Here is a 144,179-nt window from a genome sequence, read left to right on the forward strand (position 1 = left end):
ATGCAGAGGTACCAAGAGAGCATGAAAGATAGAGAGAGAGAAAAAAAAACAAGAGGGAAAGAGAGTGGAAGAGAGAGAGAGAGAGCAAGCAACATAGGAATAAAGAAAGAGAGAGACTAAGAGAGAGTACAAGCAAGAGATTAAGGGGGAGAGAGAGCTAACGGGAGAGAAGGAGAGAGAGAGAGTGAGAGAACAAGTGAGGGAGAGGAGAGAGGAAATAATTGAATGATGAAGAAAGAGAGAGAGTGAGGGATAAAGAGAGCAAGCGAGAGAGGACGAGAGACAGAGAGATAACTAGTGAGAGAGAAGAGAGAGAGAGAGAGAGAGAACAAGCGAGAGAGAAAGAGACAATAAGAGAGAGTGAACAAGAGAGAAAGAGAGGGAGAGAGCGAGAGCAAGTGACAGCAGGAGAGAGAGAGAGAGCCACAGGGAGAAAGAAACTGTCGAGGAGCTTAACTTGCCTTGTCAGCCCGACGTCGACCAATAGGACTTAACTTGAGATTACAGTAGTAATTACCGGACGTGTATTCTATGCTCATTAGAGAGGTGTAGTGATTACGATTAAATATTGGAAAACATAGACAGCTAGGATTCAACATAGGTAGGAAACATAGACAATCAGGTAATATCTAGATAGCACAGTTATACTGGTTTTTAATGAGAAATATTGGAAAACTAACTACTTTTAGCATCAATATTACACTATAAATACGAGCCCCTGTAATGATTTCTTGTTGTGGTATAGCAACGATGCTTACCATTCTTTTATGGTCTCATTCAATCTCTCTCCTTCCTCCGTTTCCCTTTCTTCATCCTTCTAGATCTTCATGGTGCAACCTCAAATTATTAATAGAGAGAACGTGAGAGAGAGAGGGAGAACGAGCGATAGAGAGAGTGAGAGAAAGACAGGAAGTGAGCGCGAGAGAGATAACAGTTGAGGGAGAGGGAGAATGAGTAAGCCAAAGAGAACAAACGAGAGGCAAAGATTGATAGAGCATGACAGGGAGTTGTTATTTCTTTCTCCAGCTTTTAGATCTCAATCAACAAACCTACATGGAACGCAACCTAAAACCTTGTTCCTTGAAAAAGAAAAATTTTGATTGATCAAAACATTTTTCCAACAATTATCGATTCGATTTGATCCAACCCCAATCCCAAGATACAATAAAGCTTCATCCATCACAAATGATGAGCCTAACCTGATGACAATGCCAAAGTTTTTGTCTTCCAGCTAATTGGATTCTATCCATTGCTGTCTTATCAGATAGAAAATAAACTCGAGCAACGGCTCACCATTATAAGGGTACTAGGATATGTTCAACGTGCTCAGTAAAATTTTAATCACATAGTACTGTGGAAATTTGAGAACTAAAGTGATATATGAAACTCAATTATAAAATTAGATTGAAAGTAGGAAATTTAAAGTTTATTGCCGTAGATTGAACCAGTGCACGATTTTGTAGACAAAATATTTCAAATCTCGTTGGGCATTTTCGTGTAAGGAAGAAGAGAAATTTTACTTAGGGGTTTGAAATTCTCATTTTTTATTCCCTTATTACGGATTGAAAAGGCCATTCTAAGGTATCATGCATAGTGCGTACATCTGCTTAATGAGGTGCACATCTTAGAACATCTTTAACTGTCCCGGCAAAAACTGCAACTTTCAATCTGCTAGAAGCAAACTTTGTTCAAAGCTGCTGTGTAAATACTCTTACCAAGTAATCTAGATCCTGACCATTAATATTGAACAAAAAGCCTCCATGCCAAGGGGTTGAATATATCTATTTTCCACCAGATGGTTTGGACAATGTTATCAAATGTCCGTTGAGCACCAGCAATAAGAGCTGTAAACTACTGGATCCAATAAATAAATATACGTTACGTAAAGATTTGTATATAATGTGACTAAGATAAACCATGTTAATTTTATTGACTAACGACATTAGGGATTTCTAAGTCACGAATTATCATCTGCCAAGTTGTTATGCTGGACCAGCTGTACAAAGTTGCAAAAAGCCTCAAGTGACTGGCAATCAATAATTGAAGATTCATTATCATATCCTAAAACACCTCTCAGAGGCTTCACTTCCCAAAATTTCATTAACTCTCTTACATTTTAACATAGTTGAAATTTGTGCCATAGAATGAAACCATAAGATCATTCAAAATAAATTTTAATTTTTTTGCTGACCAGAAACTAAATGGTCTTATTTTCATGTCATTTACTAAAAAATAAAAGCAGCTATTGATCATTCAAACATTTAAGAGAGGGGTTGTGCCACTTCCTCTTTTCACCAACTTCCTATTTGTGCAACAACATACTTGGTGGGTACGGAATTGATTGCTCATCTTGATGGATATATGCTGTCTAACTCTAAGTATTTCCTGTCAAACTTTAATACTATCATATGGAACATAGAAAACCACTATCAACTCCGATGTCTTCGTCTCCATCCTCCCTTGATAACACACACACACACAATTGATGATACTTATTATAGACAAATTGGTGTTGTTTTTCAATGGCTAGCTCTGAAAAGGCTGGACATGGCATTCGTAGTAAACAGAGCATGCCAGAAGATGTGTTGATCCAAGGCTGATGATTTGGTAGCCTTGAAACATTTCTTTAGTACCTCAAGGGCACCCTTCTTCATGCTCTACTCATTTCTAAAAAGTCTGACATAACAATCAATGACTTCAGTGCGGCAGATTGGACAGATGATCAAGTAGACTGTAGGCCCACAAACCCATATTTGATCCATCTTGGTCAGAATCTGGTTTCTTGGAGCTTCAAAATGCAAACAACCATGGCTTGTTCAAGCACTGAATCTGAATCCAAAGCACTCGCTAATGAAACAACTAAAGTTATAAAGGTATAATAATCACTCAAGGAGCTTCATATCTCAACAAATATATCCCCAATTGTATGGTGTGAGAAGATTAAATGGACCACATGTGCAGGGATCACATTAATGATTTCTTGGACTATGGAGTGAGACTATTCAAGATACTCATGTATTCAGCCTCTACACATAAGCTTATAGTGATGATTGGACATGCATTCTACACTTGCTAAAGATATGTAATGGTTAGGATTAAATATAGGAAAACATAGAAAGCTAGGGTTCAACATATATAGGAAACATCAATAATCCGGTAACATTTAGATGGACCATTGTACCAAGTAAAATGGGAAATATTATATTTAGGAAACTTACTACTTTTAGTATCACAATTTCACTATAAAAGCTTACCCATGTTCTATCGATTAAAAAAAAATTTGAAAAAAAATTCTAATTATATTTTTACAATTGAATCGATTAAAAAAATGCAACGGAACTTGACCTAAAACCTTCTTCGATCTAAACACTCAAAATGTTTAGATCAAATCTCATTTTTATTGATTGAAATATTCTATCAAAATCTGATGGACTTGATTTGATACTATCCCAATCCCTTGCAAACAATACAGCTTCATCTTTCACTGAATCATAAGTGTGACATGATTATAAAGCCAAACTTTTTGTTTAGTGGAAAATTTAACTGGGTGAGTACAATTTCAATCTTTTTTTACCTTGTATTAATTTTAGGGTATATAAACTCAAATATAAACTTAAGATTCAAACAGGGAAATTTAAAGTTTATTGCTGTAGATTGATCCATGCATTGCCTTGCAGATTGAATATTACAAATGTTTTAGGGCATTTTCCTGTTAGGAAGAACACGTTGTTCTACTTAGTGATTCTTGATTTTTTATTTCCTTCAGAGTGATTTGTAAAGGCAATTACAAGGTGCCCTGCATCTTGGCCATATCAGCTTAATGACATGAACATTTTGGTGAATCTTCAGGTGGCACGGCAAAAACTGCAACATTCAATTCCCTAGTAGAATGATTCCCCCTAAGACATTGTGTAAATACTCTAGCTAGATAATCTAGATCCAAACCATTACGGTTAAGCGAAAAGTGTGCAGGCCCATGGGTCGAATTGCTTTACTTTCCACCAAACTATTTGGATGACGTTATCAATTTTTTCTGTCGAGGATCAAAATACAAGCTGTAAACTCAGGAAAAAATATATGTTACTGGTAGATGTGTATATAAAAATGCCTAATTTATTTGACTGACATGATTAAGATAAACCATGTTAATTTAAATAACTAACAACATTAAGCATTTAAAAATTGATGTATTAACATGTCCCGAGTCGTTATGTTGCAGCAACGTTACAAAGTTATTAAAAGATGTAAATGACTTGGAAGAAATCTTTGAACATTCAACATCCAATCCAACAACTCCTCTCGGAGTCTTCATTTTGCAAAATTTCATTAACTCCCCTATTTTTCAACATTGTCGAAATTTTGATAGAATGAAACCACAAGATCATTTGAAATAAGTTTACCTTTCTGCAAACAGGAAATAAAGTATTGTTGTTTTTATGTGATTAAATAAAACGTCAAAGGCAACTAGTCACCAGCCAAACATTTAAGAGAGGACGTGCACCACTCCCTCTCTTGTCATTTTCCTTAAAGGGGCCCATTATTGGCCCATGTAAAGGGGTTTTACCCGTGTAAAACATTTGGACAGAAGAAACAGCTGCTATGGTGATTTATTGTTTATTTTATTGGACTTTCTCTTCCTTTCTTCACTCTCTACATCGGCTAATTCTCTGCTGGATTATTTCTGTTTTTCACAATTCAAGGCAGCGCTCCTGCAAGCATTCTACAAGCTTACGCCCGACAGCGCAAACCTTGGATGTTGATGTGTAAAAGTAAAATGTAAAAGTTAAACTTACTACAATATTACAACAAAAAAAAGTGACAACTATTGGTTAAAAATAATTCAAATAAAGGTCAAGTCATGGCATTTAAAATGCAATCTCCTAAAGAATGACCATTTAACTCACAGTTCGTTTTGTCTATTATGAATCCAAAAGTAAAATAGAACACAATTCTTAATAAATCAAGACATCAAAATAATTTATACATATTTAATTTATTCCAAAAAAGAACTTCATAAACATTTTCTCAAATATAGGGAATGATCAGAACATACAATATCAAATTATTTTTTAATATTTTCTAAAATCTCAATCCATTCATCTAAATCAACTAGAATGTTTAATATATGAAACGATTCAATTTTAGTGTTAGACATAAATGTTTTTTCCAGTGTGTTATGTACTAACTATATTCAAGTATTTGATAACAATAAATTAACTAAAAAAAATGTTCTTTGTGTTCTCTTTTCTTTACTTATTTTTAGAGTTATAACTGCATTAGGTCTCTTTTCTTTACTTAATGAGAACTTCATATATTTTATGAGAACTTTGTAATTTGTGTTGCTAATTTCTAGTTCTAAGTATTTTGTTGTTTTATGAGACTAACACCACTTGACACCTTAGATTCAAGAATCCAAAGCCACGACCTCCACTACAAAAGGAAACATAAGCTATGGCTTATGGGTAAAAATTACATTTTTCAAACATAGATGAGTTGTAGAAATAACCCAATATTTAAATTTGGAGAGTCTATCTCCACATCTTGGAAATAGAAGACATGAATCCAGGTCTAAGATGATGTCATTCTAGCCATGAATTCCCTAAAATTAAATTGAAGGTTTAAGACAGAGAGACCACTCATATTAGTATTTTATGAGTATTTTAAGAAAACTCTTTGCTTTGCATAGAGTATTTTATTATCTATTTCTTCTCCCAAGTCATTGTTGGTCTACAAGTGCATTGACTTTGTTCGATCCAATTTTTTTATTAAAGAGTGTGGTGTAGATGCTTCAAGTTTGATGAAAATTGGTGTAAAATGCTACCACTAAGCCCTCGGGCAAATTGACAACGATGTCTGTGTTACCTTTGATAAACAGATGTTATGTTAAAATTGTTACTCGAATTTTTTATTTATGCAACAAACTATAGAATAATAAGCTAAAAAAAAACTGGGTAATTACGGGTCAACTTCATAGAGAGTAGATATTAAAACATTAATTTTCATTAAAAAAATACATTTCAGGCGTTTGAAGCTTTTTATTTCCATTAAATATGATTTTTGTTGATTTTCATGATCTAGTTTTAATGAAAGTTATTTTAAAAATTAAAATTAATTCTCAAAAAAATATTTATTTTGTTTTTCATAATATATTCATAATATTGATAATAAATTTTTTCAATCTTTTGCATCAAGAATAACACTAAAGATAAATGTGTGGGTTTTATTGTGGGAGAAAACACAAGAAGTAGAGAACAGTTTAGTGCATGGTGAAAAGAAAATTTCCCACACAACGAGATGCTAGGGTGGCTCCATCTACCTTTACAAATCCTTTTAAAAATCCAACTATAGATTGTCATCATTGATGCATACAGAATAATGGTGTAAGTTCGATATAATGGTGTAAGTTTTGATATAATCCTTGCAAAACTTTCAAGCGTTGGAAAGTTTTGGTCTTGGCTTTTTAAATTTATAAATATGAAAAAACAGGTAACGACTTAAATATAACTGACAAATCTCCTTCTCACCTTTGCTAGGGTCTGAGTAATATGGGAGCTTGCGAATACTTACAACTACCAGCCATTGCCACTCAAGGGCTGACCCAGTTGCCACCTGATTGACTAGTCAAAGTCAACAAAACTTACTTTTTTTACATGCTTCTCGTGTGTTTCAAACTTACTTTCTCTATACTCGTTAAAGAAGCTTGTATAAATAATATTGATTCAATTAGAGTGTAAAATTAGTTTTTATAAACTAGTATCTGGTTTGTTACTTTTAAAAAAGTGAAAGTTAAGCTTCCAAAAAATAAAAATAGCAATGGAAATGTAACAAAAGTTTTACCCAATTTGGGTTAAGAATGATATTTTATCTCCAAGGGTCAAGATTCCTTGAAATCATCACATTTTAGTTTTGAAAGAAGTGTTGCAGCACCCATTTATGTTTTATACTCTGATGCTTTATCATATTATTTTCAGAGCATTTGTTTATATAAATGAAAGAATCAATCATAGCGACTTGTATGAGAGTTTTATCATTGAATATTGCATCATTTATCAGGCATAGACGGATACATTCTCTATTAAAGAAAATAATTGTATCTTGTTCTTTGTCTTCTCATTCAGCATACAATATATCTTAAATTGATGGGCTAAATAATTGGTTAAATGCTGATCTATTTGAAACACGCCTTGAGGATTAACACATGTGAAACGAAACATATTAACCTTCATTGTAGCCTGCATGTAACACTGAAAGATGTTTTGTTTCAGTTCCTTTTTCACATGTCCTTCCTCTAATCGTGAATTACCTTAGATTATATTGTATCAATCTTCTTTCAACCTAGACTTACTCTTGGTCCAAGCATGGTTTAATAAATTCAGACTCAGTATCAATGTGTTTTTGGAAGAACCATAACACACTGGATTTTACTAAATCTGATCGATGAGATTTTCTCCACCATAATCCCCATCTCATTTGGGGTGAGTTTTTTAACTATTCATAAGTTGAGAAAGGTAATTCCTGGACACAATGTCACTAATGTAGCTAAATATTTATCTTATCATGAAGAAACTGCCATTATTACATAGTTCTCTGATCAACAACATATTAAATTTGGGTCCAAAAAATAAATATATGTCATTCTTGCTCTTGTGACAATCATAATCACCTAGGTGGTTATTGTAACTGTAAATATTTACATGTCACTTGATACATAATCACCTAGGTACTGCATTGTAATGCATTGTCATATCTATTTTGCCCTTGATACATCTTAAAGTTATTTTGACTTATGGTAAATAATCAGCGATAAGAGACAACATATATCTGTGTAAGGAACCAGTAGAATAAGTGAAATGATGAACCAACGTAGAATGAAACTTTCAAGCAACATAAACAGCCGAGTCCTTAGCCTCCACAACCTGAGCAGAGATTAGACAGCCGAACCAATCAATACGCTGAGGTGTGACATTACAGAAAATTTAACAACTGGAAAAAAATCATTGTGGGCCGCAAAAGATTCTATATGATACATAAACTTACAAATAGATATTAATTACATCTTACATAGTTTTAAGTTTCATCTGTTAGAAGTTGAACAATTTAATACCATGATTCAGTCATCATGGAAATGTTTGCAATTTTATTAGACAAGATCCAAGTAGAAATATAATCAAACGCTGCATGGTTCATCTAATAAGTGCCCAAAATGATGTCACGTTGATTTGTGCATTGCTCTACTGATAATTTGACAACTTCAAGGAATCTCACTGGGGAATGTCCGTAATGACCTTCAAACCTAAAATAATACTAAATAAACAGTTTATGAATATACTAACTGAAGCTAAAAATTATGTCTGATAACTTACAAATTAACATGATTAATTGATGAATTTTACATTATATTTATGTGTTTTAATGACCATATTTGCATGTTATCATATAAAAATAGAGACAAATGACTTACACTCTGAAATTACTATTATTCCTATTTTTTATCATTTTTTTACATGGTATTTAGCCTCATTTCATTGAAAAAATATTTTTTTACAGGGCCTTAAATACTTGGCTGAAGGTTGGTAAGGGTTTTCCTAATTTTTCTGGAATTTTTACATAATTTCATATAATTTTTTGACCAATATTTAGTTAAGAAATGATTTTTTATATTTAAATAACGCATATTTTATTATATATGACATCTAGAAAGTATTTTTATATTTATATATATATATTAAGGGGCATCCACATCATTCGGCCAAAATTCGGGCGAATGAATGGTACATATTATTAAATTACATAAGAGAGAGATAAAATGAGCATTATTGGCTCATTATGGCATCGCAAATCACGATGCCATAATGAGCCAATTATTAGCTCACAAGAAATCATGATGTGGCGCGGAAGGCCATGAAAAAAAAAAGGTATGTTTTAATTTTCGTGCAATAAATGCACGCGGAGATCGATTCTCTGCGTGCATTTATAATCATTCTTAGTTCGTTAGTGCGTGCATTTAATGCATGCGCTAACCGACATACGAGATTCAATATGCATGCCGCGTCGATTCGCCGCGTGCATTAAAAGCACACGGAAATCGACGATGTATAGGTCAAAAATTGCAGCTTAAATTGTCATTTTCTGCCTATTTTATAGAAAAATAAAAGAAAAGGGTGACGTAGCATCATCCTAGCCGTTTAAAGAGAGCGATCATTCTCCAATGATTGCGGGCGGCGGACGCAGACAACGACGTGTCAGATTGCGATCCAAGAAGGGGGAAAACGAGGAAAAAATGTGTCAGCCAATCAGGAAGCGCCATTTACTAACTCATTGGAGGAGAGATAAATTAATCCAACGGATAGGATTAATCCTCAGTAAAATGGCGATATCTTGAGATCTAGCCGTCCGATTGGGCTGGATTGAGGGCATGTTTGTCTTTTCCCCCTCTACAAACCCTACTGTTGGATCTTTAAATAGAGGTCTGGAAGGGCGAAAATCACTTTTTGAAGCTCTCCCCAAGGATTTGGCAAGGAAGGACACTGGATTTGCTTTTGAAGTTGACAGATCTTGATCCTGCATTCAAAGTTGTAAGTTTCTGATTTGTATTTTGAACTTCTTCTTGAACGATTCTAAAACTCCAAGGCATGGGCGAAATGTACATGCCCTAGAAGTGGTTTTGAATGAAATTAGCATTGTATTTTTTAATCTGATTCAATATCTGAATTTTAATCTTCAGTTTTAAATAGATTTGAAACATTTCTGCAGTTTTAGAATTTTAATTTAGGGTCGGATTTTCCTTTTGCACAAAATTCTTCACTTTCTCTCTCTAGATTTGATCTCTTCTTTTCTCTCTCTAGATTTCAAATTTTATTGTTTGTAAATTTAATTTAATATATAAATTAACCTAAATACAAAATTTGATTAAAAAATTCATCCATTTTGAAGTCCAATTTCAAAACCCTTTTCTTGATTATTAAATTCCCAATTTTAATTCATTAAAATCTATTTTAAAATCTAAAATAATTGGGAAACTATTAATCCGAATTAATTTGATCTAATAATTAAAATTATCCTATCTTGAATATTTTGACAGAAATATTAAAAATCAAAATTAAGTTTTTACTTAATTTTGATTAATTATAACATTATTAAGTATAATTGAGGTTTATTAATTGCAAAATTAATTCATCCTTAAATTAATTCATTAAAAATTGGATAAAAATTTTTACTTGCTGCCTCCCTGTGGTTTGACCCCTTGCTTGCTCTGTACTCTGTATTTAGTGATTAAGGGTATTTATAAATTTTATTGTATAAGTCTAAACGTCAAATCAACGACATATTTACACACTATTTTTAGGCTTATCAATGTCCCATTGATGCTTCATGTTTGAGAGAACCATGTACTAATGTGTTCATGATTGTAATGACACAATGAGGATGTTTTTTATTCCGACACAAAAAAAAAATTTTGAGAAGAGCAGTAATTGATGTTGAGACCACAAAGTCATGGACTTACTACAATTAAAAAGGAAAAATCTTTCGTCTTAATTTTTATCAAACAATAAATTGTAAAAAATCTTATACAATTCACCATGTTTGAAATAAATTGTCCTTTCGTCATGCAAAGATAATGTATGAATATCAAAGATCATCATACGGGCAAAAATCATCGTATGGGTCAACTCATCCTGAAGTTGATCTCCGATGTGGCCGTGGTTGACCGCCAGAGACCAGAGATTGCATAAAGTTTATTTGATGTCGCATTAACATTTGGATCCCCATTGCATTATCCTCACTCAATTTTTTCTGGAATGGACGTCTATCCTTTCCTCCCGGTCCGCATCAGAGTTGATGAACTCCTATGTACCCTGATAATGTAATGTGTTTTGACACCTCACATGTTAGCTTCTTAAACAAACGAGTGAGTCATATGAATATGTGACTAAATAATTGATATATATGTTGAGTCATTAACAAGAATAATTTATGGGCCTAAATAGTCACATTCACAAGGCTTATTGGATGATAAAGGATATATTTGATCTGTTGAAGTTTTTTATAAAACATCCCATTAAGTATAAAAAGAAGGAAGTCCCAAAGGAATTCCTCCTCTTTGTAGGCACTCTCCCCTCCCACTGCAATTGGAACAATGAGAAGATCATTCTCAGGTCAATGGTATCACTTAATTAAGTAGAAGACAAGGATATTAAATGTGTTGAAAGCCCGAGTGAATACCTCTATTGGCCAACCACTTCAACAGCTCGTGATGACTCATTCAAAGAACCAAAATTGTAGATGATTTAATTACATGCGAGGTGATTAGCTCATCATTAACTTTTTAAAACAGTTTATATTTATAAATCTGTAAAATCCTCAAATTAATAGAAGGGATAAACAGACAATCTCCTAGTGGGGATGGATCTCAAATACTTTCATTTAAAAAAAGCTTCCAAAAAGTCATAACACAATTATTGGGCACCAACATAATGGGACTTTCAACTTCATGGAATATTCACTTATACTTGTCCCTAAAGCTCTATCAATCATTTAAGATGGAGGACTGATAACATGATAATTGTGTTAGTGATTACATATATTTCATATGATTTTATGCATATAAATCATAAATTTATCATGGTATTCCTGGAACTTTGTGAAAACTCCTACTATTCACATGAATAAAACAATCTGCATGATACCGTAATTTTTAACCAACCCCACTTGACCTCATAGAATTCCATTGGTTTTTTAATACTAATATTTCTTAGTTTTATAAGTTCAGGAGGACTGAAATAAGATTATCTATGGTCTGGAGCACACGATTGGAGTGTAAAGCTAAGATGACAGGATTGTGGCTCAAAAAGGAGCAGCTTTGAATTAGGCCTCACAAAGGAGTAATTACAGGGTTATGGGCTACAACCTGCGCTCAGACACTAACCCCAAAAAATCCCACCAAAGAAGGGAAAATAAAATTCAAATAGGAGCTCTCAAACAATGGGAGTGTGGGAAGAATCAGATAAATATAAATCAAAGGATAGAAAAGAGGCTTTTTAGGAAATGTTAGCCCTACGTAATTTTATCTCTCTCCTCATTATGTAATTTAAACCTAGTATCTTCTGTCCATAAGGACACCAAATTTTGCAGAATTCCTTTTGTTCAGCCTGTTTGAAAAAAGAGCAAAAAGTATTTTTTTCTTAACAGCAGGCCTTTCCTGAACCTTAGAAAAATGACTTTATCTGGGCAATATACAGATCCCTCGTAGACTCTAACCTTGATCCTAAAAATCCATATACAAATACCATTAATAACTTTCCTAAAACTCATTCCTCAAAACATACCAAAAGTAGTATGTGTATGAATATCTTACCATACATTTAATCAGAACTTTTCTCTCGTATGACCTCTTGAATACTCATTCAATAGGTAGAATATTATTCAAAAACATCAATAAATATTTCCAAAATTTTGCCCAAAAATTAATCCTATGGCACTGTCCATTGGGCGCCCACCTGTGACCCTGGAAGAATCTCTGTGGTCATCCACAAGATATGCACACATGGACAAAAGGCCCATTTGATAATAACAAACTGATGAATGCATTAATGTGATTAAGCCATTGTATATTCATGAAAAAATGCAATGAACACTCATAATGGATTATTTATTAATAAATGAAAAAAAAATTTAATTTGTAATTTGCATTATTTTATGTACTTGTATGTTTTGAGACTGATTCCATTAGAGTTTGTTTATCCAATAAATAACATTATCTTGAAGTTTATTTGAATGGATGGCCTTGGGTGGACTTATTGAAAATTTAGTGATTCGAATGGAAGAGAATGAGGATTTAAAGATGAAATGGACCAAACTAGAAGGCCCAAACTGCGAAAGGGTCATTCAAGAACCAAATAAAACACATCTATGACCCCATGGCTTTAGCGTAAAATTATGCATTTCGTGGATCTGGCAGAACTTCAAATCTGGTACATATTTTCTAAATCTGTATAATGAAGGGCATGGATCTGGGGAACGTATTAATTCATCCTGGCCCTCCATCCCAAGGTGTCAAATATGAGGAGTTTAAGTGCCTGAAACCCATTATTTCCTCTCTTTTCCATCATTCATACAAACCAACCTCATATCTTTCCCTGGTAGTGGTTAGCGTTTCAAAATAGCATTTCCTTTATCCATTATGTTTTAAAGAGAGTTGGTTAATGATACCAAATAGTACACCACTCAACCTAGGACTGGAATGACAAACAAAGTTTGTCACCTACCCTTAGATTTCATGAGATTCCACTCGTATTAGATGGCTTTGATACCTTGAGATCCTAGATACCTTGAGATACCTTGAGAGTTGGTTAATGATACCAAAAATTAACATTGAGAACCATGTTTTTGCTTCTGAAAGCCCCTATTCACAAATGCAACTGATGTTCCACAATAGCCAAACACTACTTTTTCATGCCACAACTGCTCTCCACCATTGTTTGCTTATCTACCACCACAACCATCCCCCCATAGTTTCTGCATAAAATCACTCCAAACAATCATCACTAACATTATTCGTGCTAGATCCAAAACAGCTGAATTGAAACTAGTTCATGGAAATCAGGTAAACCATTAATAGCACTTCCGTCACTTACACGACTATTGTTTAACCAGAACAAATAATGTAAGCATATAAAAGTATTATTATTCAGTAATTTAATAATTTCCATACCGTTGGCTCTTGTAGATTTAGTTCCAACTCTAACCCAATTAAAGAAATCTTAAATTTTATTTATCTTATTCATTTAATTATTAAATTAATACAAACCCTATAATTTATTTATTACCTCATATTTCACTCCTACGAACATATAAAAATGCTCTAAAATGCAGAAAATATATCTCTCTTTTCCAATAAACTTTTATAATTTTCAAAAATATAAAATTTAAGAAATTAAGTTTCCTACCGCCCTATGGAAAAAACAAATCTTTTATAGAGAAATTAAGGTAAAAATCACAAACTATTACTAGTCAAGTTTGAATGAAACAATGACAAAAATAACCAAAAAATTGGGTGTATACACATGTTTTATTTTGTAACCAAGACACTATGATCTGGATTCACTCTCCCATTTTAGGAGGTTTCACATTGGTCTCTATTTAAAGACATGTAAAACAATTAAACAATATAACACCCTATATTGAATAATTGAACATTTCAATTATTTAGCAAAATCATAAAAATATAAAAATCTGATTATCTAGGATTCAATTGGCATTGAATAAGTTAGTTGGATTTAACCCACTGAAACTGTCAAACTTAACTAAACATTATTTACTCTTCAATCTAAAAAATCATGTTTATGGTCAATTGGGTGAATGTTTAATAGCACACTCCAATGAAATATTTTTGCTAAAATAAATTTTTATTTTCACATCCATCTTAGATAAAATATTACCCTGCCTACTGAAGTATATTTATCTCTTTCGATGTATCTTCACTCTACAAGATTCCTCTCTGCATCTCTCACAATCTATCATCAAAAACTTCTCAAACTTCATCAATATCATTTAAATATATCTGAAACAATAAATTTATACAATTCAACCAAAATTTGAATATTTGAATGTGATACTAATGCATTGATCTTTATCTTTAAAATATCATCTCCTCTTTCTCATATCAAAAACATAAAATCTTATACTTTAAGAGAATTATAAAAAACACTGATTAAGCTTAGATGACTTCATTAAATTTCTCAAAATAAAATTAATCATATAATTCCACTCTCTGACCCAACCATAAATATTACTCATAAAATAATATTTTGATGTTATATTGTGTTTTATGAACGATATAATATGAATTTCCATGATGAAAGACACCAATTTGTACATCATCATTCTTTAAGCTTTCATAGTTCCTTTTATTTCCTCTTCTATTCTTCTTCCTTTCAGTCATCAAGGTTTATGATGCTTCACATTTAGTTATTCATGGACAAAAAATAAGTTTTTAGTTTTTAAGTAAAAGTAAGTGGTTACTTTCCTTAATTTTTCTTCTTCTTCTTGATTTCTTCACATTTAAATATTTTTCCAGATTAATCAGTAAATAAATAATACTTTATGTAATTAAAATAAAAATACTTTTGCATAATTATACGTATGAAATCCAAAATATTAATTCAGATCAAATCATTTAACATTAATAATAATATTCACAAATTTTTACTCATTTTCATGACCCCTAACCTAAAGTTTCAAAACAAATCTCTTCATTTTAATTATGTTTATTAGTATATAATTATATATATTACTGAAACTCATATAATATGATCAAGAACATAAAATATCATTCAAGCTCAATTTTTTTAGGAGAGAAAAATTTTGTAGCAGCAGCTTTGAAAATTTAGAATGTATGTCAGAAGACGAAATATTGAGAATTTTGGTGCTTTCCTTTTGATGGGGGACCATCTCGACAGCAAGACGGAACGTCGCCAACAACCGCACCGAGCCACACGAGCTGACGCCCGCGACTCCTCGTTCAAGTACTCCAAGTGAAAGACAAAGCTGCACGCGTTTTTAGTTTATTTTCTTTATGTCATTTGTTGTAATTTCCTCGCCGAATTATGGACCGGGCCATTTGTGTTTTGGCCTCGTCCATTTCGATCGTTTTAATTTTTTCTCATGTTTAGAGAGAACCTCTCGCGTTGAGATGGTTCCTTCAAGTTATGCTGATTGGGCATGCCCATGACCCTATATAAGGACGGCATGCCCAAGAGGACATACAGACTTATTGTGAGAAATCCAAGTATTGTGTTGTTTTCCTTCTTTAGCCATAGCCTAGAGGATAGTTCTTAGAGGTCGACATCATCGTAGATCGTGGGAGACGTGGCCTACCCTCCACGATACGATCAATGTGGAGTCCCTCGTCCCCTCTCAGTCATAGTTTTCTCTCTTTGCAAGAAGCCCAGTTCTTGGCAGTTACAGTGCAAGAAGCTATCAAGAACGTGGATCTTGGAGGTGTTCTTGGATCTCCGACATCCTCCATCGTCACCCGAAACTCAACGCTGCCGCAGGATCCGCACCGCCGCCCATTGTGATCGCCTGCCGTCCTCGCTCCGTCCTCTGCACGTCGAGTCCGTGTGCCACGCACTCGGCCCACCGCTCTCTGTGCGCTGCGCCACGCGAGCCCGCTCCCGCGACGCGCCCTGCGCATCGCACCTCAGTGCACCGCACCCGTGCGCCGCGCACCTGCGCATCACAACCTCGCGCCTGCATGCCGCGCTACCACACGCTGCGCTCGCGTGCACTGCGCGCCTGTGCGCCGTGCACTCACACTCGTGCGCCGCGCCTTCGTGCCCGCGCGTCGCGCCCTCGCGCCAGCGCACCGTTCTCTCGCACCCACGCGCCACGCTCCCGCGCGCCGCGCCCCGCGCACCGCTCTCCCATGCGCCGCGCCCCGCGCACCGCTCTCCCGCGCGCCACGTCCTCAGTGCGTCGCGCCCACACGTGTGTCACCCCTGGGCTCCTTGCGCATCGCGCACACTACTCGCCTCGTCAACAAGCGCCAACGACAACTTCTCGGCCGACTTACCAGATTCATAGGAATTCATTCCATCTATTTGCAGATCATTACTTTCTTTCAGTGTTTGTCTCAGTATTGCCCTGTGCCTCGAGAGATAGGACCCTGCCAGACCTGTCTAAATACCTTAGAGAGTCATAGATTTTCTTGTGGTAGTGCATCAATTCCTTCATGGAATGTTGGACGCCCTTGGATAGTTATACTATCCCTCGTCTTACACACGTTTGGATTTGGTCCAAAGGAACATTGGGAAGTCGATTGTGCTCAATCGAACTTTGCCCACTTAGCTACTCATCAAACCTGACTGTGAAATTCTTCATACTTGTCGTTGTTTCTCAAAATCGTCATTCTATCATCTAGAAGGTAGTGCATTAATAATTACAATAATTGTGGTGTAACACGAAACGCTTGATCCCAGTCGTTGTCGTATTACATCACCTTTCCTTTAAAACCTGATAAATTGAATAATTACAATAAATCCTCAAATATAACCCCAAGTCATTACCAAAAACTCCTGTGGCAACAAGACAGCATTATTAAACTTGGAAATAAGGTTCTTGCTTTTCATTTATCCTAAATAAGAATTCAGTAGTTATGTACCAGTCTATACGTATGGGTACTTATATAGTCATTTCACTGACCAAATAAAGTTTTATTGATGTAAATTTTAACAAATTTAGAGAAGACAATATTCGTGTCTTGGATCTTCAGTTACAATATTAAAGAATTGACCCATTGGTCATGGGTCGAATCTCATTTCATCCATAAAGATAAATCTGTCAATTGCTACATAAATTTAATTCAGTTTCCTTCCATTTTTTTGCACTCTCTACGTATTTTTTAGAATCAATTTTTTTACTACCTTGATTTTAACTCAATGCGACTTAATACTATATGCATTTAAATACTAATTTTTAGATTAAATTCATTGAATTTTAGTCTTCATTCATAAAAAAATAAAACAAAAAACAATAGTAAAAAGTATAATTCATTATCAAAAAATATAAAAATTATACTTCTTGTCATCAAGATAATACAAATTAGGTTATTTGATTATTATGATAATCAAATAAACGAAGAGGTTTAAGAAGTAGAGTGCGTAACATGTATGGTAAATAGATGTAAGGGAATAGAAATGATAAAGATAGGATGGGATGGGACATGTATGGTAAATAGATGTAATGGAATAGGTTATATACATGTCCCATCCCATCCTATCTTGATGACAAGAAGTAGATCTTTTGGAATTCGGAATGCAGATAGGATGGGACATGTATGGCATATACTCGGCGATGTAAGGAAATAGGAAAGGCTGAAAGATGGAGCAAAAAATTATCGCAAAAAACTGACTCAATTTCAGTAATATTTTAAAAACTGGCATATCAATGTATAAAGGAAATTTCTAGCTATGCTGAACAGGGACAATTATTTATCACCAAGTTTCAAAAATTAAGGAAAAAGTTACATATAAAATAGTGATAAAAATGCTTGCAAATAGTGCGAAGAGGAATATTAATAAAGGAGTTGTCTTGAAGATGGAAAAAGGGGATATTTAAGGGATAAAGATTAAAATGAGACATTGAAATTAAAAAAGAAAGACGCATAAAGGGGGGATAGTTGAAGAGTAGAAAGGATAAGAGATACTAAAAGAGGGTTCAAAACTGAGAGGGAGGAGAGAAAGTATCACGAGAGATTGAAATTTCCTTAGGGGGAAGACAGATGGTGAGAACTAGATTCAGGTTGTTGATCAATTGAGAGAAATTCAAGGAATAGAAATAGAGGAAAAAAACTTATGAAGATGCCAAGAGAAGTATAGTCGTGGGGGTTGGTGGGGATAGAGTATTATTTGGGTATCCTTTTAGACTCCAAACACTTTCTAGCCAGGCCCCAATTTAATGTTCTTTAACTGTATTTGTATATAATGAAGAATTTTGTAGTTGTCATAGCAAGAATATAATTCTTAGATATTCTTGGGACCCCCCTCTATCTGTGATAGTCTGATTGGATTAAAAATACAGTATTAAAACTTCTGATATTTCCTTACATGATTTCAGTTATACATTTTCTACCATGTTGATTTCTAACTATGATTTTAGTGATATCTTCATGAAATAATGGGAGTCATGTCTCACCCAAGTCTGAAAGCATTTTTAGGAACAAACAATACATTAAGAACTATTCATTATGTGTTAAAAAAATCCATTCAAATTATACTAAATTTCCTGTTTCTCAACTAATTTTTCACATTTTCTCTGATGTTCAATCTTGAATATTTATATGAATTATCATACACTTACTTTGAACAAGTTCTTAAATAAATATTACTTATCATAAACTATCTTATTCTAATTTTCATAAGTTATTCGTTTATGGTCTTCAGGGCTCTTGCTAAAGCCCTAATCAAATTCTTGTTCGTTTGAAGTTTCTTTCTGAGATTTATTTTTCGTATTATCCTTCGCTGGTCGATCGCTGCGATCATGGCGCTGAGACAATTTTCTGTTCGTCAACTCCTCCGTCGGGGTTTGGGCCACAGAGAGGCCCCCCTCACATCGCTGTAATCTTCCTCCCTGAGTTTGGTTCTTCTCATTTCCACTTAAGAATCTGCATTTCGATTTCTTCTAATGGGATTCTCGTGCAGCCGATTTTTTTTTTTGTTTAAATTTCGTGAGGTGTCGATTTTGAAGATCTAGTTTGACCTCCATTTCTCAGGTGGGGAGGGCCGCGTGATGATCTTAGAGTTGCTTCAGAAGGTACATCGTTTCAGTTCTATACGTCTCTCTAAGTTATGCTCCGCAGATGTTGATTCTTCTTTCTTATCGATATATTTCAGTTTCACGGTCGGATTACACTCCCCTCATGTATGAATATCACAAATTCCGGACCGTTTTCTCAAGTTCTAGTAATTTGGACGGTAAAACCACTGTCCGAAATTCGTCTGAAGAACTGAAATTTTTTCTTTCCAGTGAGGTAATATTTTGGGTAGTCTCTTGTTTTTCTTCTTGGAACATCTTTTTATCGGTCACAGCTCTTCAATTTCTCATCTGCCAGTCAATAAATCGGCGCCCGGTCATGTTGAGGGACGTAAAATTAATGTCAACACAGGTCAAAGTACCTGCTCAAGCTCTGAGGCAGGTAATTCTTCATATTTGTTCAAGTTTATGTTATTTTTCGTTATAGTGGCTTTTGTATCTCTCTCATGTCATTCGTTTGTATGCCACTTTGATGCTTGATGATATAATTATATACTGGGAAAAGGTTTAGCTATAAGTAAATGATACGCCAACTTGGGAATCAGAGACGAATTTTATGTTAACTGAGGCAGACAGGACATCAAATCATGTGAAATTTCATCTTCTGAGATCCTAATTAATTCCAAAAGAGATAGTGTGAAGTGGGGTTATCTCTCTCCCGTTGGATCTATCATAAGCCACTTTGTTCTTTCTTGTTGGACGTACTTTGGCCTGTCACTAAGTGTTTGGTATTTTACCCACTTTGTTCAAGTGTCATGCGGTCAAATCTGGAGCTAAGTACAATGCTTGGATCGAATGCGTACCACTTTGGCAGGAACGTTGAGCAGCCTTCATTTGTGCTACGGAAGTCTCTTTGGACAGCTTAGATTGTTTTGTGGTTAAGGAGAGAGGGTAGGGCTAGACCCTTAGCATCAAAGTAGGACATTGTATTATAACGGGCAGAATTACATGAGAAGACGTAGCCATTAAAAAGGGGAAGACCAGCAATGATACCAAAGTAACAAGACGGGGCATAGGGTGGTGACGCTCTTGTGCCTTGAGGTTCGCAGGCCCCACGTGTGCGCTTGCGAGCACTGCTGCTACGATCATGGCCTTGGGCTGGGCGCTGCACACCCGTGGTTCATGGCCATCGGCCCATCCGCCAGTCAGTAATAACACGTGACCCAGCGTCCATCCGTCATACCCCTGTGCTGGGTGCCCAGCCTTGATGCTCCATGTGCCATCAGCGCCCGCGCTGACACCTTTACTGCTTTGGTCCGCCTCGGCGCTGCCGTGCTCCGTGCCCCAAGCCTTGTAGCATGCACACCACAGCACTACCCGCAGGGGCGCCCTATGGCCCGCAGTTGTTTCGGCGCTCCACGGGCCATGCCTTAGACACCTGGCATACCGCCTGCATGCCCACGGCAACGCGCGTGCACAGCCTGCGCGGCCTGCAAATGCACGGCTAGTAGTGCTCGCGCCCACACGTATTCAACGGCCTGCTCGCGTAGCCTGCCCTGATCCACTGTGCTTGCGCACCGGCGAGCAAAAGCACCTTATGGGCCTTGTCTTCAAAGATCAGGTTCGGGCATCACCACCCATGATGTGTGTGGTGTCTACATTACGAACTCAGTCTCCAAGCCTGAGTCCAAGTATGCGAGCATATCCTAGACAGTTAGCATGCAGGCCTCTGCATATAGTGCAGAGACGCGGACAGGAGGGTTTTTTCTTCCCGGGACAAATAAATTGTCCCATCCAAGGCTTTGTACGAAATTTGGGACGAAAATTTGTCCCGAGGACGACCAGACGGGACGGTTTTCATCCCGTGGGACGAAAAAACTGTCTGTTTGGAGGTCTCCGATGGTGGACAGACAAATCTGGACAAAAAACTGCCGGATTCACATCTGACAGTTGAGATGTAGCCATGCAGCCTCGCTAGCCACGTGATCTCCGACGATGAGGACGGGCGTGGTGGAAGTCAGGGAAGCATATGCCGACGACGAGGACGGGAGAGGTGGCACCGGAGGGGAAGGAAGTATGGTGTCCGTAGGGGAAGCGAGGTGGCACCAGAGAGGGAAAAAAGTAGGAGTCGGTAGTGGTGGCACCGTATGCCGACGATGAGGAGGGGGAGGGGCAGATAGCCAGTTAGCCGCCGGACGGATGAGGTTTTTTATTTCTATTGATAGGTTGCGCCCTAAACGACTCAATGGACAACATACTTTTAACTAAATTAAAAAAATAAAACTGATTTTTTCCATCCGGGACGAGCGACGGGACGGTTTTTTCCCCAGACGGGAGGAAAAATCGTCCCAGGAAGTCTGGATGGGACTTTTTTCGTACCGGTGGACGAAAAATTTGTCCCGTCCTTCGTCCCTGCACTGGCTCCAGATGTCAGACAGGACGAAATTCATCCCGTCCCGTCCATCGTCCACGTCCGGGATGATTCGGAACTATACCTCTGCGCAGGAATGCTGCCTACTTTGGGGCCTTACAATAAGCGATAGTCTGCTCTGCTCCCGTGCATCCACACACATTCTCTCTTATATGATTTCTAGTTGCTCTTGTTTTTCTCTTTGCGTCTCGCTTGGTCATGGCACCTTCTCTGGCCCTACCACCCTCCCCTTCTCTCTTGTCACTTCTGCATCCTTTCTAACTTGTTATGCTTTGCTCAATCAGAAGTCTCATATGATCGCCGACCTTCTAAGGGCCAGTCTCTTCTTTTGGTGACTAAGGGTATTCAAGTCTTTCCTTTCTCATGTTCCTTTCAAATAGTGCACCTCTCTTCAGGAGGGCAGCCAGGAAGAATTATACTTTTGGAAACTCTTGTCTCTTCTCCCCTCAACGTCCAAGCCCTGTCTCTTTCCCTACAATCCTCGTCCTCATGATAGTCTCCTCCTCACTGTGTCTTCAGGCGGCTCATCCCTGGTCAATCCCTACCTCCTCAGTTTGGCCTCTCTCCTGACCATTCTTGTTCTCTTCATCTGGGGAACTCTCGCACTCATCTTCCTCTTGGCCCCCTTCCATCTCTATCTAATTGATGTTTTCATTATCAGGATTATATCAAAGATGAAACCACCAGCGTTATAAGCATTAAAGTCACACATATTAAGACAAGTACTTTGGCTTATTACCATGTGGATACTGTCAATGCCATAAAAATAGAAGTTCTATGACGGTTTAAAAACTATTGGTTGAGATCAGTGTTCCACTGTTGCATGTTTGTGATTAGACAGGTTTTGGATGGCTGGTGACCTCAGTTAAACCAGAAGATCCTTGACGTGCCTCTTTGTTTGGCATCACTGGTGTCAAAAACTGAAAATGTATTTCTTGTTATATGGGCAAGATCTATGGTTCATACATCCATGACTGTAGAAATGAGGCCTACGCTGCATAGAGCAATGCAAATTAAAAGAATTTGAAAGGATGACATGAACAATTTATCAATTGTCTCTGAGGCCCCGTGTTGTTGCAGGTGTAGGAGTGCAGAGAATCAGGTGGAATCTACTACTAGTGGCATAGTTTGATAATGAAAGTGGGGAACGGCTTTATAGAGGGAGAATACTTGGTTTATTATAGGCCCTGAGATTGGTACATGCTAATTATGATAGGATTACCAAATACTTTATGATGGACAGGGAGGTTTGACATTGGACACTGAATGGCTGGAAGTAAGGTTGACCCTCATCGACAATTTTTAACGTGGTCGATGATGACATGGTCTTTGACAAGGTTACAGTTGACATGGTGTCTTGTGCTGTTCTCGTCTGTCAATGTCATGAACCCTATCAATGTCAACCCTATCAACTGCCCAAATTGACAGTGCTGTTTATGATTTTTTGTTTAAACTGTGGACGATGAACATGGACAACAACATTCATGGTGATGATGATGACATCATTGGCAATTCATCAATCCTCTGCCACCGTTTTCACCAATGTCAAGCATCAACATCATCACCATGTGCTACAAGCCCTAGCTGGAAGTACAGAGATCAGTACATGATTATTGTGATAAGCTAAACAATGGGGAAGTTCATGTTCAGATAGGGTTTCCTGCCTTGCTAAATCTGACTTATCCCAATTGTGAACAGAGAAATTAACCGGTTCTAGTTTATTTGATTGAGTTGCACCACATCTCCCGTTGACAATAGGAAATGGTTTAATTAATCCCTAATTGACATTTTGGGTTCTCCGAGGAAAAATCTTTGGTGGTGTTTGCTGTGTTGCAAGAGTTACCGACATGGCCTCTAATAGATCACAACATCTGTTTTCTAGTTCACTCACCCTGAATCTTAGACCACATTAACACTGAGTTAGGATCTACTCTGTCTTGTAAGCCCATTAGGGGCATTATTGTTTTTCCCATTCCCCCTGCATTTCCCTTTAAATATGTAGCCCTCGTTGGAGGCCAGAACATGAGTTTACTAGTAGTTATGTCCTCTCAGTAGCTTCTCTCCCGTCGGCGACGGCCACACCGTCGAGCCCCATTCCTTCTGGCGTCGTCCACTGCACCACTCCCCCGCCGCCCTCATCCCCTCGGCTTCGTCCACTCCGCCAGGCCCGTTCACGATACGATCCCAGCAGGGAATGTAGCATACTATCACTTCCGAAGGACTTGAGTGTGAAACTTGTCTGCGAGTTGTTAGAAGCAGGTAAAATTCAACTGTCAAACAATTCTAATTCCAGCCTTCCTGATCAAGGAGAAAGGTGGGAGTGTAGGTATCATGTTGAAAATAATGAAGAGTTTTTGGGTATTACCATAGACAATAGACTTGCTCACATCAGGACTGGATTAAAGATGGTAAACGGGGTTTCCTGTTGATAACGATTACTGATTTTTGTGGGATACTGATAAGATTCAAGAACAAACAATCCGAATAGGCTTTCCTTGTACCAGCAAGAATCAAATATGGAAATTCGGATCAGGAAACAGAACAACGTAATAGAGATCCACCAGAGGTGGAAAACGTTTCATACAAATGAAGAAAGAAGATAAGCGAACCAGGATCTCTCCATCCCTCTGGATGCAGGCCTCTCCTGCACTCCAGCCTTTTCCCGTGCTCTGACGGGCCTTGATCACTTTTGAAAATGAGACTTGATCTTGCGGGCTGCTCCAGGTCTTTATTTATAGGGTTGTTGACCCTATTAGTGTCCATGGGCTGACGTGGCATGGCCAGAGCAGTTAAATCTTCTTCTTTTATATTTTCTTGAAAAGTGCTTATCAGATACTATATCCAAAAGTCTTCCCTACATCAATTGTGAAAGACTTAATAGATATACTCCACCACGTATCGGTAATCTCCTACTGGATAAACTGAAATCTGGGTATTAACTGTGAAGTGAATGAATTCCACAACGCATCACTGACATTTTGTCTTTGAATTATGTCTTTTAGGAGTTTCCATGCTCTAACAATAGTAGAATAGTGGTTGCTGAGCCCTTAGTAGCAATTAACTGCTACTCACAAACATTACATGATATATATACTATATTACAACAAAGAAAATATGTACCTAATACTGACAACTTTTGAGTAATTTCACGATCGGAAAATCTTGAATAAAAGTCAGTCCTCCACTATGCTTGGTTAGAAATCAAGATTTCAGACCCAAAAAGGAATTCCAAGATGTCACAGACACAGAGGGAGAAGCAAAAGGAAAAGATGATAACAGAGGTGCCCTGACAGACTACCTTTTCTCTGGAAGCGGTGGCTCCCACTGTTTCAGCCTCCCTGCCTTCTACCGGGTCTAGATCCTCATTGTTGAAAAGAGAGAATGTACCACAGCCCCCGCCTTCCTACGCTGGTTTTATTTGAAGAGGAGTCTCACATGAGACCCTCCTCTTAATTGCTTCCGTGTGTGCTCGTCTTTATTTTAGTCTCTTCTGATACATACTTCTAAATAGCGTATCAGTACCCAGCATTTTCATGTCTCTCTTCTGGCCAAGGCTGCAGTCGTATTACACACTCCTAAGGTGTCCATGTCTCTCCCTATTTAATGCTAACACATTCTTCTTACATGTTGCACATAGTGTGCTTGGAGTTTTTTTGGAAAGGGGTGCTTAGAGTTTATTTAAATATGATTTTATAACCCTATGATATCCATCATATTTTATATTTTTCCCCCCCTGGCACATTTAAGGCAGAATCCCCACGCTTTTATGCCCTTGCAAGGACCCCCCGTGCCACGGTGAGTGAGTGTTGGGATGGCACATGGACCCCATGCCTAGGCGACACCTTATCCAACCAAAGAACGGAAGATTATACAAGGTTGCAGCAAACCCTAATCCACCTACACCTGCTAGGTGGGACACAGGATGGGTGGAAGTGGATAGGCACATCCTTCTTGGTTCGAGATGCTTATGCAAAGCTCAGCTGCGGACAAATAGGGGAGGAACCAAGGATCCTCTACGCGTGTCGCGTCATATGGTGACAAAAGTTCCCCCTTAAGGTGAAAATTTTCTGTTGGCTGCTCCTCCGACGAAGAATGGTGATGAAGGTTTTTCGGAAGAAATGGCTCCCAGAAGCTTCGGCATTGTGTGCTATGTGCACAAATGGTGATAAGGATTGCGCTCACCTCTTTTATTATTGTTCCTTTGCCCGAACGGTATGGACCTGTGAGCCACTCAAGGGGGTGGATATCTCATCAGAGGTGGCGTTTTGGGACTCAATACAAAGTGGATCACCTAGGGGGCGAGAGGGACAGGTTCAACTTTTCGGGATGCATCGACGGACGCAGTGATACCAACAGCTGCGGGTTTTACCATTGCATGGTGTAAAAGCCTAGGGCCAAGGTCCTGGCTGGCCTTTTACGCCCTACATGTACTGATTGATAATTTATTTTTATCTCACTGGGAGGGTCACCGACTTTGTGTGATCTCCCCTATCCTTTTTCAAAAAAATTCATATTTTATTTTTTGATGACTGTCATTCTTCCTCCCAGATTCCGGTTGACCAGTAGTAAAAGACCTGTTGCTTGCTTCTCTTGATTGTTTATTCTGCAGTTCCATTTTTGAGCTTGAGATTCTAGAATTAGAATTTATTGTTCGTAAGATTTCTGAATCTGATCCATAAGTTTGTAAGATCTCCACATTTTATTGTTTGAATTTGTCACGTTTCTTTTATGTTCATGAGCTATTTATGTTTCTGTTGGTGTAAGTATGAGTTAAGACACATATGCGCAGGGTGGTCTTCAAGTGACGATGTTAAGCCCAGGATTTATCTATGAACCTTACAAGCCTAGGGAGCCCATCCCTTTCTGGAGAAGGTTTCCTGAAAACTGTTATCTCAAAGTCTTGTGCATCTGTTCTTTCTGGATATAATATTATTGTTTTTGATGTTTGATAATTTTCAGAAGCACTTCAATGCTTACTTTTTTTAGCGTATTTTCGAACTTTGCTATATGGCTCTGAGAATCTAATTTCGGGACTGAAAAAATTCTGTATGGATTTTACTTTAAATTGCTTGAAGGTGGTTTGCTGTGAGAGTGTACTTACTGTCTCATTGACTCCTTATTCATAGGGCTTCATTGGCTGTGCTCACATACATGTACCTTAGTTTCACTGTCTGTATAGAACCACGATAATTTCCCATGCTTGTTATGCTTCCAATTCCATTGTTTATTAGAATTTTATGGATCAGATTTTCTTTCTAACCCCCCATCCCTCTGTTTTAAGTCCGACCATTTGTGTGAAAACATGCTTTTCTGTGGATATAATCCTTATGTTTTGATGAACATTACAATTTCTTTAACTAGGTGGTTCACCCGAAGTGGTTGGAGAAGAACAAAGGAGGATATGATCATGGAGGTTCACAATTTGTTGCCTTATTATGCTTTTGTTTCTCTTTTCTGTTTAGGAAAGCTAATCATCTTAGAAGTAGGTAACTTTTTATCTCTAAATTTAATTATCACGGATAATTGTCTCTCTGTTAAATTGTTCTTATTATAGTTCCCATGTCTATGTTGCGGTAAACTTGGAAAACAAATCTGACTTTTCTTCTATTTTTGACCGTACATGTTTTGTGCATCTATTCCTTTTGTCATAAAATTCCTCTTTCTCATTTCCATGTCTGTTTTGGCTTATGCCTAAAGTAGATTGTCCCACTAAAGAGGAAAAAAGATGACAATAAATGTTTGGTATGATATTTTCAACATTTTATTGCCCATGCATTGTGTAAAGATTCTGTTCCTTTAACCGGGGGTGGGGGGGGTTTGTTGAGGACACGTTGAGAGAAATAGGATTCCAAGAGTGGAAGATTCAAGAAAAGAACAGATGACAGAACTGTATAAAAAATTATGTTCATGGCCTGGCCTACTTCCATTCCATCAAGCAAGGATAATGGCATCAACTAGGGTTTCTAATGCTTGGATTCGGAGAAGACAAAAACTCAATTTCTCCCACCATTCTTCCCCATATTTTTGGTGTTTCAAGTGGGTCCAAATATTATTGGGCATATTTAGATACAACGAAATAGATAGGATAAAAATGAAAAATGGGAAAGTAAAGAAAAAGAAAGAAAGGGCACTACGGGAAATATCTACTACTTACACTCGCCATGAAGTTGGTTGATAAATGCTTCTTATTCCCAGCTTGATCAGCAGTTGGTCGAAGAGAAATCTTGCCAACCCTTTGGTGAGAATATCAGCCACTCAATTAAGCGATTTTACATGGTTTATTTGCACGTACCTTTGATCAAATCTTCTCCCAGATCCAATGCCTGTTCAGCTCAACGTACTTCGTTTTGTCATGTAGGACAGGATTTTGAGTGATATCAATTTCTGCATTTTCTGTCACGATACATAACTCTGGGCATTTTGACAAGAGCTCTGCAAGGATACTTCTCATCCATGGGGTTTCACTGATGCTTTTGACAAGAGCTTTGTACTCGGCTTGAGCACTGCACAATGCAGTTTCTGGTTGTTTCTTACTACTCCAAGTAATTACACTTCCTCGTAGAAATGAGCAGTAGCCTGTGGTTGGCCGTCTATCTACTACTGAGCCGCCAAAATTTGCAGTTGTATACATCTCAACATTGATGCCACCTTTTTGACTGAAGAGAATACCATGGCCTACTGATCCTTTCAAATATGCCAGCACACAATATGCTGCTTGCAAACAGCTGATCATCAATAATCTGTGACTCCCAATTTTCACGTTTAGAATCTGACACTGGTTCTGACAGCGTCTGCTGGTGATTTTGTGGAATAACATGCTCAGGTTGTCCTGCAGCTTCTCAAGAATTCACCATTTCAACTGTTTTCCCTGAGATCTTTGGTAACTTTCTCTTTCATGGAATGTCACATCAACAGATACAACGGATTTCCTCGAGTTGGAGTGGTAGCACCGTACCCCTTTTGGTTCTTGAAGAGTTACATCATATCCCTTTTGCGATGGGAGGCAGAAACCACCACCACCAACACCCCCCCTCCCGTCCCCCTGCTGCACGGACCCTCCATCGTGGGAGCCCAAACTTTTGGCAAAGAAAAAATGGAGAATGTCAAACTTTTGTTCAACAGAGGAGAGGAGGTAGGGAAGGGAGAATCCTGCCACCCTGAGACCTCAAAATAAAACATAGAATTGGCTCAATTTCATCAGTGGCAGACATGATATTACACTTTTTTAGAAAACCCCCCACTGAAGTAGTCAATAACAAATGTACCAGTCAATAACAAAGATAGTCCTAGTCTGCTCCACCTCTCTCGCAATTTTCCTCTTAAGGCATGTCTGTTCCCCTGTATGGGTTGGGGCTCTCCTTATTGTTCCAGCTCTCATCAGTATGGTACGTAATCATATCAGGAAATAATTTTAGGATCTGCCTACAGCAATGTGATATAATGCTCTGGAAGATCTTCTACAAGAATTGAAAGAAAGTCCATATAATGCGTTCTGATCCGGTAATGTCCACGGTTTGAGATACAGATGACCAGGACGAACAATCAAGAAGATGAGGGAGAGAAGAGAATAGGGAGAATGAAGAATTGCAGACAGGGAACTAAGCTGCATCAGCCATTTCCCCTTCTCTGGACAGAGGATCTCTCGCCCATCCTGAATGTCTTGGCTTTCAGAAAGAAAACTTGAAACCCTTTCTTGAGGGCAGGGATTTATTTATATAGTCTTTTCCCGCCCAATCTCTCACTTTCAATGGATTGAAGGGGCACCCGCCTTTACTTTCTGGGACGTTTCTTGCAAGTCCTTGGGAGGTTTGTAACACAATGTCCCATCCCGAACAAGTCCTCTTCCTTAACACTCAATCGACACTATTCAATGACTAACCCATTTGCTTAGGTCTATGTCCAATCTTTAGGATATAAGAAAAAACCCAGGCCGATAATCCTATGACATTGGAATCATCTGACTTGGTGAAATGGTTTTCCTCTTAAACCAATTTAACTCTAGGAAATGTTCTCGACTACCTACGACATGAATTGTGAACGATGTCTTTGGCGTTTAAATGGGTGATGCAGGCTGATAAGCAAAGGGACTGATGTTTGAGATTGTTGTCTAATTTGATGTTTCGACAATAATCTTGATAAGTTTTCTACTTGTCAGGTGTTCGGATATCACTGTTACGTTTTGGGTGGTTCCAGACCTTGTTTTCTTCTCTACTTTTATTGTATCTTTTGTAATCCATGGTGACTCATCGTGGTAAGAATTTTTTGATAGTTTGAAGGCTAAATACTTTTCAGCCATCTGAATCAAGGAACTTGATTTTTCATCAGTCAAATCTAATAGTAACATGAGCGCCACTGTGATAAGTCTCTGCTGAAGACTTATCACAGCAAGAGACAGCGCCAGTCTCCAGTCGCACGTGTCAATTGATACAGCACGTGCGATTTTTGAATAAGGCGTGGGAACTTCTATATAAAGCTGGTAGCGGGACCGAGATCGGGATAAAGAATTGGTTGCGGAAAAGAAGACGCCAGAAGGAAGGAGATCCTCCTCCGCGTGGGAGCTGTTGTTGACAATTCAGACATCAGCATTGCCGATCTACCAGCAAGAAGCTACAGGAACAATTCTCGCATTGAGTTTGACGTTCTTTACACTTCGTGTTCTTCTATCATCTTCTATTGAACAATTGTTTTGGAGATACATTTACTGGTCAGATTATACGTATCACGAACTATGCAATTGTTATTGGCACAAGATTAGAGTCGGTTCTGGTTTTTCATTATCTCTGGATAAAATTTGATAGTGCCTTAACACACTGTTTTGAATTTTATCAGTTTAGTTTTGTTAACTGCCAATTTTTCTTATTTACGTAGCTCAAGAATGCATACGCTGTTGCTCGTCTGCGGAAGAAAACCGGATACTCTCGGAAGGAATTCTACCAAGAGGCGCTCAAACTATATAAAGAGGTCGTCAGTTGTACTACAAGCTCTTTCCCTTTTCACGGAAAACAGAATGTTAAACCCCAATCATATTCCCTACAGCTTTCTCATGAGAACTGGTGATAGAAAATCTCCCTCGACTTTTTGATACCTCTGCATTTCCCACATCTATTCAGCTATCTTCAGGGTTACTAACTACGAACAATAGATCTCGTTTTTCAGAAAAAAAACAAACAACAGATTATGTTCATGATCGCTTTAAAAATTGTGTTCACCTTACATCTCTATCTCAATCACCCTCTTATACTCTTTGGCCAAACATTGATCTTGGTTGCTTGACAACAAAGAAATTAAAATGTGGGAGAACAACCAATCAACCAGAAACAATAACAGAACTAACCATTTTCAGTAGAAGAGGTTTCTGTCGGGAATTTACCACTGTTCAGTTATATTATCGGTTCTTTCATTTGATCTTTGGGCGCACATAACCCCGCCTTCTCTTCCATCCTCATGCTTCAAATGAGTAGCCCTGTTGGTAATTTATTGATTACACCTTTCTTCGGATGAAGCTTGTAAAATCTCTCTCTCAATGACCTTGTTTCCTTCAAAACTTCTCCTGCCAAGGTGGAGCAAAGATAACGACCATAGGAGGGTGCTGGCTGAAGTCTTCACCAGGAAGGAAATTGTTACATTACCTATCTCTATCTTAATACTTCCCTTTGTAATCCGGTAGTGGGCCATTATTTAACCGGTCCATAACAATTCAATATTATTTAGCTCTTTTATGTCTTTCTCATTCTGGGGCCACTTATGACTTGCTCATAATGGCCTCAACTCTTGTAACTAGGATGTATGCCAACCCTAATATGATATAAGTTGACTTTTTCCTTTCTAAACCCTAGACGGTCTCAACAGTGACTGGAGAGCCACTGCCAATGAACTGGCTAAAAAAGATATAACATAACCTTAAAAAATGCATTTTAATCTTCACATGATGATAAATGCAGAATCTTTTCTCTCTTTCAGCCGTTTATTTAATTGGATATTTGGCCTGCAGTGACATGAATCATCTTATTATCTTCATAGCTCGTCATCCATCTACAAAGATTCTTAAACGTCCAGTACATTTCCAGAGATTGCTTATTAAATGTGATGTATGTCTTACCTTGAGTAATTTTACCATTACTGAAGCTGTTGCCTAAAAAAACACTTCTAAACTTGTGAGGTCTACTGAGTGGAGTGATTATTCATTTTTACTAATACCCTTAGTCGTTACTTTTGATCTGTATTTTCAGATTAATACTCATTTGGCTGCAGGCGATAAAGCATCACTACGAAAGTTAGTGACCGAGAACATGTTTTCAGTAAGACATGATTACTTAAGGTTTTCAGGGTTTAATTTAATTATGTTCGTGATAATTGATTATCCTGGTTTATTAATGTATTTATTGCTGTCTCGCATTAAGCTTGAATTTCTTATGAAAACAATAAATAGGCCTTTAAGAATGATCTGAAACGGCGGGAGTCCACGTGGAAGTCCGTCTACTGGGAATTGGTGGAACCTGTTGTCAAAATACGAACCCTACGTGCACGAATGGTATGGTTTAGCGGCATTGTTTTCTATTATTTTCCTCAAAATCAAGGGTTTTTCAATTATATTTCAATTTAGATGTATACTTCTCGTATTATTTTTCATTTCTTCTTTAAACTTGTGAGACATATCGTCTATTCAGTGACCTTTGGATACACTTTTATCTTGTACTCCAGATTGGCGTCGACAAGAATGATCTTGACAAAGCATTTGTTCAACTGACGATAGAGTTCTTAACTAAGCAGGTGGAAATCATGTGCTCTTTTTTGACTTTTCATAATGTGTTATCAGAAATTTTCCAAAGTAGCTTCTCTGTTTCATTTTAATTTTTTCCTATCTTCATTTGTACTTGTTATGGTATAATTTTCTCCAATCAACCTCTTTTTTTACTCTGAAGTCTCTCACATAGTTCTTTGAAGCGGCAGATGCACTGGAATAAATAATTTTTGTGAGACCTCTCTCAGGATGGTCTCTCTCCCTCACTGAAATCTCTCTCACTCACTCAGTCTCTCTCTGTCAATCTCGTCAATGACTCAATCTCTTCAATGACTCAATCTCTCTCCCTAAAAGTCACTCTCTCTCTCTTAATCTGGAGGACCGAGGAACCAGATGCAGCCCTGATCCTTGTCCACAGGAAAAAATCATGTAAGGATGTGTGATCCAAGGAAGCCGACCCCTGGGACTGCCTTACCTAGTCCACAAGTCTCCCAGGGCCAGATGACGCATCCTGTCTGGGATGCCACTCCCTAATGCCAACCCTTTTCTATCACTGCTACTACAACATCAGCTTCCCTGAGCCCATAACTACTTCTGTCCTTGACCTTCTCCTTCCTGATCAACTCCTTAGTTGTTTCTTTGTAGAGGAATGATGCTCTTGAGAAACCATTTCCCATTTTGCTCAGTCCAGAAGGAACAGCTGGTGGCATCAGAACTTCATCCTGTCTTCTATAGTTGAGCTGAGGAATTCTCTACACCAAGCCTCCTGGTTGGCTGGGTCTGACTCATCCATTTTGGTTCAGTTGGTCTGGCCTGCCAAGCCACCTCCGTCGTCTTTTCTATCGTTTCAGGACGAACGGCTTACTTAGCTTGTTTGGGAAACACTTGGTAGATCACTTCAACGGCTGCTGTAGAGCTCCACCTGGCAGCACAGACCCTCCGACAGGTCACTGTATCATGTGTCCTTGAACATTATACATTGTAGATCTCTTTCGATTCATCTTTGGAACAACACCAGCCCTGCTTAACTCCATCTTCCTACTTCCTCAGCCTTGTAAAGGATTAATCTTCATGAAATGTGATACGAACCTAGATCTAGGCTCGTATCGGAAGGAGGGTAGAGGACGAGGCGAGGTAGAAGTTCCCGGGGTAGAGAGGTGTGTAGAACTGTGGAAATTCGGAGGAGAGAGAAAGTAGAGAGAGAAAGTAGAGAGAGAGAGAGAGAGTGCACAAGATTGGGGCCAAAAGGATCATCTTTACTTCACCAGAGTTCCCCTTTTTATACATATATTTTTTTATCAAAAAAGTCCTTCAGAAAGTAAAGTTAGGGGGCTTACTTGTAAAACAAGTAAGCTTACTTGTTTTACAAGTAGGCTTCCAACGGTCCTCTTTTTAAAAGGGACCGTTGGAGGGCCTGTCCAACGGTTATAAAAATAACCGTTGGATGCTGGGCCTGTCTGGAACAGGCCCAGACAATATCAGGCCCACTAATGGGCCTGATATCTCCGCCCCTAAAGGGCCTGCACTAAGGAACCAGTCTAGGTTTCTTAGTGGGCCAGTAATGGTCCTTAAGGGACCATTACTGGGCTGCTAATGGGCCTGCAGAGGGTCCATTTGCAGTCTACTATAGGAGTTAGTAATTTTATTATTCCCCTAGGTTAATCTATTACACATTACATGGCTTTGGGTCCATGGTTAGTATAAGATAATCTCATCAAGGTGAAACAGGAAGGATCCGAGAGGAGGCCGGGCAGAGGGGGTAGGGATCGGCTGAGGACGAGCCGCCTGAAGACGCGGTGAGGTAGAGACGATTACGAGGGCCAGGGATCGTTGAGGGAGGGAGGGAGACCAGACCTAGACGAGGAGTGGGGAGACAAGAACACTACTTCATTCTTCTTCTTGGCTGCCCTTCTAAAGGGAGAGCATCCCTATTTAAAGGAAATACATAATAGCCAAATGACTGAAATGCCCCTGTGGGCTAACATGACGAAACAACCCCTAGATAGGTTGAGGATCCTATCAAGGATCCTATCAAAATGGTACAACCTGCTGATCATATGGCTCTGCTACCAGGTTAAGTTTTGTGCCTTAGCCCACTTTTTTTCTCTCTTTCTATATTTCCATCTGTTTATGTTCCCTTGATGGCTTTGTCTTCATTGAAGTGAATTTCTCAATCAACGTTTGATACAATTCTCAAACTATCTAGGGGTAGTCTCGTCATGTTAGCCCACAAGGATATTTTAGTCATTTAATCATCATGTGTTTCCTTAATTAGGGAGGCCCTCCCTTTAGGAGGGAAGCCAAGAAGAATGAAGTCATTTGTCTCTCCTCTCTATGTCTAAGTCCCCTCCCTCCCTCTGCGATCCCTGTCTCCCTTGACCGTCTCTACCCCACCGCGTCTCTTGGCGGCTCATCCCTGGTCGATCCCTGCCTCATCGGTTTGACCTTTCCTCAGATCATTTCCCTTTCTCCTCTCCACCGGGCAACTTCTCCTCATCTGTTCCCCTTCCCCAATACAAGCCTACATTAAGGTTTGCATCAACATTGCACTATCATTGCTTGGAACTGGGTTACAATTTGTGTGTTAAAGCTAAATGACTCATGCAAGTTTGCAGACTTGCAAATAATAAAAATTGGGATAGCAAAAATTAATTATGAATTTTACATGCCATATTATGTAACATACGGACATGAGCATCCGTTGCCATGTTTATCTGCTTACAAATCATGAGAAAAAAATTCTGATGCTTTACTTTTGACTGATGTAATCTTATTCGATTCCTTAAATATCTTAATATAATATTTCATGGATCTTGGACCAGATATTAGTGATGAATTAAAGTAGTTTTATCTGTTACGGATGTTTGATGCATGTCATGCACTAGATTCGCAGTGATGTGCAGTCTATTTTATGAGTGATGATGGCCTTAGTGAGAATCTTCGGAGATGTACATTTGGCCTATTCGTCAAAATTCAAATCTCGGAAAACATTCATAACAAAGTGATTATTTTTTGTGTAAGAAAAGGCAAACTGAAACTTTCAATGTACGTGTCATTTTTTTTCAATTATGGCGTGACTTCAAAGTATAAGAATTTCAGTAAGAAAGTTTGCAAGATAAAGGTTCTGGTTTTTATATCCTTCACATCCGTCAGGAAAAAATTATCAGCCTATTTGCCCTTCTTTTGCTCTGATCTTCAATTCTTCTCTATCTCAGTTTGTGGTCCAACTGTAGTGTTTCTTTTTAGGGCAACTGTGGTCCAATTGTTTATTTTCTGATTGAATATTTCGCCCTTGTTCTGTGCTTCTCGCAGAAGTTTGAAGCTTACGATTCAACTGGAGCAATTTCCCACGGAGACAAAACCAAAGAGGTTTGTGATTCTTCCTTAGATGTGGTCCTGAGGACCAAAGTTCCTTTCTTTGCGGAGGTCTTGGTAATGTGATCTAGTACTGAATTGTTGGTCATCCGAATTGGGGTTTATGGTTTTAACATTAAAACATGAATATCGCCTTTTTCTTTTATCTTCTCATTAGAATCAGAACCTCTAGACTACTTGACTAGCGCCATGTGACAAGAAATTTACAATTCATGAACAAATCAATATTTACAATCTTTGATTGCATACAAAATCTTTCTTTTTCTGGTCAAGGTATTTGTTATTCGAACAACAGATACAATTCATTGAGCGTGCTCCACTCGAAGTAGGATTTACAATTTTTTATCCATTCAGTTGTAAATCGAACTTGATTTTGTTAGATCATGTAAGAATTTGTCTTCTCCAATTTGGAAGCGGATATAATCTCACAATTGTAATTATCTTCAATTAATTATAGTTAAAATCACCCAGACTCTTGAGTCTCTCTTTGAGATCTTCGAAAGCAGTATTGGACTTTGTAGATCTAGTCATAATTGCTCTTGGAAACGCAATTCACAAACATTTAAACTTCATGCAAAATGTGTTAGTAAAAAATAAGGATTGTTTACATTTCTTGTCTAAGATTGCTTGGACTTCAAAACATGCAGGTTCTTGTTCGTGACATTTGGGTCTTGGAGAAGTCTCTCTTTCTTCCGGGATCATACTGGCGCCTATGCGGAAGAATATCATTATAGCCTCGATTTTTTTTTCTTTTCTTCGTCCCTGTTGGAATCCTGAAAGGATAAATAATGTTTCCATATTGTGGGTCATTGTCGCAAAATTTTATGGAAACGGTGACATGTTATTTATGAACTGTCCCTTTGCTTTCTTCCGTATTGTGGTTTTTTTCCCATAAATTAAGCAAAACATATTTTTCTTGTCATGATGTTTCAAATTTTGAACTATGAATTTGCACCAAGTCATTGCATTTGGAATTTCATCTAGTAAATGATCATGTTCTAGTAAAGAATGCCATCCTAAATGAGTGGATGTGGTTGTTATTACTACTTCAGTACTGAATATGATATTTATTTTTCAAGTGAAGTTTTTTAGTTCTTGTTCATTGTAGGAGAGCAGCAGTCCCATTTTTTTCCAGTTTTAGAACTAGAGCTCTCAAGTGCTTGACTTTGGTTCTTTCAAAGTTTTCTCATAATAAAAAACTGATGCAAAGAAGTTTTAACCATAGCATTAATATGTAGTATTATTTTTCAAGATATAATCACCATAAGTAGGGTAAGAGTTCTTGTTCTATTCAAATATAAATCATTTTTTCTAGAAAAAATGAGATCCCCAGATTCTGGTAAATACCTACTAAAGGACTTCATGGGTTCATGGAAGGGCTGCTTGAATTTCACTTATATGATTTCCTGGTTTGGTCTGGATCATGAAATCAGTCCTTTACCAATTTTATTCTTGATCTGTACTTTACAACATTGACGATGCAGAACAACTCCCCAGCGGTGGGTAACTCAACAACATAATAGCCCAACATAGCTTGAAAAGTACGCTATAATAGTACTTATACAGAAAGTGAGGGTTAGAGATGATGCATATTCTTCTTCTAACATCATATCTACAAAGAAAATGATTTTTTTGAGATGGAAATACCATTAAATTCGTGTAGAGAGTAATGACAACAGTGAATATAGTATTAATTAGTATGTTATCATCTCTCACTAGTTTCCCCTTTCTAATTCTACTCCATTCCCTCTCACTCTTTCCCACTCTCAAACTCTCTCCCCTCTCTCTCTGTGTCTGTCTCTCTGTCTCTCTGCCTCTCTCTGTCTCTCTCCCACTCTCTCTCCCTCCCTCTTTCTCTCTCTCCCTCTCTCGCTTTCTCTCTCTCCCTCTCTGTCTATCTGTCTGTATGTCTCTGTTTGTCTCTCTCTCTCTCCCTATGCCTACCAATGCAGGATTAATTTCAAGATATTTTACAAAACTTGCCTTTAAAATCTTAGGACATGGATGCCTAGAGAGTATAATGATAAAGCTGCCCTCTAAATTTCAAGACAATCCATCTTTCGGGTTGTCTGATATCAAGGTCTGAAGATATATTTCATGCCATGTGTATGTTGGGTTCTGGCCATGGATGAAAACACTGAAAATGCATTGTGTGGCAGTTGAAGATGAAATCAATTCCTAGTCAATCATTAAATCAAAACAAAATTTTGATACCATGTGAGGAACTTGTTCCACCTTTAGCTTGCTTCCTGTGAGTTTTTTTGGTATTTTAGTTTTAGTGTTAGTAATTCATAATAGTAATTTTAGTTTTTTTTGTTCTTGTTTCTAATTTTATTTATCTATTCATATAACTCTCACTAATATTTGTTCTCACTGATATTAATTTAGGTGTTGACTTACCTGATTTTTCCACCATATTGAAAGTTGTCATCAGCTTTAGGCCTCCACTCCAGCACGTCATCCTTCAAGTTCGTCATCAATTATCCTCTCTCTGACTCATTCCACTTCACTCCAGACATTTGAAGGCCTTTCACTGCCTAAGATTGGAAAGATAAAGGATAGAGTGAAGGAGACGAGGAGGATCTTTCCCTTTAATATTAAAACAATTGTTTTTGTTTCAGGCAGCAAGGTCATAAAAGGAATGACAATACCTAGGCTTTACATGATGGAAGTGAACTAATATCATTTTCAGTCTATGTGATATGATGCTTGCAGATTTTCCAGCATCCAAGCAAATGTTTTATGCATGTTCTGTTTTAAGAACTTGCTTGCAAGTGACGGGGACAGTGGCAGGAGTATGAATGGACATGATTTCCCCTGTTTGATTGATTTTTTTGAAAAGGATTTAACAGCTGTGATTAAATTGCAGCCACTGACCTTACTTTAGAAATGATGGTTCTCAGTATCCGTCATCATTGCCCCATCGGTCAAGGCTCTCGCCTATCGCGTTTGGATTCATTTGTGATATCGATTTGATGCCCAAAGAAGGAATAGGCAATCAGTGATGTGCATTAATCATGTCCTTTCAATCTTCATTATGAAAATCAAGGGTCATTATTAAACTATCAATTTCAAAGGCCTTCTTTGAGATGGGCTTTGATCCTATTCTCTTATATTTTCTCTTCGCTTGGCCCCTCTTTGACTTTCCTGTGCATAAAGGGTGTCAGACTCAGACATTGTCTCTCTTCTACCTATTAACTATACCTACAATATGTACCTACTTCTGCCAGTGTACCTGCTTAAGTGATGTGCTTGCTGGTCCAGGTTGGCTTAGTTACTGCCAGCCCACTTGAATGAGAGACTGCACTCACTGCAAAGGGCTCCATTAGTGTCTCCATTTCTATCTGCTTCACTATTATACCACTTTTTGAAGTTTATGCTAAAACAATCAATAGGTTTTTGTAATCAAGAAATTCCAAACAGTATAATGAAATTAAAATTTTGAGTTTATACTAATTATTTCCTTCTTGCATAATTCTTAAAAATTCAAGATAAATAATATTATTGATAGAATACGCTAATTAATGCATGAAATGATATTATTAATATACACCATAACATATGGATCATAATTTTGTCTTTTTTATATATGATAGAACTTTTAAAATCATTAAATTAGATGCATGAAAATCGATGTCACCTAGCTTGAGCATCAGCTGGTCATTCAGGGGGAGTATTGATATGAACCAACAGCCCCATGGGTAATTTGGTTATCAGGTTATTTTCCCATTTAGCGTTAAATAGATGCAACTGTTCCTTTAGGAAGCCAAGAAAGGAATATCAATGGATGGGTTTTTTAATTTAAAATCAATATATTACATGCGTGAAATTTGATGTCCCCTAGCTTGAGCACAAGATGGTCATTGAAAGGGAGCATTGATATGATGCAACACCCCAAGGGTATCTTCAGTGCTCCAAGGCATTTTGGTAATTTGGTTATTGGATTATTTTCCTATTTAGCTTTAAATAGATGTAACCCTTCCTTTAGAATCTATGAACATACAAATATAGCAACTGCACCTAATGTTGACTTTCTTTAGTATTGGCAACAAGGACAATGAACAAGTCTATGGTATGTAATTTGGGAGTACTACACAGGTCCATTCTCTTGATAGAAGTTTTTCTTCCCGGACCTTGGTTGACCAATTCGAAAGACAAAAGTATGTGAATATTAAGGAAATTTTATTTATTTCTTTTACTTCTAAATCATGCCACAAGTTTGATTCATGGTTTTATGGTTGTCGGTGGTTTGGATTTCCACCCCACATCTAATCTACATTGTGTCCCACGGTCAGAGGGCAGAGTTGGACTTAGAAATCTGGTCATCTAGGTTATCCACTGAAACTTTTGTATAGATAAAAACATATGAAATTTCAAATGACATAAATTTTGGGGCAATTAGAAATCTCTGCACTACGCGCAGCCATCTCTGCCCTTAAGGTGCATGAAGATTAAGCTTTAAGGGTATTTTTAGCACAAGGCTTTGATGTGTGTTTTGCTGAATATTCAAAGTGATGCATGCCTCAATATGGGTTGTGATCAAAGCACAATAGGTTCTCAGTCAAGTAATTGACTGATTGTATGTGAAGATAAAATAAGAGCCTTAGATATATTAAAAGGTTACTTAGTTTGACCATACATTGAACAAGTCAAACCGTGTATTTAGGACTTGTAATTTTATGACATGAAGATAAACATAGTTTTTACCAGTGTTCAGGTATTTGTGTGAATTTGTCTTCATTTGATTTGTTGAATAACTTGTTCAAAATCTTAATTACTACCTTCAAGTATTAAAAACTAAATTTATTGATGCTTTAATAAAAATGAATTACATCTAGATACTATTATCCTATGGTGATAGCTTTACTTTAATGTTGTGGTAAACATATCTAAAAATTTAATATTATTTTAAATCTCACGTCCTTGGCATAACGGCTAGTTTTTTCTCTTAACTCTTGAAAAGTATTTTGAATTGATGGCAAAATTATAAATATAAAACTCAAAATTAAAATGATTATTATTTTATATTTCTTAATCATAATCAATGAATATGACTTTTGGAATTTTGACAGATTACCATTATGCTCTTTCAGATTTTCAAGTCCATATATGCAGTTTTGAGCCCTAATTTCAAATTTCCCTTCTTCTTGCCCTTTGAAAATCGCAGTCCAAAAGCTAGAGAGATCTCTCGAGTCCTAGAGCAATTTTCAAGCAGTTTTTTAGCATTCTTTGGAGAGAAAATTTGTTTCTAAAATCAATAAAAGTCCATAGAACTTGGAATCATGGTTTTTGGTGCAGAGTATTTCAAGATTCATAGAAAAGAAGGCTGGGATCCAAACTTTGCATGTCCTCAACCCTGTGATAAGTTAATAATTTTTAGCATATTTTTAATACTTATTTTGATCTTTTGTTCAACAAATGAATTGTTTCTAAAATCTAGAAAAAACCAAATAAATTTGAATAGAATCATTTGGTTGAGTTTTAAAAGAGTTACAAGGGTTTGAAGTTGGACACAGAGGAATCGAGTAGTAAAATAAGGACGTTGAAAGATTGATCTATGAAGATTTCTCTGATTTTTTTTAATACTTTGTGTGAGATAAAGTTGTACAAAATTGTGTTACAAAACCATTCCAGGTAGAATCATTGCATTTGGTGCAGGATTGAAAAAGCTATTGGAATTTTAAGCATCAAAGGTCAAACTCGAATCGAGAATTTTATCCAAAGAAAATCGTGGAGGAGAAAAAGGATTGAAGAAAGAACAACCAAAAACAAGGAGGTATTAAAGAAGGGAAGTCATAGTTATATTTAGGAATCTTTATCTCTGAATTAATAAAATCTTGACATAAAAGTTTCCTTGTTGAAATACTTAAAATTGATCATTGTCTTGAATACTTTTTTGAGAAGCCATAAATACTAAGTGATGTTGAGGAGAATACATTATTCATAAATATACTATTATTGCTATATATTTCTGATCACTGAGGTTAAGGCTTTGGGGGCCATAAGAAGAAGTAGATTAAGCAATGTCATTCCGTGGAAGCCTTTGAGGGTTGAGGACGACAAAGCTTCATTGACTTTTTCTTTTTTCATGGTATCATTGTTCAGCCCTATTTCCAAGTGATTTGCTTTGGGGCCACTTGATTAGGGCACATCATCACCTCGGGATGGATACCCCCAAACAGCATTAAGGATTAGCCTAAGATGTCTAAAAAAAATAACTGTGTTTCCCATTTCCCCTACCTCATTTATTAAGTAGAAAAATCCTAGGCTAGTTAAAATAAAAATAAAATATAAATAGAGAACCTAATCCACCCCCATCCTCTTAGGTTGTTCCTTGGATTTCCACCCCTCAACTTATCTACATTGTGCCCCACGGTCAGAGGGTAGAGTTGACTTAGAAAGCTGGTCATCTAGGTTATCCACTGAAAATGTTGTATAGATAAAAACATATGAAATTTCAAATGGCATAAAATTTGGGGCAATTAGAAATCTCTGCACTATGCATGGCCATCTCTACCTTAAGGTGCATAATCTTTGACAGGATGGTTGTATGGTTTGGGACAGTTTTCATCCTCTATCTGCATACCTTTTTTGGGTTTGTTTAAAACTGTCCCATCCCATAACCATCCTGTTCAGAAACATTCATAAACTTTCCCATCTGGGAACCATCCTGCCTTTGATATCTTAGTACCATCCAGTATCTGGAATGAAAAACGATAGAACTTCATGAAACCATCACTTGTGAATCATGACTTCTGATTGAGAAACTTATGGGCTATCTTTAAGGAACAACTAGTTATTAGTCCTATCTCACAACTTGTTCTTTCTCTGGATTTAGGTAATGCCACAGTCACTGCAAGTCACTTAGATCTGATCTAGAGAACTTGCAAATTTAATTTCCTGACGTGACAATTTTTCCAAGTCAGATCGCATTTTTTAAATGTGATTCAAGATGTTTTATATATTGTATAGAATTTTCTTCTATGATTTCTTGTTATGTAGTATTTTGAGTATGTGGACTCCATTTGATTTTGGCATTTACATAGTTTTTCTTATTCTATTATTTTGAGTCATGAATTAAATCATCTCCTCTCAGTCTCTCTCCTCCAATCTTTCTCTCTGTCTGATATCGGAGATTCATGTCGTCTCTCCCTCTTATTAATTCTCTCAAAAAAAATATTTATCTTTCTCTGTCATCTCTCTTTATTTTCTCTCCCACAGAGATCTATGATTTCCTTTGTTTTACCTTAAAATCGCAATCTTCTCTCTTGATGTCTCTTATTTCTTCCATCTCATTCAACCCATCTTTCTATCTCTTGATCCCCTATCTATGTTCTCATTTACTCTTCCCAACTCTCTCCCTCTTGCTATATGAAATCTTATTCTCCACATTCCTCCGTACCGCCTCATTCATACTATATTTCTGCTTCATTCTCTCTATCTCTTCCTCCTGCCCTCTCATAATGTCTCTGATTTAATCTCCATTTGTCTACGTTCTTTATTTATGTCTCTTATTGCTTCTCCTATCTTCTCCCATCTCATTTGTCATGTTTCTGATTCCTTCACCCTAACGCTCTATATACCTATTAATCATAAATGACATGCAGCTTTGATTGTGATTTCCTATACTTTGTGTTTATTAACATTGAAATGACAATAAATGCATGTTACTAAGACCTAAAATGATCTATTGCATTTTTTGAATAACTTTAGGTTTTCTTGATTATATGATATTTTAACACAAATGATGATATTAATTTAAAATTATAGTATGTTTTATAAGCTGTAAAATATATATTTAGATTTATTCAAACATTTCTGGGGTTTATTATATTTTTAGAATTAAATTATGATTCCTCCCTCTTTGCGGTATTTCTATGGATATTTATTGCACTAATACATTAAGAAAACAAGTTTATTAGTCAAAAGATTTTTTTTATTTAATTAAATATTTTAAGTGTTTAATATATTTTCTAAATTTATGATTTTTTCCAATTTTTTGGTATTTTCACTGAATTTTATGTCATTAAACGTAGAAATCAAATAGAATAGTTTTATATCGCACAAAATATCATGATGTTGTTTAAATAAAGTATGAGCATAATGAGGATTCCTTTGGATGAGAATAATATCATGAGGATTCTTTTGGATGAGACCATTGGATTCCCATGGCAGCCGCTGTTACCTGCAGAAGGGAACGGAGAAAATAGTTCTCATAGAGGACAACATCATGAGAAATAAATATGTTCCCCAATGTATAGGAGAAGGCATCTATAGCTGACATTCATAGAGACATAACCCAATAAAAAAGACTTCATGGGTGCCTAAACATCGGAAGAGACGAATATCTTTCAGCAGGCCGATATTTTTAGCGAGTTTATTTCATAGTTTTTTCATTGGGGTACCTGTCCATGACACCGTGCATTGTGTGGTTTCAAGTTTATGTTTGGTCAGTCATCTACTATTGTCGTTAGCAAGTGAGGCTTCAGAACAAAACATAAGTGTGACTGAACTTTATAACAAAATAAATGTAATACATTGTGTCATAAAAGAATACTACAAAAAAGATATGCATGATATCTCTATACCGCAAACATACTTTTCCTGTATAAAATAATGATCATGAACCTCCAGGAGCATATGTATATCATCCTTAACAATGACCTTGTCAATTAAATATTACACTTCCAGTGTAAGGAAGACGACGAAATCAAACTCATTCAGCTAATCAAAATGAGAACAAAGGAGATATCACTTCAGGAAAGCAAAAAAGTCAAAAATCAACCAAATTTAACTTCTGGAAGCGAGTGCATAACATCCTCAACAATGAAAAATCAAATATTACACTTCCAGTGAAAGAAAGACTACGAAATCAAACTTGTTCAGCTCATCAAAAATAGAACAAAGCAAATAACACTCCAGAAAAGTAAAAAAAAAAGACAAAAAATAAAAGAAAAATAACCTCCAGAAGTGCGTGGATATCAACCTGTACAAAACCGTCCCAATCCAACATTACACTTTCAGTGAAAGGAAGACAACAAAATCCAGAATTCGACATCACGCCAGACCACCATTAATTTACTTAACCACTACTAGTACTATGGCGAATATTATTATATCCTTTTATTTTGGTTTTCTCACTTAGATTGATCGGTTATACAGTTGATGACATGGTTTCTATAGATCACATAGACGGCATCCATGGGATTTATTATTGAAAGGGTATATATCCAGTTCGGTTTATGGTACTCTAAGATAGTTGAAATTGGAACCCTCTTGGCATCTACAAGAAATTTTACCAATAATTCCTACCCCAACTAGAAGATAGTTATGAACGCTTGAAGGAGGGCAAGTCACCTGCTTGTCTCTAATCAATATGTTCTTACATTTAGCAAATTCATGACCTAAACTCTAAAAAATTATAATAATGATGAGATAGGGATTAAAACATACAAATATCTATATATGTATCATTCGCCAGTGGGATTTCTGCATCCGATAAGGGGCTGGCAATGGTGATTACCCACAGAATATTGATGCATCTATCTTTACAAATTTGTCCTGCAATTGTAAACCAACAATTCTTGTCCTTCACTTACCGCCCCTCATCTAAGGCCTCATGATGGGATGAGTTTTTCGTCTCAGATCGAAAAAACCATCCCATCCACTCGTCCAGGATGAATTTGTGTCCCATTTTTCATTCCGTCCACGTCCCTGAGCTAGATCTTGAACTCGGATGAAACAAGCGAGAGAAAATAAAGAAGAAAAAGAAAGAAGGGAGAAGAAGAAGAAAGGAGACACCAAGACAAGCTTGAATTAGATAGTTGTATTCATCAGTACAATTACATTGGTTGGTAATTATAATATGAAATGATACTAAATATAGAAATTGTATGTTTTAATCATAGCCTTTATAACTGGTATAACGGCTATATTAAAACAAAATTTAAACGTTGGATGGACTCTCATTGGGAGACACTTAGTCAGATTCTCTGAGTCAGACTCTCATTCTCTCAGTCTCTCACTCTCTCTTTGGCCTGTCAGAAACAGTAACTATTTTTCCCTCTCTGGACCGCCCGTCCTAGATAGCCTATAGTTGACTACCCTAATCCTGTATCTCTCTGTCTCTGTACTCTCTATTCTCCAGTCTCAACTCTCAAGTCTCAACCTACAGTCTGTACTGTTTTCGACGGCACTAGGCAGACTCGCTGCTCCAGCGCCAGAATCAGCTGAGGAGCATAGGAAGCAGAGTTTTGTTTGGATTGCTAAGTTTTTGGTAAGTTCTTTTTTTATTTTTATTTCAGTTCGTGTTAATTTCCCTCTCTCTCTCTGTCTTATTTTTTATCAATCCCTCCTCTCAGTCGATTTCTAGTTGTATAGTTTGTGAACCTCGCTTTGATCTTTCCTTGGAATCAAAATGATTCAAATCTTTCTTTGAGAGGGAAATCCTGTGGCTGATCGGTTCCTTTTTCTGTGATCATGTCTGGTACTGGAAACTCCATATTGGACTTTGAAATCATCGGCTCCATGTCTAGACTAGCTTGGGTTTTTGCCTCGACTAGCAACTCTCAGCTCCTCCATGGACTGCATCAATTCGTAATTGACCTACCCATGATTCTATGGAGGGTCCAGCAGCATGCCCACTAGTCTCTACTCTCTAGGGCACCCCCCTTTTAGACTTGGCCAAATCTGGGTTAAGTATTTTAAACTGGATCTGGACCGGTCATAACTGTTTCTAAACCAACCTGGAATGGGCAAGCCAACCCAAGGGCCCATCTCCCGCAGCTCTCACATCAGCTGACACAATGTGCTGTCGCCGCCACTGCCACCGATTGCTGGAAAAGTTAAATCGGGTGTTTTATGGATTAAAATTACAAAAATTAAGAACAAATACTTAAAAATATTATTATTGAAATCTAATCATTCCACCCTCTAATTAAATTCTAGAAAATTATCAAAGTACACAATTTATCATTTAAGTCATTTTTAAAAAATTAGTTCTTAAAAATCTATAAAATCCATTAATTCCCTTCTTTTAATACCAAATGAATTCAGTAAAATCATCTAAAATGTTTTTAGTAATTTTTCTTGAGTTTTGTTAAAACTACATCCTGAATTATATAACATCTCAGAAAGTAAGACAAAAGCCCCCAAAATTTTATTTTACATTTTACTATGTTTGTTTTAGTCCAAACCTCAAGATAATTCTGAAATTGAAGTCTTGTCTCCCTATAGATTGCCCTCTATATATTGCAGAGTATTTATCTATATATAATATTTTTTCTTAAGTCCAAGTTAAAACAATGACATAAACCCCTGACATATCAGGTACCATTTGACTTTAAATGCCATTATCACTGGATTCAATGACTGTTAGATTTGTACTGATAGATTTTCAACTGAAGATGGTGTGTTGTGATATGATATATAATTTTTCATTATGTTAATCACAAGTTCAATTATAAATTTGGCACATGAAGACTATTTTAAATCTAACTAGAAGTGATGTGTTTGGACTTTTGATTCATGTCTCAACAAATAAATATCCCATAAATATATTATAAATTAAAATATTTTTAGTATAATAAACTTTGGTAGATGCATAAATTGATACTCTTAAATCAAATTTTTGTACCAGTATCACTCTCCATATGAAACTCTGATGCTTCTATTATTAAGCTAAACTATGATTTCTAGTAAATGAATGATGCTTTTATTTTTTATGTTTTAAAAAATTGGGGTAGAATCTGAAATATGTAATGGTAGTTTTCATGAAAATTAGATGTAATTTTTTATTTAGCTTATCAAAGTATTAATTAGTTTTCAAAATATATTTTAAAATAATAAAAAACATATGAGTAAATACTTAAAATTTTACCATATTGGTCTCTCAGTTTGAGACTTTGATGAAATTAAAAATAATGATAGCACTATTCTCTTGATGATACATATATGAGAATTGTATTTTATGTCATTAATGAAACAACTTTTCAAGTCACAAAATATTTATCTAGGTTCATTTAAATATTTTAACAGATTTATCATATTTTAAAAATGATATTCTGACTTTTCTAGATTTTCTAGTATTTTACGGAATTTTCTGAAGTAAAATCTATAAAGAAAATAGTTTTATATGTTTAAAATATGATTGAATTTAATTAAATATTTGATTAAATTAACTGACTTACTTCCAGGGGTCATCTCCGACAAGGAGGATGTAGTTTTCGTGGTCAACGTAGATGAACTTTCAGTCCGCCCTGTGAGGGTCTCTAGTTGACCCTCGATCCCGAACAAAATTTTTGGCTCCATGTGTGAATTTTGTTCTCTTTGTGCAAATTTTGTTCAGTTTGTGCGAATTGTTCTAATTGTGTAAATTGTTCTCTTTGTGCAAATCTAGTTCGGCCTGTGCGAATTGTTCTAATTGTGTTAATTGTTCTATTCGTGCGAATTTGTGTGAATTGTACAAATTTTGTTCCGATTGTGTAAACTGTTCAAACATCTGTTCTAATTTTCGCACAAAAAAGGAACATAACAACGAACAGACCCCAGTGCAATTCTTTTGTGCAAATTTTTTGTTCGTTATAAACGAACAAAACAAAACGATCATGTCTATCTACACTGAATCCAAACGTTAGACGTGTCGAAATTCATCCCGTCCCATCCCTGTCCACGTACAGGACGATCCCTAACTATACCCCTTCTCTCTCTCTCTCTCTCTCTCTCTCTCTCTCTCTCTCTCTCTCTCTCTCTCTCTCTCTCTCTCATATAAATACAGGACCGGACTGGACCTTGTATCATTATGCATCCACCTCCCCGCCCTTCCCATCACCCGCCCCAAGTGATCATTGTCTCTATTCCGCACTCACAACGCCTCCTCCACCCCCATGCTCCTCTGCCACCCCCGGCACCAGACCGGGACGAAACAAGACCGGATCGAACTTGAGGTACGGAAAACCAGACCGGACCGGGACCTTCAAACCCTACCCCTATCTTCTCTCTCTCTCTCTCTCTCTCTCTCTCTCTCTCTCTCTCTCTCTCTCTCTCTCTCTCTCTCTCTCTCTCTCTCTCATAATACAGTTTATTTTACCGTTTTTTTCTTCTTCGAGGAGGCCCGGGCGGCGCCGCCATGCGCGCGGCCGCCCCATCGACGGCGGACTGGAACCGAGCCATCACGGCGGCGGCCGGCGACCTCCGTCTCGCGACCCATCTCTTCAACGGAATCCCCGAGCCGGACACCGTCTCCTGGAACTCGCTCCTCTCCGCCTACGCCGCCCGCGGCCGCCACGCCGAGGCGCTCCTCCTCTTCCGCCGCATGCGCCGCCGCCAACGCGGCTTCACCGCCACCACGCTCTCCGCCGCGCTCTCCTCCTGCGCGCGCCTCCGCCGCCGCCACCTCGGCCGCCAAATCCACGCCCTCTCCCTCAAAACCCCCGCTTCCTCCTCCTCCCCCTTCGTAACCTCCTCCCTCCTCGCCCTCTACTCCTCCCACGACCTCCCCTCCTCCCTTCAAGCCTTCTCCGAGCTCCCCTTCAAAACTCCGCCCTGCTTCAACGCCCTCCTCTCCGCCCTCCTCGCCGCCCGCCGCCTCCCCGCCGCCCGCCGCCTCTTCGACGAAATGCCTGCCCGCAGCGTGGTGACGTGGACCGCCATGATTGGTGGGCTCCTCCGGGAAGGCCTCTTCGACGACGCCCTCGCCCTCTTCGCCTCCGCCCCTGCCAAGAACTCCGTCACCTGGGGTCTGCTCCTCCGCGGGCTCGCCTCCGGTAACCGGTTCCGCGACGCCGTCCGGGTCCTCGCCGCGGAGCCGGACTGGACACGTGTCGGCGCCGGGGCCGTCGCTGCCGCCCTCGCCGCCTGCTCCCGTCTGAACGACGGCGGCCGCTGCGGCCGGGCCGTCCACGGCCGGTTGATCAAGATCGGCGCCGCGGACAATCCGACGGTCCAGGCCGCTCTGATCTCCTTCTGCTTTTCGGCGGGAGCGGAGGATTTGAATTTGAATTTGAATTTTTTTGGCGGGAAATCGGTCGCCGGCTGCAACGCGCTGATCCGCGGGTACGTCGGCGGCGGGAGAGTGGACGAGGCTTTCGAGATCTTCGACGGGATGGCGGAGAGGGACGGCGCGTCCTTCGTGCTGATGATCGGAGGGTTCTTGAGCAAGAACATGATCGCCGAGGCCGTCGATCTCTTCTCTTCCATGGCGGATCCGACGGTGGAAGCTTGCACGGCGATCGTTCCCGCTCTGATCAAGATCGGAAGAACCGCGGAGGCCATGGATTTGTACCTTCGATTCGATCCGGACGTCGTCCTCTCCACCGCCGTGGTCTCCGCGCTGATGAGCCGAGGATCGGTGGATCTCGCCATGGAGATCTTCGCCGAGATCACAGATCCGAACGCGGTGACAGTTAACGTCGTCCTCTCCGGGCTGATCAAGCACGGGAAGATCGACGAAGCTCGGGATTTCTTCGCCGCGGCGAAGATCAAGGACGAAGGAACGTGGAGCAGGATGATCTCCGGATTGGCGAGGCACGGATTCTTCGGAGAGGCCTTTCACCTGATGAAGAAGATGATGCGGAGCTCCGACGGCGGTAAGCCGGAGGAATCCGCCATCGCTGGTCTGCTCGCCGCCTCCGCCAACGTCTCCGCCGTCGCCGCCGGAGAGCAGATCCACGGATTCGCCGTCAAGCAAGGGCTAGACCGGCGGTTGATCATCACCAACGCGTTGATCGCCATGTACGGCAAGTGCGGGTCGCCGGATCGAGCCAGATCCGCGTTCGACGCCGCCGCGATCCGCGATCTGGTCTCCTGGAACGCGATGATCAACGGATACGCCATCAACGGCCGATCGGCAGAGGCGGTGGAGCAGATGGAGAAGATGGAGTCGTCGGGAACGAAGCCGGACGAGATCACCTTCCTCGCAGCGCTCAGCGCGTGCGTTCATGGCGGACTTGTAGAACAAGCGAAGAGTTACCTCGTGGCCATGGAATCGGAGCACGGGATTCGACCTCGCCTGGAGCACTATTCCTGCCTGGTGGAGCTTCTCTGCAGGCTAGGGCTGGTGGAGGAGGCGATGGAGGTGGTTTCTTCGATGAAGTGCGAGCCGGACGCGGCGGTGTGGAGCTCGCTGCTCGGAGGATGTGCGGGGAATTCCATGGCGGATCTGGCCGAGGGGGCGGCGGAGAAGGTGATGAAGATGGAGCCGAGAGGGCGCGCGCCGTACCTGGCTATGGCTCGGATCTACGCGGGGAGCGGTCGCGAGGGGGAGTTGCGGAGACCGAGGAAGAAGACGAAGGCGCGGCCTGGTCGCAGCTGGATCGAGATCGAAGGGGAGACCGTCTCCTTCTTCGCTGGATCCGGCCATGGCGGAGAGAGAGGAAACGAGGAGTGAACAGGTATTTATAGGATAATTCACGGAATGATGACGGATAAGGGGTGCGAACGGGACGGAGGTAAATGATGACGTTGTCCGTCTTAAACCGTCATCTGAATGTCCCACTAGATCGTCGTCGGGTCCATCTGTGGCATTTTTTGTGGTCTGGCGGTGGGTGTACGGATGACGATGACGGAACAGAGGGCGCACAAGTGTCGTGAAGAGAGGTGATAAAGAAGAGATGGAACTGGGACAGAACTTGTAGACATGGTTGTTCTGTTCTGTTCGTTTAAATCGAATAGAAAATTCGCATAACCGAACAAAAATCGCACAACTGAACAAAATTCGCACAACCGAACAAATGCGAACAAACGAACAAATTCGAACATACAAACAAACGAACAAATTCGAACAAAACAAACAAATTCGAACAAGTGAACAAAATACGCACAGGAAGAACATAATTGTTTGGAAATTGCATAAAATGCTATAAATTGCAAAAAAATGTTATGCATAAAGTATAATTTACTATGAATAATCTAATTTAGTATGACGTTATCTTAATTTACGAATCGCAAGTCATGAAACACCATAATCAGTATAATATTTTCAGTATAAATATAACAGTCATTAAATCTAGTGATAATGGCTTTGGTAGTTCATTTTGGTAATTCATTTCATTTCATTGGGTGACATAACTGAATTCATTCGTTCTAAAAGGGAAGAAATTAATTATTAAATAGATTTTTGAGAATTAATTTCATTAAAATGACATGCATGAAACAGAGTGTACTTCCATAATTTCTAGGACTTGGTTAGAGGGTAGAACGATTAGGTTCCAATAAAATATGTTTAGGTATTTCTACAATAATAATATAACTTTTGTTAAGTTCTCATACGGAAACAAATTCAAGATGCTGTTTTTTAAAACAAACGTTAGTGTTCCCAGTTTTGTCAGGGAAGGGAGAGGGAGAGGGAGAGAGAGTGAAAGAGAGAAGAAGAGGGAGAGCAGGAGGGTGAGTAAGGGAGTGGAAGACAGAGGGAATGAGAGCGATGGTGAGAGTATGGGACAGTGAATTGTAGAAGGAAAGGGATAGGGAGATAGAGAGATGAAGATAAAGGGGGGATTAAAGACAGAGAAAGGGAGGTTTTGATAGATAGAAAGGGGGAATAAGTGACAAAATCAAAGAATTAGAAGGAGAGAGAGAATCGGAGATAGAAAAAGAGAAGCTCAGCGAATGATAGAAGGGGAGAAAGAGATACTTAGGGAGAGAGAAAGATGGAGAAAACTGGAGACAAAGTTAGGAAATGAGAGAAAAGTAGAGAGCAATAACTGTCTTCAAAATAAGTGGGGTACACCATGTCTATTTTGAAGAGTACGACTCATTTTTAAGGAAAATAACTGTCTTTAAAATTGAAGTCCCTCTGCAGACCCAAACCTTCAAAATTCCAGTCAGATTTCTGGCTGGGTATTTTGAGCTGTAGAACTAGCTTTCCGCCTCCTGGCTGAGAATATATTTCGACGATGGTTGAATCCTGAGTAGCGCCCTCAAGCTGATGACGAGCCCTCCTGTTCTGCACATGTAAAGAAAGCAAGATTTGAAGACGGAGTTACGGAATGAGAGGAAAGTGGAGAGTTTAGAGCGAGGAAAAGAGAGAATCAATTAATTTGAGAGATATAAGGAAGCGAGACTCAGAGATGAAGATAAAACCATAGAATGATAGAGAGAGGAAAAAACCAGATGAATCTCGCATTTAGACCACGGGATTCTTCCATCATTGTAGGCAGTATTGTGTGGTGGAGCCCTAATCTGCGTGTTTAAAAAATGAAATAAATTGATATCACACTATCATAGTTTTTGTTCGCGAAGGCAAAGATAAATAATAGAGCTCTCTACACAAGAGAACGAGCTAGGATAGAGTCTTACCCGTCGGTGCATTGAGACGTACGTTAAATGGTCTGTCTTCTTCATCACCGTCTTCGTCCTCATCTGCTCTCAGGTCATCGTTGTTGTACCATGACTTCAGCATCATTAACACCTCAACTCTCTCTGCCGTGAGCCTCGATCGCCGGTAGTTGATTACTCGGCGACCCTCTGAAAATAGTTGCTCACACGCGGCACTCGTTGCTTGAACTGCTAGGAATTCCTTCGCCACCAGTGCTACCGCAGGGTAAGAAAGCTGACCTGTTTTGGGAGTACAATTAGTAAGAAATTCAATGAATGAAGTAGAAGATTTGGAAGACAATCACTAATCCCCCCCCCCCGCCGAATCCCCTAAACATAAGTGTGTTTCCCATGAACATGTGCAATTTTGAACATGAGTATGTCTTTGTTGTCCTTGGTGTGAGGACATTGACGCTGTTCTTCATGTAGGATATGGGAGTGATTCCCTACGCTTTATGCGTTGGGGGGTTAGTTTCTGAAATTTATACATCCAGGCATACGAGGTCTAATAATAATTTCAATAAAAATAAGTATAGTTGGGATAAAAAAGGTTATGCAACGGAAAGGTTAGACTTGGGATTCGAGTGGGGAGCAGATTCAGTTTGAAGATTGGGAATTGGAGGCGGAGAAAGTTATCATAATCCCAATTCGTCGAAGAAAATTAATAATCGGTGAGGTTACAGCAAGGGATGCATATCTAAGTTAATTATGAGTAAACTAATGAACTCCGTATGGCGCATTAGGTGCATTTTGAGATTTTAAACTTGCATAAGCACACGGGATCGTACCAGATGAGACGTTGGACTTTCATGCTGTCATCCATAGTCTTATAAAGACCAATAAGGTATTGCCAAATAAGAGTTTAGGTCAGGTAAAAAATGGCTCTCCAACAATGTCGAGTTCCAGCCAACAAAGACAAGCTCTCCTTGGGATGACCAAAATGCTACCAGATTAAGTTCGCTCCAGATCAAAGTCAGGGAACCGTCTGATTTTGTGTACTCCTTAATCATCACAGGAACCCAATTTTTTTCCAGAACAGTGAGTAGGCCCACGTATGGTGGCCTTCTATGGTCAAAGACTAATTATTCATTATGAAAAAAGCTTAAGCTTGCTTTCATTGGGACAGAAAAGCACGTTACTGCTCCAGACGCTGGATAGAATATCCCGAGGCACTATTTATTTTGATTAAGTGGATGAATAAGGTGATTAAGTTGATAAATAAGGCAATTAAGATCGTGGGAATCGCCAGCTTGTAAGATGATAATTTGAAACTATGGTCATCGAAAGTCTGTTAAAGTATTATTGAAAAGCTGCTGAGCGTGTTTACTCAGAAACACATGTGGGAGTTTATTGTTAATCAGAAGACAAGATAAATTTATCAAAGATGACTAAAAGATGAACATCAGCTGTAAAAAATGGACAAAACGGACGCATTAATTGAATGTGTAAAGTTCCTACATGGACTGGAAAATCGTTTTAAAGAATCAATAATTAAAAGGAAAGACGAGATATCTAAACCCAGAAAGATGAAGATAATTAAATTCATCGATTAATAAGGATTAATCTGTCAAACAGGATTTTTTTGTTTTAATGAAACTTAGATTACGATGAAGCGTAGACTGTCTGCTTACCATCACTCAACTGGGCCTGTTGTTCCGTAGCTTGGCACCTTACTTTCAGCTCCGTATTTTCGGACGTCAAATTTTGTGTGTCTCTCTGGGAACAGGTCAAAAGTTCCGGTAAGAATTTCTATACTATATGACAAAAACATTCATAAATCATGCGATTGAGGTGCATCTCAACTTAACTCAAATGGAATTTCCAAGCCCTTAACTCTGAATCTAGTCATCAAGTTTCAAGATACCTTTAAGTTGATTAGTATTTCTTTTTTTTTTTCAATCACCTATCCCAACCGATCTCCATAAAAGGCGGTGATAGATTATGGGCACGAATGTAGTTCAAAAAAAAAAAAGAAAATATTATGGGCACGGAGCCTACTATAGTGCAGAGATGGGGACGGGACAAAAAATCGTCCCGTCCAAGGGTTAGGACAAAAATCCGTTCGGGGAACCACCAGATGTGACGGTTTTCGTCCCGCGGGAAGAAAAAACCATCCATCCGAACGTCTCTAACGATGGACGGACGAAATGATGTCAGAGTCAACTTGCAAGTCAAAGCTGCATTTTTTGAAAATATGGTCCTCATGAAAACTATTGGAAGTATAGGATACGTTTGTCTCCAAATTCATCTAATCGGATTCACAACGATTGGATGTATCCCATTCCAATTCGGAGTAGACATCTATCATGTTCAAAAGCAATATAAAACAGATATTGTTTGCATAAAAAGACCAATGTGCCTAAAGTTTTTGCATAATGCCACACAAAACTAGCCCAAAAATTCCCGAAGAAATGCTTCAGGCGTCAGTGAATTTCATGAAGCAATTGATTCAATTATTCATCTTTTGGATCACAATCTTTAATTTCTCTTTGCCCGCCTCTCATTCGGGGAAAAGGAGAAAAATGTCGACGCTAAGGGAAAATTTCAGAAATTCCGTCGAAAGAAGAAATGATTGATTCTAGTGAGAAAAAAGCCCATCCAGATTTTGTGCAACGATGAAGTAAATAAAACGAACATGGACGGCATATGTCAACAGGAAAAATTTTATATTTGCGAGGGAAATAGAACCTCTTTGCACGTTTTGGATCGAGGGCAGCCAGCTCGGCCAGCTTCTCAGGCGGCATAGCCTTCTTGGCTTCTCCAGCCTCGCCAATGCTGCATCCCGACCGATTGGGGGTGGATCGGTTAGCGAGCGGGCACTTAAAGCAGTAGGCGGATGAGAAGTCTCCGGATTTAGAGAACGAGCTAGTTAGGCCCCCTTAGCAACAACAACTTCAAACAGAAGCTTCTAAGAAAGAGGCAGAAATCTAACAAATGACTCACAGGAACGGCAGAGGAAGTCGAATTTCCTAGAGAATAATCACCGCAGTTCCAACTTCCAAGCAAATGCATCGATTCAAAAAGCTAAAACGAGACATACAAGATAGATTTTTCCTGCAATCAAAAGGGCGAGGATACCTTAAAATGTCGGGAAGCTCCGTGAGAGAGCAGAGAGCAGAGAGAGGCGAGACTAGAGAGTAGAGAGAACGAGAGAGAGAGAGACTCGAGAGTAGACATGGTCGATCTGTTCTGTTCGTTTGAAACCAACACAAAATTTGAACAAAAGAACCGCACAGCCCTTGTTCTTTGTTCTGTTCTTTTTCTTTTTCAAAAACGAACAAAATTCGCACATTCGCACAAAATTAGACTAAAATTCGCACAAAGCGAACAAAAGAACAGATGACGGGTCTGTTCGATGTTCTGTTCGAATTCGTTTTTGTTCAGTTCGGAAAACCGAACAGAACGAACAATTCGCACAAATTCGCACCAAAAGAACAGAACGACCATGTCTACTCGAGAGAGCTTTCTACAGGCTGTCACCGAGTTAGAGGCGAATTAGATGCGTGTCTACAGGCCGTCGTCGAGACTCGAGAGAACGAGAAAATGAGGTAGAATGGGGGAGGGAAAGCGGGAAGCATTCCTTCTAAGTTCTAACTTCTAAGTTTGTTAATTTGTATAAAATACTTGAGAAAAAAATTAGCACAAATTGAACAAAGCGAACCGCACACGGGTGTGTGCGAAGTTCTGTTCGTTTCCAGATTTGTTCTGTTCAGAAATCCGAACAGAACTAACAATTCACTCAAGTTCGCACCAAACGAACAGAACAACCATGTCTAGACAGAAGACAGAAAGAGAGAGAGAGAGAGAAATTGCTCAAGAAGACGGGAAAGAAATAGTAAAGATCGTTGTTATTCCGTTCATTGAAATGATACATGTTGGTTTCTATTTATAATACTTAGGTAATCTCTACTACTACTAATAGGAATTAGTGTACCCTTCTGGACGCTGATTGGCTGACAAGAGAGTGAGAGAGAAGAGAGAGAGTGAGAGAGAAGAGGGGGCCTGCGTATCCTTCCCGCTCTGCGTATCCTTCCCATTCTCCGATACTGAATTTTGCGCCAGTTTACTTTTTCTTTCTCTTCTTCTAAGATGCCCTAGAGGCACTCGAATAACAACAATGACCTAGCGTTCTTCACATACGATGAGAAGAGGAAGCTGGGGTACGACACACAGAAGGAACGACTCGGCAAAGACTCGATCAAGCCCTTCGATGTGTGCGGCCTCTGCCTGAAGCCCTTCGTCTCCCCTCTATGCTGCCCCAAGGGACACGTCTTCTGCAAGGAGTGCATCCTCGAATGCCTCCCCGCTCAGAAAAAAGACATCCACCGGTATAACGCCCTCTATTAATCGATTTCTTCCCTTCCCTAATTGGGTCAATTATGTCTTTCTCTCACGAATTTCATGGTCTGATTTAATTTTTTTGGTCATGTTTTTCTACATCTCAAAATTGGTCTCTTTATATATGCCGATCTCTACATTTTTCTTTGGTCATCGAAATTTAGTTCCTTCTTATTTATCATCTTAGAGGCTTTTATGATTTTTCCCCAATTTCGTCCTACTATTTTACTCCTTCTAGGCTATTGATCTCTTTATATCTCTCTCTCACTTTCTCTCTATTTCTCTCCAGATTTTTAATGGATCTTCAAAGCTTTTTTTCTTTAATGGGAGTTCTGGTTTTCTTCTAATTTCTCTATCTGACTTTCTCTCTCTCTTTCTATTTTTCTTTCTACGTCTTCATCTCTATCTATACTTTGATGGATATTCAAAATTTCCATCTTTTCTTTCTCTAACTTCTACAAATAAAAACCCTCTTATTAATCTTATTAATCTAAAAAAAACTTCTATTGGGTTTCTACTTTACCCTGCTCCTTCCTGCTTTTTAACTCCATATTTTCCCATTGATCTCTCTCTCTCTATCTTCCTGCTGATTGTCCATATCCTCTCTCCCTCTTGCTCTTTTCTCCGAGTCATATTCTCTCTCTCTCTCTCTCTCTCTCTCTCTCTCTCTCTCTCTCTCTCTCTCTCTCTCTCTCTCTCTCTCTCTCTCTCTCTCTCTCTCTCTCTCTCCCTCTCTCTCTCTCTCTCTCTCTCTCTCTCTCTCTCTCTCTCTCTCTCTCTCTCTCCCTCTCTCCCTCCCTCTCTCTCTCTCTCTCTTTCCCTCCCTCTCTCTCTCTTGAGTTCATGATTTTTCCTCTTTTATCCCTCCTTATTTTCCTTTCCCATTTGCTATCGATCTATCCATACCCTTCCATTTCCTTCTCTCTCTCTAACTCTGTCACCCTATCTCTCCCTATCTGTCTGATGCAGGATGATGGGACTAACTCAGGCAGGATGACTAACTCGACTAGGGTGGATAAATCAGACCATAGTACACAATCCAATTCGAGAATTAAATCCAGTGTAAATACTGATGGTGCAGCCCCTTTCCTCGCTCGAAGGGGGAAGTACTGTCTTACAACCACAGCGGTGAAAACAGAGCAACACGATCAATAATATTCAACTATTCGCTTGAAGATATAAAACGCATAACTAATCCGACGGTGGTGTACGGACACTCGGTAAATACTAGATGAAGAACACTCGACACCACAAAGTGTACAAGTACCTCAGCACTAGATAGTGCGAGATGATGTTGCGGAAATTCTCGAAGCGTTGTGGACAAGCATGAGATGGGCGGCTGGGCGAGCACGTGAAGGTGGGAGTGGATGGACGTGATGGCTTGTGCGGGCGGCCTGCTTGTGTAGATGGTCTGCGTCGCGAGCGACCGGCAAGGGCGAGCGGCTTGCTTGCACGCGGGCGGCCTGCTTGAGCGGGTGGCCTGCCTGCAGGCGGGCGGCTTGCGCAGCAGACGGCTTGCGTGGGTGGCCGGTCTGCGCGACGGGTGGCCTGCCTGGGCAGGCGGCTTGCGCGCAGTGGCATGGCGAGCGGCCTGCCTGTGGGCGGGCAGCCTGCTTGCAGGCGGGCGGCCTGCTTGCGGGCGGGCGGCCTGCCTGCGGGCGGGCGGCCTACGTGGGCGGGTGGTCTGCGCAGCAGGCGACGTGCACAGGCAGGTGGCCTATGCGCGGTGGCGTGGTGGGCGGCTGCGTGGGCGAGCGGCCTGCCTGTGGTGGCGTGACGTGCAGAGGTTTCCCCCCCTGGCGGCGGCGGCGGATCGAAAGGGAAGAAGATTAGGGCAAATTTCTCAAGAAGAAAACTTCAACTCTTGAAATAAAGTTCACCAAGTACTTCTTGCAACATTGGCCTATGTATAGGCCTTGGAGGAAAGAGGAAATAAGAATAAAAATAATCGTCAAGTCGACGTAGGCGACGTGTCGACTTGTCATATCAAAGGGTGGTTCCGTAGTTGGCGTTGACGACGTGTCATGATGCGGGACATCTCATGCATAAGTGGAGGCGCGTCCGATGCCGATGCGTTAACGTGGTCGCCATCATGGTGGTTCTGCAATTGACATTGATGACGTGTCATGACGCGGGACATCTCGTGCGTAAGTGGAAGCGCGCTGATGCCTGTGCGTTGATGTAGTCATCATCAGGGCAGTTCTCAAGTTGGTGTTGACGACGAGTCATGATACAGGATGTATCAGGTGACGCTAGAGGCGCGTACGAAGATGATGCGTTGACATCATCGCCACCACCGTCTCTTTTCCTCTCTTCCCTTCTCTATCCATTTCTCCATCTATGTAACTACCCCTTCATACTATTTCCCAATATTTTCTTCAATGTTTTTAGTATTGACTAATCGCTTTCATCTCTAAACCCTAAATTTTAACCGCTCACCCTAAACATGCACCTAACTCTTCAGTGCTCCCACCTCTACTACTACTACTATTAGGAATTAGTGTACCATTTTGGACGCTGATTGGCTGACAAGGAACGGGTCCGGAGACCCGCTTTAAGGAATCAAACAAGTTAGACCCGTTTTCTGTTTTCATTGCCATAAAAACCATTTTTTGGAAGGAATTAGTGAACAATGAAAATTTGTGAAAAAGCACCTCATGTTCATTTGCTCTCCTTTACTTCATTTTCCGATGAGCTCACTTCCCTCCCTGCCATCGATTCTTCTCTACTGGGCACTGGCAATTCCTTTCTAACGACCTCACTTCCCTCCTAGATTCAAGATCTGCGATTTTGGATATTCCAAGGTTTGACATCGTTGGCTCCCAGATTGAAGATCTGCGATTTTGGATATTCCAAGGTTTCACGTCTTTGACTTTGTATATTTAGATTCCAATATTTCGTCGATTTTTCTCTTTCGAATTTAGACTTCGGTGTTCCATTCACAACCGAAGTCAACGGTCGGCACGCCTTACTATATCGCTCATGAGGTCTTATCTAAGAGAGAGTATGATGGGAAGGTATATTTATATTTTTCTGAATAAAACATAGAACATGGGCGTAAAAAATAAGAAATATTTTTTATATGCCCTTCTACGCTTCTACTGTTTGAGTAATGAAATATTATATCTCTTTGTATTATTTTGGATATTTCATTTTAAACATATATCTCTACTACTAATAATAGGAATTCATGTATCCTTTTGGATGCTGATTACGCCCGTTATTGAGCGCAATCAGTGGGCCGAGTGAATTGCGTACCGTCGATCGACAGGATCATTCAATGTGAGGACACTCCTTACAGCTGCCCATGATGTGGCAAACGTTCGACCACGTTCTCTCAGAGGCATGTCTGCAACATGCGCTTCGTGCGAATCGAAGATGTGGCCACAAGAACACAAACCTGGCTCCAGACAGCGAAACCCAGTGTTCTAGTTATGCTGCAAGGATGGCGAGGTCGCGTTGTCGGTGTTTCCCAACCCGCCGGTACTGCTTCTTGCTATGTCAGAGGGGACGACGAAGGAGGCGGAGCACTATCGCAATTTTCTTCGAGCCTACAATTCAGCTTTTAGTTTCACGTCCAGCGGTGCAAATTTGAACCGTTTGCTTGCCGACAACCGTGCCGGCGTGTACATGTACCGCATCCAAGGCGGCGTCTATCATCAGATCTCAAATGCTTTGCTGCCCCCCATTGGTCAAGCTCCCTACTTTGCTCAAATCTACATCTACGACACGGACTACCAGATCAACCGACGGAGCTCAATCTTCCCCGATCTACGGTTGTCTGAGTGTGGCCAATCCCTTTGTTCGCTAGTTTTAAGCGAACAACAAAGAAGCGCTTCACTCTGCATCCACCCAAGAGTTCGAGCTACGAGTTGGCGAGCCTTCTATCTGGGACTGCCATTACGATCAACCCATAGGCTCTAAAGTTATTGTTTTTGTGCCTAGAGACGGAAACAAAGGGGATGGAAGGCAAAACATTGTTCTTCGGAAGCGTGGTGGGGGCCTATAGTTCGTGAATCAACTTGACAGGAAGTATGATCCGCTCCACTTTGTGCTGCTCTTTCCGTATGGCAGTCCGGGGTGGAACCTGCAACTGAAGGAAAGGAGCAAGGTGACGATGAACCAGTTTTATGCCTACCACTTCATGGTTTGAGATGCATCAAGAGTGCTTCATCTTTCTGGCCGGCTGTTTCAAGAATATGTTGTGGATGCTTATGCCAAGATTGATGAATCTCGCTTGATGTGGGTTCGTTACAACTAGGCGACGTTGCATGCAAACCTCTACCAAGGGTTGGTTGATCAAGTTGCCGCCGACGATGTTGCCGCGCCTGCAGGGAGGATGATCATTCTCCCCCCTTCCTTCACCGGCGGCCCGCACTACATGCAAGGGCTGTACCAGGATGCCATGGCCATTGTACGACAGACGGGAAAGCCAGATTTGTTCATCATGATGACTTGCAACCCGAACAGGCCCGAGATCAGGGAAGCTCTGCTACCTGGCCAGAAGGCGCAAGATTGATTCGACCTGTGTTGTTGCATTTTACGTTAGAAATTGAAGGAGCTCCTCCATTTGATCATCGACAAGGAAATATTTGGCAAAGTTAAAGGTCATGTGTACGTCGTCGAGTTTCAGAAGCGTGGTCTCCCACACGCACACTTGCTCTGTATATTGGATGATCCATACAAGTCAAAGACTCCTGAAGACATCGACAAGATTGTTTGTGCCGAGTTACCAAATTCTAGCGACAAGGAGTTGTTTCACTGTGTCACGACACATATTATACATGGCCCTTGCGGTCCTACAAACCCAAGATGCTCGTGTATGAAGGACGAAAAGTGCTCCATGAAGTTTCTCAAAGAGTTCATCGGCTCACCCCAAGTCAACAACGATGGGTACCGTCCAGAAGGGTTCGCATCTCATCGACAACCGCTGGGTTGTTCTGTACAACAAGTATTTGTGCAAGGTGTTCAACTTCCACATCAATGTGGAAATCTGCTCTTCCATCCAGTCTATGAAGTACCTGTATGAGTATGTCTACAAGGGCCATGACCGCATTCAAGCCAGAGTAGCTTTGAAAGATGCTCCATGTGACGGTGTTGCCGCTGGTGCAGCTCAAGAGCCTTCGTCACGCGATGAAGCCCAACAGTACCTCAATGCACGATACGTATCTGCATTGGAGGCTTTTTGGCGAATCTGTGAATTCAGCATGCAGAAGATGTATCCAAGTGTGTACGCCCTCTAATTTCATGACGAGAATATGCAATCTGTGGTGTATGTTGAAGACGAACCGGTTAGTGACATCATGGACAGGTCGGCATGCACACCCCACACGGAGTGGATGCGGTACAATAGGGAGCATATGGAAGACGAAGTCGCCAAGCAGATGATGTACTGTGACTTCTCATCGTATTACACGTGGAATGATTGCACTCGATGTTGGTCACGACGTCAGCGCATGTAGTATATCGGAAGGGTGCACTTGGTGAGTCCTCGCGACACTACGTGATACTACCTCTGGTTGATGATTCATCACATTCCAGGTGTGACATGTTACAAAGATCTGCACACCGTTAATGGTGTCGTCTACGACACGTATAAAAGAGTTGCTTAAGTGCGTAGCCTACTCTAGTCCGATGAAGAGTTTGACAATGATCTCGTGTTGGCATCTGGCATTGTTTCTCCCCGTCAAGTTTGCGAGCTCTTCGTGATGATGCTACTCTACATTGACATCTCACAACCAGACGTGCTTCACGAGAAGTACCTTGACGCCATGTCGGAGGACATCCATTTTGCAAACGGTGCTTCACAGGTGACTGAAGTGATACAGCAAGAAGTGTTGAGCGCGCTCAAGTCAATCTTCTACCACAATGGATCTTCGCTCACAGCGTTCCCAGAGTTTCCCCAAGGCATCAAACTCCAGTTGACAGACACAAAATGGGGGCCAAGCCAAGGAAACGACATCATGCATGTGATCTTCACCGCGGAACACCTACAAGCCATGATGAATGAAGAATAGTGACACATGTACGATGCAGTATTTGAAACCATCAAATCGACAAAATGTGCTATGGAGGCCAAGGTCTTCTTTGTTGATGGGCCTGGGGGCTCTGGGAAGACATTTCTCTACTCGACTATTATCACGCAAATCAAGGCCTCTAGCTGCAACGCCATCTCGACTCAGACAAGTGGAATCGCGACGCTTCTTCTGTATGGAGGCTGAATATTGCACTCGACATTCAAGATTCCGATTCTCGTCACTCACATCTCAACGTGTGGAATCTCACCTGACTCCAAGATTGGCCGTCAAATTCAGTCAGCAAGCATGATAATTGTGGACGAAGCTCCAATGATGCACCGCCATGTGTACGAGACACTAGATCGATCGGTTCGAGATGTGATGAAGAGCATCGATGCCAGTTTGGAAACGGTGCCTTCCCGTGGTAAGGTCATTGTGATGGGAGGCAACTTTAGCAAATGCTTCCAGTCATACCGCAAGGCTCACGCTCAATGATCGTCAGTTCATCCCTCAACCAAAGCAATGTATGGCACCATTGCTCTATTTTTCACCTCCGAACTAACGTCCACATTTCACCCGACCAACAAGAGTGGAGCGAGTTCTTACTTCCTGTTGGAGAAGGACACGTTGGCCTTGATGTCGATCTTCCAGCTGAGATTCAGCATGTCTCCTCTCTGTTGGAGCTAATTGCCCAGGTGTGTGGCACCTTTGAAGATGGCACAACTTAGTTGACAGCGAAGATGATTTTGACGCCTCTGAACGATGATGTGGTTAAGGTCAACAACATGGTGCTCGACGTCTTCCCAGGTGAAGTGATAGAGTACTTCAGCTTCGACGCAATCCCTCCTGGCAAAGTAGACAACGAATCCCTCTACCCAAGCAAGTTCCTCGACACGATTGATGATGCTATAATGTGGCTCCACGAGCTACAACTCAAGATCGGGTGCATCGTGATCCTTCTCTAAAACTTGAACACCATGTAAGGTCAATGCAATGGGACCAGGCTTGAAGTGGACGGCTTTTTTCTGGCAATGCTCCACGCCAAAATCGTCAACCAAGGAAATTTCTACGGTGAAGTCCCTCTCCTACCATGATCGCGCTATACCCGTCTTAATCGAGGTTTTCATTTCGATTCATACGCCTCCAGTTTCCAGTTCGACTCGCCTTCGCCATGATGATTAACAAGTCCCAAGGTCAGACTCTCGACATGGTGGGGTTATATCTACCAAACCCGATTTTTACTCACAGCCAACTCTGCATCGCTTTCTCAAGGACTTGGCTCGGTCCGATAGGAATCATGTTCTGTGATGTTGATGCGAACCGACCCATGTGACTAACATTGTTTACATAGAGGTTTTCTAGTAGGAGATGGCAGGTAGAAGGCGGCAAATGCACCGTTTCCAGTTTTCCAGCCCAAAATGTGGCAACGACACCCTAATTCGAGATGGAGACCAGCAGAGAACCAGTAATCTACGCAGCTTCCTCTAAGACTACCGTGGATATGACAGACACCTTTCCTTCTGTGAACTCTGCCATTGTCGATGCAACTGATAGAAAAAGGGCCGAGAGGAAATACTCGAGATCCTTCCTCGAATCTATCAAATTCCTCGAATCTATCAGATTCCTCGAATCTATCAGAGAAAGAGTCTACTGCGTGAGGGACTCTAATCTAGGGTTTTGCAGGAGTAGGATGAACTGGTTGACAATCAGAGGTTATGGGAGAGGAAGAATGATGATGTCGTAAGCAAAGGTAAGCTCACTCCTCTTCATAAAATGATCTCTAACAACTAATTGAAGCTGATTACATCTGATTACAAAGGAAAACCCTAGGTCATGAGATAACCATTTGAAGGCAAAATTGGCTAGCCAAAGATATCCTGGCGCCTCCTGTAGATTTGTGATGGCAGATCTGCCAAATTTTTGCTATCAAAGAAGAGTCCAAGGTATTAAAATCACATTCTCCTTCTATCAACGTCATCATTTTTTTATCTATCAATCCACAAACTTATTAACGTCACTCTGTTGATTTCTTACTTTCACAAAAGCGGAATTCTGTTTGTACCGAATTGCGTAGAAATTTTCAGTAAATGAATTTTCTAAGAGATTGAAGATATTCTAGTTAGTTTTGAGATAAATCAAAAAATTTGGCAGACTAGAGTATTTGGATGCCTGAAATTCAAACTCCACTCTCTCTAGGGAATATCTGAGAAACAACGCCTCTTAGAAATCGAAGATATTTCGTAAAAAAAAAAGAAAATAAATCAAAGATATTTCATTTTTAAGATCAATTAAGCCTCTTTATTTATCTATTATTACATCAATAATTTCCATCATTCTAGTGAAGTTCCTAAATGGCACTAACAAAATTTCTGTTTTTCACTCTCTACATAATATTCCTAAAATTCACTTTTCTTTCAAAATTCTTGGCTGCTCTTTCCTCAATTTTTGTTGTTCATCTTACACATGATTAGCCTACCTCTAATCACTAAATTCAATTTCCAGTGCTGAAGAAATTCTTGCTAACTCACCATCTTCTCTCTCTACCCCAAGCGAGCATTGTGAGCACAGAAACAAAGATCGAGCTCCCTGATTACAGAGGAGCAGAAATAGAAACCAGCACTAAGTGGGGGGACAAGTGGGAAGAGAGATTCTTCTATGGCGTCGGCGCCCAGAAAGGAGACACATGGCATAAATCCCGCACTAGTGACCGTACGCTTCTCCACTGGTTCATGAATATGGAGTAATTATTTTTAAAAAAATATCTCTAGGATGGTCGAGAGCTTGGGAGAAGAGCACCTCGAAAACAGGTAGCTCCTTTGCTCGCTATCCTAGATTACGTTTTTAGTTAGTCGCAGCGCTTCTTCATTTGCAGAATGTTCGTACTTGGAAGAGCACGACGTGGGAGGGCTGGAACATTATCGTCGATGAGGAGACCCACTATGAGTAAGTCAACATCTTGGGCTTACGTCATTGACTTTTTCTTCATTCTCTCTCTTTATATGTGTGTGTGGAAGGGCTGAGCCTCACTACGGGTGGGGGGACGCTGTGGGGGACTCAAGCCAGCTGCTATCTATTCACCCCACACCGCAGTACACAGATAAGAGAGTGAGGCTGATTGGCTGACTGGCTGACAAGAGAGTGAGACAGTCACTCGAGCATTGCGAGAGGGCTCCCCTAGTAACTATATATAGACGTTAAGGTTGTTCAAACGATCTGAGCCGTTATTACGTTTTATAACGGCTCTATCGGATCACCTCCTAACCATCTATATGCGTCCTGACTAGATTTAATCCTGGCCATCTATCCACTCTAGATTTAATCCTGACCTTCTATCTGTGTCCTAACTATGTTAACTCCTAACCATCTATATTTTCCTATATTGAATCCTAGCCACTAATTCTCATAACAAGTATAGGGTAAGTGTCCTTTTTTTACTAGTCTAACCTTAAATTAAGTCCGATTGGCTGCTGCTTTGCTGATGTGGCGTATCCATGGCTAGTTGAACTCCTCCACTTCCCCCCGCAAGATCAGCGTGGTCGGAGACGACGTTGAACTCGGTCGTGAGAAAATAAAAACGAATCTTTGCAAGTGGTTTTGTTAGTAAATCTGCCAATTGATTATCACTATATATGTATTTTACTTTAAGTGCTTTGGCAGCCACCTGTTCACGTACAAAGTAATAATCAATTTCTATGTTTTTCATCCAAGCATGGAACACAAGATTAGCAGCCAGATATGTGGCACCAACATTGTCACACCATAATGTTGGTATGGATTAAGATTGTATTTTTATCTCTTTTAATAATGACTGAATCCAAAGAACTTCAGCAGTTGCATTTGCAACTGCTTTATATTATGCCTCGGTGCATGATCTGGCTATTGTAGGCTATTTTCTTGAACTCCATGATACAAGATTTTTCCCGATGTAGATTAGGTAGGCTCCAATTGATCTTCTGTTTTCCCAATCACCTGCCCAGTCAGAATCACTAAACGCACTTATATTAGAGTCATAATTTTTATGAATGAGTAATCCATGAAGAAGACTGCCTTTTAGATTGTGAAGTATGTGTTCGAGAGCAATCCAATCACTAGAATCAGGTGAATGCATTTTTTGACATACTTTATTCACTGCAAATGCAATATCAGGTCTTGTGAGTGTTAGATATTGAAGCGCCCCAACGATGTGTCTATATTCCGTATCACATAAAGAGTTCATTGTTTTGTCTTCAACTTTGACTGTAGAAGACAGCAATTGAAATTGATAACGGTTTTGGATTTTCCATGTTTGATCTTTTAAGTATAGATAAGAGATACCTTGATTGAGTAAGAATAAACCTTTTTTGATGTGGTACAAGTTCTATTCCAAGGAAGTACTTAGCAGGCCCAAGATCACGGATTGAAAATTGTTTATGCAAATTAAACATAATAGTTTGAATTTCATCAGTTTCTGGAGACATAATCAGAATACAATCAACATAGATCACAATAAAAATTGGGGTCCCATCATGTTTGAGAAACAGAAAGATGAACCAGTTTTAGAACTACTAAATCCGAGAGAATGATGTGATGATGACAATTTATGAAACCATGCTCTAGGTGATTTTTTTAAACCATATATCAATTTCTTGATTAAGGAAATTAAATTAGGATGTGATGTGTCGTGTAAAGCTGGAGATTGTTCCACGTAGACTGTTTCTTCCAGCTCCCCGTGCAGAAATGCATTTGACTCATCAAGCTGATGAATTCTCCAACTTTTGCTAATAGCTAATGACAGAAGTAATCGTATTGTAGTGTCTTTAACTATTGGACTAAGCGTTTCTGTGAAATCAAATGCTTCTTGCTGATTGAACCCTTTAGCTACTAATCGAGCCTTATATCTATCTACATTTCCATCAGGTTTGTGCTGGAGTTTGTTTACCCATTTACACCCGATGACATGAAGATTTTTGTTTCAAGTAACCAAAATTCAGGTTTTGTTTTGCATGAGAGCATCATATTCAGCTCATCGCTTGCATCCAGTTGTCATTCTTGGATGCTTCAATGTAAGTAGTCGGTTCAATGTACTTTAGACTTGTAAATAAGAATTCAGGAATAGGATGTTTGATAGCTGAAAATGATAAGTGAGTTTTCTCCTGATTGTAAATATCACTAAGTTTCTTAATTTTAAGAGCTTCACCTGGTTGAGGGGTATGATCAAGCGTACTAGAACTTTCTTGCAGGGCGAGATCTAGTGAATCAGATATTTCTATGTTTCTATTCAGTACTGAGGTCGACACCTGATTGTCTTCTTCCACATTCAGTACTGAATCTGGTCTAGGTGATTGAGGCATGTCAGTATAATCTTCAGAGTTATTATTATCAGTTACAGAGTTTTGTTCTGCTAATAATATTCTTTGTGTTTTCTTTACAATTGGGATACTGAATGCTACAGTCGGATGTGATCCAAGTATTCCTTTGTACTGATTATTATTACATGCAAATGGAAAAATATCGTCATCAAAAATTGCATGCCTTTAAATATATATATTACCTGATTGGAGTGACAAACATCTGTAGCCGATACGCATTGAACTTTATCCCACGAAGACACATTTCTGACCTTGAATCCAGCTTGTGTTGTGTATAAGATCTTAGATACGGATAACAAAGACACCTAAAAACCTTTAAGAAAGAGTAATCTGGTTTGCTTTTGTACATAATCTCAAAAGGAAATTTGTTTTCTAGAATAGTATTTGGTAGTTTATTGATGAGATACGTAGTTGTAGCTACTACCTCATCCCAAAATTTTCTTGGCATTGAAGCATGACTGAGTAATGTCAAAGTTGTTTCTACTATGCGACTATGTTTTCTTTCTGCTGTCCCATTTTATTCAGGAGTATGAAGACATGATACCCGATGAACAATATACTGTGAATTTAAGATTGGGTGGAGCGATTAATTCCCTCCTCCCCAATATGACTGAAAGAAATTTATTTTACTAGAAAATTGATTTTCTACTCTTTTTTGGAACTCAGCAAATTTTGATTGTAATTCACTTTTTCGTTTGATTGTAATTCACTTGCATACTTAATATAGTCATCAATAAAGACAACATAATAAGAAAAACCAAAGTTCGATAGAATAGGGGAAGGTCCCCATAAATCAGAGTGGATAGTTTCCAGTGGTTTGTTAGAACAATGATGAGTAGGCAAAAAAGGTAATCTATGTGATTTCGATATTCTACATGAATCACATATGAATCATTTGAAAGATATGAAAAAGGAAGTTCAAATTTCTCTATAACTAGTTGTAAAACTTGAAATCGGGGATGCCCAAGCCTCGAATGCCATGTATTTGATGATGTCTTCTCTCCAATTAACCGAATTGGTTTTGTAATCTGCGGCACTAGACAGTAAAGTCCTTGATGTCGGACATCATCGGTGAGGTCGTCCGACGGGTAGTAACCTACGAAAATATGTAACTACGTGATGACGTGAACCCTAGGCAGATGTACTGGTAGGCCCCGACTTGTGGGGATTCGCCGAGCTCCAAGCTTCGAGTGGACGACCAATGATGGTGACTGTGACCTTTTGATGCTCGTCCAGGCAATGACAGGGACTACGGCGTTGAACAGAATAATTATGTTGACGCTCGCACATAACGGACGGGCTTGACATGTACCTAAGGATTCACTCGTGTCGTAGTTTTCTTGATATAGTCTCTCACCTTAACTAACCCAAGCGCAGTGGAGTACAGCAGAAAATATACTGAAAGACGTAATATAACTGACAAACAAGGGGAACGACGTACCTCATCAGTGGCGGCGTTCATCGTCGGTGTCTTCGTTAATGCACAGCATGGCTAGACCAACGGCGATGTCGCGGCGCAGGAGCTTGATACCGGAGGTTGGAGGCAAGGACGAGGAGGTAGAGGGGCAGTCAAACGACTCAAGCAATCGGTAGTGTTCAGCAGGTGCCACCAGGCAATGTCCGATGCGCGCAAACTGAAAATGGTCGTGAGCGGCAGCACACGATACCAAGGTTGGGCGTGAGTCCCAGCAGCGGCTAGCAAGTAGCGAAAGGTGAAGCGTGGCGTGGACGGTGATAGCATCTCACAGGCACAATGCAGTTCGAGGATTAGCGGAGAGTGCAAGTCAAAGCGTGGATGCAGCAACCTGGAGTTGTAGCTACACCAACAGTGGTAGCGACCAGCCATGCAGGAGGTGGTCGGTCGTCAATTATCAAGGCACGTCGAGCGCGACGGTGCACACTCGTGGGTAGTCCAAGATGGTGCGGAGTCGCCAAGGCGGGTGAGGCATGGACGGGCTGACATGATTGCAATGGCGTTGGGAATCGCCGGTGACCCAGGTGCACGGCACAGGCGCCCCAAGGTCGTCATGGAGTTGGCGCACGAAGACTAGGCACGTGAACGATGCAGCGTATGTCGCATGTCACGGACGTAGACCGCGGCTTGGCGGAAATCTGTGCACGAGCAACGGTTGTGTCGGGAAATACTGCTTGAGTGCACGAGGCATGGGTCCCATAGTGTGTAGCGCGATCAAGAGTCACCTGACCACCTCCCGCAGGTCAAAGAGATACCGAGCGTAGCCGATCGAGAATGCGACGGCTCAATGGATGGGCTGACGGGCACCAAGGGATGCCAACGCAGAAGCGGAGAAGAGAAGGGGGCGTTGACGACAACCCTTCTCCCTCCAAGTTCCTTCTTCCTCCCTTCCTTCGGCTCATCCTCCTTCCTTTCCCCTTCTTCTTCTTCCTCCTCATCCTCTCCTCCTCTTCTCTCATGAGACCAAGTTCTGAACGATACCTTCCACATTAATAAAACCAGATCTAGATCTGTCTGGCCCCTGTCATGGCCTTATATAGGGTCATGATGGGCCCTTACAAAGGGTCCAATAGCTAGGCCCAACAAGGGGGTCCTTATGCAAAGGGACCCCTTTTAAAACACAAAACAAAATAAAAATGACTCGATATGCAAACCATATGGTAAGAAAATGACACGACACACAACAGGACGGATACAGACACGACGAGAACAAACACACAAACACGGTAAAACAATGAATCGATCGAGTGATAACTTGAAAATTATAATGTTAAATTGATGAATATTACATACATATATGTGTTTTACTAGCTATGTTTGCATGTTATCATACATAAATGGTCATAAATGACTTGTACTCTGATTTTATAATTGTTTCTTATTTTTTTAGTATTTTTACATGGTATTTAACCTCAGTGCATTGAAGAAATATTTTGTACACGGCATAACATAGTTGACTAGAGGTTGGTAAATGCTTTATTAGTTTTTCGGAATTTTGCCGATATTTTTTTACAATTTTTTTACCATTATTTAGCCAAGAAATGATTTCTAGAATAAAAAGAATATTTTTATGATTTATTTAAGATTTTAAAATGTGTTTTTTTAATTTCGTGGCATCCACGTCATTCGCCCGAAAATTCAAGCGAATGATTGGATGCTTTCATTGAGCGTTTTATTGGCTTATTATGGCATCCCAATGTGCGATGCCATAATGAGCAAATCATTAATTCGAAAGGAGCAACTGGCGCTGGCGACGAGGAAAAGCTAAAGTTTCTCTTTTTGTTCCTTCTCTTTTCTTCATGCAATAAATGTACGCGTGGATTTATGATTATTCCTCGTACGCGGAATCGATTAGCCGCACGCATTGATTGCATGCGGCAATCGATCCACTTGCATTTAATAAAGGGTAAGCTCACCTTTATTTTTTTATTAAAACAAGGAAACGCAGGGCGACATGGCGCAATCTCGGCCACACAAGAAGAACATTTTGTCCCTATCTTACAATGATGATTGCAGCCTGTGGAAGTGCGCAAAGACGTGTAAAACGCGATCTGAGGGTGGAGAAAATGAGGAAAAGTCATCAGCCAATAAAAAAGTGAATTTTTTAGCTGCATGGAAGAGAGATAAAATGATCCAATGGCCATGATTAATCGTCAGTAAAATGGCAATGTCTTGAGATCTAGTTGTCCGAGCGCCCAAATTTTGAGGGTAGGTTTGTCTTTTCATCCTCTACGATCCAGACTGTTGGATTTTTAAATGGAGATCGGGAAGAAGGGAAATTTCACTTTTGAAAGCTCTCCCCAAGGATTTGGCCAGGAAGGACACAAGTGATGCTTTGGAAGTCGACAGATCTTGGTTCATCATTGAAAGTTGTAAGTTTCTAATTTGCTTTTTGAACTTCTTCTTGAACGATTCTAAAATGCCAAGGCATGTGCAAAATGTACATGCCCTTGAAGTTGATTTGAATGGAAATGAGCATTGCATTCTGATTTTGATTCAATATCTGACTTTAATCCTTAGTTCTCCATTGATTTTCATCCAATTTGGCATCTTAGATCTCTAGAATAGGATTGAATTTCACCTTTAATTCATTTTCCCCCAAATTTTTATACTCTCTCTCTCCAGGTTAATTCGTCTATTTTCTCTCTCTAGATTTAGAAATTGATCATTTGAAAATTCAATTCAACATATAAAAGACTGAATACTAAATTTCATCCAAAAATTTGTCCATCTTCAAGTCCAATTTCAAAAACCCCTTTCTTGATTATTAGTGCCCAATTTTAATACATAAAAATTGTCTTAATAAAATCATCCCGATTGGAAAATTGGTAATCCGAGTTAAATTGATTTCAGAACCAAAAGTATCCTATCTATATTTTCTTGACTGAAAATATTAATATCAGAATTAAGCTTTTGCTAAATTTTGATTAATTACAAAATAAAATTAAACATGATTAAGGCCTATTAAATGTAAATTTAATTCATTATTGGAATAATTCATTTGAATTAGGATGAAAATTCTTGCTTAGCGCCTCCCTGTGGTTCGACCCCTTGCTTGCTCTATAAATAGTATTTAGTGATTAAGGGTTATTATAAATTTTATTGTATAAGTTTAAAAGTGAAAATAACGACATATTTTATACATCAAATTTAGGCTTATCACCAAGCACGAACTAATGAAAATCAAAACGCAAAAATTACGAACCAGGGTGTCTTCATTGATGCCTTGGCGTGCCGGTCGGGCTGGACGCGAACCGGCGGGGCTGTCGATGACAATGATGGTTGTTCCGCAGATGTCTCCAGTGGAACAGGTTGGCGCGCTCCATCAGTCCCTCTTTAATTGTTCCCCTGAGTAAGACTTGGCTGGTTTTCTTTTTATAATACTTACGTAATAACTATATATGGACGTTAAGATTGTTCAAATGATCTGAACCGTTATAATTAATTCCTATATCTTATTTAGCCTGTAGTGGGTCTTTGACAGTGGATATCTCCATTCCCGCTGGAATTGATGTTGATGATGAGGATTGTTGGTCGGCTTGGCACAACAAGTGCATTGCCCTTAGCTTCTTGTTGGCCTCTGCAATGTGGGGATCCATGAAACCTTGGCCGGTCTACTTGAGTTTGGGATTTCCACCATGACCGATGACTTTGCGGCCTGTCCAAATGCGTAGAACGCCTCTTCTTTGGGTTTTGGGCTTGCTCCCTGAGGAAACGCATATAACGGCTCATAGGGCAAGCCCCAAACCCCAAAGAAGAGGCGTTATACGCATTTAGACAGGCCGCAAAGTCATCGGTCACGGAGGAAATCCCAAACTCGAGTGTGACATGGCCGTCTTCACGTCTCCTGTCCCTTCACGCGTCCCACGATTTTGATCCCGCATCCCATCAACAGATGGCATCCCGTTCCAGGTGATGAAATGACATATTGACCGTTAAAATTTTTAATTGCTAAATTGTTTTAACATTTTCAGTTCTCTACCTCTATGTCTGTCTTGCTCTCTCTTTGTCTCCCCCTCCTCATACTCTCTCTGTCTGCCTCCCTCTCTCTCTCTCACTCTCTCTCCCAGACTTTCTCACTTCTCTCCATGTCTCCCCGTCTCCCCAGCTTGAAATCAAATTGGGTTTTAGAAAGCTACCCTGTAACTATCTATTCGTTTTTTGATCTCTTCTCTAACTATCTAGGGAAATTTAACTAACTATTAGGTTTCAGTACTTGGAACTTATTTCAATCTGAAGAAGATTCTTTTTCTTGCTTTCATAATCCGCTTGTTAAATTTCCATTTCTTTGCTCTCCCTCTCTCTTTTTGGATCCCTTTCTCGCTCCCTCGCTCTGGGTCAATCTCTCTCTCTCCCCCTCCAATTTCCCTCTCTCGTCCGCCGTCAAAGGGCTAAAAACCATCATCCGTCACAGATCCATCACAGTGACGAATGATGTCATGGATGATGTTTGCCATTCCCTACTATTATCTCTCTCTCATCATTCAAAAGTTCATCACAAGTCATCCATCATGGCCACCCCAAGACCCTCGGCACTGTCGTATATCATCCATCATCAATATCTCTTCATATCACTACCAATCTAAGATGTCATCCGTCACGACTCCGCCACAATGACAAATGATGTGACCGATGGCAGTTGTCCTGTAGATCAGTCATCCAAGCCCCTCATTGTGGTCTCCATGTCCGCCTGGATGGAGGATTGGAACTCTAATAAGAGAATAAAAGTGATTAGTGACGACAGACCGAACCTTACGAAGACAAGGGGTTTTTCTTTGCCATGGTTCTTGCTGTCCTCTCGTTAAATCATACTTGCTCACTGATCTCCATGGCTAGGAATCCAGAGCTCCCAAGGCTTTCATATCCTCCAGGAAAGCCATGTAAGAGTCATCCATGGTTGGGTTCTTGGTGGAAGATGATGATGAGGGTGCCGATTTGACCACCGGAGATCGGGAAGGTGGCCGGGCGGAAGATGTGCTCGGGGCCAACGCTTGCGCTCTTGGCTTCATCTTCGGCGCCGTTGTCTCCCTCCGCACCCGCACCGATGCAGGAACCTGTTCCATCATTTTAACAGACGCGAGGAGATGATGATCATGATGGTGGTCCCAATAACTGCTTTAAGAGAGAGAGAGAGAGAGAGAGAGAGTAATGATAAAGGCAGCAAATAAGATGATGATGTTGATGATACATATGCTGATATGGATGACCATGATGTGCAATAAGCACTCAAATAGGAGATTGATAACCTTGAAAGCATTATATGATCATGAACAAAAAGTGGCTGGCTATACTTTCCATCTGGATGCTAACATCCATCTATGTTGTTGGATTCTTTTTGCAACAAGGACATATGAAGAAATAGATGATGATGATGATGATGATGATGATGATAACGATGATGATGAAAGCATTGAAGATGATGATGATGACGATGATGATGATAACGATGATGACGAAAGCATTGAAGATGATGATTCGTAGAATGATGATGCCAATGAAGCAGATAAAATATGTTGAAGATGAGAATGACTACAGCGATGGTGAGAATAATCGCGTGATGAGAGAAAGATGTTGAGGATGGTGGTAGGCAAAGAGACATACCATGGAAGTGAGCTCCAAGTTGTGCTGAGCCAGAGGCCTCTTGACGACGGTTGAAGCAGCCGATTTAACATAAGACGGCTTGGGTGGCCTCATGGCAGCGGCCTCATCGTTATGAAGAAAAGGCTGCCCGGGAGGAAGCGGCGGTCTGAACATGGGGGGCAGGGCATGCCCAGGAGGGAAAGGCGGCATCGGCAGTATCGACGTAGGCATAGCCATTCCCGGCGGATAAGGCTGAGGCGGAAGGCCATGCAAAGGGGGAAGATGCGGTGCCGCCATTGAGTGGATCTGAGGAATGCCAGGTGGCAACAAGTCAGGCTGCATAGGAAACCTAATGGGCCCTGGCTGAGGAGCCAGCTGCTGCTTGGGTGGCAGCCCAGGAGGAGGTGGTGGAGGCAAAGGATATAAGTTTGCTGGGGCCTGCAAGAAGGAAAGAAAATTTTGATAAATATGAAGCCAAAGGTTTTCATAGAATACCCTATGATGGGATCATAGAGCTTACCTCACTGGGTTCGCCATCCTCCCCTTGTTCTGCGAGCTGCGACTGTGATGGCGGAGGAAGAGGAGGCATCAAGGGGTGAGACCCGGCAATGCTTTCCCTTAGAGGCGGAGGCAAGCCCGGCGGTGGCGGTGGTATCCCCTGAGGGGGAAGTGACAAGCTCTGGCTATTTGGCTGAGACGGAGGCGGTGGTGGTGGTGGCGGTACAGAGACGGGAATACTGTGATCATCAGAGGGAAGATCGGAATCAGGCAACGGCGGCGGCGGCAGAGGCGGTGGCGGAGGAGGCATCTCTTCTGTTTCTGAATTTGATGTCGACCCAGCAGCAGCAGAAGAAGATGAGGGAATCTCTGGTCAGAGAGAGAAGAAACATGTTACTTTGACCGGGAAGAAGAGATCTAGATTTTAGGAGAGAGAAAGAGAGGGTCATCCTACCCAGTGAAGATTTGTACATGGGAGGTTTTCCAGGCGGTGGAGCTCCGGTGGGGTTCAGCATTGGGTGGTAGTAAACAGAGTCCTGAATAATAGTGGAAAGAGACTAAATGTAAATCTGTGTTCTGGGGGGAGTTAATTTACGGCATTAAATGGAGGGAACTACCGTTAAAAGGAAAAAAAATGTGAATGGAAAAGACCAAAAAGCGCCTTAAGGGATAAAATGACTAAAATACTCCTCACAGAGGTCAGGGTTAGCATTAATTTATAATGGAGTACCTCGGGCCTGAGATGGCTGGCCTTATCATCTCCAATGCCTGGCTTCCGTGGAGGGCCCAAGTGGCTGGAGAATCGACCAAGGGTTTACCCAATGAGGAAGAAACAAACTAAATTCTCTTAAAGAGGTCAAACTGGATGTACTAGTTTACCTAAACATGACCGGCGTTTCGCCCTTTTCGCGCATCTTTTCTTCATATTCCTGCCGAGGAAATCAAGTATAAAGACACACTTCAACAAGGAGTACAGCTATAATTGCTATTTCTGTCTTCTTCAGAAAAGAAAAAGTCATTTTCTTAAAATAACTTTTTCATGCGACACAGAGAAGACATGAATAAGTTTATGATGGATAAATAAGAATCCTGTAATAGTTAAATAACAAGGAAAATGAGAAAAAATGTGTCCATACAATGTGCCCAAATACCCAGCCTGCTACCATGTTTAAGGGGAATTCGAAACCAAATAATCCATGGCGAGGATTTTATTAGACTCTTTGAGCATATCAGAAGTAAACTACCTTCCAAAAATATATATATATATATTATTCCAAAAAATGTAATAATAACATTGGATTTTTTATTGACTTCTAATTCCTCTTGCACCACTTCATTCACCAAACGGCCAATTAATTCTATCGATTTTAGGGAGATAACCATCAAAGTAAAACGTATTTATCAGACACTTTTGTCACAGAGATTAACCGCACCAAATTGGCGGCAACATGGACACACCAAAAATTGAAATGTTAGAGTCTTCTATTAATTTTGGGTTTGCAGACAAGAGGCAAAGATGATGACAAACTCGTCATTCCACTGGCATCGTCATCTCAATGAAAAACGAATGACAAGAGCAAGGATAGGTCATCATCGTCCTTTCATCCTACATCTGCAGTGCTGGCGAACCCTAAACCTGAGCAACAATACTAAAAAAACACTGTATATTTGTAAATTCTTGAGAGAGATGAGGAAATGATGAGAAGAAGAGGAGAGGAACACCAGAAAATAGGGCACAAAAAGGTTAGAATCTCCATTACTAATCCTTTGCCCTTTTTATACAAATATGCACTGAGGAGAGAGAGAAAAACAGTCCCTCCAATGGTCATATTTTTGAAAAATATGACCGTTGGGACCTATCACATCCAGCTGCCCTTTTTTGCAACTGGATGTCCAACGACTAGTTTTCCAGCCGTTGGAGTCTGGGCCTGATGTAAATCAGGCCCAGTATATATTAGGTCCTTAGTGGACCTAATATATGGCCCTAATGGGCCCCTCACTATTGGGCTCTTAATGGGCCCTTAACGGGCCCTTATTTAGATTGATTTTAGTTAGGTTTTTTATTCATTTTCCTAGGGTTATTCTATTACATGTACATGGCCTTTGGCCCATAAGTCAGTCCAATCTGCCCTAAATGGGCCGTGATGATCTAACAATATTCAGTGACATGATACTCAGCGTTTGTTGAAACCATATACATACCAATGGACTCGAATAGACAAGCAAAAAGAATCAGGATACCAGAGGTACTGTTTGAACTAGAGGAAAATGAAACAGAGCCCGAAGCTATGCTACCAGAGACAAACCATACAAATACATTAACTCACTTTTAGTCTTGATTTCAGGACAATACAAACAAAATATAGAGACAACACTTATCTGTGTTCTATGACCGCACCAAATCCTGAGTGTGCTGATACGCAATATCGATGGTTTCTAACTAGGAAGATTAATCTTAGCAATGTTCCAATACATAAAACATCTAAATGAAGTAGAAACAGATAGATGGCCCACGTGAAAAGCCATCACAGAGTTGAAGCACATACTGTAGGCAAAAGATAAATTTATAAGGCAATTAGTTACAAATTCAAATAGAAAGCGCTCAGCCACCAAAACACCAAATGTCATGCGCGTGATGAACTTGGAAAATGCAGTTACCTTCCTCTTTTTCACAACCATATTTAATGTGTCCTCAAGCTGTCTTTTCTTGTGTTTTCTTGCTTTATCCAACGCACCGTCTGCCTCTGCATGGATCAATGCTATGTTATTTGTGCCCTGGCTAACAAGATATCTGAAAAAATTAACAAGTTAAAAAATGAACCACATCACAACAGTACGATAACTTTGTTTTCAAAAAAAACAACAGTACGATAACTAGCAACTCAAATTCTGTTCCAAAGATTGAAACCTGAGACAAGATCCAATTGATTTTTTTTCTCAAAGTTAACTATGACAGCAAGATGGTGGATACTTTGCTTCATTTGTCCAACGGTCAATCCATATGTAGGACCATAAATCAAAACGAATCATTGCACATTAACTCCTATTAGTAATTCAAAAAAAAAAATCCTATTAGACTTCCATCACGAGCTCTGGACATTTCAAAGGCCGATCAAACTAAAATGATACGTTGATTCTGATTTTCCAAACTCGATAAACAAAAAGGAACAGAGAAAATTATTAATGAAGCAAGAATTGGTCAAACTGAATTATCCAACTGCAATATGGTTTCATAAACTAGCAGAAAAATATTTACAAATCTGGAATTTTTAAGGATGACATGTTTGGATCAATCCACATGAGATTCATCCTTCGTACGTACCATACCATAGCCCGGACTGACAAAGTACGATCAATTGAAAGGGCATTTTTACCACCAATTCTTTATTTTCTGATCGTTTTAACTGAATGTAAAAACATATTGTTTCTACTTAAAATTCTGTTCTCCTGGACCTCTCAGTATCATTCGAAGCCAGATGAAGTTCGGATCATTCGTCGGAGAATAAAAACAGAGTGACCTGTAGGATTCCCAACAAATCTTTCGATTATTTCAGAAGCAGACGATTCTTTGTGAGGTACCTCCAACAGATTTTCAACAAGGTGCATATTCTCCATTTTGAGCCCCTAGGACAAAGACAGCCACAAACATATTGGTGCACATTCCATATTCTCCTTAAATTTTAAAATATGGCCTTCAAAAGAGAAGTCGGTTATCTACCGGAAGATAACAAGGCAACATAATATGTACTCTTATTCAGCAAAGAATCCAAGCAAAAGCTGTCTTGCACAAAAGCAGGAGACTTCAAACATTTCTTACATAACGCACTGCAGAAAAAATGAGTTGAACAGATTTATTTCCAAAGGCATATAGTCAAAAAAAACTTACTCATCATTTCCAGCTTTTGAATTTGATCTCTGATGGCTTCCGGGTCCTTCTTTAAAATACCGACTTCACGTACTTTCTTTCTTTCTTTCTTGTTCTGCCAAAAAAGTAAAGGAGGCATGAGTAAATATGTCACAATGACGGCGGGGTAGTTAAAATGAGATAGAAATCAAACTCCATATAATCATCATTTTCAAGTAACGGTATCCTAGAGTAATGAAAACTTATCATGGAACCAGAAGATAAATATTGTAAAATCTAAAGGGCCATAGGAACATGATGCAAAAGAGAGATAGAGAGACTGCAGAAAAACATAGATATTCTTAGAGCAGAAAGAATACACATAAAATTTCTTAGTTGTGCTACGAGGAATGCCATACAGTTCGAGTTGATGAGTGGTGCGCATGAAATTTGATTACTAGATGGTCAAAACTATCATCTGATTCATTAAAACTGCTTTCAACCCTTGCAAGACATCCAAAAGTACATATATCTTTTCGAGATTGAACCACCAAATCACAGATTATCCGTTCGAGAACGGTGAAATGATTCCAAGTCGTAGATCCACAGCTGTTAGGAAGACAGGTAAGGGCTGCGGTTTGCCTTATAAATTCAAGGATTGATGGGAAATAAATTTCGGATTAAAGCATATAAAGATGTTTAAACAAAACAACAAATAAACTCCTCATATGATGAAGAAATAAAATTACTCACACCCTTAGTCGGAAAGAGATATGTCTAGAGTTCATTCTTCCATTTGGGTGAATAAAATCAAGAATCAAATTTCGATTACTCATGATCAGAAGAAGAAAAACTAATTTATAATCCAAAATCGACTCAGTCTGAAAGTCCATCATCAACTATGATCTGAAAGACTGGTAACAGGCCGGCCCAATGCATCTAAAATTACCTATGATCTGTCGTACGGGAAGCTGAATTATTCCCGACCAAATACTCCATCTTTATTCTCTAAAAAACGAAACTAGCATGCACCCACCAAACGTCGAAATCACAGAAGTTACACAGTATGAAAAGAATCAGCGGCAAAGCTCATTCGATGAAAGGAGAATACCCTTTTGAGCTCCTTCTTGCGTAGCTCCTTCCGGTAGGCATCCGTAGGGTTCATCACCTTCCCTCCCTTGGTCGTCTTCATCGTCGATTCTCGAAGACCTTCCGGCGTTGCCGATTTTGCGATTCTTCCCTCTCCGATCGTCTTCTTGCAATCCCTAGAAATCTGTTCTTGCGTCTAAGAACGATTCGATCCCTTCTTTTTACTGCAGCAGAGCAGGCCGGCTAGAAACTAATTATTGGTTTTTTTTGTTTATTAACTTAAATATTGTTAAAATATAGGGGTTATATCACGGTGTGGCCCGAACTTTTTCAAAAATTCGAGTTACAGCCCTTACTTTTTTTTTGCCGCGACACAGCCCGAAGTCCCATTTGGTCCGCAGCCTGTGACGTGGAGTCTACGTGGCTGCCAGGTGGAGTTCCGGCGGAGTCCACCTAGGCGGAATCCACGTGGCAGCCACGTGGATTCCACGTCATAGCGCGATTTGAAGAAAGAAAGATTTTAGCCCGCCAATGTGAGTCACCCGGGAGAGAGCTGAGAAAGGCGACGAAGGAGAAAGAGACGGTGGAGAAGGAGGAAGAAAGGGCGCGAGGGAGAAGGGGCTTCCGCGCTGATCAACGCCATCGGCGCCGGAATCGTTGCGAGCACGCCCTCGCCCTCGCCCTCCTCGATCGGCTGAAGCGGCCGCCCTACTCTGTCGCGCCGACGGTCCTCACCTACAACACCGTCATCGACGCCTGCTCTCGGGCCACGGAGGTGCCTTGGGATAAAGAGGAGATGGGCGAGCTAAATTCATGCTCTTCCATACCCATTCGTTCATTTGCGTTTGTTGTTCTAGGGTTCATTGAAATTTGATCTTCAATTCTTCTTCCTCGCCGATTCTTTTTTGCTTTGATCCACGAGTGATGGTAGACTGCGGACTGATTGGATCTCAAATTTCAATCTCTCTCTCTGTAGAACTCTCGCATGAAGGAGAAGGGGGGGAAGAAGAATTCCCGCGGATCGGAGCATTGTCTTCAATTTGCCAAGAAATCAATTCTCCAGACGCAGCGAATTTGTTTTCATATGCTTTTTTTGTCAAATTCTATTGGAAATTTGGTTTCTCGTGATTTGAATCAAGATTTATTTTAAGCAGTACAGTTATCCGACGGATGGATTTGTTGATGAACAGATTCATCTTTGACTGTTTTGCTTCTTAGTTTGATTCGTCCTAGGTTTGACGCCTTCTTTTCGGGTCGCCTTTTCTCTTGGTAGATCTGTGCCTTTTCTCTTGCGGTCGTCATGGATTTAGGCTGCTTCAGGATTCAATTTCTTGCTTCTTTAATTGGTGGGTCTCTTTGTAGAGCAGATTCTTGTGAGGATTGAATCGTTGACCCCCCGGTTCCCTCTTGGCCTATGCTGCAAGATCTAATGGAAAGAAAGAAGAACACGACGGATCTATTAACCGCCGGAAGGAAGAAGGTTTTTCTTGCCCCAATTCCCTTTCATGTTGCTTTTTCATTGTTCCAAGCATCAGTTTCTTGCTCTTTACGGATATTTCATGCTATTTTTCTCATTTTTTATCCTCATTTCTATTCAGTTGCAGCAATATAGGCAAAAGAAAGATCATAAATCTCCCATGGTTTGTCGAGCACCTTTGAAGATTTTGTTGCTAGAAATTACCTTGAGGAACGCCAAACCCTCCAGAAGAAAGCAGAATCAATCAAAAAAGGAGAAACACCTCAGAATAACTTATCCTGCCTTTCCCAGACGATTGATGATGTACATCTGATTGAGATTCTGAAATCTCATCTTTATTTGAGCAGTGTCACTAAGGATTTTCTCCAGTCGCAGATTTCTGAGATGGTCGATGAACGATAACTTAGTTCTGCTATTGAAATTTTACAGCCCCAAGATCTGGCCAAGGCGCATTACAATTGAACATTATTTTTCCTCCTACAGATGTGAACCTGCCTTTATTTTATTCTCTTTCATTTAACGCTTTTAGATATGCACCTATGTCGTTTGAGAATTTATTGAAAAACATATTTCAAATTTCCTATCTCGGTTGATACCGAAATTTTCAGGCAAGAAAAGCAAGTGAGTTGGCTGGATTCTGTGTTCCTCACAGATAAAAAACTCCAATGTAGGAGACTGAGTTCCCCACAGCCGGGCTGCATTCTGTGCCAGGTGAGACGAACAACTATATTGCACCATGCGTTTATTATTAATAAACAGCATTTCAATAAAGTTAAACATTATTCTTGATTGGCAATTTGAATTTAAAATATGTTCTTGTTGGGTGAGAGCAGGGGACGGTGAAGGAGGCATTGAAATGACGGGGAGCATGCAGCTTATCAGCTTATCAGAGAGCTAATGACGGGGAGCATGCAGCTCGACCATGCCTAGAGGTTGACCCAGCACGGACTGGAGGTGGCCCGGAGGTGGACTGCTTGGCGTTCAATGAGGCCATATCAATTTTGCCGACATCTCTCAAGCATGATGGATCACTTGTATCGAATTGTGAATGAGGATGTATCATTTTTGCAGACTTGTGAATTATATTATGTTCTGTAACTCAATTTTGAGGTCGCGAGGAACATAATGAAATATGTTTTATTGGAAGACAATTTCTTGGTTTATTGGAGAATACGTACTATAAGTAGGCATGACACTGGCCAATTTAGTTCGTAAGAACCTTTTGTTTTACTGTGAAAACATGGGCCACGACGAAGAAGAAGGGCTAACAGGAAGGACGAATAAGTACCGAAATGCATGGATTAATCAACGGCGATTCAGAACGGCGAACATGAACGAGAATTCTTTGGAATTGGATAACAAAGTTCGTATCATCAACCGAGAACTGAATCCTGTTCTACAAATGTTTGTTTAGGGCGAGCGATTAATAAGCTTGAGCGCGTTGTGTTTCGTAGCCGAATTGCAACTTCACCGGCGATGGTCTTCGACAATTGGCAGATATGTAGCTTCCTGAGATCCCTGCATGATTAGTGGAACAAGTTAATTGGTTAACGTTCGGAAAAAAATGATGACACATGTAAACAAAGTTAGACATAAAATTGAAACTGTACCTGGCCTCCAGCTTCCACTTTTGGTTGGGTACATGTCTTCCGATTATGCCCAACTTGGTGGCAGAGGTAGCACGTCATGTGCAGGCCTCTTCTTGACAATCTATGTACCGTGGGTTCTTCTTTCTCAGCGACGTCAATCCTCCTCTTCAGCTTGGGCCTTCCAGGTTGTCTCCTCACAAGAGGAGGGAATACATAGCTCCCATCAACTTCACTCCATAGGTTTTTGCCATTCATTGGCGGGATACCATAAGTGTAAGCTAGTTGGTATACGTCTTTATTGAACCATTCACTGAGAAAAATGATGGGGTCCTCCTTGACCCAATGAATGCAACATATAGCATGGGGGCATGGAATGCCCCTTAACTCCCAATATCCGCAACTACATGTTCTGTGAAGTACATCAACCACAAACCTGCTTCCCAAGTCTGTGACCTCGAATTGATACTTCCCTGCATGCCTAAGAGTGCATCTCCTAGACTTCTTCTTGTTCTCTTCGACAACCTCCCTTATCCGAGGGCATAACGTATCAGTTCTATTTGAAAACAACTCCCTTTTTTTTGCTACCCTCTGCATTACTGCACCTCTGACTTCCTCCAACATGTCGATGATTGGCTTAGACCTGGCCTGCATGATGTAGTTGTTGAAGCACTCGCAAATGTTGTTGTCGATCACCTCACACCTTCTGTCCTCATTAATGTACGCCCTGCAAAACTTCTTTATACCTATATCTTGGAAGTCTTGCACGGCTTGTGGGTTCACACTGCTCATCTCCCTCATCAGCCGTTGGAAATCTTTGTGCGTGGTGGCCTTCGCAGCTTTCCAGAATAAGTTCTTCAAAAATGCCGTGGAATGTCCTTTCTTCTTCCAATTCGCGTAGATATGCCGAGCACAATTCCTATGCTCCGCATTGGGCAATAAGGAGTACACTGCGTTCTCTAGTCCCTGCACAATGTTAGACGGTACGCATCTATTAATGTACTACACGTGTTTGACAGTAAGTGATAAGAGTCCAAAGAAATAAATTAAGTACCTTCTGCTGATCGCTAATAATCGTCCAGCCATTTCCGTCCACCATTCCTAGATCATTCATCAGTAGCTGAATAAACCACGTCCACGAAGATTGATTTTCACCTTCAACTACCGCCCAGGCGATGGGGAACATTTGATTATTCCCGTTCTTGCCGACATCACTCAATAGTTGGCCTTTCAGTTCGGTCTTCAAAAAACATCCGTCCATTCCAATGACTCATCTACAGCCTTCAAGGAACCCTCTTGCTATCGAATCGAAACATATGTAGAGCCTCTTAAACCTAACCAAGGAATCTAGGGTCGCTCTATCGAGAACCAGCTCAAAAGTACCACGCCTATTTACCCTCTTTAACTCGGCAACATATGCGGGAAGCATGTGGTAATGGTCGTCCAATGTTCCTAGAAGCTTCGTGCGCGCCTCGGCTCTGACTCTATAACATGTTTGTTTTGAAACAGTGATTCCGAACAGATCATTTATTTCCCGCATCATATCTGTCACCTTCATATCCAAATTCAGTCGAATTTTCTCCAAGAAGTGTTTCGCAACCCAGTGATAATCAGCTTGGCTATTCCTCGGCGTCCTGCTGCACATATGAGTATCATTAAGCGTTTTCACAACAGACGCCTCTCTCCTAGCATCCAAACTAGCATATATCCTCCGCGGACAATTTCCCTTGCAAACGACCTCCACTTTCTGGTCACCGGACCTCAGAAAAGTGATGTTGAATCCGTTCCAAATAGCGTGGTCCTTCACAGCTGCCCTAAATTGCGACGCCGATTCAAACTTCATGCCCACTTGAAATATAAAACTCTCAGTGGGGCATCTCGGATCATACGTATTGCCCCTGTATCTATACCTTCGATTTTCATCATCGTCATCGGTACCATCAAGGGTTAACATATCATCCTCTGAATCGTCATACTTGCTATGATCTACAAATTCGTCATTCCATTCCTCACTGGAATATTCGTCTGGTGCACTTAAATACACGTCACTTTCCTCAACTTCCTTACAGATATCATATTCTGAGTCATCATCGCTATTATACTCAGAACCGAATACCTTGCACTCGTCATCGGCCCTGTTAAGTGACGGATGGTAAATAGTAATAGAACATGCGTTAACATCATAAATTTTCGTCATGCAGGTTTTATAAAAAGATTATACAACCCACAAACATATTTATAACTCTGCAGAGAGTTCAACGCCAAAAAAAGTACATTACCAATTTTAAAAATAATTTGAATCATCAACGCGAAGAGGGTTAGTATCGCGATGTACAAATATATCTCAAATAACATTCGAAATAATTAAAAATTAAAATTATAAGACGTGCAGGAAAAATAGAGATAATAAAATCTTACATTACTTGAATCCAAGCGTCCACTGGCGAAGAAGAGAAGAACGCCTAAAAGCGCAAAAAATAGATGACTATGATGAGAAGAGGACAACTCTTCATATTTTTCATAACAGAAAGCAAAACAAATTAAAAATAAATTAAATAGGGATCACACTTCTTGTTCTCACCAATAAGTATGAGAAAGAAACACCATATCCTCCGTGATCAATAGAGAAACACCAACATCTTTGTCATGAAAATAATCTTATTCATCCAAGAGATATAAAGAGAGAGAGAGAGAGAATAATGATACACATAATAAGAGAGAATTGCACGAGTGAACTCAAAACATTTATCCCAAGCGAGAGAAAGGAAATGCGGGAGAGATAACTTATACGAATGCAAGAGAGAGAACGACACAAATTTAAAAAATAAACATGGTAAGATGAAAAGAAGAGAGAGAAAGTTAACTTTTACACCGAGTCAAAAAACGCAGCTCACCGTAAACATCATTTATGGCAGAGAGGAACTGAAATTTTGAAATGCCATTGTATGAGATGTTTAAACTGATAGAGAAAGTTACATGACTGGAGTGTGAAAGTTCTACATGAAGGCAAAAATAACAGTCATAAATAATCTTCGATGAAGAGAGAGAGAGAGAGACTAAAATTATCCAAATGTCATTGAACAAGATGTCAAAACTGATTGAGAAATTTACACGACTGTAGTCTGCAAGTTTTACACAAAGACAAAAAACAACAGCCCAAGCGATTCTTCATTTAAGAGAGAGACTGCAATTTCCCAATGTCTTGTTAATCAAAAGAGCAGCTCAAGGAAATCTTCCTTTAAGAGAGAAAGAGATCGTAAAATTTTCAACTGTCACTAAACAAGATGTGAAAAATGAGAGAAAGCTGCAAGAATGGAGTTTGAAAGTTTTACATATAGACAACCAAACAGCCCAAGGTAGTCTTCATTAAAGGGAGAGAGACTGCACAATTTTCCAAATGTTACTGAACAGAATGCTAAAAATTAATAGCAGCCCTGGGTAATCTTTATTTAAGAGAGGGACAGAGAGAAGAACTTTAAAAAGTCATTGAACAAGATCTTAAAATTGACAGAGAAAGTTACATATGGGCTTCAAGAGAAAGAGAGAATATCATCGGTATTTTGAGAAGCAGTAATGCATGTCCATCTGGAGAGAGAGAGAAAGAAACCCACATGTAGCTAAAGAATGCGGTAAACCATGAAATCTAGAGGGAGACACAGAAAGTTACATGAATCGAAGAGAGAGCAATAAAATATGAGCTTCAAGATAAAGATAGAAGATCATCGATATTTTGAGAAGCAGTAATGTATGTCCATCTAGAGAGAGAGAGAAAGCAACCCACACGTAGCTAAAAAAGAAGTAAACCATGAAATCTAGAGAGAGATAGAGAAAGTTACATGAATGGAACAGAGAAACCCTACCTCGTGAAACTCCCGTAGCCAGGAAGAAGCTCGCAACGATTCCCGTAGCCAAGAAGAAGCCCCTTCTCCCTCGCGCCCTTTCTTCCTCCTTCTCCACCGTCTCCTTCTCCTTCGTCGCCTTTCTCAGCTCTCTCCCGGGTGACTCACATTGGCGGGCTAAAATCTTTCTTTCTTCAAATCGCGCTATGACGTGGAATCCACGTGGCTGCCACGGGGATTCCGCCTAGGTGGACTCCGCCGGAACTCCACCTGGCAGCCACGTAGACTCCACGTCACAGGCTGCGGACCAAATGGGACTTCAGGCTGTGTCGCGGCAAAAAAAAAGTAAGGGCTGTAACTCGAATTTTTGAAAAAGTTCGGGCCACACCGTGATATAACCCCTAAAATATATATTTACAGGTGCTTATGCTCCTCCTATGGGCTTATAGCCTTATTTATAGCCTTGGGATTATCTTGAGTTGAAGACATTATTTTAAATGGTTTTGGGTTAAGATCAGTTTGGTTAAAACTATTATATGTGTGATTAATTAGGGCATAACTAGTTTGGCCTAGAGTTTTATAAAATTTTGTGTGTTTTCTTCTCTCTATTTGCACTTCCCAATCATTGTTAGAAATTAAAGTGGTTGAATCACCTTGTGTTAGTTGGGATAAACACCGAGAGTGCACATCGAGATTCAATTAAAGACTAATTAATTTGTCCTAAATATGTTTTAATATTTAGGTGTATGTAAAGAAGAGAGAAGTATATAGAGGGTCCTAAAAGGCTAGACTGAGGTTGGCGTTGTTCCTTCAATCTCAGCACCGGTAATGGAAATATATGTGGCCAACAAGTCAACCGCACGTTCCATATCCCATTACATGTTCACTAATACAATATATTCATTATAGTGCAGTTGTAATGCCTATAATGAAGTCCATGAATGTATGATCGGACTTAATGAATGCATCATATGAGTGAGGCCAAATAATGTTATTCTAGAAAGATACACAAATGTTCAGTCATATAGCCATCAATGTGAAGACACTAAAGATAAATAGGGCTCTTTAGCAAAGAGAGTTCATTGAACAGATCAGTATGAATTTTTGAATGATATTAAACCAAATTGTCAATCAGGTTTATTAATATCATGGTTATATAAGTGGTACTTATACTTGAGATGCTAAAGACGTTTCACAGAAGGGCAGTTGTACTTTCGCTATGACCTATGATTCCTAACAATGAAATTATATGTAGTCTTACTTTGAGTATAGTTAGAAGTTCACGACGACAAATGAGTAGTCAAAATGAGATCATTCACACTTGGTGTAAGAGGAGACAGCTCAAGGAAGATGATGCGATGAAATCATTTACTGAAGTAGTGAAATATCAGAGAAGATTCAATTTTGTGACTATAATAGAAAAGTGGATCAGGGACTATAATGGAAAATTTTTGTGAGTGAGTCGATACACACTCCTTTGTATCTTCTACAACACGACGTGTAGCTTGGCACCCCATAGGTTAGGCTCAACATATCAACTGGGTTAAATCTATCTGTCATTGATAAATATATATATATATATATATCATGACATAGTTAATTAATTTGGAAGGCCAGCAAAGGTTTTCAGGCCATTGGAACCGTTGATTAAACTCTAATGGGTATAGAGGTTCACACGCAAACGATTTGTTGGACATCAAAAGATATTCTTAAAATTGGGGATTTTATGAGAAACACCTACTTAGTATAAATAAGGCAAGGCACTAAATGAAATTTGCCCATGACAAATTTGTTTAAGGCTCTTCCACTCTTCTCCCTTCTCCCCATAGCTCCTCTACATTCTCGATGTGATTAGGACAACATAATGACGATGACAAAGCATGAACGAAGCTTGCTAATGTGAAGAAGAAGAAGCTTGCGAAGGTGTCAAGGATCGTGTGGATACATCTAGAGGATGTACTATAGAGCTCAACATGTTCCACTCGAGGATTTAAGAAATCACATATGTGATCTATGCCCAAGTTATTTGATCATTGATTTTGTTGACGTCCTTATCAACCTTACACTATAAATATTGCATTTGTTTCATTCAGATCAAGGCCTTATAACCCAACAATATATTCCATTATTATATGAAAACAAGTGTGCAATCAAACAAGCAAAATGACTACTATGTCATCAAAAGTCGAAGAACTTTATGAGGCACTTTTATTGTATTAGGGAGATCATTTTTCAATGAGATATTGTAATGGAAAGGGTTTCATCAACTAAAAACACAAGTGTCCCACTAACGAAGCCCCTAACTCATGATGTTTTTTAGCATCACTACAAAACAATGGGATTGTTGAATGAGGGTTAGTAGCTTTAGCCTTAATGGGAAAGTTTTTTAAGTTCATTATGATGGATATTATGTGAATGTCAAGACAATCACACCACCATGTTTTATTTAAGTTTATTGAATTTAATAGTTGCTCATTTTTATCGTCATTTGATGTTTACAATATAGCCCTCGAATGGGTAACATAACTCAATGATAATGAGAAGAATGTGATAAAGAATGGGCAGCATGTATTCTAAATATTCTCATTTATTGGAAACTTAAGATGAACATCGAGTTATCTAGATAGAATACCACTATTTTATCCCACGCATACAATAAAGATGGTGATATTATAGCCATTAGTGGGAAAACACCAAGGACAAACGATATGAATCCCCTAATGCTACTATACCTAGGCATCAATAAGGTAGATCCAAGTCATGGATGTATAAGTGTCATGTTGACACGAGACATTAATGACCAATTATGGATAAATGATTATGTTTAGACTACGTCTTACAAGTCTCTAATCATGGGATTGAAATAAGTCTTAGCTTGTATGTAGTAAGAAATGCATAAAAGTGATTGAGTGCTCAAGATGCAATCATTCTCCCACAATACAAGTGGAAATTTGTTCAAGAAAGACAATGCATTAAAGTCCATGGCCTGGGTAGTAATGATATTACAGAAGGCTTTATCCGTGATCCATATTAAGCATCAGAATTTCCTGAATGATGCAATAGGATTTGACGATTAATCATGTGATAACATGGAAATTGTCGGGTTATGTCTATGAATTTTACATGTTATTATGCATTAAACAATTAAAATGTGTGCTATTAAATTGAAAATGATTAAATATATCTTATGTAATGATATTATAATTTTTCATATTTAACAATATTATTTAAAGGATTTTTTTGATATCATATTCTTGAAGAAATTAATTATCTGATTTGAAGTATATTTTTTTATGAAACTTTTGATTTATATTCATGGACAAATGAATTTTATAAGTCAAACCGTGTATTTATTATATTTTTATGACTTAGTATTTTTATAGTTCTCTTAAAAAAATGTATTTTTATAATGATTTCTTGATGTATTTTTTTTCAATTGAGCTGAAATTTTCATAAATGCTTCATCTTCACCCCTTCTATTAATTCATAACCATTGATTTATAAATAGAGGTGTGGATCTCTGTCAAATTTATCCTTAAACTTGCTTCCTACTCATGTGGAATGATTGAAAGATAGCGAGTTTGTGAGATCCATCAAGCTTGATGTTGGTGTATTGGGTGTGTGGGAAGAGGCATCGAGAAGAGGAGGAGCTTACATGCACTTGTAAATTTTTGGGATACTGGCAAAACATGAGGATCTATGGTTAGTATAAGAGTCTTACATTGTTTTTTCTTGACCTCATCATTAGCTTATATTGATTTTGATGGATATTATGTGATCGTCAAGCCAATCACACTACCATGTTTATTTAAGTTCATTGAATAAAATATTTACGTTCATTATTATTCCGTGTGATATTTATAATGAAGTCCATGAATACTTGCAACAACTTAGTGAATTATGATGAGATCGTAATATATTGACCACTAGTCTTTAAACATGTATTCTAAATATTTCTATCCGATGGATAGTCGAGACGAACATGAATTATCCAGAAAGAATAGCACTAATTGATCCTACTTATATGATATTATAGCTGATCCTATGGCTATTAGTGTGGCGACACAAAGGACATTAGTGGGTGTTCTTTGGAGAAAGAGTTCACGGAATTGATCCGTACGAATCCCCGAATGGTATTATACTTAAACAACAATCAGGTTGATTCAAGTCACGATTGTATAAATGATACACTGACCTAAGACACCATGGACATCTCATGAGTGGACAACTACGTTTTGACTACAAATTATGAGCCTCTAATCATAGAATTCAAACAAGTCATAGATCGGATGTAGTATGAAGAATACAGAGATGATTGAGTGGTCAAGACGGGATCATACACCTTTAGTATAAGAGGAGACTGACTCAAGGAAGATGATGCATAAAAATTCCTGGCCAAGGTAGCGAGGATATTGGAGGAGTTCTCTAATGATCTCCGTTACACATCAGTACTAACGGAATGATGGATTAGGGTTTGACGATAAACCCAACCCCAAGTCGTTCGAGAGTCTCACGCGGATGATGGATTATACGCATAGGGTAACCGATGACGGTAAAGGTTCCATGAGTGCGGTTGACACTACTTTGAGAGCCTCTCCTTTTCTCCATTCTCTTCTCCACTCATCCAAGGGAGAGTGTCTTCATGGTGAGGAGATCTTATCTTCGTGGTGAGGAGATCTTCTAGATTTTCAAGTATTGAAGAAGAATACGTGGAGATCCAAGCGCCGAGCAACTGCATGGATACTTCTAGAGGCTAAACGCGTGAACAGCTTTAGAACGATATCGGAGTAGCAAAGTCAAGGGTGGAATGAGTTCCCCAAAAGGTACATTCAATGTTGATTTTAAAGGTCGATTGTGAATCGATCGACACACTTTAGCATCCATAGAAACATGTTTTCCATGGACGAACCAAGGCACCGAGCCCAATAGATAGTCCATCACATTGTCTATTATTGTGACTGGTCTCAAAATGACGTGACTGGAAATGCAGAAGTCCAAGTGTCATATGTCACTGTCACATCACCATGAAAAATGACGTGATTGGCATTTGACGTTTCGCAACCATGCGTAAGGCCAAGAAAGAAATCAACATTATCAACATTTAGGTGTAATATAATGTGAGGATTCAGATGAATAAGTTAGGTGAATGTTTTTTACAAATAGAATTCGCAAATAAGTTAGGTGATGGTAACCTTGGAAAAGGACAAATGCTTTAGATTTAAAATATCACACTAACCTCATCTTCAAATCCTCAATGGGCTGAGTGGTGCTTTCTCTTCACACTTCTTCATTTGATTTCTGCTCCTTTAATCCATTACTCTCTAAAGTCAAGAACATACACAAAAAAAATTTTGAACGAGAAAATTACTACATTAATCACAATCACGAGCAAAATCCAAGGGTGTCATTTTACATGGATATGGGTCCATTTATGGATCCAAGACAAAACTACATTAAAAAAACTCAGCCAAGCTGCTGGATTGTTAGATATCACACCATGAAAATGCAGAAATACGGGATATTGATTTATTCTCTATCCTCCTCAATCATCATAATCCTCATATTTCTCAAATATTATTTGTCAAAATCTTTGCTAAAGTATATGCTCCAATCAAGTACTGATACGTGCCCTCTACCTCAGCATAAAGCACCAATCATCTGCATCAAATTTTGCCACGTTTACTAAAAAAATAAGCAAATCAACAAGAATTTGCTTCATCAAATTGTGATATGCAATTATTATAATTTAAATATTGAATTTTCTCTATCTGGCACATCTATTAGAGGCACTAAGATTTTATTTCAAAATGATCCCTTTTATGTTTAGCTTAAATATCATGCAGTCATGATCGTTTCAATGGAAATATACATGTAAAATACATGAAATTATTATTTAAAAGGACACATAAATTGTGATTATCAAGATACATACAAGTCCATATAGGTAAAAAGAGGGTTTGCTAACTCCTCTCCATTCCTACATATATGTTCTTACAAAAAATTGCTCTAAAAAAGGGTTACCCATAACTTGACATCTATTCATTAATTTACTTGCTTCACCCCCATTGAGCTTTGAGGCAATTTAAAATAGTGTTGTTCAAGTTGTATGCACGGTAGCTTCTTCACAGCTAATTAATATTATAAACATGATTACAAAATAACAGATTTTTTGTATTATCATATACAGATAACCCTCTACACACCCTACAAAATAAAATTTTAATTTTACCCCAATGATGAAATAGCTCCATTGATTCATTTTCACTTTTTAACATTTATGTATTAACAAAGAAATGAAACTAATTTAATATTCATGTAGTTGTCTAAGAAGGAAAAAATGTAAAGTAACATCCCTAGTTATGTATTTATCATGTTGGTGCTTGATTGAGCAAAAAAATAGACAAGGTGTATAATTAATTAATGGATTGCGTTTGGCCACGATCAACAATCTGAGATGAATTTGAGAAATATAAATAATAAATAAATTAATTAAAAATTAAAAATATGTCAGCAACTAACACCTAATACGGAGTCAGATTTTCTATCCTTTGGTGAACGAGTCATCTGAAATCATAAAAAATCAAACCTCTAAATGTATTCACAGAGTCCTCTGCATGTTAGATCTTGTCCTATTCTACTCGATAGGCTGCACCATATATCTGGAGGGATTATTTTGATGTTGAAGTTTCACTGGGCAGGAAGGGCACCCAAGGAGAGAGCGAGAAAGATGAACAACCAAATGAAAAATCATATGGGTTTTTTGGTTTGGGGCTATATCATTTTACACAACTTTTTTCATAAAACTTAAAAACTCCACTACTTAAAGTATATCCTATGACTTCTCATTATCTTTATGTGTGACCCTCTTAGCCTATGTACCAGTCTAATTGGTGACTCCCTGAGCTCAATAACTGTTTATTTGATAAACAAGTTGATTACATACATCAAAAATATATTATAATTAATCATTAACAACTTAACCCAATCAATATGCCAAGTATCCAATATATGGGTGACAAGATACATTGTTCGCACTAGAAGGTACACAGTATTTTACTAAAGTTTTCATGTGACCTTTATATGGGGAACGATTGACCCAATCAATACTCCTAGCACCACCCGAACCATTGACCACTGGACAGACAATCGACTCTATAGAAACTAGAACATCAAATTACATGCAATCAATTATATACTTGGATACAAGGAAGTTATTTCTCTGTCTTTTCATCAAATAAGCTAAGTTACATGAAGCTCATTTCCTATATCTCTCTTACAAAGTGTTACGTGAAATCCTGTAATCAATGGCCACTTACACCAATGATAAGATATTCATATTTCATGAACATGAAATCAACTATATACTATGATACAATGAAGCTTATTTCTTTGTCTTTTTATAAACTAAGCTAAGTCAGGTGAAGCTCATTACCCCTATCATTCTTACAAAATGTCACAACAAGTTCTGTAATCCATGGCTTCCTACACCATTGATAAGATGTTCATATTTCATGAACATGTAATCAATTATATCCGAGCGTACAAAGAAGCTAATTACCCATATCATTCTTACAAAATGTCACATCAAATTCCATAGTCAATGGCCACTTACACCATCCATAAGATGTTATTACTTCATGAACATGAAATCAAGTATATCCTAGGATACAAGGAAGCTTTCTTTGTCCTTTTATCAAATAAGCTAAGTTCGAGGAAACTTGCCATCCAATTACCCATCTCCTTTGTGGAAAGGAGAAGAGGGATTGATTTGGTTGATTAGAAAGGAAAGGATTCATGCCTATATATATAGCTGGGAGAGAGAGAGGATCGGCGATCTATCCCATGTGGGACTAAGAGTAATAGAGGTAACATTTAGTAGGCTAAGGGGCTAGTGGGCCTAGTAGGCCACGCCACCTACTTACTAACATCTTTATTACAAAATATAACATCAAATCCTGTAATCAATAATCCTGTAATCCTGTAAACACCATTGATAAGATGTTCATACTTACTGAACTATCATAGAGCTTGAAAAAAATGAAGAATTTAGTACACATTATAGAATATAGTCCCGGACGTGGACGATGGACAGGAACCAACATCCGGAGTCGGTGCAGGGACGAAGGACAGGACAAATTTTTCGTCCGACGGTACGAAAACCGTCCTGTCCAGTCCTCCTGGTGCAATTTTCCGTCCCGTTTGGGTAAAAACCGTCCTGTCCCTCTCCTGGTGTCCGGATCCGGATCGTCCCAGACGTGGACGAAGGACGGGACGGGACGAATTTCATCCCGTCCTACGTTCGACATAAGCTCAGGGATGAAGGATGGGACGGTTTTTCGTCCACGGACAAAAATCCGTCCCGTCCAATCATCTCGAGATGATTTTTCATCCCGTCCAGACCTCCCTGGACGAAAAAACACATTTTATATTTTTAATATATTATAATAGGTTATAATATGTTATAAATTGTACTGGCAAGGCCACGTGGCGACATCTCAATCGTCGGATGTTAATCCGGCGGTTTTCCGTCCAGATTAATCCGTCCATCGTCCGAAGACCTCCGGAAGGACGATTTTTTCGTCCCATGGGATGGAAACCGTCCCGTCCGGTGGTCCCCAGACGAATTTTCGTCCCCAAATTTGTCCTTATCCTCGGACGGGACGTTTTTTCGTTCTAGGACGAAAACTCGTCCCGTCCGCGTCCCTGATCTAGGAGGTCCCTGACGAAGAAAAATAAGTTTTATTTTTTAATTAAATTAAAGGTATGTGTAATAGAAAGAACAAGACAACCTTTTAAAGTCCACCCTCTTCCGACTCTTTCGCAGAAGCTCGTATAAATACCCCAAAGGAACAGGAAATTCAAAGATCGACAGAGAAACCTAGCGCCGCCCGGGGAATTGAGCAGCTTGGCAGCAGCGGTAATGGCAGAAGAGCTCCCACCCAGCGAGAAACTCTCAGCCATGGCGCTAGCAGACGGCCCTCCCATCGACCTGGAGCCTTCTGCAGAGCGCACTCGAATCCGATCTGTTCTTGCCGCTGACGACATGATTGCTCTTGCCGGGAAGAAGATTGTGGTCGGGGGATGGGTCAGAACAGGGCGAGAACAAGGAAAAGGGTCGTTCGCGTTCTTGGAGCTCAATGATGGGTCTTGCTTGGCGAATTTGCAGGTCATCGTTGATTCTGCGGTTCACCCGCTTGCCCTGCTCACTCCGACGGGAACCAGCGTTGTGGTTGAGGGCGTGCTCAAGAGACCGCCCGAAGGAGTTAAGCAGAGTTTGGAATTGAGAGCTGAGCGGATCTTGGAGGTCGGTCCTTGCGATCCTGGCAAGTATCCGTTGCCTAAAACCCGGCTTACTCTGGAGTTTCTGCGCGATTGGGTTCATCTGCGGGCGAGAACTAACACGGTACCGTTATTTTCTTGGAGAACTATGTCTAAATCTTCATATTTTTTTGACTTTGCAACGCCGAGATTCATCTTTGTTGTTTTCGTAATGAAAAGATTCCTCTTCGTCGACTCTATAATTTGCAGATTCATCTTCTGAAAGTTGATATTTCTATTATGAAGACTTGTCTCATTTTCTTTTCAATTTGAAGATTCGGCTATGTAGACTTTGTAACACGATGAATAGTCTTAGTTGACTTTGTAACATGAATAATTTATCTTCACCGAATTCGTCATATTCATCTTCATCTTCATCAACTTTGTCGCATGTAGATTTATATTCTTAGACTCTTTTACGTGAAGATTCATATTCATTGACTTCTTTTGCTTCCTGCTCCGTTGATGTATTCATCCGTTTCGTCTTCATCTTTGTTGACTTCTTAACATGAAGACTCAATCTTCATCGACTTCTCAACATGATGATCATCTTCGTCTACTTCTCAACATGAAGAGTCATCTTCATTAACTTTGTATGATGAAGATTCTTCTTCATTGAATTTGTAACATGAAGACTCATCTTCTTTGACCTCCTGGCATGACGACTCTTGTTCGTTGACTTTATCACAGTCATCATCATCTTCATATTCATCCTCATTGACTTTATCACATTCGTCTTTGTTTTCATAATTATCCTCATTGACTTTATCAGATTCGTCATCGTCTTCATAATCATCCTCATTGACTTTTATCACATTTATCTTCGTCTTCATAATCATCCTCATTGACTTTATCACATTCATCTTTGTCTTGATAATCATCGTCATTGACTTTATCACATTCGTCTTTGTCTTGATAATCATCGTCATTGACTTTATCACATTCGTCTTTGTCTTGATAATCATCGTCATTGACTTTATCACATTCGTATTTGTCTTCATGATCATCCTCATTGACTTTTTATCACATTCGTCTTCGTATTCATCTTCATCTTTATCTTCATTGACCTAAATCACGATTACCTAAATCATCTTCATCTTTATCTTCATCTAAATCATGTCCAAATTTTATTGTTTCCCTCCTGGGTATTCATGCATCGTGTTCTAGCTAATCATTACATCATTTTGCTCATTAATTTGAGGAGAATTCGTCTTTTTTTCTAGATTTCAGCTGTCGCGAGGATCAGGGATGAATTGGCTTATGCCACCCACACATTCTTCCGAGAGAACGGATTCCGCTACATCCACACTCCCATAGTCACAACCAGCGATTGCGAGGGTGCCGGGGAGATGTTTCAGGTCACTACACTGTTCAGTGACACAGAGAAGGTGGAGAGAGAGCTCAAAGAAAATCCACCTCCCTCTGAATCGGACATCGAATCCGCCAAGCATATCGTGAAGGAGAAAGGCGAAGCGGTTGCGAATCTTAAGTCCATAAAAGCCAAGAAGGAAGAAATTACTGCCTCTGTGGCTGAACTGACCAAGGCAAAGGAAAATCTCTCAAGATTAGAGGAGAGGTTTAAGCTTAAGCCTGGAATTCCAAAGAAGGATGGGAAGATTGATTATGGGCAGGATTTCTTTGGGCGGCAAGCGTTTTTGACTGTTTCTGGCCAGCTTCAGGTTGAGACTTATGCGTGCGCCCTTGGTAATGTTTATACCTTTGGCCCGACATTCCGGGCCGAGCATTCCCACACATCCAGGCATCTTGCGGAGTTTTGGATGGTTGAGCCAGAGATAGCATTTGCCAACTTAGAGGTGATATTCATAGATAGTTCGTCAAGTTTTTTTCCTCAGATGTTCATATTATCTGTTTTCATTTCTTAATTTTATCTTTCTTAGTTTTTTCTCTCTATTTCCTGATTTTTTTATTTTGTTCCAATATAATTCCATGGAATCGTTTGTTCCTAGATGCTATGACATCAGATCCTGCCTCTTTTTTCTAGGTTTATTCAACATCTATCTTAGTATGACATTACGTCCCTAGTTTCTACCTCAAACTAATTTTTTCTCGTCACAAGATGGTACAAACTTCGTGGTTCTATCCCGCTCTCGTATTTCATTCAAACTTATCATGGCTGTATTACATAAATTACTTAGCTTCTACCGTTCTCTCTTATGTTTTACTCTTCTTTTTATCCCAGATGACACCGAATCCCCATTTTCTATATCTTTCTCATGTTTTATTCAGTATCTACCTTAGGATGACTTTTTATTTCTTAAGTTTCTACCTCTAGTTCGTTTCCGTTGGTAGGATGGAATGATCTTGGGGGGTTTCAATCCCTCTTGTTTTATGGCATGAACTACTTTGCTTTTCTCTCTCTCTCTCTTTCTTATGTAACACTTGTCCCAGGATGACATGAACTGTGCTGAGAATTATGTGAAGTTCCTCTGTCAGTGGCTGCTTGACCATTGCCAGGAAGACATGGAATTCATGGCAAAGATCTACGATAAAACAGCTATTGAACGCCTGAAACTTGTATCCTCCAGCCCTTTCGTTAAGATTTCTTACACGAAGGCCGTTGAGCTCCTCATCAACGTGACAGAGAAGAAATTCGAGAACCCTGTGTCCTGGGGCATTGATCTAGCTTCCGAGCATGAAAGGTATATTTTATTAATGACATCAGGGATAAACTGTCCGCTTAATGTGTGGTTCTTTTAATTGGTTTAATTTTATGCTGAGATCCAAATGTGGACGCTTTACCGATGTCTTAATATAGACGCCATTAATGCTTACTTATTTATAATAATTGGAATAATATAATTTCTGAATTTCCTCTATTTTTTAGAATTCCCTGGGATTGATCGTTTATGCTTTATAAGTTCAACAGTCAGTAGTGATATTTCCTAACTATTATTTATTATTCTCCCTTTTCTTAGGAATTTCTCCTAGAGCCTGAAGATTTCTTTCCTGAATTTTGTTTGCTGTGGAATCTGGTTAATCTTGTAATTTCCCAAGTTAAATGGTTTGAAAACTCTACTGGAATGGCTTGATTTATAGGCTGATGATACGATCTGTATCGAATTGGTCAAAATATGTCAAGAAAGGTACTCACAGATGTAATATCGCAATTTCCACCGACAAATCCCTCTTCAGAATTCCCCGTTGATGCCGATCCTCCAGTAGCTAGCCTCCTTGTTGGTATGAACGCCCTCAGAAGACTCTTGCCGCATACAGCTGGTCTGTCCAAGATCTCCCACACCCTTCAAGAACTCTAACTGACCACAGGTACCTTTCTTGGAGGTCTCACCTCTTATTTATAGGCATCCTTTATTCCCTTATCACTCCCAGTCAAGACTGGGAGTTAGTAGCCACATCAGCATCTCGTGGACCACCAGGTCCTCTGGTGCCTGTTGACTGGTCAACAGTCTTTATTTGGCTTCCCCTTCTTTTCCTTATCTCATATATTCTAATGGGAACCGTATCAGCTGATAATTCTTGCTTTTAATTATTGAAGTAACTTGTTATTTGTGAAAATATTTTTAAATTCCCTATATTTTTTAACAAGTACTCAGGAATCGACATTTTATGCTTGGCAAACTCAAACCAGCATATCTGAAAATTTTACCTTATTGTTGCTTAGGAATTCCTCCTTCGAAAGGGTGTATATTTTTTTCTGAAATGTATGCTGTATACTGGATGGATAATATTTTTGACGGTTTCTTTATACATTGCAGTTTAATTGTTTTTTTTTTGAAGAAAATATATTGCAGTTTAATATGTTCAGAAGAATTTACTTGTATGGGTTAATTTATACACCGATAATACTTGATTATAAGTATGAAAATAAATATTATCAGTGGCCTTATTCTTGCTCATAATTATGAAAAAGATGTATATTATTTTTTAAAATATTGAGAAACCAACCTTTTACGCATAAGTTCCAAAGGACATGTGATATTTTCTATCTTGTTACTTTTTAATTTGAAAGATTCTATCTTGTTACTTATTACTCTCGTCTTTCTTTGGAATTATTCTTTCTAGAGACTGTACGCTTGTTCCTCTGAGTTTTGTTCGCTAGTTATTGAATAAATAATATATTGGTGGTTTTTTACCACCTTTCAAAGATAATATCCTCTCAAAACTTTTAATATGCTGGTAATTCTTACGTATTTTTTATAAATTTCTAAGGAATCGGCTTTTTTGCTTTTTCATCAGTTTTTTTTTTCTACCTGTATATTTTTTATCTGATTTTTTTGCTGTATCTTGGATGGATAATATACCAATATTTTGCTTTCCAGTTTTATAATTTAATATTCCCTGAAATTTTGCAAAACCCTAATTCAGGTACCTAACAGAAGTGATATTTAAGAAACCCGTGATCGTCTACAATTATCCTAAAGGAATCAAGGCATTTTACATGAGACTTAATGATGATGGTAAAACTGTCGCTGCCATGGACGTTCTTGTGCCCAAGGTACATAACCATGTCATCATCATCATAGTCATCATCGTACTCGTGATAACACACACATGTCTATCTTTTATTTTCAGGTTGGAGAGCTGATCGGAGGCAGCCAGAGAGAGGAGAGGCTCGAAGTCCTCCAGCAACGGTATGTTATACCCATTCATATACGCATCATCATATATTTCATGCATCATTCATATTAGACTTGTAAATGAATAACAAACTGAACGTGACGGCATCCAACCTGTCATCAGTCATCCGTCCTTATCTTAGAGCGGGGACAGAATGAAACAAGCACTGTTCAGTCCGGTTATGTTCTTACATTAGGATGGAAACAGAACGACAGACCTTACCGTCCCCGTCAATTGTTCTGTCAATGTTTCGTCATCCATTCCATAAAACAATTTCTCTAATGGATGGTGGACGGAAGTTGCTCAGTCCTGCCGTCTAGTCCGTCATCCATCCCGTCCACCTCACATGGTGGACGGGTGACTGAACATAAGCCTGTTCAGTCGCCTTACGTCTGTCCGGAACCGTCATCTGTCCACGACCCTTATGTAAGTTTGTCCATCCTAAAGGATATTGGACGCGGGTCTGCCGTTGGAGCCATACGAATGGTATCTTGAGCTGCGGCGCTTCGGCACGGTTAAGCACTCGGGTTTTGGGCTTGGGTTCGAACGGATGATTCTCTTTGCAACGGGGCTCGACAACATCAGAGACGTGATCCCCTTCCCCCGTTATCCTGGTCGGGCTGACCTGTAGAATGTTAAGCGTCTGTATCTCCATTGTTACCTGCTCTTTTGTTTTATTTTTATGTGTATTCGTTCCCTTGTCATTTTTGGTCTTGTTGGGAAATATCTAAATTAGAAAGATCTGCCTTTGGCTTGTTTGTTTTAGAGAGGGAATTCTCATGTGTTTGTGGAGGGAATGCTCATGGGTATAGTTCCAGATCGTATGGGACGTGGACAATGGACGGGACGGGATGAAGATCAATCCGTCTGACGTCCAGAAAATATGCAGGAACGCGGACGGCACGGTTTTTTCGTCCGAGATCTCTGAACGGGATAATTTTTTGCCCCGTCCGGACGAAAACAGTCCCGTCCAGAGGTCTCGGGATGAATTTCCGTCCCGGTTTTGTCCAACCTCTTGGTCGGGACAATTTTCTCGTGCTGGGACAAATTTCCGTCCCGTCTGTGTCCCTGCACTACATAGTTCAGAATCGGCCGGTATGTGGACAATGGAAGGGACGGGACGAAGATTGTCCCATCCGACGTCCGGAATCAGTGCGGGGACGCGACGGGATGGTTTTTTCGTTTGAGACCTCTGGACTGGACAGTTTATTCATCCAAGTGGATGAAAACCGCCCCCCCGTCCATAGGTCTCAGGAATAATTTCCGTCCCGATTTTCGTCCAACCTTGCAGACGGGATGATTTTCTTGTCCTGGGACAAAAAAAACCGTCCCGTCCGCGTCGCTGCACTATACTCATGTTTCGTATGCGGTGAAACCGGTAAGCAGGTAGTGACACGACAAGGTTGAGTAGCAATCAACTGGCTCTCAAAATTACGTCGATCCACAACTTAATCCACCAGCACCAATCAAATCTCGAGCCGATGGCAAAAGATGAGGATATTAAATGAAGTTTTTTACAAAGAGAAAAAAAAGGAAGAATGAACCTTTGTGCAGTTGTAGCATGGACAAAGATCCGATGCGATATAAATATCTTGATGAAGCTGCAAAGAGCTTGGACGCGGCGACAGGCGGCAGCGGCTTGTCTCTACAATGATGAACACAGATGGAAGATTTTTTGCCTCAAATTCACCCAGAAAAAAGTTCATAAGGTTTATATATAACCAGAGTGCAGAAGAGGAAGACTTAAGAGTTTGTTTTGCAGGGGGAAATCATAAAAATAAATAAATGCAGGGTCTTTTTGCACTGGGCATTGCTGGTTGCTGGAACTCTCTTCTCAACCTATGGTGAGGGTGGATCTTGTTGAGTTAGTGGAGGGGTATGTGCCTCCTTGCTGGTTGGTGATGTGGCAGAGATGTGGTCCCCACCAAATAGAGAAGATAAAACTTGAGATATAGATAGAGCAAAATGTATAAGGTTGAGATGTGATTAGAGAGTTATCAGGAGAGGGTGAAAAAGAAAGAGGAGAGAGAAAAGTGCAGCCTACATCTGGTTGAGTTATGAGTTTAGGAATAGAGGATAGAGAAGAGAGATAAATACATAGAGATAAAGAACTAGAGAGATAGAGGGATGAAGAGAGAGAACCAAAGATAGCTAGAGAGATAGAGATAGATAACTAGAGGTAGAAAGGTAACTAGAGAGAGTGAGAGAGGGAGATGGATAACTACATGTAGAAAGATGATTAGAGAGACTAATAGATCACTAGAGGGAGAAATAGAAATATAACTGAAGAGACATGGTGTAGATAACTACAGGTTGTGAAATAACTAAAGTGAGTGAGAGATAATTAGTGAGAGAGATGGTTTAGATAACTAGACGTTGAAAGAGACATCTAGAGAGAGATAATTAGTGAGGGAGGGAGATAGATAACTAGAGATTGAGAGAGATAAGTATAGAGAGTGAGATAACTAAAGAGAGATAATTAGTGAGAGAGGGAGATAGATAACTAGAGGTTGAGAGAGATAAGTATAGAGAGTGAGATAACTAGAGAGAGATAACTAGTGAGAGAGGGAGATAGATAACTAGAGATTGAGAGAGATAAGTATAAAGAGTGAGATAACTAGAGAGAGATAATTAGTGAGAGAGGGAGATAGATAACTAGAGATTGAGAGAGATAAGTATAAAGAGTGAGATAACTAGAGAGAGATAATTAGTGAGAGAGGGAGATATATAACTAGAGGTTGAGAGGGAGATAGATAACTGGAGGTTGAGAGAGATAACTATAGAGAGTGAGATTACTAGAGAGAGGGAGATAGACAAGTAGAAATAGATAGAGATAACTAGTGAGAGAGCGAGATAGACAACTAGAGGCAGAGAGAGATAACTATAGAGCGTGAGAGATAACGAGTGAGATGGAGATATACAACTAGAGGTAGAGAGAGATAACTATGGACAGTGAGAGATAACTAGAGAGAGATAATTAGTGAGAGCGGGAGATAACTATAGAGAGATAATTAGTAAGAGAGGAAGATAGATAACTGGAGATTGAGAGATAAATATAGAGAGTGTGATAATTAGAGAGAGATAATTAGTGAGAGAAATAGTGAGAGAGGGAGATAGATAACTGGAGATTGAGACATAAGCATAGAGAGTGAGATAATTAGAGAGAGATAATTAATGAGAGAGTGAGATAACTAGAGAGAGATAATTAGTATGAGAGGGAGATAGATAACTGAAGATTGAGAGATAAGTATAGAGAATGAGATAGTTAGTGAGAGAGTGAGATAACTAGAGAGAGATAACTAGTGAGAGAGGGAGATAGATAACAGGAAATTGAGAGAGATAAGTATAGAGAGTGGGATAATTAGAGAGAGATAATTAGTGAGAGGGGGAGATAAACAACTAGAGGTAGAGAGAGATAACTACAGAGAGAGAATTATGGACAGTGAAAGTGAAAGATAACAAGGGAGAGAGAGAGAGGGAGTTCAGAATAAGAAATACGGGAGAAAGAAGAGAGAAAACTACCGTTGGTTCTTTCAAAATTTAAGACACTTGCAAACTCCGCAGAGAAAAAACCACCAGGCTAGGCGAGGCCATCCATGGTGGCTGCCCCACCGCTGACAAGACTCCTCCTCCATAGAACATCCCCTTCTCTCCACAGTCTATACAACTCCATCTCCTTCCCCAAAACCACCCACAAACCATACCCATCTCCTCTTTCACCCACTTCAAGCTCTTCCTCCCTCTCCCCTTCACCGTTTTCATCGTCCTCGACCTTCGAATGGAACACCCATTTGAGAGAACTGGTCAAGCTCCGTCGTCTCTCAGAGGCCCGCGCCTTGTTCGACCAAATTCCCCACCCAGACGCCGTCTCCTGGACGACCCTCCTCTCCGGCTATGTCGCTTCAAACAACTCCCTCGCTGCGGTAAAACTCTTCTCTCTCTTCCTCCTCTCTTCCCCTCTCCGCGTCGACTCCTTCCTCCTCAGCCTCGCTCTCAAGGCCTGCGGCCAGGGGAAGCTCCTCGGCCATGGCCGGACCCTCCACGCCTTCGCCGAGAAGTCCGGCCTGACGGCGTCCTCCGTCTTCTCCGCCACCGCCCTCGTCGACATGTACTCCAAGCTCGGCCTTCTCCCCAGCGCCCTTCAGCTGTTCGACGAAATGCCCGTGAGAAATCTTGTCTCCTGGACCTCAATTATCACGGCGCTGGTCCATGGCGGGCGCTTTGAGCAGGCCCTCTGCGTCTTCTCCCGGATGTCTGGCGTTGGGTTCGACTCCCACACGCTCGCCATCGCCCTCACCGCCTGCGGCGGAGCCGGGTTTCTCGTCTCCGGCAAGGAAATCCATGGCTGCGCCATCAAGTCCGGGCTCGCCGCCGTCTCCTTCGTCACCAACGCCATTGCCTCTATGTACTGGAAGTGCCACAAGCTGGAATTGGGCGTCGCCGTCTTCGCCCTGATGCCGAACCCGGATGTCGTCTCCTGGAGCTCCCTCGTCGCCGCCTATCTCAACCAGGGCCAGGCCGGGGCCGCCATTGAAACCTTCGGGGCGATGGCGAGAGCAGGGGACGTTCCCCCTAATGAGTACACCTTCTCAGCAGCCATTTCTGCCTGCACTGGGCTTGGATATCTTGCTGCAGGGGAGCAGCTCCATGCTCGGGCGCTCCACGCCGGGCTCGCAAGCTCGGCCTCCGTCTCCAACGCCATGATCACCCTCTACTCGAGCTCCGGCAAGATGGGCGAGGCGGAATTCGTGTTCCAGGAGATGGGCTGCAGGGATTTTGTCACCTGGAGCGCCATGATCTGTGCTCAAGCTCAGATGGGGAGAATTGAGCAGAGCTTTGGGCTTCTCCGGGCCATGGCCAGAACCGGAGACCGGCCCAACGAAGTCGCCATCGGAAGCCTGCTCAGCGGGTGTGGAGCCATGGCAATGCTCTCACAGGGAAGGCAGCTTCATGCCCACGCCATTCTGGCAGGTCTGAACCGGACTGCCATGGCCAGGAGCTCCCTCGTTGCCATGTACTCTCGCTGCGGTAGCTTGCCGGAGGCCCGGCTCGTCTTCGAAGAAATTCCCAGACCAGAGCTGGACCACATCTCCTGGACAGCCATGATCAGTGGCTATGCCGAGCACGGCGGCGGACGAAATGCCATCGAATTGTTCGAAGAGATGCTAGCATCAGGGCTTGCCCCCGATGGGGTTGCTTTCCTCAGTGTCCTCAGTGCTTGCTGCCATGAGGGGCTTTTACAATTGGGACTCAGATACTTCATCTCCATGGAGGGTCAGTATGGGGTGGAGCCAAAGAAGGAGCACTATGGCTGCATGGTTGATCTCTTGTGCAGGGCAGGGGCATTGGAGATGGCAGAGGCTGTTGCGGGAAGCTTGCCGCCCGGGGTGGAGGATGATGGTGTGGTCTGGGCGATGGTTCTTCGTGCTTGCCGCTCTGGGGGGCAAGCAGAGAAGGGCCGGCAAGCGGCCGAGAAGGTGCTGGTGGCGCAACCACGGTGCGCAGGGACCCATGTTGAGCTCTGCAACATGTATGCAGCAGAAGGGAGATGGAGGGAAGCTGCTGCAGTGAGGAAGACAATGAGGGAGAAGGGGGTGAGGAAGGAGACAGGCTCTTCTTGGATTACAGTTAGTGGGGATGTGGCTGTTTTTGCGGCAGCGGATCGGCGGCATGGCGAGACTGAGAAGATCTATGCCACGCTGGATGCCCTTGTTCAGTGGGCAAGGCAGGCAGAGGAAGAAGAAGGAGATTGGGTTGGCATGTAAAGATCAGCAGCCCATTTAATGGATCTGCTTGAAATTTATAGTGAGGGGTCAACATGTAGGGAAGGAAGACTTCTGTTCGTCGACATGCACCGTTTGAAAGTAGAAAGATTTGACTTCTTCCTCAATCGTTGATAATTTGAAATGGGTCAAATTTTATCAGGCAAAGTGCACTGTACAAAAAAAGAGTAATGTTGGGTATGAAGTGATACTGTTCCCAGCTAATGTTAAAATAATATAGACAGGACAATGCTGCACAATGACTTAGGAAAAATCCAAGATGAGGACTCAGAAAAAAAGTGGATAATTGTTTGACAATAGCCTTCTCTCCCTACTTTTCTCTTGAACCCATTCATACGGTTATCAAGATAGAAGTTGAGTGCAGCATGTTTTTTTTTACAATTGGGTTATTTCACAATCTTCTGAAAGGGGCTCTAAAAATCAGCTATCTGGCCATAACCTGATTCCTTGAGAGAGTTGTGTCCTAGGTGTTGGTATCTAGGATAAAGCTTCTAACAGAAGGGATATAAAAAAGAAACATTTCTTTTACTCTGATGTACTTCTATTTCCTTCTACAAGCACTTTATCTACTAAGTTTTGGTGGACAACTATACATGGATGGGGAAGGAGAGAAAGATAAAACTTTGGGATTTTAATACGAGTTTGAGATAATCCTTAGTCTTGTCCTGGGTTATTTTCCTTTGTAAAGCCTTTCAACACCACTATCAATAATCTTGGCCACCAAGGCCATAGCTCTACCAATGTGTGCGCACAAAGATTTAAGGTATCATGGATTCAATCCCTTAATTATACATCAAGGTCTTGGAGATTCAACACCTTCCCTGCATCCATCTAAGCTTCCATATAGTATAGTATTGACCTCTTTCTTTAATCTTAAACTTAAAATTTCAAGTAGTTTTCTCTCTCCAAGTCAATAGATTGTAAAAAAATTAAATCCACTAATGAACCGTACTAAAAGATGACAAGACCCCAGTGCCAAATCACTTTAATAAATGTTTAATTCAGCCCGGTCATTTTTCTATCAGCTGAAGTACTCCTAACTTTAACATAATTCATCTCATTTCAATCTTAGAATATTGTAGGAGTTCAGATAACAAAATCTGTATTTCAATATATAATTCAAATCGATACCATGATCACCAAAAAATTGCTAATCCAACTGAATTGTAATTGACGATTTTGTTTAAAATAAATCACTCCCCCATATACTTTCTCAAATATTAGATGGTCTTTTGTATTACAAGTACTTCATCTCATTTATTCTGTTGATGAAGCTGTAAATCTTTAAACATTTATATATAAATGAATGACATATCATGTTTCACCAATAAAAAAATAGATAATTAAAGTTTATATTTAAATAAATGATTAATGCAACAAATTTTGATATATATATTCATCTACTAAAAAATGAAGCACAAATTTATCCACTGAAAATTATTCAGCGGATGATGTCCCAAGTCATTCAATTGTACTATATGATTTGGTCAGAGGTTCATTATGCTTTTATTTCATTGAATGTTATGTGAATAATATGCAAGTACGCTGAGAATAAAACCAAAATTAAATTTTCATTAAAAACCATTATTTTAAACAAATTTCTTAGAGTTTATTCTTCGCTGAAAATATGAATAATAATATTTGTGAATAACCCCACTTTCTAAAAACTTTCAATGATATAGTTTTGTGAAAAATAATCTAAATTAAAATGAATTTTATAGTGATGAATAATAGTGCTTAGGATATAGTTATCACCAACACCCCATATGTGGTAATGAATAATTAAACTATGGCATGATTTTTAAAAAATATGTTTCCAAGTCTATGGATATATGTGTTAATATTATTCTATTCAATTGAGTTATTCACATTCTACTTTCAAAAAATTTCATATTATATTTTAATTTTATAATTATAAAATATATTATATTTAATAGGAAAACAAATCGTGGACAATAACTTATCTAGATCTGATTCTAAAACTATAATAAATAAAAAATAGGAATTTATAAAATAAGGAGATAATACTAAATCATATTTGATATTTGAATACAATTTTAAATGTGAATATCTATTCTAAAACACATTTTAATTTATGTCTTATCATATCCATGAGTACATGAAAACTCAGGTAAATATACATCAAAATTTATATTCCTTAAAAAATATATTAATTTGGGACAAATAAGTTATTAATATGATGGAGGAATACTTATGTGTATGTAAACTGGGACTAATTATAGAAGAAACTAGTGGACTAATCAATAGATGTAAGAATTAGATATGCCCTAATTATAAATAGACTACATGACTATAAGTAAAGGAGGTAGAGTATTTGGATGTATAATCATAATTCCATTTTAATATATTTTATGGTCCATTACCAATGGGGACTTATTCTTTTCCTTTATTATCCCATTTAAATGTAAGTGGAATCCATCACATGTTTTTAGATCATATAATAGTTAAAAAAAACTTGACGTCCATTAATGTCTTATATCATGATGACATGCATGCATATGATGCATTTATATCACATTTGTTATAATTTTATGGCCATAAATTATTGACAATATGTGAGTTTTCATTTCATTGATACAACATTACATTATTCGTTAAAAAATACAATTTTCATTTTTAATATTACTTTAAAATACCTAATATGGAAATATATCAAAAATGAAGTCCATGGTTTTTATGGAATTTTATGAGTTACAATGATTTTTGTATATTTATAATTTTGAAATTTTATGGAATACTTACCCTAAATAAATGAATTTTATGTCATAATTTTTATGGTTATTTTAGGTATATATTTTTATTTGATATACAGCAGGGGTATCAGAAGCAACAAGAAAATGCTAGAGGGAGCTGGGCCAAAAGGGCTACACAATTGGTTAACGGTTATGACTTGGCAAGTTTATTCAACCCTGATTGAATTAATCCTTATTTCAACTGTGTGGCATTGGGTAATGTGTTAGGCTATAGCTGGGCCACAATGGCACTGGTTACTTAAGAACTAATGCGATATCAATTATACAATCAAAATATAGGAAACTGGCCCTCTTTCTATACATTTTAATGCATATTGTTCAATTTTTATCAACTAGTGATATACTTTGATTGATTAATATTGTAAGATCTTTAGAAAAATCTATATAAAGTTAGTATATGTTCTTGTGCTCATTGGAAATATGAGGACCTGAAAAATCTAGTGACTTACTGCTGCGTTTATAGAAAAATTGAAGCTTGAATTGAAGGGGTTTGAGACAACTAGTAAACCTAGGGCGGGTGATCTAGATAAAATATCTGAATTTTTTTGCATCTCCAAGGTTTATTTATTATAAAATTTGAAACTCTAATTAGTTTGAAAACTACATATATCAGTACAATAATATGCAATTTTTTGCATATTAGCCGTCAAACTTTTGTGACTCTTGGATGATTAAAATAACTTTACACGTTATTTGACATTCTGGTTTGATGTATTTATTTAGTCATAAAATTTTATGTTTAACGTAACAAATCCAAAAATAAAAAAAACCAAATTGAAGCCAAAACTCTTTACCTTTGACTCTAACTTACAGAAACATAAACATAATTTTATAAGGAAAATAAAATTTATAACTGCAATAATTGTTTATCTGTTTTGTAAAGAGGCTAGCACTTCTATTAAAAATCACTTAGATATTTAAAAGTCTAAACATTAATACCTTAACCACCATTTCTAAAGGATCATCCCAAATAGATTGTGAAAAAAGAATGTTATGTCACCATCCTGGATTGACTTTGATTTTATTAATTTATGTCTATTGAGTAGTTAATTTTAGCTCTTTCTGCATCAGACTTTCAATTTAATTCTGTGCAAATATATTTCTTCATTATGAATTAAAATTCAATTCAACTGGGTGATGCTCTCGATATATTACACAAATGATATTTCATAACTTTTTAATGATGACACTGACTTAGTTTATGCGTTCTTTTGAGTACCTTATTTTTTCGTATTCATGACAAATAGTTTCTTGAAGACTGAGCTTTGACATTGAATTGATCTGTAAGATAAAATAATGAGAATATATATTTATAAATTTCATTAACAGTTGGGGGCGAATGATATTTAATATAGATCTGTTAAATGTACGCAAACATGGCATTCATCAGCTCCATCCAATGACCATCATTTGATATGATCATCATGATTTTATCTAGTGACCAGAATCACACCGACACTTGCTGAATTTGATCAAATGTCCAAAATGATTTCCATTCTTGATCAAAAGATCTTTCCAACTACCGCGTGACGCACGGTGCATTCTGGACTATTTGAATGATCAGTTACACTGATAAATGACCAGGATCAATCAAGGATGCAATCGCAAAAAGTTAACATCAAAAAGTGAAAAAAATTCAAACATCTATAACATCTGATCCCAAGGGTGGTTTTGGATGAAGTTTCATGGGCATACATGCTGCTTTGCCCTCAACACATAAACCCTGGTTGTTTTTATAAAAAAATTGAAAATTTGGTTTTTTAAAGTTTTTATTGTGTACTTGTAGAAATGGCTAGCCTTGTGCAATGGGTGCCATGGAATCATCTTTTTGAGTTCAATCTTCTTGGAGAGTGAGTTTCTGCCCTTCTTTCTTTGAAGCTCATGCTTGATGCAACACAGCTCTTCCAAGAAAAATATACAGGCTCACAAACGATCAATCAACGACAACAGCATAAGTTCGATAGAGTTTTGATTCCAAAGCTTTTAGAATTATTTCTATTTTCCTTCTTCGTTTGAAATTTGATTCTCTCATTTAGAAAACCTAATTCATGTTTTCCATATTTGAGGGAGATTTTGATATTCGTGTTCACTGGACATTTTGATCCATTTTCATCACATTGCTCATTCCGTTTTATCATTTTATATTCATTCCATCTTCTTATCTTTCTATTTTGGATTATAGGAAAATATTATATGATCTAATTACTATTCCTGTATGTGGTTCAACCCCTTTTTTCACTCTATACGTGGTTATTTTGTGTTAACTTTGAAACTCTTACAACTTTATTGGATAAGTTTGATTTGCAAAAGTGACTGTTTTAAACACCTAAAAATCAAATTATCAAACCAGTTACATATTCTCCTGTGGTACCCAATGCTATTGGGCCCTCTCAAGTACAATGTGGTTAGTGCAGCCAAAGAAAATCCATGCCCAGCTGGTGGAAGTGGCATATTCCACAATGAAACAAAGATCATCATATTCATTATTTCTCATTACTATGACATTTGGACTTATATAATGGCAAAGGCTATGGTGAGACATGGCAGATTGCCCCTTTGAGAGAAGCAAAACCTTTTAAAATCAGACTCATATTTATTAGTTGACATGCTCTATATAGGTTCTTTCTCCCATTGATGTATGAAAAGTGTTTAAAAGGACATCACCCATTAAAGAGCAAAACTTACCAGTATTTTCCACCAACTATCGTAGGATAATCAGACAGATGATGTACTAACCTACTACATAGTACGTTCTTACACTCATTCTCTCTTCTCCACTTAGAGGACCTACCTTGGTAGGTTCAAGGAAACCATCACAACAAGAGCCTTGGCATGCCTGCTAGTCACATATGATGCCTCCTCCTTGGTGGACCTCCTTAGTGATGGATTCCATGGGACATGACTACAATGTATACATGATGACCAGCATAAGAAGAGAAGACATCACAGTTCTCCTATAATGCCATTTGGATAAGGTGATGATGCCTTCCATCCTACTCACACTAATGCCTCCTGGGAGCGCAATGCCACTTTCCGCATTCAAGGACTACCTAGTGTCCTACATACGCATGAATGTTGTATGCACTTCTTGTTGTGGGCATGGGATAGAGGGGTCGATGTTAATGTTACAATATTTATGCTTACTCCACACCTAAAAAAACTTGCAAATAATAAACTGTAACATATATCAAATCTCCCTTGAGTGGCACCCAGGGTATGAATAGATTAGTCCACAAGCATGATTTTGGGGCCAGTCCTATGTAAAATTAAAATTAATACGATTACAAACATAATGATGTGGACCAATACAAAATGATGATGATTACCATTCATACTTTTTTCTAGTCCCAAACATTGGTGGTGCTAGAGCTAGAGAAGAAAATGTAATTAGTGTTCAATCTAGCTGTAAACTAATCCTGATCCAAATTCCTAGGGACATGTGTTAGCATAGGATTCACGCCAACAAGAACAAGGAATAATGCAGAATTACCATGTCAATCAGGGAACACTTTTTTAGGGAGAACTACAGTAAAAATATTGTAACTAGTTGGGGAGCATGGAGGAGAGAGAATAAAGGTTTAATGGTTAAAATTAGGCAAACTTCAAGATATAATATCTTAGGATCCTATCATTAAATTGTCCTAAAAATTTATCCGTATCTTCATATTTTACCTTTTTCCATCAATCTAAAAAAATCTAACAAAATCCTGTAAATATGAAAAAATATACTTCGTAACTTTCCGTAAAAGTGGCTGGCCTGGATGGACACAGCAAGCTTTTGCGATAAAAAAATATTACATTTTTTAGATTGATAATGTGTATATTGTTCATTTATTCATTTTTTCCTTGCCCATTTTCAAAATCCCAATCACAGTAAAAATTTATACATTCCATGAAGATTGACTTATTAAGAGCATCAAAAACTTTCTTGGTTGGATATCAAAATCACAATTGCCTTTCTTATTGACATTTTTTTTCCATAGGACTATAACTTCTTTAGGAACCTAGACTGCATTTCTATCCATATTTGGAATTCCTGCCCTTCTCCCTTGAATCATTATTTAAACCTCTCTTTAGGTGCAAGATATTTAAGGCCTATCTATGGCCATAAGAAAAATAGACATGAGAATATTTTAACAAGAATTTGTAATGCTCCATGTTAACCTTCTATCAACAAGGGAGTAGGTTTAAAATGTTTGGCTTAATTCCAAAGTTGACATTATCTGCCTCTAGAGAATATATTTGTGTACAAGCTTCAGTTCTAGTTGGCCAGAGAGTTCCTTGAGACTCATTCTTCTGATGCCTTGTTGATTTTCTCCTTTCAAAATTTCAAAAAGAGTCTCAAGGCTTGAGAAATTTTTATATTTCCCTACTTGTGTGAAGATCAACTAGAATAGGCTTTAGGGATCCTCTATAATTCATAAAAGGTCATCTCAATAAAAATTGCTACAAAAATTCCAAGTTAGTTGGAAGAGAATGGTGTACGAGAAACAAACTTAAGAATGAAAGGTTCAATTCTCTATTTATTTTTCATATCACGCAAAACTTGAGGAAATTGACATTTTTTTATTTTTTATGGATCTTGAGGAAAGTTAAAACCTACCTCCCAGGCAACAACACTTATTAATATGCTTACTATTGGGCTTGATTATGAATTAATCATGTCACTCATATTTATACTTATGCTATAATATTTCTAAATCCTCTCATTCACTAAATAGGAATCCAGAGTGATAAGGGATGGTGCAAAGGAAAATAGCTTAATATATTTAAAAGAGAGAGAGATATGGAGAAAGAGACAGATATTTGTATATAATTAGATTTCCAAGAAGTAGAGATTGGTATATCTAGATGAGTACAATATTATCTACAACTTCTAGTTCAACCTTTGATAAAGAAAATAATAGTTAGGCCTCCAGATCTTGATATTTTGAATGATCAAGATCTAGGAAAAGAAAAACAATGTAAGAGAGCTGCATATTCTTCAGATTGATCCTCATTTGGAAAAAGGAATGCTAGAGTTCCAATGAGAAAACATGCATTCATGGGTGAAATATTAGGTGCTTAAAGAAATTTTATGATCCTAAAACTGCATAGATATTAACATGAGTTTTAGATATTTTCATTCATTCTTGAAAGACTACGATGATCTTGCTAAGTAATCTTCTCTTAAATCATGTACATTTCACCAATGCTTGGCGGTTTGGCAAAAAATAAGGAGATTAAGAAAGAAAGAATAAAGTCACTGGATCAATCAAAGAAATGCCAAAATTTTAAAAAAATGACAAAAAACTCACAAGATCAATCTATTGTGGTTTTTCCTAGCCAACTAAGTAGGGAGAGTTTTAAAGAAATGTTTTTATTTTTCCTAGCCTTCCCTAAAAATAGCTTTCATAGGGATCAAAGTAGAGACAAAAAATAACTTATTGTTAAAATTTCAGGTCAAAACAACATTCATATCTTCCAGTGAGATAAAAATTGACTAATCCTAGTCATTATATCTTCCCTCTCTTGCTTCTCTATGCCATCATCAACTCAGTAAGGTTTTGGCACTGTTTATTTACAGCAAAAAATGAACCATGAATGACATGAACATAATCTCATTATTTACTCATGGCGGTGGATATCTACGCATTCAGGTGTCCTTGTGCAATCAGATCACAATCAATGACAGATCAATAACTGCTATACATACACTTTTCACCAATTGCAGTGTGCCACGTGTTCCAGAAAATATGGTATGTACTTCTGAATATAATAGAATTAAATATTCCTTTTTTATAACACGCTAATAACACTAATAACACACTAATTATTAGATAAATATATTTAAATATAAATTTTTATTAACCTTAACATGATTATAAATAATTTTAAACAAACTTAATTGATCCAATAACTTTTTTTGAATTTTATTCTATTTTTTGTATATTTTTAGACATTAATGGATTTTTTCAACATGATATTATTAAATAAAATAATTAACTAAATGTATATACTTTTCTAGAATATTCAAACATTATATTCATGGAAATAGTATTTTTCTAAGTTCTAAATAATATTGAAATTCTTCAAAAAATTATATTTTATTTTCCTTAAATTAAATAGGGGTTTTTCCCCTGACGTTCTGCATTATGACGTTTTGTGATGCAGTTTGATTGTATGGAAACCAATCGTTATTTTCCCTACCACATGCCTAGCATAGCATACGTAACAAGTGAATGACATTTTGAAGGCAATATTAGTTGGGGGGTTCATTACAACTAAAGTTTGATGCATTACAAGATATTGTGTGCTCTCATGGGTGAACTTGGAAATCTAGAAAAAAAATTATTTCAAATCATCCACAATTGGTTGAATATGGTGATGTGTGGATAGGCTTGGCTTTAAGCATGCTCAAAAAGTAAAGATATGACAAAAAATTCTAGTAGTGGTAGAGTAGTGGGATTAAGAAGTACTGGATGCCACTGTATAATAAATTTGTACTATCATTTTCAAATATCCCACTATGGAAAAAGAGGTGCTCCAGAGTTTTAATATATGGAAAGTTAGTGAAATAATGACATCACAAGCTGATGTGGTGACTAATACACATTACTCTATCATTAGTGGGGAGTCTATGATGCATAAACTTCCAAAATAAGAAAGAAACATAAAGAATAATCACAGGGTACTATATGTGTCAGACCCAAGCTTATGTTGGAAATTTCTCTCATTAGTAATCCAAAGAAGTTTGAAAGCAATTCCCATGAAGCATCAATGTCCATATAAGATGATCAGGCATGGACCTAAGCTTAGTGGATGTGTTCCATGTAAGGATTATAATGGGAGTCCATTTTTTCCCATTGGAATTTCATGTGACCTGTTAGTAATAGAGATGGTTTCAACTCAAGGCAACGGTATAGAAATCTGGGATGGCTTGCTAATAGCGTAGCTGTGAGCTAAGAATTGTATCAGTGACTAATTTTGTCATGGTCAACTTGTCAAGGGATCATTGTGGACATCTCAAGCTAGTGACATTGAAAAATATAGAACCCTTTCTTACCTTTTCTGTTGAACTCATGATTAACACATTGGCCATACTCATCCAACATAAAAGTCTCAATAGGGAGCTTGCGGTACACATACACCACACTAGCTTCTTTAGAAGCATGTCTGAGACATGTTGCGGGTGCCTGTACCCTAGACCTCCTTCATCCGATGGATGACCTTCTCCAGGACAAGAGACTTAGGTGGTGGTGGTGGGCACCCTCTAGTTGGACACACCACATGAAGTTTGAACAAAAAAATCTATGGATTTGTGACGTATGATAGGTAATCAGTACACCATTAGTGTAGTGGGATAGTCACGTGATAAGCTCAATTTTAGGGCGTTTTTTACTGGTTATTTAGCAGTTCAGACGTGTGAGGTTCAGAGCTTATGCAACAAATTTATAAACCTCACGGCGTAAGGCGAGTGAGGGTCGATCCACAGGGAGCAGGAGAAAACAGTAGAAATTTCCTTCTTTATTCAATAGATATGTCACTTATCAATTTAAAATAAATATTAAACTCTGTTAAATGATCCTCAGGAAAATCACAGAATTCCTCTTTAATTCCCAGTTTAGTCGAAAGATTTAACTGCTATTGCTCTGATTAAGTTAAAGATTTAACTTAATAGAGGCTGTCTACAGAGGAGTTCTCTGTAGACAGTACCCTTGCCCTTGGGGGCAAAGGATCAAACACCTTGCGTGCAGGGTACCTGCGCGCAAGGTGTTTGTGTGCAGCGCTGCGCTGCCGGGCGTGGCTGCGCGACGCTGCTGCGCGTGCAGCAGCGCTGTTGCGTCGCGGCGTGGCTGCGCGCGACGCTGCTGCGCTGCGGGCGTGGCTGCGCGCTGCTGCGCTGTGGCGCTGCTGGCAGCGCGCTGTCGCTACGCTGTGGCGTGGCTGCGCTGGCGTGGCTGCGCGTGGCAGGCGCTGCGCTGCTGGCGCTGCTGCGGCAGCGCTGCTGTGCGCGCTGCTGTGCGCCAGCGCTGCTGCTTGGCGGGCGTTGTTGCGGTGTTGCTGCTGCGGCCAAAGGGAATTTTTTGGGGAAGTTTGGGGAGGATGATCAGAACAAGAAAGAAACAAAATTCAACTGAAATCAAATCTAAAATGAAACAATCCTTAGTTGGAAAACATTGGAAGATCTTGCGACTCTTCCAACCCAACCAAAATTGTCTGAGAAGAGAGGGATTACAGGGCTGAAGCTTGAGATTTCTCCACGTCGGGTGTCACGTCCTTGCGGCAAGGCGTGGTTCTTCAATCCAAGCTATCTTCAGTCTGTTCTTCCTCTCCAACTCCAAAAGCTCATCAGCTCCTGGAGGGTGCAGAAATCCTCTTCTCCAAGCCCTAGTTTCCTTAGAGAAAATTCTGAACACCTAAACTCCTCTCTCAAGAGAGTATTTATAGGTTTTCTCTTAAGTCATGCCTAGGGGCATTTTCGTAATTTTTGCCACTTCGAATTTTTGCCCACTTCTGTTGATCCTCCTCTCTTCCTTGATCTTCTTAACCTGTTTCTGAATGTTCACTAGCCATAAAACGTTAAATATATTCCACTTGATTCAAAGAATCAAGTGGGGTTAGTGATTTCATAAAACAATACATATGCATGAACTTAGCATGAATTCACAAGATAATTGTAATGAATTTAAACTTGAGAACTTGATTATTTGATGACATATTTTAGAGTCATCATCACGGTGGTGTGATGTTTTAGTTGAATGAAGCCCCTGGGGGATAGAAATTGGAGTTCTCATCCTTTGGATTTTTTCTCAACTTGGACAATGGGCCATAAAAATAAAGATGCCATGTTGAATAGAAAAAGATGGGACATCCAATATAGTCAAAATGTATACATGCTTATGAGTACTTGGTATGGTGTTGGATAATGTGGAAGCATTTTATGGCAGTAGATGGGCCTACCATAAAAATACTATTTGAAATGTTATCAAGCATATCCGAGGCCTTCTCACACATAAGAAGTGTACTCACAAGTTCCTTAATGGATTGTTTAGATCCATTGAAGATCATGATTGTCTCATTTGTGAATTGATAATACAAGATAATGTGGTGACCATTTTCAAATAATATGGTTAGATGAGATCCTGTGTAATCACTTGTCTGAGTGATTGACTAAGGATCCCTTCCACAATTATGAAAAGGGTGAGTGAAATATCTGGAAATAAAAAAATTTTAAACGAACCAACTGTGTGGCTTGATATTTTAAAATCCAAAAGGTAGATTGAGATAAAATTAAGTGGAAATTTAATATTAATATCTTCTAAACATCTGTCCAATATATAAGGGAAATTAAAAACAAAATTTGAATTTTCTATACATTGGTAAGCCATTAATTCATTGATTGAACATTAAAGGCCTCACATAAGAATTTTCTATACATTGGTAAGCCATTAATTCATTGATTGAACATTATGGACGAGTAAGATGTCTTGATCATGAAGAATATAATGATACTTATTGGTTTCCTCACATTTCTTGTGTCCTCCCTATTTTTGAACTCAATTTAGTTAGATCCATTGATTGATTGGTGTACTGGTTTGATTGAAGGTTGACTGCATTAGAAAGGTGTGAGTTTTTCTGGAAGAGTAAAATGCCTTGATCCTGGTGCGAGATAAGGACCCTCGGTGATTTCCTTGAATCTATAAGTTCATCATTTTTTCAACTCAGTTTAGTTAGATCAAGCAATTTCCTTCATTACAAATATTTTTATCCATCCTAGTTTATTCCATATCACCATCTGTCAGCATTCCACTATGCGCCCCTATTCCACCTATAGTTTTTTTATACATTTAAGTACATCTAAAAGCCATATATCTTAATCCATATGCTTACACCATGATCATTTATAAATTTATATCCTCACCTCTTCCCCACACCACCTCTATAAATCCAGATTTCATAGAAGCATTCATAATCTATATTAAATTAACTATAATATTCCATGATTAGCATTTCACACTTCTCCCTATCTCTTATCTTATAATATATCCATTCTCACCCCAGAAGCTCCATATAAGGAGACATTACTTGAATAAAATATATTCCCCGTGGAACTGATCCTCAATCATCATTACCGAGTTATATTATATAGATTCAAGGAAACTATTTAATAAAATAAATTATCAATTATAACTTAAATACATATGGTTTAGTTCATCAATGGTATATTTAGTTGTAAGCACATAGGTGGTATTTATTATGTTCTAGTATTAATCAGTCCAATTGAGTCAACCTCGCTTGTTCTAGTTGTATGAGCAATTTATCTTCGCTTAACTTTTTGTATAAATGTAACCTTGCCACCCACTTCCACGACTCTCTAGCCTTATAGCACTTGAAAGCCTGCAATTGTGACCTGGTATCTCACTATCAAAATCTGTGGCTCGATCCACACAAATGCAAAGCTTAAATTTGTAGAAATAAATAGAAGGTTAAAATATATAGTCTTCCTAAATATACATTCTTAATAAATGTCATACTTTTATAAATACTAAAAATACATAAAGGCACACTAACTAGTTTTATTTAATAAATTTTAAATTCATTATATTAAAATAAAATCAAGTTAATAAACATCATTTTATGCATAAGCTATGCATATATATATATATATATATACACACACAAGGGTAACATATGGAATGTAAGGGCTTAATATGTACGCCTAGTATCACACCTAGCCACTTAAATCACTTCTAGCCCTTAGAAATGATAGGTAATAAATAATTTATCCTATTATTATTTTAATAATGGAAGATTAGATATGATAGAAATTATAAAAGTGGCATTTAGTAAGAATGTATATTTATGAAGAATAAATATTTTAAGTAGGTAGGTGTGCCCATAGGGAAATTTATTTGTTTTATTAAATAGTACTTATAATAGCCTTAATAAATGTTATGCGCTCACAACTATCATGAAATTTCAAAATTATTTATTACCTATCATTTCTAAGGGCTAGTAGTGATTTAAGTTGGTAGGGTTGATAATACACATACGTATCAAACACTTACATTTTTATTAGTTATATAAATTCCCTATGGTGTGTGATATAAATCAAGTGCCACACCTAGATAATGGCTAAAAGTTGAGTGGAAACTTCCCTTGCATGTAAGAGTATTGCATGAAAGGGGAAATGAGATGTAATTTTTGTGACCGTTTATATTTGATTTTGTGGATATGATTAAAATATGGAGACAAGAAAGCCACATAAGTTTTAATTATTTGATCAATTTTTTGCTTTTTAGATCTGCAACTCATGCCTCAAAGGAAGTTTATGGAGGCCTTGATCTGGATGAACATGAGGATTCCACGTAGTTTTAAAGACTCATCACAGAATCATAACGATATGATGAAAAACATTAAATGAATCACCTTGGCACAGATCACATCCATGCTTCCTTCTATCCTTGAATGAGTCAAATGGAGCTGCTCACGTGTGCAATATCTAGAAGTATCCATGCAGTCCTCGGCACATCAAATCTCATTCTTCACGTTGATGAGCCCCGTTCAACCTCTGTCACTGTTGTTATGCCATCTCGATTACATCCAAAAAGGAGAAGAGCCATGGAGAGAAGGAAGAAGAAGGGGAAGGCCCCAGAATAATTCTGGCCTAGGTGATTTTTGCTCAGGGCCTTCCCCTGTTTATACTAAGCGGGAGTTTTTTATAAATTTCCCCAAAAATTAAGTATATCTTCAGACATCTAAAAGACCATTTGCGTGTGGCCCTCTAGGCCCATGTATCACTCTAGTTAATGACTCCAATGGCCTAAATTAATTAACTATATCATCATATAAATTAAATAGTGTCAAATCAATTTAACACAATTTTTAGGTAGAGTCTCAAACTCATGGACCTCGTGGTCTGGAAGATATTAAGGAGTGTGTATTGACTGACTCATGGAACCCGTTCATCATAGGTTACCATGTACTTATAGTCCTTCATCCCCGTGATGCACCTCAGACGACTTATGGTATGGTCAACTGTCAAACCCGAATCGATCATCTGAGTTAGTACTGGTAAGTTCAGAAATAATCAGAGAATTGTTCTCAGATATTTGGTTGCCTTGAGCAGTCTGCTCTCATACCGCGGGTGGATGATCCTATCTTTACCACTCAATCATCTTCATGAACTTCTTGATGCACCTGAACTAAGACTATTTAGAATCCCATGATTACAGACTCGTTGATCATAGTCAAAGTAAAATTGTCCATTCACAAGACGTCTTTGGTGTCTCAGCTCTAAGGACCACTTAAAAAACCATGAAATGAGTCAACTGGATTGACAGTTTGGTATAATACCATTCAGGGATTCGTGTGGATCGATTCTATGAATTCTTTCACCTAAAGAGCACCCACTATCTGTCGTTAGTGTGTCCACACTTATGGCTACGGGAATGACCATACCATCATATGAAAGAGGCTAGATAGTGCTATTCTATATGGCTATTTTGATGTCGTTCTGGAGTATTCTTCGAATATGAATATTTATAACACATGTTTTAAGACTAGTGATCTCCGTATTACAATCTCATCATTATTCACTAAGTACGATTATGTATTCGTGGACTTCATTATAAGCATTATAGATGCATTATAATGAATATGTTCTATTTATGAACATGGAACGTGATATGGAATGTGTGATTGGCTTGTCGGACACATACATGTCCATCAAGTTCCAATCCCTTATTACTTAAGGAAATTCATCATGCCAATAGTAACAATTCCCAAAGCTTAGACTCTAATGATTCTATGACATCCATAAATACAATAGTAACATTAATTTTAATATGCCAGAATGATATTTTAAAGTCTTCTTTATAAATGTAATTATTTTTTCAAAAATAATTGCCAGTTTTCTAAAAAATGTTTTAGAATAACTATATTAGAATATTAATATGAAGTGATTTCATTGTGGCTCCAATCCTAAGGTCTATGCCATGTGCACTTGCAAATAAAAAATTTAAGAATATAATTTATGGTTTTCTTAATGTGACTATCATATCTACTAAAAACTAAGGAAACCAAAATACAATAGAGTTTGAATAACCTCATTAGAGTACATTTAGATTGTACAGTTCACTGGTTTCTCAAGATAATTCATAACACAAGAGAGAGGGTGAATAATATTTTTATTAATTCCTCACTACTATAACTATTTAATTTATCATTTATATCCAATTATAACTAAATAAAGGGGTAGATAATAGGGATAATCGTATAATTTTTATACATAACATGATTGGGCCTTTACATCCTAGCTCGGAGATATCCTGACCTACAATAGAACAAGTATGTTCATAATTAAGGGCTAGGACCCCATAATTATGGACCTAGGTCAATGCACAATTAGCATGTATCTAGTCCATAATTGGACTCAAGATAAACTCATCAGGTAGTCATCTAGACGGCGCAACTCCTTGGTTTATGTAAATAATGTATAAACTAAGAGAGTTTCTAAATTATATTTTCTAAAAAAGTATAGCTATTAAAGTTTAATTTACTATCTTTAAATAGTTATAACTAACAATGAGGTAGATGATAAAATGAATCATGTATTTTTAATACAGGATAGGGCTTCATAGTTTGTTCATAGGGAAACCCTTTCCTCGTGTACTACAACTAGTCTATGAAAAAAGGGCAGGCTATCAAGCCAAAAAAATCTTTCAAAATCACAAAAATATATTGAGAAAAATAAAAAATATCAGAGAACCCCTATCTTCTATGACACCCCAATGACATCTATACAGTGAGATCTATTAATATACTTCATCTTGGTCCTCAAAATCTTCAAGATCAGCAACCAAATCATTTCCTAGTTCCCACCTAAAGCCTTAAAGGATATATTCACGTTATATCCAATAAATTTCTTTCATTCTGAAACAAATATTCAAGATATTCAATGTAGCACAATGACATTAACTCCCGATCAACAATTTTGTCAACTAAATTCATAAACTAAATAAATAATATTAAATATCAGAGATAATTTCATAGTTAGTTTCTTCTGAGAATATAAATATTAACTATATCTTAGTAAGCAATCAGATATGGGAAATATTGGTAAGAAATAAATGGGAAACTGTTAACACATTGCATATTCTCTCTTCTTTACCCTCCTTATAAATCATTGTTTATTATATTTTCATTGGCTCCTAATGAATCTACTTTGATTACAGTTTAAAATGTATTTTATCAATTGTCTCACAACCTTGTATTTTACTTAAAACAATTAAACCTTGCAGTTTTGTTTTTTATCTCTTTTTGGTATTCTTGCCTTGTCTCAAGCTTTATTATGTTATTTATATTTTCTCAAGTATTCTCCACAATATTCTCTCCTTTATTTTCTCATGATACTTTATTTTTTATCTGAATAAATATATTTCCTACGGCTCCTGTTGTTGGATTTTAAAAGAATTGATGATTTGAGTTGATGAATAGTCCAAAATATAAATTAATTAATCAAGGAGAAATTTAATCGAGTTGATAGGTTGAGTTGTCAATACAAGATGTGCCGTGCTACACTGTGTTCAATAAGTTGAAAAGAAGTTCATCAACTCTTTCACATAATATGTCTATAATCATTTGATATGTATGTATAATGATGCCAGTAGAATAAATTTAGGGTGCAGTCTTGTGTCAAAGCCTATTTTGTCAACCTAGTTAGTAATGATGTTTAAAATCATCAGAAGACAAAAAATGATATTTCTATAACCTTGGCCAAGGAATTCAGTGCATTGTCTTTCGTGAGATATCTTTCTATGTCAAGACAAAATGATCTGATTCTACCTCTGAGTTTCCTTCGTGGACTTGTTGTTCGATCTCGACTAAGACTATTTCAGAATCCCTTATATAACAAAACCATTCAAAGTCAATTTCTTACCTAAGGATCACCAGTCTATTTCTACTGTCTCCACATAAATAATATTTACTTCCTTCTCTATTATGACATAAATGTTTAGGCTTATTTTTCAAAGAAAGTGATTTCCTCGAACAGCTGATCTGCATTGACTCATAAGCAAATGTAATCAAATTTTCTCAAAATTTCTCATCCAATTAAAAAACCTTTTAAAATACCTATAAACTCTAAAAGTTATAAATATCATTATATTGATTTTCTAGATATAAAATACAAGAAAAAATCTTTGCGTTTCTTATAAAAGCATCATATAACTACTTTTCCTCTTTCAGGCATTTCATCGAATACATCATACTTTTACTCTTTTCTGAAAGTTTACTCTGAATAGTCTACCAGAAATCGACTTCTAAAATTTTTATGTAAATTACCTTAACTCTCTAATCTGCGAATACTATCATAATACAAAATTTCATCTTCAAACAAAATCTTTAGGGAAAATTCTCTTTAGAAAAACATATATAATTTTAATGTTTCTATTAATCATTTCTACAAACACCTAGGGTGCTCTTGATCTTCTTCAACTACACTCTCTATCTTCCTTGTTTCTTGGTAATTCTCATCACCTTAACTATGTCTTAATATTTCCTTAAACCATTTGTTTAGATATCTTCACATTTGCATATCTGGATTTTACATAACAATAATAATAACATTTCCTATTAGTGTTGATATCTTTGAAACTCATACCCCTGCTCTCCAACTCATTAGCTAATTCTCTCACTAAAGAATCAATCCCTGAGGAGACTACCTTACTCGTGCTATACATCTTTGAGTCAGATTACAAGTCATAAATATTATTTGGTAGAAGTGAAAGTAATAACAACGACACAGATACACCTATTTTTGCTCTATCAATACCATCCTTGGTCCCCTTTGACATTATCAATTGCAATGTTTGGGGTTCTTTTTAGCAGCCTCAATCTCATATTATCTTTATTATAGTGTCTTTATTGATGACTAAACCCACGTGAGTTGGGTATATTTTCTATGTGACTGCTCTCAAGTCCATTCCAATTTCCTGACTTCATTATGGTAATCATGATCCTATATTCCATTACATCTTAAATTCTTCACACAAATAATGCGCTTGAACTTCTAGCCCAACATAAATTTGTGCCTATCATAGTATCTTTCATCAGACTACTTGTTCATTGATCCCTCGTTCATTGATCACAGGTCACTCCATCTGCTTCTCCTCCCACTGTCCCATCTTTGACTCCCTCGATGCTAAAGTTCCTTCCTCGTACATCCTCTCTCAATACCCTTTCATGAGAAGACCAAGTACATTAAATTGATTGTCAATGCACACAGAATATGGTTCTATGTCATATCCATGTTGGGTTTTGAGGTTGAGATTGTGGTAAAATTTAAATTATTCATGTAGAGGAATACTTTAACTCAAATCATATAAATCATTAAAAATTGATGATCAGATCACCCTTGTTTAGATCAGATCTGCGATTTCTTGGTTCCTCAAGTGAGAAATATTGAGCTGTTCGTGTATTTGATCTTTTCACATACCCACAAGAACTTCTTGCTGCACCTGAGCTAAGGCGGTTTGGATTCCATGAATACGATCACTTTGGTCATCGTCAAATGATGTGCATCTATCCATAATATGTATTTGATATCTCAGGTTTATGAAACATTTATGCAACTGTGATGTGAATCAACCTGGTTGAAAGTTTGGCATAACAATACTCTAGAAATCATATGTATCAATAACACATACTATCTATCCTATATGTCTCTACATAATGGCTACGGGATCTGCCATAGGCATCATATGCGTAAGACTAGATAGTGCTATTCCAACTATACATTTTACTTTCCCTCTTTAGTATCCTTAAAACAGGAATATTTAGATCATATATTTAAAGATAAGTGTTCTCCATATTATGATCTCATCATAACTCTATTAACCGTTTCATTAATTCATTGATCATAATGAATATATTGTCTATAAAACCAAATGATATATAGAATATGTGTTGCCTTGCTGATATTTCTATCAATCCGTGCCACATGTGATCTCCTCCAGCCAATTAATAGGCATGGCTTTGCTAAGAGCCTTTTTTGGAGTGTCATATGATGCCTTATGCCCCAATTTGGGTCATGCCTGATTTATTTGCTCCTGCTTGAGGGGGAGTGTTAGAAGATCATTAGTCTGGCCCATTAGGACCTACTATATACATCTTTGTCCTCTTCTACGTACCGATTGTGCAATCTCTCATTCTTGTAGATGTAATACTTGGATTTTCCTATCTAAAATTATACAATCATTATCCATTTTTGAAAAATTTAACAAATGCATATGTATCTTCTAATAATTTAGAAAATTTTAATTCATAAATCCATTAACAATTCTATTCAAGCTTTAGATCGTGAGAGATTCTCAGATATAGACATTGAGTTTATAAATTTGCACACTTGAAAATAAATTTTCTGTTTCATTATCAAACTATTTTAATTAAATATTGAATAAATCAATAAAGCATCACTAGGTGTTTTCATCTTATGGAAAAGCTATCACATATACTGGATATATATTAACATGCATGTAACATGTCTTATTTTACCATGATATCTAGTACGTGGGAATGTGACTGCCTGATGTTTCTTGAAAACAATGGCCTATATATAGGCCTTGGAGGAAAGAGAAAATGACGAAAAAATAAAGACGAGAAAATAAAGACGTGTGCCGTGTCACGCCAAAGGGCAGGTGTGGATCTGCATCTGGCGTCGTGTCATGATGCGCGTAGGGACGTGCGTGGGTGGAGACGTGCTTGTCGACGGTTGTGGCATGTTGACTTTGGTTGACTCCGGTTGACCGTGGTCCATAGCGGGCATGTTGACTCCGGTTGACCGAGGTGACGCGTTCGGTGCTGAAGTGTTGGCGTCCTCGCCATGAATTCCCCCGGTGTGCGGAGAACTCGACTCCGTTGAGTAGACGTCTGAAAGTGCCAGCGGGGTCACTAGGTCGGGGCGTAGGCGAGCCAGGTCTTCCTCCGTAATCCACGTGTCGTCCATCGATGCCTTGCCCTGCCAACGAACAAGAAACTTCCGCGCCGTTCCATCTTTGGTGAAGGTGATTACTTCGTCCAGTATTTCCTCGATGATTTCATGCCAGTCAGAGGGTAGTGATGGGGGAGTGGACAAGTCAAACTCGCTCACCAGAAAGTCCAAGGGTAGAACGTGGCTATTAGACGAAGGAGGTGGGGCTTTAAACGCGACTAAATCTGAGATATTGAAAGTAGTGCTTATTCCCCACGAGGAGGGTATGTCAACGGCATAGGCATTTTCCCCAACTCGTTTGAGGATCGGAAACGGCCCGTTTGGAAGAAAATCTTTCCGGCCTAATCCGCACCATCACCATTTCACCTTTTTTAAATTCACGAAAACGACGGTGCAAATCTGAAGATTGTTTATATGAGGCATTACTATTTATAATGCGTGAATGGATTTCCTCATGCAAACTTCTAATATGATGCGCAAATTCATGACCGTCATCTGAGACTCTAGCATGCGGCAACATAGGTATAAGGTCGGTAGGGGTACGAGGGAGATGACCATGCACAATCTCAAATGGACTCATACCGGTAGTACGGTTGACTGACGCGTTGTAAGCAAATTCGGCACGCGGAATGACAGAATCCCAAGACTTGAGGTTGTCTCCCACCAATGACCGTAATAGGTTGCCGAGGCTCCTATTTACGACCTCGGTCTGTCCATCAGTTTGGGGGTGAAAAGCCGTGGAAAACTTAAGCTTTGTCCCCAAAAGATGCCAAAGGGTCTTCCAAAAGTAGCTAGTGAATCGGACATCTCTATCCGACACTATGCTTTTTGGAAGACCGTGGAGACGCACTACTTCATTGAAAAATAATTGGGCAACATGAGACGCATCCGAAGTTTTAAAGCAAGGGATGAAATGAGCCATCTTCGAAAAATGATCTACAACCACCATAATGGAATCATAGCGTTTGTTCGTCCTCGGAAGCCCTAGCACAAAGTCGATGCTCACATCCTCTCGTGGTTTTTGAGGGATTGGTAGTGGGGTGTAGAGGCCAGTGTTCTGCTTTACCTGCTTAGCGAGAGCACATACACGACATTGAGAAACTATACTTGCTACGTCTCGCTTTAGGGAGGGCCAAAAGAATCGATGCTCAACCATAGCTATGGTTTTATCTCTCCCAAAATGACCACTAAGGCCTCCGGCATGTGTTTCCCATACGAGGAAATCCCTAAGAGATGAGCGTGGGATGCATAGGCGACGATCGTAAAATAAGAATCCATTCTCCACGATATAATTTTGATTATCAGGTTTTGGGTATTTGCCTAAGCTCTGAAGAATGGGAGCAAAATCCGGGCAATCTGGATATAGGTCCTTCATCTGATCAAATCTGATAACCTCAACTTTCATAACATTCAACAAATGGACCCTTCTACTCAAAGCATCGGCGACTCGGTTCTCAACTCCTCTCTTGTGTTTAAGGACAAAGGTAAAAGACTGAATGAATTCGACCCATTTGATATGCCTAGAGTTTAATTTCTGCTGGGAATGGAGATATTTCAAGGCTTCATGATCAGAGTAGAGGAGAAATTCCTTAGAGAGCAGGTAATGACGCCAATGACATAAAGATTGGACAATCGCATAAAATTCTTTGTCGTAGGTAGAATATTTGAGCTTAGCGTCATTCAATTTCTCACTAAAGAAGGCAATAGGATGATTTTCTTGACTCAGAACTCCTCCTATTCCTAACCCTGAAGCATCACAGGCAACCTTTAATACTTTATCAAAATCAGGTAAGCGAAGAATAGGGGCCTGAGTCATTCTAAGTTTGATCTCCTCAAAAGATTTCTGAGCTTCTACCGTCCATTCAAAATAATTTCCCTTAAGGCATTCAGTCAAGGGTGCCATGATGGTGCTAAAGTTGGAACCATCAACTATAACCCCAAAAGAACCAGATTCCGTAAACAACATAGAGGAAGAATGAAAGGAACATCTTATAGAGGCAATCATATCAGTTTTGGAAGATATGCTCTGCAAGCCCTTGAACCTGCTTGGATCACAGCCAGACAAATAGAAGTTTTTAATAGAAAGTTGCTAGGCCGTGAAAACTACGAACATTATGGGCATTTTTAGGCGTTGGCCACTGGGTTATGGCATTGATTTTGGCCGGATCAACGAATACACCTTGGCCAGATAGGATAAAACCTAAGAATGAAACATGACTGACAAGGAAAGAAAATTTTTTTGGGTGAGCATACAACTGCTCAGTTTTCAATACTTCACAAACTAAACGTAAGTGTTGGAGATGATCGGGTGTGGATTTGCTATAGATAAGGATATCATCAAAATATACGACGATGAAATTTACTATGAACGGTCTAAGTATATTATTCATCAATCGCTGAAAGGTGCTAGGTGCATTTGATAATCCAAAGGGCATGACCTTCCACTCATATAGTCCGTCCTTGATCTTAAAGGCGGTTTTCCATTTGTCTCCGGGTCGGATACGAACTTGGTGATAACCGCTCTTAAGATCAATTTTGGAGAAAACTTTCGAACCTGCCATCATATCAAACATATCGTCGATGCGGGGAATAGGAAACCTATACTTGACCGTGATCTTATTTATAGCTCTACTGTCAATGCACATATGCCAACTCCCATCCTTCTTGGGAGCGAGCAGTGCAGGAATGACACACAGGCTAAGGCTCTCTTGGATGAACCCCTTGTCCAAGAGTTCTTGGACTTGGCGCTGTAATTCCTTGTACTGCGTAGGGTCCATCCGATAGTGAGGGAGGTTGGGTAATGATGACCCCGGAATGAAATCAATAGCGTGCTGAATATCACGCATCGGAGGTAGGTCATTGGGCAAATCATTGGGGAAAACACTAGCGAATTCCTCTAGTAGCTGAGAAATCTCGGGGGGTGGGGTGGAGGAATCCTCGGAGGAATGATTGGGTATCATGGCCAAGCACATAGTCATTTCACTATCGAGTTCTTTGTGAAATTGGGATCCGGTAACAACACATAAGCCTACGGATGGAGATTTCGGTGAGGCTCTCTGCGGACTATGAGTGTAGGGATGCCACGTGATTTTCTTGCCCTGATGGATAAAAGAACAGGTATTGCTCCGACCATAGAGGTGTACATCATTATCATACAACCAAGGGCGGCCAAGGATAATGCTGCCCACCTTCATGGGTAGTACATCACATAATATCTCCTCTTCGTAGGATTGAACCTTCAAGGGGAGACGGCATTGATTCTTCACAGGGATGGAGGTAGCATCGATCCAAGACACAAAATAGGGGTGAGGGCGATCAATCAAAGGTAATCCCAAACGTGCTGTCATAACATTGGAGACGACGTTAATACAGCTACCACTATCTACGATCGTTTTACACATCTTATCACCAATTTAAAAATATGTGTAAAATATGGATGTCCTCAATGCAGAATTATCGGTGGTAGGCTGAGTAAGGTTGCAACGGATAATGCCCCTAACTGACGTAGATGGGTTGTGACGAGGAAGAGACGGGGGACAGTCTGTGATACCAATGAAACTCACTAATCCGTCATCATGCACAAATTAATCGACAACATAGCTCTCAACTCTATACTCCTCCTCATCTATAGGTGGCTCATCAAAGGTAGGGTCACTATCAAGGGGCTCCTGTCCTATGTGCAAGGCTCGTGAAGGGCATTGGGAAGCTCTATGACCTCGACCTTGGCATTTAAAACAAGTCAATCCAGAAGGACCGAGTTGTGCAGAATTGGGCTGAGGAGGAGCCCTAGCGGTGGACTCTAGGGAGGGTGAGGGACGAGTATTCGGCGTAGTCGATGACTGATTCGGAGCGGGTGGACGATGTTCGGTGGGAGTACGAGTAGGGGTAGGAACGGATGGTGGTGGTGCCTAGAGAGCTAAGGGAGGATTACGCTGGGTCGCACGATTGGAATAAGAAGGGTTAGATAAGTGCGACCGATCTGTAAGAGCAGGGCGATTGTACACGAGAGTATGGTATAAGTTCTGACAAAGTTCTAGGTCCTCTACAATCTGATAGGCCTGCTCGAGAGTCGTGGCCTTACGGACAAGTAATTCCGTCTCTAGATAAGGGTTAAGACCAGTCCTCCAAGAAATAACGACTCGAGGATTCTCTTCAACTCGACACCTCATATAGAATTCCTCAAATTGAGTGATATACTCGGAGACGGGGCGCCTACCCTGCTGCAGTTTGTGCCATTGGTCAAGAAGGTTGTCAAGATAGGCAAGTGGGATGTATTTTTCACGTAGTTTGTCCTTCATTTGGGGCCAAGTATCTATGGGTGCCTCACGATGGTTATAAATCGAAAATTCAAGATTTTCCCAAATGATCTTGGCTTGTCCACCTAATCTCATCTCGGCGTACTGGACCTTCTGCCACTCTAGCATATTGTACCACTTGAAATAACTATTCAATTTAGACTCCCAATCAAGATACTCTTTAGGGTCCCTAGATCCCTCGTAGTATGGAACATCGACTTTGACACTACGCTGAATCTGCTGCCATTGGTTGTCGTGATCCACACAGCGGTGATCGCGATGGGGAACCACATCCTCGGGTGGAAAAGGATCGTTCCTGTCTGGACGATTCCCGTTCCATCCGTGATATCTATCATCGGGCAGATAAGGATCATTCCGAGGGGGATGATTCCTATCACGCTCCGGGATCCTCTCCTCTGGCGGATGGTAGTCATCCCGTAGTGGGCGATTTCCATCATGCACCGGGGCTCTATCCACAGGTGGATAGGGATCATTCCGTGGGGGACGATTCCTATCCTGACCTGGGGTCCTAGGTTCGGGCGGATAGTAATCGTCGCAACAATTTCTATCATGAACCGGAGTGCAAATATCTGGAGGAATCGGATCGTCTCGCTCGAGACGATTCTGATTTTGGCTTCTGGATCTATCTTCGGGTCGTATAGGATCATCAATGTCGCGATGATTTCTATCACGATCTCGAGATCTAGGATCTGGGGGATAGTGGTTCTCGCGATCGCGGCGATGTCGATCCAAACCTCTATTTTTGAGTTGATAAGTCCGTTCGCTCACCGCATCAATCGAACTAGTTAGACGATTGTCCATATTGGTAATTCGTGTATTGACATCACGAAAACCGTTCTGGACAGCATCTAATACACGATCGATGTCTCCTCGAGAAGAGGTCAGTGGTACGAATGACGACAACTCGTGGACAGGGACGGACACCTCACGATCGTCTTGGGGTTGGTCTATCATCGGAGCGGCGACTCGTTTGCCAGAACGCAAATGCATGCAAGGAATTGACAGATGATGATGAATGTAGACGTCTACGATGGCGGAAATGACTGGGCTAACAGGTTAGGCTCTGATACCAATTTGACGTAGGACAACTAAGGAAAAGGTGACTGAGGGGATGGATGGGTTGACGTCAGGTATGGGTAATAGGCGGATTATAGGTAGGGATAAAACAGTCCACATAAATTCACGATCAAATTCGGATTTAAAAACCGATGAAAATCTGGTGGTGCAGCTCCGACCCTTTTCGAGGGCGGGAGTACTGTCTTCCCCCACCGCGACGATGCCTAAGCACCAAAATCAATACCCGAATTCACGTCGCAAGGGAATACTCGAGAAGAGAAGAGAAGATATAGAATCTCAACCCAAATCTAAATTTGACGGTGGTGGAAACTTCTCGGGAAAACACTGAATGAGGAACACTTCGACACCAAAGAGTTCAGGCGTACCTCAGCACCGTAGTGCGTGAAGAGGTTGCGGGCAATTCTGATCGTGACAAAGCTGGGCGAATCCGGGCGTCGAGCGGCCCACTGAACGAGGACGAGGCTGGACGTTCTGGGTGTTGAACGGCCTTGGTTGAGTGCGGTTGTCGTGGGCGCAACGTCAAGCGTGGGCGAACACCCGCGCGCGCGGCATGAAGCGCCGACGGCGTCCGGACAGGGGCAGCCGTAATGCAGACTCAGGCGGCCTTGGCGAAGGCTGCCTGGGCGGCGCGCGGGCGGCGCACGGTAGGTGTGGGGGCGGCGCGTGGAGCGCGCATGCGGCGCGCAGGTGGTGCGCGGGCGGCGCGCTGGCGGCGCGCGGGCAGCCTTAGGAGAGAGAGAGAGGGTGAGAGGAAAAAAAAAAGAGAGAGAGAGAAAGAGAGAGAATGGAGAGGAGACGGGAGGCTAATGTCGCGAGGCGGCGGCGACGACGACGAAGGCTAGGGTTAAGAGGGACAGGGGAGGCTGGGCAGTCCTCCAAGAAGAGTTAACAAAACTCAATTCTTGAAATAATGACTGCCTGATGTTTCTTGAAAACAATGGCCGATATATAGGCCTTGGAGGAAAGAGAAAATGACGAGAAAATAAAGACGAGAAAATAAAGACGTGTGCCGTGTCACGCCAAAGGGCAGGTGTGGATCTGCATCTGGCGTCGTGTCATGATGTGCGTAGGGACGTGCGTGGGTGGAGACGTGCTTGTCGACGGTTGTGGCATGTTGACTTTGGTTGACTCCGGTTGACCGTGGTCCATGGCGGGCGTGTTGACTTCGGTTGACCAAGGTGACGCATTCGGTGCTGAAGTGTTGGCGTCCTCGCCATCAGAATGACATCCCATTCCAAAATTTTCTCATCAATGGAGATTTATTAATGCCATGAACTTTGAACTGAATTGCTTAGATATTCGATTAAGATATAATTTAATTAATGAAATTCACACAGAGCTAATTATAACCATCAACTTAACCATTAAACCATGCCTGTATTCGTTCTCAAAACATTTAATTACGAATCCTAATGACGAAAAATAACATGATGTTTTAGTTGTTATTTTGTGCATTTTATGGGCATAATTTGATTTAAATGATCATAAATTTATGTTATTATAACTTAAAATGATTCATTACAAAATTTAGAATGAGTTTTTGTTTTTTTTATTATTTTATGGTAGTTTAATATAATTTTAAAACTTGATATTATGAATAAAATAATTTTCTAAGTTGGATAATGTATATTTAGATATTTCAAAATATTTAAGGGGTTTAGTATATTCTTTGAATGATCTTATAATTTTAATGGATTTTATGGTATTCTGTGGAATTTTTAGAAGTTAAATATGAGTTAGAAAATATAATTATGAGTTTATTTTAAAGATGTTTATTAATTTTTGAATTTTCCACATCTTCCTAAAATTTTATGCCATTAAGAAAATCTAACACGGATCATAAGAAGAGAGAAAATTGGATGGCTCAGATTTCTCCAAATAGAAAACGTTCGCATCCAAGGATCTAAAAGTTAAGGGCTAAGATTTTAATGGTAGTTCCATATTAACCTCATATATCCATCTACCGTATCAGATCTAAAAACAGAAAATCCCTATCCTTGTAAAAAGGCACCCTTGTATTAATGTGTGATCTTCGTTTTTGTTGAACTCACGGTCTGTTTACTTTTTCTTAGTTTCTTATCACCGATACCCTAGGTTGTCGCCAACCCATACAATCACCAAACTCTGCCCCTCGTTGGCCCATATCCACCTCATCTTTGTTGCCACTAGTGATAGTAAATCCACATAAATTTCCCCCACTCCACTACTTGCCTGCGTGTATCCCCGGCCATCTCTGTCACATCTAACATCAATATTTTGTCACCTGTTCCACTCCAATCATGCAACACTATCAACTGCTGCCCATCATTGCAAAAAGCTGGCTGAGTTTTTTAATTACAAATAAATATGATTTCTCATTAGAAATTTCCAAAAAACTCTAAACTTATTCTATACATTTTTATAAATTAAGTTAATTGAGATAAACATCTTCTCTGCATCTAGGACTATTTTGAATTAATTTAATACTTTTATTTCATTCAATTAGGTTCAATTAATGAAAAAAATGCAAATTAAAACTACAATTCACTTGTTCAATACTTGCTCCCTGTGGATTCAAACCATGCTTGCCCTATGGTCATAAGGAAAACTATAAGTATTGTTGTGTAAAAGAGAAGCCTTCATCGACATTTCAAACCCTAACTTTTAGTTCATCAAAGTCCAATGATATTAGAAGTGACATATTCATGACATAATATGGATATAAAAGAGGAATGTAGTGCAATAAATTATCCAACTATTGCGAGATATCAATAGAAAATGATATATATATATAAATAAATAAATAGAAACAAATCATGCTCGATTTTACTGTCGGGTTCTAGGGTGGTCATAGAATTGGTCAACTATTAAATTTACATAATTATTCAACTGCATAATTCACATCATATCAATTATCAATACATATAATTCTCTGGCCACATGATCACCGACAATGACTAGTTGGAATGTATGTCAGTTTGGGTAAGTTTGAATGATACAATATCTCCTTTTATCAGAATTCATACATGGGAGACATCAGATTTATCTAACTAAACATGCAAGGCACAAGAGTAGTCCTGAAACTGAGATTAAAAAAATAGAGATCTGGCTAATCTTGTTGGTGCGATAAGGAGAATCTTTTAAAATGCACTAAATAGATTATTGCATTGAGTCAGTGGCTTGGAGTAACAGAACAAGCCTGACTTTTAGTCAAGTAGCCAACATGTAAAATAATATACTGCAAGTTTTTGGAAGGCTGAAGAATGCTAGTTGGAAGAGTTTCTGATTTTTTATGCAATAATGAGCACATCGCATTAATAAGTTTCTGGAGTTATCATGGGCCCCTTCATGTGCATTATTCGGTCAACGTATATCTTCATATTTTTTGAGAATCTTATCATCAAGTAAGATAATTTGGAGAAGGGCATGATTCATCCTCAGTCCCACAATTATCTTAATCGGCGGGAATCAGGAGACCGCGACGTTTATCAACGGTTGGACGAGGAGACTGGAGACTGCGCGAACCACAGAGAGAGAGATAGAGATAGAGAGAGAGAGAGAGAGAGAGAGAGAGAGAGAGAGAACTGGAGAGAGACAGAGATAGAGAGAGAGAGAGAGAGAGAGAGAGAGAGAGAGAGAGAGAGAGAGAGAGAGAGAGAGAGAGAGAGAGAGAGAGAGAGAGAGAGAGAGAGAGAGAGAGGAAGGGAGAGAAACAAGAGATGTATAAGAGTGAGGAGAGAAAGATAGTAGAGAGATGTATACTAGTGAGGAGACAAAGAGAGTAGAGAGATGTCTAAGATTGTGGAGAGAGAAAGAGAGTAGAGAGATGTATAAGAGTGAGGAGAGAGAAAGAGAGTAGAGAGATGTATAAGAGTGAGGAGACAAAGAGAGTAGAGAGATGTATAAGAGTGAGGAGACAAAGAGAGTAGAGAGATGTATAAGAGTGAGGAGACAAAGAGAGTAGAGAGATGTATAAGAGTACGGAGAGAGAAAGAGAGTAGAGAGATGTAAAAGAGTGAGGAGAGAGAAAGAGAGTAGAGAGATGTAAAAGAGTGAGGAGAGAGAAAGAGAGTAGAGAGATGTATAAGAGTAAGGAGAGAGAAAGAGAGTAGAGAGATGTATAAGAGTGAGGAGACAAAGAGAGTAGAGAGATGTATAAGAGTACGGAGAGAGAAAGAGAGTAGAGAGATGTAAAAGAGTGAGGAGAGAGAAAGAGAGTAGAGAGATGTATAAGAGTGAGGAGACAAAGAGAGTAGAGAGATGTCTAAGAGTAAGGAGAGAGAAAAAGAGTAGAGAGATGTATAAGAGTAAGGAGAGAGAAAGAGAGTAGAGAGATGTATAAGAGTGAGGAGCGAGAAAGAGAGTAGAGAGATGTATATGAGTGAGGAGAGAGAAAGAGAGTAGAGAGATGTATATGAGTGAGGAGAGAGAAAGAGAGTCGAGAGATATATAAGAATAAGGAGAGAGAGAGAAAATAGAGATATATGGAGGAGAGAGAAAGCGAGTAGAGAGATATATAAGAGTCAGGAGAGAGAAATAAAATAGAGAGATATATGAAGGAGAGAGAAAGAGAGTAGAGAGATACATCAGAGTGAGGAGAGAGAAAGAGTGTAAAGAGATGATATATTAGAGTGAGGATAGAGAAAAAGAGTAGAGGGATATATATGAGTGAGGATATAGAAAAAGAGTAGAGGGATATATAAGAGTGAGGAGAGAGAAATAGAGCAGAGAGATATGTAATACCGAGGAGAGAGATATAGAAGTGAGGAGAAACAAAGAGAGTAGAGATAGAGACTAGGAGAGAGAGAAGAGTGAGGAGTGAGATGCAGAGATCTGAGAGATGTAAAAGCGATGAGGGGAGAGAGAGTGGATAGGGGGAGAGAGAAAGAGAGTAGAGCGAGGAGAGACAAAGAGAGTAGAGAGAGATAGAAGAGTGAGGAGAGAGAGTAGAGAGAGTGTGGATTGAAAGGAAGCAGAGAGACATGATATAGAAGAGAGACGAGAGGTAGAAGAGTGAGGAGTATGATAGGGGAGAGATTAGGAGAGAGATGTTTGAACGAGGAGAGAAATAGAAGATTAAGGAGAGAGAGAGATGAGATATAAGAGAGGGAAGAGAGAGATAGAGAGACTGAGAAAGATAGAAAAGAGAGTAGAGAGAGTGGGGAGAGAGAGACAGAAGAGGGGAAATTAAGACATTTTAGAGAGAGAGAGGGAGACATAGGAGAGAGAGAGAGATAGAAGAGAGGAGATAAACATATAAATGGGAAGAGAGAGAGAGACATTTAAGAGAGAGAGAAACGAGGACAGAGATATTTAATAGAGAAAGAGAAGAGATGACAGAGAGAGAGATTTAAGAGAGAGAGAGAGAGAAAATAGAGGACAGAGAGGAGAGAGAAAGGGTAGGTGGAGGGGGGAGAAGAGAGACGAGAGAGTAAAAAAAGAAGTAAGAGAGATCAAGGGAAGAAGATACCGATTGGATAGAGAGAGAAAGAAGAGAGATAGAGAGAGAGGAAAACGACAAGAGAGAGAAGGGGGAGGCTAGAGAGAGAAAGGGGAGTCCGGCCTTATCAGAAACCCATGGCTGGTCAAGTGACTGGTTTTCCTCCACTCAAAAGCGGTTGAACCCTATCTATCTGCTCTCCAACTCTCGGCCACGCTACCCGGAAACGCGCTTCTTTTTTCTTCTCACCCCCCCTTCTCTTTCTTCTTCCTCTCCCGGCTTAAGCCTTCTCTCTCCCCTCCCCCCTCGCTCAGAAGGAACGTTGCCCAGAGCTTCTCGGTAGGTCTCTTTCTCTCTCCTCTTCTCTCTCCTCTTCTCTCTCTTCTTCTCTCTCTAACCTTCCATCTCCTGCATTGCTCTTCTTCTCCGCCGTTTCCCAGGTTTCTCTCTCTACCCATCAGCCTCGTTCTTCTTCTTCTTCTTCTTCTTCTCTCTCTATCTCTGGATCCGTCATTGCTTGTGTTTCTCTTCTTCTCCGCCGTTTCCCAGGTTTCTCTCTATCCATCTTCATCGTTCTTCTTCTCTCTCTATATCTGGATCCGCCATTGCTTGTGTTTCTCTTCTTCTCCCCCGTTTCCCAGGTTTCTCTGTCTACCCATCATCATCGTTCTCTCTCTCTGTGTCCGCCATTGCTTGGGTTTCTCTTCTTCTCCGATGTTTTCCAGGTTTCTCTCTCTACCGATCGTCGTTCTTCTACTCTCTCTCTATCTGCCATTGCTTGGGTTTATCTTCTTCTCCGCCGTTTCCCAGGTTTCTCTCTACACCGATCGTCGTTCTCTCTCTCTCTGTCCGCCATTGCTTGGGTTTCTCTTCTTCTCCGCCATTTCCATGCTTTCTCTCTCTACCGATCGTCGTTCTGCTACTCTCTCTCTATTTATCTGCCATTGCTTGGGTTTATCTTCTTCTCCGCCGTTTCCCAGGTTTCTCTCTACACCGATCGTCGTTCTCTCTCTCTCTCTCTGTCCGCCATTGCTTGGGTTTCTCTTCTTCTCCGCCATTTCCAAGCTTTTTCTCTCTACCGATCGTCGTTCTGCTACTCTCTCTCTCTCTATTTATCTGCCATTGCTTGGGTTTTTCTTCTTCTCCGCCGTTTCCAAGGTTTCTCTCTCTATCGATCGTCGTTCTCTCTCTCTCTCTCTCTCTCTATCCCCATTGCTTGGGTTTCTCTTCTTTACCGACGTTTTCCAGGTTTCTCTCTCTATCCATCATCGTCGTTCTTCTCCTTTCTCTCTCTATCCGCCATTGCTTGCGTTTCTCTTCTTCTCCGCCATTTCCAAGTTTCTCTCTCTACTGATCGTCGTTATTCTATTTTCTCTCTCTATCCGCCATTGCTTAGTTTCTCTTCTTCCCTGACGTTTTCCAGGTTTCTCTCTCTACAGATCATCGGTCTTCTATTGTTCCTCTCTCTCTCTCTGTGTAATCTTCCATTACTTGCGTTTCTCTTCTTCTCCGACGTTTTCCAGTTTCTCTCTCTACCGATCGTCGTTCCTCTTCTCTCTCTCTCTCTATGTGTAACCTTCCATTGCTTGCGTTTCTCTTCTTCTTCGCCATTTCCAAGCTTTCTCTCTCTACCGATCGTCGTTCTTCTACTCTCTCTCTCTCGATGTAACCTTACATTGCTTGCTTTTCTCATCTGCTCTGCCATTTCCATGTTTCTCTCTCTACCCATCATCGTTCTTCTCCCTCTCTCTCTAACCTTGATCGTTCTTTCTCTTCTTCCTTCTATAACCTGTTTTCTCTCTCTACCCATCATCGTTCTTCTCTCTCTCTCTCTAACCTTCCATCTCTCTCAATGCTCTTCTTCTCCGCCATGACACAGATTTCTCTCTCTACACATCATCGTTCTACTCTCTCTTTCTCTAACCTTCCATCGCTGGCATTGTTCTTCTTATCCGCCATTATCCAGATTTCTCTCTCTGCCCATCTTTGTTCTTCTCTTTCTATCTCATGTTCTTCTTTTCGTATCCACTTGTCAATCTGTAGATCTTCGTTTTTTCGAATGAATCTTGCGGTTTCTGCAGATGGATCTGACCTACCAATCCATGTTCTTCTTCGTTTTTTTTAATTAAATGACTCCGCGATGTCGGCTGATCGGCAGATCGATCTGGTTCATCCATCAGCGTCCTTCTTCATCTCCCTCAGGATCTTCGTTTTTTCAAATTGAATCCGCGATTTCTGTTGATCGGCAGGTCGATCTGGTATATCCTTCAGAGTTCGTCTACATCTCTCTCACGATCTACGTTTTTTTCAAATTGAATCCGCGATATATGTAGATCGACAGATCGATCTGGTATATCCTTCAGTGTTCGTCTTCATCTCTCTCAATTTCTTCGTTTTTCAAATTGAATCCGCGATTTCGGCAGATCGACAGGTCGATCTGGTATATCCTTCAGTGTTCGTCTTCATCTCTCTCAAGTTCTTCGTTTTTTCAAATGAATCCCGCGATTTCGAGTACATATTTCGATCAGGCTCTTCTCTGATCTTGTCGTCGTTGATGAATGCAGAGATGGCGACGCAGATCTCGGCGCCGTCGGTGAGATGCGAGAGGAGCCTCGCTGCTATAAAGCCTGCTCTTGCGCGTAATCCGCTGCTGTTGAGTCAGCGCGGACTGCCGGCGAGCAGGAAAGGAGGATCGGTGAAGTACAGAGGTTTCTCCGTTCGCGCCGCCTTCAGAAGCCACAACACCGCCGTCTCGCGCCTGGAGGATCTGCTCAACCTCGACGTCAGCCCCTACACTGAAAAGATCATCGCGGAGTACATCTGGTGAGCAAATTCGAACTTTCTCGCGGTTTTCTAGGTCATTCTAGCAACTTTTCAGGATTTGAAACGATTCGCTAATCATCTCGGGGCACTTCGGGCGCGAAAATTCGAAATTTCTCGCTGTTTTCTTGCTCATTTCAGCGATCTGCGAGGATTGGAAACGTTTCTTGCTCTAATCGAACGTTCTCGCTGATTTCTAGGTCATTTTAGATACTCGGAAAAATTTTAAACTGGTTTTGGATCTCTATTCCATCGCGGAAGAGGAAATCAGGAGCGTACATTTCGAACATTCTTACTCTTCTTTAGCTCATCTTAAGGAGCGTTGGATTCAAAATCTCTTCTCAATCATCGCAGATTTAAACGGATTTGCCAATTCAGACATTCTTGCTGTTTTCTAGCGCATTCTAGATAGTTGCGAGGAATCAAAGACTCTTCGTGAATTCGCTGCTTTCTAGCGAATTCCTCTTCGATCATTCGACTGAAATATCTCCTTGACAGGATTGGTGGATCAGGGATCGACGTCCGCAGCAAATCGAGGGTAAGGAACAAAGCCTAGATCGTCAAACCTGATCTATCTAAGATCAAGATCATCGATTTTTTACTGAAACTCGTTCTCAAAATCTCTTGTAGACGATCTCTAAACCCGTGGAGCACCCCTCGGAGCTGCCAAAGTGGAACTACGATGGATCTAGCACTGGCCAAGCTCCGGGAGAAGACAGTGAAGTGATCCTCTAGTAATAACCTCTATCCAACTTTCTTCCCAGCATAATTCAATCCGCATGAATCATCAATTTCTTCAGCAGAAACACATTCTTGAATCGATTTGATGTACCTAAACTCGGAAAAATCTGTTTACAGCCCGCAAGCTATCTTCAGAGACCCTTTCCGCGGTGGTAACCACATCCTGGTGAGCTGCATTATTCTGTTGTTTTCAGAAAATTTATCCTTAACTCCATGAAAGCCAGCACTCAATCATCAGAAACATGATGGATTCACCAACAATCATTAAATTGATACCGATATTTGTTTTTCTTGAAGGTTATGTGCGATTCATACAAGCCAAATGGAGAGCCCATCCCCACCAACAAACGCCACAGGGCTGCTCAGATCTTCAGTGACCCGAGAGTTGTTGCTGAAGTCCCATGGTAATTAGTCATCGTTCTCTCCAGCAAATGGAATAATCGTCCTTCTAATTTTTTTTTAACGTGTTAAACATTGTTTATGCTTAATTTGGCATCAGGTTCGGGATTGAACAGGAGTACACCCTGCTGCAGACAGATGTGAAGTGGCCTCTTGGCTGGCCTGTTGGAGGATTCCCGGGACCCCAGGTGATCATTATTGAGTTTTTTTTGAATGAAAAACATTTTGTATTAATAAAATCTGTGGATTTTTAATTGGTGGAAAATCCAATAGTCTAAGTTTCCCCTCATTTGTTCATTCATAGGGCCCATACTACTGTTCAGCGGGCGCGGACAAGTCGTTCGGCCGCGATATATCAGACGCTCACTACAAGGCCTGCCTCTTTGCTGGTATAAACATTAGTGGTGTCAATGCAGAGGTTATGCCTGGCCAGGTATTCCCAGAAATATAGATCTATTTCCAATTATTTTTTCCCAGTAAAAATAATAGAAACTGGCTTGGCGATTCTGGTATTAACTATGATCTAAGTTGAATGAAGACGCTAATTTCTTCGTATTCTTGTTGTTTTTTTGTAGTGGGAATACCAAGTGGGTCCAAGTGTTGGAATTGATGCTGGCGACCATATTTGGGTCTCCAGATACATTCTTGAGGTAATTTCCAGATAATATTTGAAACATCCGATCATTAATCAGTTTTAATTAGCTTGTGGCCGCCGCTAATCATACACACCCTGTTTCAAATTCCACAGAGAATTACTGAGC

At 39.5% G+C, this 144,179-nt stretch overlaps 7 protein-coding genes and 1 long non-coding RNA gene across 14 annotated transcripts in view; 6 read left to right on the top strand and 2 right to left on the bottom strand.

The window, feature by feature from the left end:
• Positions 1-18,946: 18,946 nt before the first annotated feature.
• Positions 18,947-36,666, top strand: LOC144712039 (Mitochondrial inner membrane translocase complex, subunit Tim44-related protein). Its single transcript, XM_078586216.1, has 12 exons — positions 18,947-19,115; positions 19,271-19,311; positions 19,392-19,528; positions 19,610-19,693; positions 26,472-26,554; positions 27,044-27,095; positions 30,551-30,643; positions 31,912-31,980; positions 32,112-32,213; positions 32,384-32,452; positions 35,736-35,792; positions 36,446-36,666. Exons 1-12 carry the CDS (start codon positions 19,039-19,041, stop codon positions 36,530-36,532), a joined length of 951 nt encoding a protein of 316 aa, XP_078442342.1. The 5' UTR covers positions 18,947-19,038; the 3' UTR covers positions 36,533-36,666.
• An 11,789-nt stretch (positions 36,667-48,455) lies between these two features.
• LOC144712048 (uncharacterized) lies at positions 48,456-51,370 on the top strand. The gene is made up of 2 exons (XM_078586225.1): positions 48,456-48,742; positions 48,908-51,370. The coding sequence occupies exon 2, from the start codon at positions 48,925-48,927 to the stop codon at positions 51,181-51,183; it is 2,259 nt and encodes a 752-aa protein (XP_078442351.1). The 5' UTR covers positions 48,456-48,742; positions 48,908-48,924; the 3' UTR covers positions 51,184-51,370.
• Positions 51,371-52,485: 1,115 nt separating this feature from the next.
• LOC144712057 (uncharacterized) lies at positions 52,486-56,395 on the bottom strand. Of its 4 annotated transcripts, none has more exons than XR_013583724.1 (7): positions 56,190-56,394; positions 56,055-56,106; positions 55,800-55,976; positions 54,743-54,827; positions 53,094-53,351; positions 52,905-52,976; positions 52,486-52,740 (listed from the first exon to the last, which is right to left on the bottom strand). It is a non-coding gene; the product is annotated as an uncharacterized LOC144712057 (long non-coding RNA). The 4 variants fall into 4 exon arrangements; XR_013583722.1 differs by having other exon boundaries at positions 55,800-55,956; positions 56,190-56,392; XR_013583719.1 differs by having other exon boundaries at positions 55,800-56,106; positions 56,190-56,395.
• Positions 56,396-64,206: 7,811 nt separating this feature from the next.
• On the top strand, positions 64,207-64,799 carry LOC144710317 (uncharacterized). The gene is made up of 2 exons (XM_078584087.1): positions 64,207-64,416; positions 64,614-64,799. Exons 1-2 carry the CDS (start codon positions 64,207-64,209, stop codon positions 64,797-64,799), a joined length of 396 nt encoding a protein of 131 aa, XP_078440213.1.
• Positions 64,800-74,983: 10,184 nt separating this feature from the next.
• ELF5 (proline-rich family protein) lies at positions 74,984-81,529 on the bottom strand. 2 transcript variants are annotated; one of them, XM_078586260.1, is made up of 9 exons: positions 81,322-81,529; positions 80,253-80,346; positions 79,025-79,110; positions 77,246-77,295; positions 77,097-77,160; positions 76,821-76,902; positions 76,389-76,735; positions 75,890-76,306; positions 74,984-75,342 (listed from the first exon to the last, which is right to left on the bottom strand). In XM_078586260.1, exons 1-9 carry the CDS (start codon positions 81,400-81,402, stop codon positions 75,121-75,123), a joined length of 1,443 nt encoding a protein of 480 aa, XP_078442386.1. In that variant the 5' UTR covers positions 81,403-81,529; the 3' UTR covers positions 74,984-75,120. The 2 variants fall into 2 exon arrangements, with proteins under 2 accessions (XP_078442386.1, XP_078442389.1); XM_078586263.1 differs by lacking the exons at positions 80,253-80,346; positions 81,322-81,529 and adding an exon at positions 79,946-79,971.
• Positions 81,530-97,040: 15,511 nt separating this feature from the next.
• Positions 97,041-102,880, top strand: LOC144712087 (asparagine--tRNA ligase, cytoplasmic 3-like). 2 transcript variants are annotated; one of them, XM_078586269.1, is made up of 6 exons: positions 97,043-97,604; positions 98,743-99,333; positions 99,929-100,179; positions 101,864-101,993; positions 102,071-102,129; positions 102,563-102,880. In XM_078586269.1, exons 1-6 carry the CDS (start codon positions 97,122-97,124, stop codon positions 102,744-102,746), a joined length of 1,698 nt encoding a protein of 565 aa, XP_078442395.1. In that variant the 5' UTR covers positions 97,043-97,121; the 3' UTR covers positions 102,747-102,880. The 2 variants fall into 2 exon arrangements, 1 of the variants encoding a protein (XP_078442395.1); XR_013583730.1 differs by lacking the exons at positions 102,071-102,129; positions 102,563-102,880 and adding an exon at positions 100,577-100,804 and having other exon boundaries at positions 97,041-97,604.
• A 2,718-nt stretch (positions 102,881-105,598) lies between these two features.
• On the top strand, positions 105,599-108,262 carry LOC144712100 (putative pentatricopeptide repeat-containing protein At3g47840). Its single transcript, XM_078586283.1, has one exon. It carries the CDS (start codon positions 105,712-105,714, stop codon positions 107,878-107,880), a length of 2,169 nt encoding a protein of 722 aa, XP_078442409.1. The 5' UTR covers positions 105,599-105,711; the 3' UTR covers positions 107,881-108,262.
• Positions 108,263-139,638: 31,376 nt separating this feature from the next.
• The window catches only part of LOC144712109 (glutamine synthetase cytosolic isozyme-like), a 6,436-nt gene continuing 1,895 nt past the window's right edge, over positions 139,639-144,179 (top strand). Inside the window, exons 1-10 of one of the 2 annotated variants that reach the window (XM_078586295.1) lie at positions 139,639-139,797; positions 142,023-142,281; positions 142,777-142,816; positions 142,909-143,012; positions 143,137-143,185; positions 143,317-143,423; positions 143,519-143,606; positions 143,723-143,851; positions 143,994-144,068; positions 144,167-144,179. The exon at positions 144,167-144,179 is cut by the window's right edge and continues 41 nt beyond it. In XM_078586295.1, coding sequence (XP_078442421.1) covers positions 142,025-142,281; positions 142,777-142,816; positions 142,909-143,012; positions 143,137-143,185; positions 143,317-143,423; positions 143,519-143,606; positions 143,723-143,851; positions 143,994-144,068; positions 144,167-144,179 — 862 coding nt within the window. In that variant the 5' untranslated portion in view covers positions 139,639-139,797; positions 142,023-142,024. Of the gene's footprint in view, positions 139,802-142,022; positions 142,282-142,776; positions 142,817-142,908; positions 143,013-143,136; positions 143,186-143,316; positions 143,424-143,518; positions 143,607-143,722; positions 143,852-143,993; positions 144,069-144,166 lie in introns of both variants that reach the window. The other variant, XM_078586302.1, reaches the window with a different exon arrangement.

This window comes from Wolffia australiana, chromosome 1, assembly GCF_029677425.1.
Source record: "Wolffia australiana isolate 7733 chromosome 1, ASM2967742v1".
NCBI lineage: Eukaryota > Viridiplantae > Streptophyta > Magnoliopsida > Alismatales > Araceae > Wolffia > Wolffia australiana.

Coding starts and splice junctions, on each gene's coding strand:
- LOC144712039 (XM_078586216.1), top strand. CDS start 19,039: ATGGCGCTGAGACAATTTTCTGTTCGTCAACTCCTCCGTCGGGGTTTG. Junction 32,214..32,383: donor GAACCCTACGTGCACGAATG/GTATGGTTTAGC, acceptor CTTGTACTCCAG/ATTGGCGTCGACAAGAATGA. Junction 35,793..36,445: donor ACGGAGACAAAACCAAAGAG/GTTTGTGATTCT, acceptor CAAAACATGCAG/GTTCTTGTTCGTGACATTTG.
- LOC144712048 (XM_078586225.1), top strand. CDS start 48,925: ATGCGCGCGGCCGCCCCATCGACGGCGGACTGGAACCGAGCCATCACG.
- LOC144710317 (XM_078584087.1), top strand. CDS start 64,207: ATGATTTTGACGCCTCTGAACGATGATGTGGTTAAGGTCAACAACATG. Junction 64,417..64,613: donor AACTCAAGATCGGGTGCATC/GTGATCCTTCTC, acceptor ATACGCCTCCAG/TTTCCAGTTCGACTCGCCTT.
- ELF5 (XM_078586260.1), bottom strand. CDS start 81,402: ATGAAGACGACCAAGGGAGGGAAGGTGATGAACCCTACGGATGCCTAC. Junction 76,903..77,096: donor CCAGCCATCTCAGGCCCGAG/GTACTCCATTAT, acceptor ACTATTATTCAG/GACTCTGTTTACTACCACCC. Junction 76,307..76,388: donor AGGATGGCGAACCCAGTGAG/GTAAGCTCTATG, acceptor TCCTTCTTGCAG/GCCCCAGCAAACTTATATCC.
- LOC144712087 (XM_078586269.1), top strand. CDS start 97,122: ATGGCAGAAGAGCTCCCACCCAGCGAGAAACTCTCAGCCATGGCGCTA. Junction 97,605..98,742: donor TGCGGGCGAGAACTAACACG/GTACCGTTATTT, acceptor CTTTTTTTCTAG/ATTTCAGCTGTCGCGAGGAT. Junction 101,994..102,070: donor TGGACGTTCTTGTGCCCAAG/GTACATAACCAT, acceptor TTTTATTTTCAG/GTTGGAGAGCTGATCGGAGG.
- LOC144712100 (XM_078586283.1), top strand. CDS start 105,712: ATGGTGGCTGCCCCACCGCTGACAAGACTCCTCCTCCATAGAACATCC.